This window comes from Rhinichthys klamathensis, unplaced genomic scaffold, assembly GCF_029890125.1.
Source record: "Rhinichthys klamathensis goyatoka isolate OS25496 unplaced genomic scaffold, OSU_Roscu_1.1 h1tg000139l_1, whole genome shotgun sequence".
Taxonomy (NCBI): Eukaryota; Metazoa; Chordata; class Actinopteri; order Cypriniformes; family Leuciscidae; genus Rhinichthys; species Rhinichthys klamathensis.
The window spans coordinates 1,209,990-1,349,588 of NW_026606674.1; the positions used below are offsets into that span (position 1 = coordinate 1,209,990).

The 139,599-nt window shown below is 38.1% G+C and overlaps 4 protein-coding genes and 2 long non-coding RNA genes across 8 annotated transcripts; 2 read left to right on the forward strand and 4 right to left on the reverse strand.

Annotated features, from left to right (window-relative positions):
• Positions 1-5,052: 5,052 nt before the first annotated feature.
• Positions 5,053-30,268, reverse strand: LOC130089920 (uncharacterized). The gene is made up of 2 exons (XR_008807610.1): positions 29,820-30,268; positions 5,053-5,224 (listed from the first exon to the last, which is right to left on the reverse strand). It is a non-coding gene; the product is annotated as an uncharacterized LOC130089920 (long non-coding RNA).
• A 604-nt stretch (positions 30,269-30,872) lies between these two features.
• On the forward strand, positions 30,873-35,184 carry LOC130089927 (uncharacterized). Its single transcript, XR_008807611.1, has 3 exons — positions 30,873-31,190; positions 31,261-31,337; positions 35,124-35,184. It is a non-coding gene; the product is annotated as an uncharacterized LOC130089927 (long non-coding RNA).
• A 9,761-nt stretch (positions 35,185-44,945) lies between these two features.
• Positions 44,946-78,710, forward strand: net1 (neuroepithelial cell transforming 1). 2 transcript variants are annotated; one of them, XM_056257532.1, is made up of 12 exons: positions 44,946-44,992; positions 50,550-50,699; positions 58,582-58,648; positions 65,183-65,245; positions 75,130-75,405; positions 75,898-75,960; positions 76,149-76,245; positions 76,325-76,401; positions 76,499-76,756; positions 76,849-77,019; positions 77,324-77,510; positions 77,606-78,710. In XM_056257532.1, the coding sequence occupies exons 1-12, from the start codon at positions 44,961-44,963 to the stop codon at positions 78,043-78,045; spliced, it is 1,881 nt and encodes a 626-aa protein (XP_056113507.1). In that variant the 5' UTR covers positions 44,946-44,960; the 3' UTR covers positions 78,046-78,710. The 2 variants fall into 2 exon arrangements, with proteins under 2 accessions (XP_056113507.1, XP_056113508.1); XM_056257533.1 differs by lacking the exons at positions 44,946-44,992; positions 50,550-50,699; positions 58,582-58,648; positions 65,183-65,245 and adding an exon at positions 72,066-72,364.
• Positions 78,711-119,110: 40,400 nt separating this feature from the next.
• Positions 119,111-124,142, reverse strand: asb13a.2 (ankyrin repeat and SOCS box containing 13a, tandem duplicate 2). 2 transcript variants are annotated; one of them, XM_056257538.1, is made up of 7 exons: positions 124,000-124,142; positions 123,857-123,914; positions 123,272-123,459; positions 123,004-123,160; positions 122,076-122,210; positions 121,698-121,889; positions 119,111-119,913 (listed from the first exon to the last, which is right to left on the reverse strand). In XM_056257538.1, exons 2-7 carry the CDS (start codon positions 123,897-123,899, stop codon positions 119,786-119,788), a joined length of 843 nt encoding a protein of 280 aa, XP_056113513.1. In that variant the 5' UTR covers positions 123,900-123,914; positions 124,000-124,142; the 3' UTR covers positions 119,111-119,785. The 2 variants fall into 2 exon arrangements, with proteins under 2 accessions (XP_056113513.1, XP_056113512.1); XM_056257537.1 differs by having other exon boundaries at positions 123,857-124,142.
• A 329-nt stretch (positions 124,143-124,471) lies between these two features.
• On the reverse strand, positions 124,472-125,970 carry asb13a.1 (ankyrin repeat and SOCS box containing 13a, tandem duplicate 1; the record flags this gene model as incomplete). The annotated part of the gene is made up of 5 exons (XM_056257439.1): positions 124,472-124,626; positions 124,704-124,895; positions 124,977-125,111; positions 125,196-125,352; positions 125,767-125,970. Coding segments are annotated over 5 exons (819 nt in total), but the record flags the coding sequence as incomplete, so codon positions are not given.
• Positions 125,971-126,731: 761 nt separating this feature from the next.
• gdi2 (GDP dissociation inhibitor 2) lies at positions 126,732-137,848 on the reverse strand. The gene is made up of 11 exons (XM_056257535.1): positions 137,691-137,848; positions 131,209-131,316; positions 131,030-131,129; positions 130,633-130,767; positions 129,857-130,055; positions 129,605-129,736; positions 129,358-129,457; positions 129,104-129,275; positions 128,217-128,361; positions 128,056-128,110; positions 126,732-127,972 (listed from the first exon to the last, which is right to left on the reverse strand). Exons 1-11 carry the CDS (start codon positions 137,733-137,735, stop codon positions 127,817-127,819), a joined length of 1,347 nt encoding a protein of 448 aa, XP_056113510.1. The 5' UTR covers positions 137,736-137,848; the 3' UTR covers positions 126,732-127,816.
• Positions 137,849-139,599: the final 1,751 nt, after the last annotated feature.

Sequence of the window (139,599 nt, forward strand, 5' to 3'; positions counted from 1 at the left end):
AAAATAAAATAACTTGTTGATGAAGGCACAGAAATGTATATTGTTAGCCTAATTCATATATTAATACAATTTCTTACAGAAAATGTATAGCCTACAATAAATATTATATAGAGATACATTTCCTTTATGATTTTATTAAATTAATCATTATTGCAAATAATAATGTATTTTTGTATTATTTAATTGAATATTTAATAAATAAATAAAGATTGTTAGTATAATTAACATACAATTATGACTTCTTGGTGGAAGCTGTTATATGGCCTACTTGATCAATGTTAAAATACTTGTCACCCAGTCAACAAACATATACAAACAGCTTGCCCCAAACAAACTGAGTTAAATTACCAAGAGAGAGTGTCTCAGTCGGGACGGGCTGCTGCGAATACGACTCAGCATCAGTTCGGTAGGAGGTCCCTTTAAGTTTCCATTGAGGGAGGCAGCACTATGTCACATGATGGACATGATAATGAAACGGCGAACAGAAAAGGCAAGTGTGTGTGTGTGTGTGTGTGTGTGTCCATGGCTACAAAATACGAATGTAAAGAAACGCAGACGTCCAGTAAACGCCCCGTTTCCAGAGTTGGAGCTCCTGGAGCTGCAGTATTTCAAACATCACCCAGTGATGGTTGCGTAGTGCGGACCGGACTGCACCTGCTGCCACGCATATTAATACGCACTTTTATAGAGATGCAAGAAGACGCACGAGAGATTTTGCGTTCACGTGAACTTATTTGCGGCTTCTTCATATGATGCATGCCACGTTTGCCGCAAACTCCTGGCTGCTGAAATGTGTGGATTGTTATGAGGAACAGCTCATAAAGTAAGTGTGTAGCTACATTAATTCCTTAGGCTAATGGAAACGGGGAAAAGGCATGCTCAGGAAAAAGCAACGGGTCTCGTTGCTAAGATGAGGTATTCTGTTGATGTGCCACATTTAATGCTCTTAAACTCTACCATCCCTTGCCAACGTCCGCATTCCGGTCTCTGTTGCGCAGATTGAAATCCAAAGTTGTGGGCGAACTATTATTATTTTTTTATCCGATATTTAATGCTGTATAGGGATGGTGTCTTGTTTAAAACCTCTAGCCTGAGCACTTTCTGTTAAAGAACAACATTGCGCCCCCTGTAAGTGCGCAGTTATGTCAGCAACCGAATATATGCGTACATACAGCCGACTTATGCCTTTAATTTGGACAATTATCTGAATATATTGAGGTGTATACCTTCCAGAAACGCGAGAGGGATCATTAGAGATCTATAGCAGTAAAGCCTCGTGCACTTCCAGAAGTTGCGCTGTTATTTCAGGACCATCGTCATCATCATCATCATTACACAAGATAAAGCGGAACAGGCGCTTCGGCGATATGAAGTAAAACTTCGCAGAAAAAGGGAGCCGGCTCGAAGCCTCTCATGAACACGTAAGACTTTTGGGATTTTTAATTAATTTGAATGTTATTTAATATGTTTACGTATGTATTTACGCCTATAGGAATTTACAGGTAATAGCCTATTGTTTTGGCAATAACATGGGTTTGCTGCGTCACTAGGAATAAATACACATTACGTTGTGTTGCGCTTCTGACATATAGCGTTAAAATAAGTATACAACTAATTTATTTGATGTTTAAAAACTATAAGTGAGACTGTGAGCGAGGTGATGAACATATTTCAGAGTGTTCGGTCAGCGCGCAGGTCCAAAAGCTCGCGCTTATTTTCTAGAATAGATCATTCTAACCGAATATAGCCTACTCTATAAACAGACGACAGCTGTGTGGATCAATATTTGAAACAATTAGACCTCAGATATCCGACGGAGTATGTTAATATGGCGTTATTATCCTGTCCAATGTCGAGAGCGCATTATTGTAGCGCGAAAGTATGTTAAGCTATTCATCCGCGATAACGTGCGACGCCACTACCTTGTCGTATTGGAAGGAAAACAACCCGAGCACTTGACAACAATCTGAGCGTGCGCGCTCACTGCCAAGTCGAGAACGCGCAACATGTAGGTTGAGCCAGCCCGTGGGGTGCGTCGAACAGAGTTGCGCTGCAAACGTGCGTGAAATATGTGCTGAATTCGGAATCGCATACTAGAATAGCCTAACTGTGAATACTCGTACTACCTTAGTATGCTGGTATGTGGTTCCGATGTTCCGAACGCAGCAATGGTTTTGATTTATTGATAGTGACGTAAACGGTTTGCCACAAAGTAGCAGGTCGCTAAGCAACCACGCAGGTAAAGGGCGAGGGGGATTAACGTCGTTGACAAGTGACGGTTTCGCAAATTTTGATCACTCATCTCAAATTCGGTGATGTATTATAAATAATGGTCCATTAAAAAAAAAATCATATTTTTGGGTATAGCTTGCCTGTATTATGTAGCCTAAGGTTTATTACTTAATTAACTTTGGCGAATTATTATGAAGGATTAACGTTAGGCCTACTACACTGTAAAAATATTTTGCTGCTAAGTCTACAGTCAAATTGGATGTTTAAGTAATTTCAACTTAAATTACATTAATGTGACTTATAGGCCTACCTCTAGAATGGTTTATCTTAATGTCACATAATCAGTTGGCACAGGATACATTTTGAAATCTACCATCTTTGCTTATGGACACTCCTTCTGCTGCCAATCACCTGAGCTGAAAAAGCCATGTGACTAATGACCATCCAAAGGGACCCCCAAAGAAGGAATCGGTCACAGTTAAACATCTACTGTACTTAAATAAAATATTTGCTATTTAAATATGCAAAAGCTCCCCCCACCCCCCAGAATACACATATTTTTGAATTGCTGTCAGTGGACTTTTCTCCTATTTTTTTTATTTTCCCCAAACTTTGGCACATAATCAATTGCTAATAATAATATTATAAAAATATTTTTTTATTCTTTTTTTTTTTGACATTTATTTGTGAATTTAATATTTTAAAATAAGGTTAAAATAATTTGAAACAAAATAACCACAAAATTATCAAATGTGATTCCATATAACAAGTGCTGGAACCATCATCTGACATGTTTACCTCTGCCAGAATTGACCTCTGTGGGTAGCATACAATGAACATATACATTGATGGCAAAACTCCTTAGTTGCATTACCTGTTGTGTGAACTACTGTACAGGCTTCTTTCAGCTTGTTGTTGAAAATGCATATTTGTTTGGGCATTTTCTAACTTGAGAAGGTACTTGTACAGACAGGATGGTGATCAGTAGCAGGTGTGAGGAGATATTGTTATGGCAACCATGCATTTCAAACTGATTCGCTGAAAGCATGTATGAAAGCATTGGCATATCATCTTGCATTGGCAATGAAACAGCTTTTCTTTTCTGTAGTGTCATCCAATTGGGGATACTTAAAGGGTTAGTTCACCCAAAAATTAAAATTACATCATTATTTACTCACCCCCATGTAGTTCCAAACCCTTAAGACTTTCGTCTTTTGGAACACAAATGAAGATATTTTTAATGAAATCAGAGAGATTTCTGTCCCTCCATTGGCAGCTATGCAACTACCAAATTTGACGCTTCAAAAAGTTCATAAAGAGATTGTAAAACAAATCCATATGAATCGGGTAGTTCAGTTAAAATTTTCTGAAGAGACTCGATCACTTTATATGATGAACAGATTTGTAGGCTTTTATTCACATAAACATTCATCAGCGACCATAAACAAAAGCTCAACCGTACTTGCTTTGAAGCACGAGAACAAACCTCATTGGTTCGTGCTGCGCAACACGAGAACGTACCTTATAAAGTGATGAAAACATAGTGACTTTCATTCCGAAGATTAACGAAAGTTTGAGGGTGAGTAATTAATGTCAAAATTAGCATTTTTGGGTGAACTTACCCTTCAAGTCAATGAGGGTTACAGCTGAAACGAGAACATATTTACTTCTCTTTTTTTTTTACCAGGTCATAGCCTGGTCACCCTAGATTTAAGTGATCTCAAACAACAAATGTTTGTTAATGTTGTAAAGATGAGGGGACAAGTTCACAATGTACTTTTAAAAAAGATCACAACTATAGTTACCACTGAAACTCCATCTGTGCCTTGCATGTCTCTTAAATAGCAGAGTAAGCCAAACGGCTGGCTCCGTTCCAACTTAGGTTGGCTTGGAAACTTGTTGGCTGTGTGTCAAGTCACTTGACTTGACGTCCCTTGAATTACAAGTCACTTGAGTGATAAGTGACAGAATTTTTAGGGCTTTCCTGATTGTTTTGTACTTTGTAAACATTCCCCGAAAAGGATGGTATTTATGAGACTGGCTTGTCTTTGTGAATGGGAAAAACCGACTTGAGGTCATGTTGTTCTGGGGAGAGTTAAGTGGATCAGTGTGCTGTAAGGAGTTATTTCCACTCTGGGGTGAATTAACAAGGCGCATTTACTCACCATTGCATGGAGGAAAACAATAAGATTAACATTGCAGTGAAATTGAACCAGGAGCTGCTGACGCATGGGTGAGGTTTGGTGTGGATGTTTGTGTATGCACATTAATGCGTGTTCCCGCTCTGCGAAAACAAACAGACATCATGAAGTGCGTCATCAGCTATGATGTACCAGGCTTATTGATAGAAATGCAAATCACAAGAGCTCCAGAACCTTCTCTAGAAGTTAAATTTGGTCTATTTTTTTCTATTAACTTACATACCTCATCCAAACGTGTTGGCGAAACTTCCAAGCAAAATCCTCATGCAGTTTCAGCTCAGATAAAATCATTTTTAAGCCCAGACAGCCTGACGTGAGGAGAGCTTCCTCTTTTGATGAGTCAACTATGGCACACCAGCTAATGCAAAAATTTTACTGGAAACCCAATATTAAATGTACGCTTCTAGAGAACAGCTCAGAAACAACAGCATGTGTGTTTCATTTCCTGATGAAAATGGCACTATTTAAATGCGCGCTCGCGGTGTGTTTGTCCAAGTGTTAATGTTTGTTTTATTTGAGGCATCTGCTTATCAGGTTGTTACAGTTTAAATTAGCATGTGATGATGTTAAAAGGTGTTTGAGACGAGTGCATGATTAGGGGTTTGCTTTAGTTCATATGAGTGTGTGTGATTCATGCTCAGCTGTGAAACCTGCGATTCCGCTGTGGGGTGTGTGTGGTCATGATGTACTGCTCCCATGTGACTGCGTGTGTTTACATCCGACGGTGGACGGGAGGGGAAGTGAGCGATGACGCAGGAGCAGCAGTACAGAAGCAGCTCGCCGCCATTACCCTGAGCAAAAAAAAAGGGACAGAATGAGTGAAGAAAAGGAGACTAACAAGACTTCAGAGAGGATATATGGTAGTAGAGTTGAAGAGGAAGCAAGAGAAGTGAAAAATATGGGACAATAGAGAACCTTAGCTGCATTCTGATTGAGAGTCCCTACACAGTGTTCACTGCTCCCTATTCCCTGAGCACGGGATATCTGTTGAAGTGCACTTCACTTGACAAAATGCGTTCATTCAGAACACACTGTAATGTCATCGTTCCAAACCCGTAAGACTTTCTTTCATCTTCGAAACACAAATGAAGATATTTTAATGAAATCTGAGAGATTTCTGTCCCATACTGCTTTGTCGCTTCAAAAAGTTCATAAAGAGATTGTAAAAAAATTCTGAAGTGACACCATCACTTTATATGATGAACAGATTTAATTTAGGCTTTTATTCACATAACATTCATCAACGCACATGATATACGTAAACTCAAGCATGTTTGACATGCGTGAACTAATGAGGTTCATTCTCTTGTGTTACGCAGACATTTGAGCTTCAGCAAGAATCAATGAGGTTTGGTGCTTGACGCGTAAAGTGGTAGTTGTGTGGACTGTAAATAGAGGGTGTTACGAGCCTGGCTCAAAGCAAGCAACAGAGTATAGGGAAAGGCCACACACGGAATAGGAATATACTAGATTTATTAAATTAATAGAATTTTAACAGAATAAACTTTGTACAGCCAGTAATGAAGTTGGCTTTGACAAAAATAAACATGTAAGCAATCAGTGCAGTGTAATGAAATGAATAAGCAAAACAAAAATCCTAAACGGTGCGGGAGAGATGCAAACGGAGGCTGGTTCTGCTCCCGGTCTCATATGAAGCGTCTTTAAAGGCCCAGACCAGGAACTAATTAGCACAACTCCAAACACCTGCGCCCAGCTCACCTGTAGGAGACAGACACAGCACACAGCCAGGAGGAGGAGCCAGGCAAGGCCGTGACAAGGGTCAGAAATCTGATCATTCCCTTCAGATTGGAATCTTACTTAAGATGGCAGAGTACCCTATCCAGTCTACTTGGCAGGGCACTTTTGGTCAAATGGAAAGCACCTCTTTATTAGCTGGGTCAGATATTTTCAATTAGAATTGGAGTCGAATAGTGGCCCTCAAAAAGTAGGATTGTACACCCCCGACATTAGGATACACTGAGAATTTGATCTTCAGCCTCTTTGAAAGTGGGTGCTGGAGGTGCGTCAGGAGAAGGGTAGTCTTTCAGAATCCACTTTTCACGATCAAATAATTTCCAATGAATAAAAAAAAAAAAAAAAAAAAAAAAAACTGTTTTACTTGGAAAATACATTACACAGTGAAAATAAAACGTGTTTTGAAGGCCAATTCATTTTGACTTTGAAGTTCATTTCTAGCTTGTAGCTCTCAAACTTGATCACCCAGTAGCCAACAAATCATTCTCTTTCATCATTCCTTGCTGGTTTCAAGCATGCTAAGCCGTTCTTGTAACCCACAGCCATTTATGAAATTCAAAGCACTAAATACCCCTTTGTGTTCAAGAAAAACTCTGGGACTTATGGTTTAAAAGCCTTTATTCAAACCTTGGCTTTGTGAGAGATCCTTCCTCTCTTCCCAGGGCTTCTCAGGTTGGCAGGGAGAGTGCGGCGATGGCCGATATTTGTGTCCCGAGTTCCCGGTTCCCAAAGTGTTGAATGGGAGAGGAATGCGCCCAGGCAAGGAAAGCTGGCACGACCCCTGCCCGAGCCCTCCGCTGCCTAATGTGAACTCATATCTCACTCGGGATGCCATTGACAAAGAGCAACTCTCTACGGGCACTGTGTTCCACCCTACTCTAAACCTCATCTATCAAGAGTGAGGTCTGAGTGTGTTTGTGTGTGAGAGAGTTGCAGAGTTACTGTGGCTTGGCTTTCAAAGTGACCAGCATAAAGAGGATACATTTTCACAGAGTAATGACACAAGCTCGACTTGGCAGCGGTCGGCAAAAACGCTTTGATTCCACCGCACCGGAGAGCACAACGCGTTCCTTATGCAGATCCCTTAGCAGAGGAAGCGGTTCGGTCAACGTAACGCAGTAAACTTTCACAGGAAATGTAAAACGCTACAGGCAAGAAGGCCAAACTAGCATATTTGCATCACAGTCCTCCAAGGACAGCTTCTTTTCTTAATTTAGCCATTTCGTCAATGAAAGAAACAATGTGAGCAAGTGATTCCAAGTCAAATGACTTCCTTTAACCATTTAGCCAACATTTTTATTGAGAATTGTAATGCATAATAATGAGTAATTTTCGCTGGACTGTTTCTTTTGGACAGAACCGAAATGATTCCGGTAAATTCTGAAAATAATTGTTCAGTTACAGACAGTCCCTTTATAGACTTTCCTTTTTTTCTGGTGGTGAGTGGAGATTATTGTTGTAGAAACTTCCTTGGCGGTACAGTATCGACTTGTTTTCCAACTAATAAAAGGACTCAGGCAGGGTGTTTGTCTAGTTGGAACCAAGGCCTTTTGGGGCCTTTAGTGAAAATCAGGTCAATTCCACTGGGTCATTCCAGCCAGAGGAAAACTACCCTCATTCCATATTTAAAAACCATCCCTTCTCTTTTTGTCATCTGCATGCCCCGATGCAAAGTAAACAAGCCAAAGGACTAAAACCATACAAACAATTCCAATAAAGTCTATTGTACATAGCTAGTATTTTTTCCCCTCGAAGAGCCAAGCTAGAGTGTTTCCTTCTCATTGCCTTTAGCACTTGCATTTCTAACAAATCATCGGGACTTCTTTCCATAGCCAGTGAAAATGCTTTCAGTCAGGATAAATAGCATAAACTGCTGACTCATGCCATAAGCTAACAACAGAAGATGTAGATAGTTGCATTTCTGAGCAGGTTTGCTGAACTCTGCTTGACCCTGTTGGGAAAGGAAATGTACAAATGAGCAGCTCAGCTAGTTTTTTATTTATTTATTTTTATCACTCAATTTATTTTGTGGTTGTGAGAGTTTATTTTAAGATATAGCAAATGTGATTGGATAGATTCATTTTTGTAGGAAAACAATAGGCCTGTATATTCAGTCTAATTTCTGGACATGGTTTTTCATTTATAGGGCTAATTGTTTGATACATCGATTAAATTAAATGTATATACAATATCACATTATGTTGTTTGCATAGATTATGTGTATTTGATTCCAAATCTGGATAAAACAAATTAAAACAACTCCACTTTGTCTGTACATCTGTTGGCGAATGCTTATGCAACATTTGGTAAAGTGTGATTTTTTTATATTGTGTTAGGCTAAGTGCTTGCATAATTAAATATTACACATGAGGATGATGGAAGTATTACCCTAAAGGCAGTTCTGTTGAGGGCTTGTTTTTAAAAGGAGTGGTTGAAAGGAAGTGCTAAAAGTTGTATGTGTGAATGTTTCAGGTCACATTTCACCCCAAAATCAATGGAAAAAGTATATAAAGTTATAAAAGTTAAATTATATTTTGCATAATGAATATTTTTGTCTTTGGTGACATGCTCATGATAATTAAGCTCATTTTGCTCCCATATTCCTTTGTACTACTTTTGCATTTGTTTATTATTTCTCAATGGAGATTCCTATTATTGTAAAAATGATTTATAAAGACTGTACAATATAACTTCTTAACGTTTCATGAGATTCACCTTTATGCACAATCATCCAATCCATCTAAATGCTGACATCTGGGTCCTTGTTTTCAATTCTATTCCTCTATCTTTCTTCTCTTGTGCACTTGAATGGCATATAAAATGGGATATAAAATTATGTGATAAAAATTGACTTAGCATGGCTGCCAGATTACTGATTTTCCCTTATGAATTGCTGAAGAAAAACAGAAAGAAGAACTGAGGTCAGCCAAATGCAGCTCCTTTTCTAATAGCCAGAAGCATGTATTGATAGCCTGAGCTAATCTTACAGGAAAATGACAGATTGTAATCTTGGGAGGTCAAAAAGTATAGCACACAATAAACAGTTACTCTGCTCTCAAAGAGATATCTCAATATACATTTATTTCTCTTTTTCTATTAGCATTGCTTTGGCTTGCTTTTGTCAAACAAACCTAATGCTGCATCTCTGATTGTTATCTGCTGTACAAGGTTTTGAATTCTGTTTTTTTTTTTTACCATGTCAGCCTGAAATTGTAACCACAGTCCAGATCGTCTAGTATCCACCATATGGTGGTGAAAAATCAGTAAAAAGAAATCTCAGGGCACCATCGGCCAAAGGGTAGTTCATCATGACCAAGCAGTATCAGAACAGATTCTATTACTCCATTACAGCTGCCTCCACCTAGTGGCTACTTTTCCATGCATTCTAAAACACATAATTGTGACCACTGACCCTAGATCAGACTTTACATGCTCAGATAAGGATAAGCAGAAATAATTCTGGTCAGGGATCAGTTCTCACCAGCATAAAGGAAGTTGAATCAGGGCCAACAAAGAGGCCGTAGTCTCTCGTCAAGCTGCTAGGCTTCCAGATCTTTCTTTAGCGTGGGTAGAAGGCCTTTGACACCTCACCAGACATGTAGGCAGATACTTGGCACACATGCCAGGAAGTGCTCACAATGCCAGTGCCACGTCACTGTACATACACACACATGCTTATGCATATATGCAAATACATACATGCACAGTGTGTCAAACATACTCCCACGCTAACACATAACAAATGCAAACATTTCTCTCCACAAACAGTGAGAGCGTACACACAAGCACCCACATGCCAACCAAGCAAAAGAGGACAGACGCCCACATGCAGACGCTCACAAATATGGCTACACAGAGAAGCCACTATAATGTGGTCTAACTTTTCCTGATAACGGTATCTATTTCTCTTTTGCATCTTTTTTCTATTTAATTATTAGCAGTGCTTGGCAAACATCACTATTACTATTGCTTACATATATTACTATATAGTATAACTGTAATATTAAGTAATATTAATTCTGATTGGCTGACAATGTTTTTATTATTCATCAGCTGGAAAAAGAAAACTATCTGAAAGTGATTCCAATGATATTGTCCCTCTGTTTCGTCATTGTTATAGCTGTGTTGTGGACTTCCCTATTCTCATTGAATTATTGTTATAGTGTGCTACAATTTTTGTGAAATAATTTGACTAATTGTGTGTAGTGGATGATAAAATAGGTGAAAACAAGTTGCACCAGAGCAATATCTACGGTCCAACAGAAATATCATAGAGCTCTTTTGACTTGAACCAATAAGCAACACCATAGCAACCACCCATAACACCCTAGCAATGACATAGCAACTTGCTAACAACCAATCAGGGGTGTTTTTCCAAAAAGCATGGTAAACCATAGAAACCATTGGCACCAATTGTCATTATGATCTACTAAATATGCTTTTGGGAAGCTCAGTCCATTAACATAGATGCCTCATTAGCAGCTGTTACTATGGGCCGCTTTACAGAACAATTCTATACCAACCATCCATAACACCTTGGCAATGGCATCGCAATTTGCAAACAATCAATCCGAACGCATTAGCAACACTATAGCAACCCCCCACAACACCTTAGCAATAACATAAATGGCAAACAACCAATCAGGACTGTTTCTGAAAAGGCACAAATGGTCTTTACAATCTATAGGCCAACTATGCTTTTGGGAATTGCAGCCCAGAACATATTAGCAACACCTTAGCAACAACATAACATTTGATCAAACAGTCAGAATATATTAGCAACACAATGGTAACCGCCCCCAACAACACCATAGCACCGACATAACTTGCTAAGAAGATAAGAACATGTTAGCAACTCCTTGTTGCAATGTGTTTCTGTTATTCTGCTCTTCTCATCTATTACAGTTAATACCTCATGTTGTGGTTTATGTGCATGTGTTCACTGTTTAAATGCAGGAAGTTATTTTTAAGTGTGTTCTGGTGTTGACACGGTCCGGTGGCTCTTTCGCTCTCTTTGCAGCTGCTGCCTCAGGCAAACACACCAAGGAAGTGATGGATAAAGAAACAGTTGAACTGGGATAGCTTGGTTTTGATAACATGTACTGATTGGTTAGTAGAGAGATCATGTGACAGTTTCCAGCTGATGAGCAAACGTCTCAGCCTATAGGCTTTTCTGTCTCTGTTCTGCTGGACATGCGGGTGTATATGTACGTTATGTAACCATCTGTCTCATAGCTTTAGCATCACCCACTATGGAGGTTGTTTTTCTGAAGGCAGTGCAGTTCAAAAACTCCAATCACTCCAGTTAAAGCAGTTAAAGTGAGTAAAAATGTAAATCAGATCATGCTGGAATGCTCCTGAAATGTGTGCGTAATATCACCTCAACATACTATGTAGTGTTCTTTGCTTCCACTAGAGGGTCGCAGTGCACTGATGGATGATAATAGCAATGGCTGTTAAAGGGGAGGTGTGTGTGTCACTATCTATGGAGAATGTGTAGAATGTTGTTTATCTCTGTCAGCTGTTTATTGGCTGCTGGGATTGTGGTCTGACCATGTGACCTCACATTGTTATATCATTTACTAAAATTAGCTCTTGACAAACACACACTTTTAAATCCATATGTACTCACAAACGAACACAAACAAGCCTTGTTCAAGATACAATCATTTTTTTGAGATGCGCTTGAGCCAAACCCACAGCCTTCTTCATTATGCTTTTATTGGTGTATTCATAGATTTATGCAAATGAATACACACATGCACATTGCCGTCGCGTGAATTTCATGCACACCAACACAACACTCACTATAAACACTCACAATCACTCATTTGCTGAAAAGATGACAATTTGTGCAGACGCTGTAATATACAAGGCAGTCACGCTCGCAAGTACACGGACACCTTGGCACACAGCACACAAATCTGACACATGGCATAAAGCACAACACATGAATTTGTGCCCTGTTTCTCAGGCCCACGCCCCCTCCCCGCTCCAATGGCCATTGGCAACCTCACACTGAATGGCCTATTAGTCATTTTCATTGCATGTAGTCCCACACTACACACACTCCCACATGTGTGGAGGACCGTATATGCTCTCATCGATCAAGTGTAAGTGTGTGCACATGTACTCAGTCAATGTCTCCAACAGTTTGGGGTCTTTTAGAAAGTACATGTCTTGTTCCCAACTGCACTGTACACACAAATATACGTGAATATATATATATATATATATATATATATACATACATACATATATGTATGTGTCTGTGTGTGTGTGTGTGTGTGTGTATACATATATATATATAATATATATATATACTGTATATACACTCACCTAAAGGATTATTAGGACCATACTAATACTGTGTTTGACCCCCTTTCGCCTTCAGAACTGCCTTAATTCTACGTGGCATTGATTCAGCAAGGTGCTGAAACCATTCTTTAGAAATGTTGGCCCATATTGATAGGATAGCATCTGGCAGTTGATGGAGATTTGTGGGATGCACATCCAGGGCACGAAGCTCCCGTTCCACCACATCCCAAAGATGCTCTATTGGGTTGAGATCTGGTGACAGTGGGGGCCATTTTAGTACAGTGAACTCATTGTCATGTTCAAGAAACCAATTTGAAATGATTCAAGCTTTGTGACATGGTGCATTATCCTGCTGGAAGTAGCCATCAGAGGATGGGTACATGGTGACCATAAAGGGATGGACATGGTCAGAAACAATGCTCAGGTAGGCCGTGGCATTTAAACGATGCCCAATTGGCACTAAGGGGCCTAAAGTGTGCCAAGAAAACATCCCCCACACCATTACACCACCACCACCAGCCTGCACAGTGGTAACAAGGCATGATGGATCCATGTTCTCATTCTGTTTACGCCAAATTCTGACTCTACCATCTGAATGGCTCAACAGAAATCGAGACTCATCAGACCAGGCAACATTTTTCCAGTCTTCAACTGTCCAATTTTGGTGAGCTCTTGCAAATTGGAGCCTCTTTTTCCTATTTGTAGTGGAGATGAGTGGTACCCGGTGGGGTCTTCTGCTGTTGTAGCCCATCCGCCTCAAGGTTGTGCGTGTTGTGGCTTCACAAATGCTTTGCTGCATACCTCGGTTGTAACGAGTGGTTATTTCAGTCAAAGTTGCTCTTCTATCAGCTTGAATTAGTCGGCCCATTCCTCTCTGACCTCTAGCATCAACAAGGCATTTTCGCCCACAGGACTGCCGCATACTGGATGTTTTTGCCTTTTCACACCATTCTTTGTAAACCCTAAAAATGATTGTGCGTGAAGATCCCAGTAACTGAGCAGATTGTGAAATACCCAGACCGGCCCATCTGGCACCAACAACCATGCCACGCTCAAAATTGCTTAAATCACCTTTCTTTCCCATTCTGACATTCAGTTTGGAGTTCAGGAGATTGTCTTGACCAGGACCACACCCCTAAATGCATTGAAGCAACTGCCATGTGATTGGTTGATTAGATAATTGCATTAATGAGAAATTGAACAGGTGTTCCTAATAATCCTTTAGGTGAGTGTATATATATATACACACACACACACACACACACACACATATATAAACACAAACTTTTATGTTAGATGTGATTAATCGTGATTAATCAATTTGACAGCATTAATTATGATAATTGCAATGTGCAATTATTTCGATTAATATATATATAAATCAAATTAATTTCAATATATATGTGTGCACGCAATATATTTGATTATTAAATTATGTATATTTTTTAATGTGTGGCATTATATTAGTGCTCTGTCTAAAGTAATACATTTTTTTATAACTATATAAACTTATAATTAGTTTTATTAATCATTTATTTTAAATTAATTAAATTACTTAAATGTATTCTTTTTTTTTAAATTTTAGAACAGTTGATGATTGGAGAAGTCAGATTTAAACTTGTCACCCACTTAAGTGCCATGGCTCAACATGTCAGAACATGTACACTGCACTGCATAAGCACCACTAGCTATATTTCCAACCATCTATTTTTATGCACATTTTCGGATATCGAATAAAAAAACGCTGGACGGAAACGCCAAAATGTGCATACATTTAAAAAATGCTCACAAAAAACGAATGCGCTCAACTGAGAACTGAGTAAAAAAATGTATCCCGTAAGAAAACATGCGCATAAATTACGATGGAAACACATTTACTGAATAGATTCCACGATGTGCATCAAAAAAGACATGTGACTTTGTGATTGGACGGGACGGCATAACTGGACCAACCAACGAGCGGACCAATCTCATAGCACAGCACCTGAAATGCCTGAGCATTTTAAGTCTGTCGTCAAAGTGGTTTGCTATAATTGCCTCCCAGAACTGTCTTATACGACTGTGTTCCCAAACAAGATAACATGACCGCGTTTATTGTGTTTCGTCTGCGCTCTGATGAGTAATATATTATACGATTACGAACATAGCTAGTGGCTTCTCCTACTGCAGAAACTACCATTTTTCTATCGGCAGTTTATCAGGAAGGATGAAAACGATGCCTTATTCGTAAATGTTTTATGCGATATTCCAATTTTGCGCAGAAGTTAAATTCGCAACTTTAGATGGAAACAGCTACTGACCCTGACTTAATTTATTTTGAACCAAATTTATGTACAATTATCCATTTATGAGTCAGTTTTACCCCAAAAGATTCAGAGAGCATTTAAGGTACAATATTTTATTAGTACGTATTTTTTTCTGCAAATTGAACTAATGACCTTGGCGTTGCTAGCACCGTGAGCACCAGCATCAGCTGATTGTATTATGAGCATACACCTGTTAGTCATCAGCATCATCCAGCATCAGTTTTCTCACATTTTATTGTTTTATTTATTTATCTGAACAATTTTCATTCAAGAAAGTGTATGTAATTGTGTTCATCATCAATAGACAACCACGTGGGTGTGTAGGGAACTAAATATTGTTTCATGTTGTTGCAATAATTCATTCCCAACCTCTGCCCTGGCACTGTTCTGGTTTATACAATTCTTTCCTTATCACAATGACTCGCTTGAATTCTTGAAATATACACGCTCTGATAATCATTCTGATACCATTGCTGTCAGATACACTCACACATTTCCTACTTCCTTGAAAACACTCGTCCATTCCTCTAGGTCACTTTGAACACAGAGGTTAATAAAAAGTCATTATGAAAGTCCTTAGTCATGGTGACTACAAGTTGCTCAGCCCTGTTCTATATTTCATCAGTCTGACAGTGTATCCTCAGGCAAGCTTCAAATCGAATTTGAATGCTGTTTTATGATTTGCCAAAATAATTGTATTTGTGTGGCTGCACTTTAATCAGTTGAGTCAGTGGATGTTTTCTTTGCCTCAAGAACTGGAGTTCTTTGTGATTGGCTGAAATTGAGTGATGTAGCAAGCAAGTCACCTCTGATTGGCTGATCAGGAGTGCTGGGGGTCATTTGAGTTAGTCTGAACGAGGCCATCTCCACAGTGTAGCATCTCCATAGCAACCCCATGGAGGTCAGTGTCTGGGAAGGCATGCATGAGTCATTTTTAATAAAACATCCTTTATTGTGTATTCTTGTAACCACTAAGCAATTGTAAATATGGTTAGTAATGGAAAGGGAGAAGTGGAAGAAAGCGGTGGACAAGGACTGATCTAAAAGTAAAAGATATAAAGTTGTACTGTGTTAGATAAGCTACTTTGAAACTTTTGGTGCATTATGTCATAATGTATTGTGTGTTAGGAACAAATTAATTTCGGAATCCAGGAACCTGACCAGCTTTGAGTCCTAAACTCAAAAAAAGGGTTCCGTCAGGTGCTTCATATAAACTTTTAGGGGTTCTATCATGGGATCATTTAATGAATTTAGTTTTAACTAATTTTGTTTTAATTCACTTTTAATTTTATTGAAAGGTTATGAATTGAGCAGCTTGTAAACATACTTTATCCCTAGAAAAAAGTTGAAATAAGCCATTAAACATGAAAGTATTATGGGTAACACTTTATTTTACGACCCGCAAACAACTGCGTAAGTAAACCGAAATTACGGTGTACGTTTCTGTAATTATAGTGTACTTCCGTGTAGGTATGAGGGAACAATATGTTAAGTTTTGGGTAATAAAGGGGTAACAAGCAGATATACAACCTGCAAATAACTTCGTAAGTAAACCGAAATTACTGTGTATGTTTCTGTAATTATAGTGTACTTCCGTGTAGGTATAAGGGGAAAATATGTTAAGTTTTGGGTAATAAAGGGGTAACAAGCAGATATACAAGCAAATTATTTATAATGTAATTATTTTAAAACTAACAGGCAAAAATTGTACGTCTGTTGTATATAAAAGTTATCATCACATTTATGGCAAAATATGTTCTTGTGCAATGTTACAGGGTAATTGTGACATCTGTGGGTTGAAAATTAAACATATATATATATATATATATATATATATATATATATACGTATATATATATATATGGCTGTAATGTATGTAAGCACAGTATGATAAAAATTGAATTTATTGGCTTTTCTTACTAGATTACTTAATGTTAAGTCAAAAAAATAGTTTCTGCTATGATTTTAATTTAGACCGTACCATGTAGTACTTAGTACTTACCTTATCACATTGTATTGCAATGACACTTAAATGTCAGGGCAAATATACTGTGTAATTAAAACGTTTTTTTTTTCTTATTTTTTTTTTTCTTAATAAGAGTAGGCCCTACCTTTCTCTGTAATTACTGTGCGAATAGTGTTGTTTCGTATTGTTACATAGTAAGTAGTGTTTGTTACCCGTTTCAACTATGTTTTTTACAGGGTAAGTCCTGCGGGCTGTAAATTAAAGTGGCGCTTGTTACCTCCTTGTTCTGTGTAGTTACAGGGTAAGTACAACATTAAACCAGTATGCTGAAACAGACAAACCTAGCTTCACCATTAGCATTATCAACAAATTTCTAAATTGTAAAAGTACAGTAGCACAATTAAACCAAAACCATTTATTAAAACAAGTTTAACAATAAACAATCACAATGTTGAAATTACATCAACACAAACTGTAAACAGAACAGAAATAATCTTGAAATCACACTGTACATATTTTGCCAGAAATGTGATGATAACTTTTATATACAACAGACGTACAATTTTTGCCTGGAATATATTAACAAAATAGGTACCTGTTAGTTTAAACATAATTACATTATAAATAATTTGCTTGTATATCTGCTTGTTACCCCTTTATTACCCAAAACTTAACATATTGTTCCCTTATACCTACACGGAAGTACACTATAATTACAGAAACGTACACCGTAATTTCGGTTTACTTACACAGTTGTTTGCGGGTCGTAAAATAAAGTGTTACCGTATTATGTGATGATTTAAGACATTTCTCCATTTGTAGAACTAAAATTGAGTCAAGAGCCCTTCTATATAGAACTCCATTGAACTTTTTTTTCCAAGAGTGTAAACTGTATGATTTCTTTGTGATAGACTAATCAATATATAAAGTAGTTAAACTACAGTGGAGCTAGTTAAAGGGATAGTTCACTTTGAAATTAATTTTTGATATGTTTTAGCAAGGGCATCCAAGATGTAGGTGTCTTTGTTTCCGCAGTAGTTTCAATTATGATATTTTTAGCACAAACCGCTCTTGTCTGTCTGTCATATAATGCAGGTCTATGGTCACCACCTCAAAGAGCATGCACAGAGAAGTCCAAATTAAACATGATTTAATGACTCGTAAATGTAAGTACACATTGATGGCCTAAGACACGAAACGAGCGGTTTGTGTGAGAAAACGAACAGTATTTATATCGTTTTTACCTCTTGTAACCACAGCAACGTCCAAGTGATCTGAGGGCGCGGGCGCTTCGGTCTGTGCGTTACAAGAGGTAAAAACGATATAAATACTGTCCGTTTTCTCACACAAACCGCTCGTTTCGTGTCTTAGGCCATCAATGTGTACTTACATTTACGAGTCATTAAATCATGTTTAATTTGGACTTCTCTGTGCATGCTCTTTGAGTTGGTGACCATAGACCTGCATTATATGACTAACAGACAAGAACGGTTTGACCTAAAAATATCAAAATTGAAACTACTGCAGAAACAAAGACACCTACATCTTGTATGCCCTTAAGGTAAGCTAAAACATATCAAAAATTCATTTCAAAGTGAACTATCCCTTTAAGTACAGTTCAAGTTACTAACAAAAAGTAGCTTACGACATTGAAACTACTTAAGGAGGCACTTTTTTGAGGATCTCAGTTAAATGACATATAAATAACAAAATTACTGAAAATAAAATAAAATTTGAAAATGAAAAAAAAAATGTTAAAATATTAATAAAAACATACAATTTGAAAATAAAAAAATGTTAAAATATTAATTAAAATATTAATTAAAAGTATGAATAAAAACTGTAATAGTATGTAAATAATTCTTAAATAACAGCACTAAATACAACTAATACCTTTATAAAAACCTTTATAAATCTAATCAAAATATTTATTTTGCTACGAAGGATTCGCAGGGGATTTTGTGAAAATTACTTGATTCATATGAATCAGCGAATCTACTTTTTGAAATATACTGTCAGAAGAAATTGATGTTCTAAAACAAACCTTCTAAACTAATCGAACCACCGAAATGACTTCTCAACACTTCTAGAGAGAGAGAGCCAGGAACATTTCAGAAGAGTGTTTGATCGCCTGCTCTGCTTGTGTGTACAATATGTATCTGGTTATAATGCGATCTGACTTTCCCACAGAGATCAAACGGGTCTCGTTTCACGTATAATACGCAAATATCACCATTGGCACGTCTGTTAGCTGGTTTCACAATGGATAACAATTTGCTCAGCTGTTTTTCATCACAATGGCCTCTGGCTTCTGAAGATGCAGCGATGCGTCTCTGTTTCTCCAGAATCCTCCATACGCTGCTGTACATTAGCTGCGTATGAAAATGAGTCGTGACAGCGGGAGGGAAGTGACCGTGTAATGTGACTCACAGCCGGTCAACACTCATTTTCCATATACAGTACAGTTATTATCTAACCTTCTGTTACTTTCTTTCATTCTCTCTTTATTATCTTTATGTTATTCTATTGAACTAAGAGTCACTGTCCTTCTTGGAATAAAAACGGCTTGATGGTTTAATTAACTGGCTGGGGGATTTCCTAAAGCTAGATTCGATTATAAATCATTAACTCAGCCTCTAAACACTGTACAGCAGAGCACATTAATTTTTTTGTCGTGGATGATAGCAGACACACTTCTGGACCGTGCTACAGTTTACAGTTTAGGGGCTGTTTCTATTTTAGAAGCCGTAACCGTTCTATTTTAGAAACCGTAACCGTTTCCGGAGTTTGATCTGTGCTTGCATGATCAAAATATTCACTGCTTTTTGTTCTTCCTCAATTTTTCTGTTTTTTTCTCTCCATAATATATCTCTGATAAACACTGAGGGAATGGGTCGTCATGGAGATGAAGTGAACAAGTAAAGATCCAATGATCAGCATTGGTGTGTATGTGTGTGTGTGTTGCCAAAGTCAGAAATAATGCACCATAAAAGGTAAAGTGCAGATGATTTTAGAGACAAACCCTGCTCTCATTTCAAGTTAGCTGACAAAATGCATTCTGCCGTTAACTGCACTTTGTGGAGAGACTCAATCAGAAACTGGTCCAGTCATCAGATTCAAACCAAGACATCAACTGTCGCATCAATGTGGCTTTATGTGACGTTTTTCTGGTTACATAAAAAAAACCCGTTTGTCCTTTACTTCGCGGTATGTGACTGCTGACCAGTTTTTGCCATTTGAAAGAGTTTAACAAGATGTATTAACGGTTACTAAGGTTCATATTTAAGGTTTACAATAAATCCTACAGTCATGAATGATACCTCAAATCATGTGGTTTGAGGAATGTTTGCGATTACATTTAAAAGCAATCAGATCTATGTTTATTTCCGAAATATAAATATAAAAACTGAAAAAATATGCGAAATATAAAAAATCCCATAGACTTACTTTGAAAGAGGGACACAAGTCATATCTTGAGACCACAATATCATATCTTGTGGGTGGGATTTTTTAGTTCAAGGACATACGCAACCACCCTAAAGAAACCACCTTGCTATGTCCTAGCAACCGCAAAGCAATGCCACAAAAACACATTAGCAATACCATATAGCAACACCCTAGAAACCACCCACAGCACACTAACCCTAGGTAGGGTGGTTTATAGGCTCACATATTTTTCATAGACGTTAGGAAGACCGAATAAGTTGACACACACATAGACAAAAACAGATCTTGATTAACCTAACAGATTATGACTGTGAATATAAATGTCCCCCTTATTCATATAGAACCCAGAGCTTATTTATGGTTAATTAATGTGTGTGAAGTTTGTAGTGTGGGCTGTGAGAGTTGAGTGTTCAGGGTTTTTACAAAGCCAGTCATATCTCAAATGTACTGTAATGTGAGAAGTGGTCTCTCATGTTTAGAAGTGTGTTGCTGATAAAGTTGTGGGTGTAGTTTTCGTACATGGTGTGTTTACTTATGCCCAGTGGGATGTACAAAATCTGTGTTTATTTGAACAGAGTAGTGTTGCAAAGAGATAAAGAAAGTGGGAGAGAGATATGAAGAGATAAAGATGAGAAAAAGTAAAATGAATAACATCATATATTTATCTTATTATAATATATATACTGTATGGCAAGATTCTTTTTAGAAAGAAATTAGTATCCGTTAAATAGATCAAAAGTGGTAAATGATGGCAAATATACAAATATGAAAGATATCAAATAAATTGTTCTTTTGAATTTTCGGTGTGATGCTGTCAATAGAGCTTAACATATTAAACCCGGTTTATTCCTTTAACACTTTGGAGAAAAGTAAATTGTTATTCCAACCGGAAACAGTTGTGTTGTCAAGATATAAATAAATAATGCTGAATCTGGGCATCAAAACTTCCTAAAACCTTTCAGAGCACAATTCAGTGTCCTAACCTTCTCAAAACTTGTTTTCTCTCTGCGGTTGTGGTTGTTGTTGTTGTTGTGTTTAAACATGACATTGAATTGCATCAGCTCAACTCAAATTGGCCAATATGAATGAGAATCAAATTACTCCCTAAAAACTTTCATGCATCACATCCGATTCTCTCACGGGCACGCACACATACAGACTAGACCAAGTCGATTGCTCCCGCTGTAAGTTCGGCAGGTAAACTTCAGCCTGAGTTGTTTACTACCCGCTCCATCTCTACTTTTCTCTGTGTGGGAGTCACTATCAGGCTCACCGTTGTTTGTGTATGTGTGTATATATCCAGATGTGTACTGCTGTGCGCTTTGCCTGGTTGTGCAACCAGCATGAATCATTGGGCAACATGGTCATAAAAATAGTTATTCAAAGGAGCACTACACAGACAAGACACTGAACTTTGGAGACCACACGAGAGGTTGCAGCTGTACCTGTGACAATGTGTGTGTGTGTGTGTGTCAGTTTCATTATTGGGAGGAATAGATGCAGTGCAACTGAAACAGAGAATGAAAAGACGAGAGAGAGAGAGAGTGATGAGAGAGCTCATTTGAAGAAGGGAAATGGCAGTGAACACTTGTCTGTTCTGTTTTTTTCTCTCTCTCTTTCTAGCACCTGATCGTCAACGTGGCTGGATGGATAGAGGGAGAAAGAAAGAGACAGGCAGACAGAGAGGAGAGAGAGAGCCGGAGGTGAGTACACATCGTCCTCACACATTGTTTTGGTCTGTTTCCCCTCACTATTGGCTTGCACTGGTGTGTTTATATTTCTGGAACATTCGCACTCGCATGGGCTGACACTTCTTTTAGGGAATTTATCCTTTGACATACCTGAATTGTTGTACTTAAAATAGAATTGATTCTAGTGATTTTGGTACAAAATAAAAATAAAAAGAGGCTTGTGACAGTTTTGCTAATATTTTCGTATTATGTAAAATTGGCTTTAACTGTACTCTCACAAACTCAGAAGTCAAGGGACATTTTGTCAAAGACAACATGGCCTTTGTATTCCTAGTTATGTCATATGTCAAAGTTGTCATGTTCACCTTTTTCTACAAAATGACAACTACAACAGCTTGGATGTAATATTTCATATTTATGAGAGCTCTTTAATATCTCAGTAGTTTCTCCTGCAATCTTAAAAATAAAGGTTTTAAAAGGGGGTTTTCACAGCAGTGTCATAGAAGAACCATTTTGGTTTCCCTAAAGAACTTTCAGTGAACATTTCTTAAAATATTTTTTTTTTCTTAGTGTGAAGAACATTTTATAAACCATAAAGAACCTTTTGTAGCATGATTGAATAGTCTCTCAAACTATGAAAGTTTGTAGTGGAGTAAATAAGTTCACCACAACGTGTGTGTGTGTGTGTGGTTAGGATAACACGCAGTCAGAGCGGCAGAGGAAGGGCTGTGACAACACTACTGAAATGAATCTGTCACAGTATGTCGGCTAGTATGACTGAGCGACGTGATTGGCTGAATGACGTGTCCATCAAACATATTTTGTGTGTTGGTTGGATGGTGCGTCCCTGGCCGAATGCCAGACCTCCTGCGGGGATTTTGCCGCTTTCTTAGGAAAGCAATGTGCTGTCTGGGGTTTCCGGGGGACCGAGGCCTCACAGTTGTGTGAAAGAAACTCTTTTGAATCTCTACTCATGACATCTGAAAGTGTCCCGTGCACAAAGCCAGATCAAAGTTTGTGACACATATAGGCAGAGAGTGATGTTTTTAACACTCGAATGAAGGTTTTGAATTGAGTTTTGAAAGTTAAATGAACACTCCTGCAAAGCATTTGCAAAGAGGAGGTGCACAGAAATGGTTCAGAAATATGTCTGCAAACAAGGTGAAGACAAACTTAAGTGGAGAGTGAATATGGCTTGTGAATATGGATATAAAGATAGCGCACATAAGTTGTGTTAAAGGCATGAGTGATACCACAAGTCAAACATCAGACAGTATGCAGAGTTTGTTATGTGCAGTTACTTTTCAAAGTATCACAACAATATATGTCTATGTATATAGAAAGGGAACTAAAACATAGAGGGGGTGGCCTTTTGCCTAGGCAGTTGCCCTAACAACCACTCATAACACCTTAGCAACACTTCAGAAATCACCTAGAACAACTTTACACAAAGTTTTTGAAAAACTACAACACTTTTCTTAAAGGGACAGTTCACCCAAAAAATGTAAATTCTGTCATCATTTATGACATGACTTTACTTCATGTCATTTTAAACCTCTGAATTTTCAACGTTTTGGGGGAACTGTCCCTGCAAGAACATGTAAAAAGCTAGTTTTGATGTTGATGTGTTTATAAGGGAAAGAAGCAGAAAATAATAGAAATAGGGAAAGCCACAAGGATAATAGACAAGAAAGTGAGGAGCAGCAGAGAAACCTGAAGTCCTATTGAGCCAGGGGCGAAGGTGACGCCAAAAAAGAACATTCTTTGGCCGGCTGATGGTTGTTGTAAAAAGACACTCAAGAACACAATGTTCAGCTCTCTGTTTGCCAAGAGGCACCGCAATGATAAACAAGAATCACGTGTGTCCAGAAAATGTCACAGTGATCCCCTGAAAAAAGTGGACAAAACTATTTCTCTGTTTAAACAAAAGCTGAATCAATTTCCTGTTTCACCCTTATTATTTTGTGACTGATCCATTCTGTTTTTGCTTTATGACAGCCATTACCAGGCCGTGGACTGTAATGCATTTTAAGCCTGTACCGTTTCCTAGGCTGACCGGCACAATTTTTCCTTAATCTACAGTGTCAATCATCATAGTCAGTTAAACCTAGTATTGTCCCAGTCCCAGACTAAAAGCTGTCGTAACTGAAAGCAACTTGCACTGATATATCTTTAAATATGTCAGTGCCATTGTTTTGTCTCAAGGTACACATCAGTAATGTTTTTTTTCTAAGGCACGTTTATAAAAGCTAATTAAATGTCCTAATTTAACTTAGGCCTGATCCAGGCTTAATCTAAGCACCGTCTGTGAAACCAAGCCCAAATTTTGTATCTGTCAGGCAGTTTTTTTACTGACCACAAGATGGTAGTGTCAACACTCAGTCAACCTCGTTTCCTAAAAAGAGTCACTTAACCCTGTGCAGTTATGAGTTACTATCATTGATTCAGGACCCACGGGCCGCTCTAAACCCGACATCTTAATCCTGTTAGCGTTTGCAATGTCCAGAACTGAAAGTTCAGACACTTTCTGAGCTTAAAAGGCAATGAGAATGAGAACGCACTCTATTATGATGAAAGCATGAAGGTGTGCATCATGTGTGAGATCCACTGCCGCAGTGTCATTAGCCAGAGCTGAGGGACCGCTCAGCAGTGACAGGCCTTTTAATGAGCCTATTAAGAGAACAGCAAAGACCAGGCAAAGACCAGGCGTCATTAGTGGCACAGCGGACACAGCACACCCTGGGGAGAGGCTACTTTTGGCAGACACACTAGGCTGGTGAGAATAGGTTGGTTTGGTGCTAACTGGCATCTTGTCAGCATACGTGCTCACACACAGAAACAGGATGGGCGTTTTCCCGTGGCTGGTGTGGTAATTGCTCGGTACGCCAAAAATTTTGTTTTGCGATCATTGGGCCCAGGCTGGACCGTTCAGTTAACTGCTCTTGGGCTGTCCATCATCAAAATCAAAGTGCATGTCTTTATTCGCTTAATGTGGTTTGGCCTTGCTGGCTTTTATTGGCTTATCAGGAATATAAGCTCTTCAGAATTCATGTTGCATGGTACTTCTCTTGAATTCCTCTGAGCTTTCAGAGCTTCCACAGTCCAAGAGAATGTTCTGTGTTCAGCTCACTGAATAGGTTTGAACAGTATCACACTTTTCAAGAAACCAATCATACCGTGAAAGTCATCTACCGCCTACAGTGGCATGTAGGAACATATATGGCTTCAGCTGTATTAACAGCTTTCAAACTAGTGCTATTTTATATAAAGTGTTTGAGGTAAACTTTTACAATAAGGTTTGGTTTGTTAACCTGAGTATGAACAATGAACAATTGTTCTCCCACATTTATGTCTTAGTTAATCATTTATTAGTTTTAGTTTCATCAATAATACATTTATTCATACAATAATAAAACGAATGTTAATTAATGGACTGTGAACTAACATAAACAATGAACAATTGCATCTTTATTAACAAACATACAGAAAGATTTTTACATTTTGAAAAAAAAAAAATTCTCGCTGTTAGTTCATGTTAGTTAATACTTTAATGTTAACTAATAGACCTGTTTTATGGTGCATATTTAAACACCTTTACCTTAGTTTTTATTATTTTCAGGTTAGGTAAGTAAGTCGAATCTGATCTAAATTATAAGCACTTTAAAATACTTACAATAGAAGACTTCTCCGCAGTCTGTTCTGGCTCAACGACTTAAAGTCAATTTATTACAATTAGTATCTCTAGCAGTACAAGTTTTCTACAAATACTCTACACAAGTATTAAGTAAAGTTCAAATATCGAAAAGTTTCTCAATCAAGGCAATATCAGCGATAGTTCTGGTGCCGGAGAAGCTCTTCGGGTGGTCACGAAGCAGCATCTGATGTCACTGTCTCGTCACAGGTATTTAAAGGCACACTATGCAAGAATTTTACCTTAATATAACAGCTTCAAAGTCATTTCGGTGGTAAACAAACTCATATTAGGGCGAATCATCCTGGTAGTAAAGCCTGGGGGGGACGCCGCTGGAAAAACCAGCAATGCAAGTTTGAGAGGAGCGCCCCCGACAAATCTCGCGAGAATCACGAAATGCTTTACGGCAACGACGTCACACACATCAACAACAACATGAAGCACGAAGACACTTGCGCGCATTTCAGATGTGATACTCGAGTCGAAGATGGAAAAAGTAAAGAAAACGCGGTCGGAAGAGACTAGGAAAAGGAAAAGAGAATCTGACCGCGTGAGGAACCGGACAAGAGTCCCACTCGGTCGGGCATTTTAGTCGTTGGCGCGAGCTAAAAAGCAGCACTGGATGCAACAGCATCTTGTTGATGGACTAGTAAGTAAATATCTTATTTGTAACCTTGTTTGCGTTCTATATTTTATGTTGTTGCGCTTGCTCGTAGTATGTCATTGTTTACGATGCTGTTCATTCATCCATTGTTGATTATCATGAGAACAGTTGTCAATATCTCACATAATTATCAGGACACAAATAAGCCTAGAGGTTGTAAATAGTGTAAACGAGCACAATTTGCAAACTATTATGATAAATTGCAATAATCATGTCTAATGACATCATAACGGCGAATGTTATGAAATAATGCGACGTACATTTAACTTTATTGATGTCAGCTGGCATTTTGTAATGTTTACATTACAATCAAAAAACACAAATGAAATTATACAGTAGTCCTAGACTATAGGCTATTTGCTTGTGATTTAGCAGAAATCATGTAAAAACGTTATAAGCCATCAAACGCAGGTAGACTACTTTATTATTATAAAGTAGTCTAACACTTGACATATAGTTATTATTATCATTTTACCATCATCAGTAGTTCAGTAGACTATGCAGTATGCAGTAGCCTAATATTTGTATGAAATCGTGAAACATTACCTGGTCAATATCTTCGGAGTCTATCTGTGCCTGTTGCATGCCCGACGCTTCTATGCTACTGAACAGGTACCAGTGTGGGGGGTATTTACGACAGTGCAAGTATTCCACAGCGACTCTAGGGGTTGATTCCTGCATAGTGTGCCTTTAAAGATAAATTAGTGACCTCCCCAAATGAGGTCATCCAGACTGGGAAAGCCCCCTTTAAAAAGGCCTGTTTTATTTGTTCTCCTTCTCATTCGGCGATCTCCTCTCCTCTTGTCGGCATCACTTTTCATCCACAGCAACATGCTTCCTGCATACTACTTATAAAGGTGCTCTAATACATGTTTTCTTCTTTACTTTGAGCATAAATAAGTCGTCTGTAGTGTGATATGTAGAGCGGTCTCATCCTTAACTCTTTGACCTTGAATTAGCCGTTTCTGCACTTTCACACACGTATAACTCTGCATCGCTCTCCAGCCTAACACTCACAGTACTACTGGGTGAATACTAAGACATCAAATGAATGTTATATTAATTGTATTAGAATTATAAATACAATACCCATGTAACAGTTACATAATTGCCCATTTAAGGCTTTTATGAAATAAACTAAATAAGGCATTAGACATAATATATTAGCTAAATACATCAAACAATGAGGCAGGGTAATTGTATTCTTATGGATGTTACACAACAGATCTTATTGTAAAGTGTTACCATGTTAGAAAATGGATCGATCCGGTCTTGAGAGCTGATCGGTCAAATCTCATAAATTTCACCTAATGCATTTAACTCAATATTGTGCTGTTATTATGAGTCTCTTGGAGTCTCACATTTACACAGACGAATACTGTTCACTTCAGTCGATCCATATTTAGTTATATCCTCTAGTCTAGTACGAGCGTCATCACAAAGCAATGTCTTGACTGAGCGGCCCAGTGGTGACTTTGAGCAAGCAATACTGAAAGGTGATGATGTGGAGGGAGAGCTGTCCGCTGTGGGATGGCCATTATGTCAACGCTTTTAAATGGTGACAGATCACCGTGGTGATGGGAGACTGACTCATCACTTTTATGGGGCTCGTTATAGAAAGACTTGATCTCATAGGAGGACAGCACTTCAGATTATGTCAAGTGCACAAATATGTCTGTTTTTCATTTCACTTGTATTGATGCTAGAGGAACTGTAAGGTGTTCTGTTTGTAATGAAAGTATGACTGACATTTTAATATCCTCTCTGATTATACAGCATGGACGCTTATAAACATCAGTGGAGGGTTAAAATTACACACCTTAGACAGCGACGGCTTTCTTGTAACCCTGAAATAGGGGGTTACATTTATGTTTGTATGTTGTTTCACAAAACGTAATTGCAGTGGTGCTTGCTAAGACAAGCATAGCTATTGCTATTTTTCTCACTTAGGCTTAAAGGTTTGAAAACCCCAAGTATTAATCTGTGTGTGCTACAGATGTGAACAGTAACTAACAATTTCAGCATAACACAATTAAAACAAGCGAAAAAAATCCCATAGATTTATCTTTAAGGATGGACCAGAATATTATTGGACACTTTAGACTTGGGCAAGTAATCAATCTCCTATCAACCACTCAGAACACCCTAGCAACCACCTTCAACAAGTTTTCCATGAGGACATAGGCTACTATTTAAAAATGCGAATATCTGAAAGGACAGGTGTTTGACTGCTCCATTGTTGCCTAAATATTAGGAATTGTGAATCAGAAATGTATCTCATACTTGTGTCATCTTAAATTATGTATAACTGAATGTCTTTATCTCTATGGTTACAGATGATTAAACATCTCGGGGCCTCAATTATTCAACAAATGAAGAGCTAGAAGGTCTGTTATCTGATAAAGTTACATAATGTGCTAGATAATAGATGTTCTTGATCTTTCACACAGGAAAATATATAATTATTGACTTTCAAATGAGAGAGTTCTTTCACTGTGAAGAAGGATTTTTTTTGGAGATTCATGTGTTTGTATCAAAATTGTATATGTCTGGTCAAGGTTAGTTAGATAAGGAAAGCATGTTTGGCCAGTTTCAAGGACACTGCACTGTAGTGATACTAGTCTTAGTAAACTTGAGCGATGTGTCATGGGTAATTAGGGGTCACTAATGTAGTTTGCCTGCATGGGTGATCCGAACAGTTCCTCTGCCAACAGGGATGATAAATGCCACCTATTACATGTGTGTGTGTGTGTAATGGCTCCTTTGTATACCTGGCCTGGGGAACGTCAGGAATGTGTGTGTTTGTGGATGTGTAGGCGAGTGTGTGCGTGATGGTACACGTTGTGAACATGGTCATAATGGCATTCTGGCCCTATCCCATACCACACCTTTACTTTTGATTAGCAGCATTGATAGCTGAAGTGTGTAAAAAGGAGAGCTGCACTGTTCTCAAAACTTCTTGTGTGCTTGTGGTTGCTGATGCCAAGATAAGTATTCAAACTATAACACATTACCCTCTCCACCAATCACAATTGATTTCAGGGGAACGGAACTCTGATGAGGCGTTCACACCGATAGCCATCTGTCACGACAAAGACACCCGAAATAATTGGATTCCAATGAGATTTGGTGAAATTTTGGCAATGCAATTTAAATACAAACACTTTCCCTTGCATTACATTGCTTTGTAGCAGCAACTGATTCCTTCTCGAAATAAAATGACATTTTTTAAATGCAAAATAACCTTATTTGTAATCCTATTTTCAAGAGCTATTTTCAGTGTAAACAGGGCATATGGAGGAAATGTCCTTTTATGTCCAGATAGGATTGATAATGACAGACTGATGGTGTATTCCTGTGGGAGGTCTTGTTGTGATGTTGGAGGGTCTGGGATAACAGAGTGTCAAAGGATGAGGGTTTGCTAAGCAGCAGGAGGACAAGGTGGAAGTGGACAATTTTAGCAGATTCCTACAGAGAGAGTTGCTAGAGGGTTGTGGGTAGAGATTGACAAATTAGGGTGAGTGAAAGTGAAGGATCAAGTGACTCACTCATTTGTGAAGGAGGATAGGATGCTGGACTGGGTGAAGGGTCAGCGAAGAAAGAGTAGAGGAGTGGACATCACTCGCATTCCTGTGAGTTGAGGGAAATGACCGTAGCATGAGTCGAGCGACCAAGCCTGTGATCTCGTCGCAGTGTGGCGCCACTGTTGACTCCGTCTGCTCTTGTGTGAGGTCTGCCACCGGATTCCTATGCCCCGAGTGGAAGAGGCACCTGCAACAGTGACCGCTCTCCTGTTACTGGATCCGTTCTGTGGTGGCGATGAGCAAGTGCACTTGTGGAATTCCCCCCGAATAACAAAAGAGTCAGAGAGAAAGAGAGCAGGATTGACTGCCTGCCCTACAGTTATTAAACTTTCATTTTCACTCTCAGGGGACATTTGTGTTTGATCATCTTCCTTTCATTTTTAGTTTACTAATTAAGAATATTTTAAGTTGCGTTTTTGCAGTTCCTCTGCATTCTTGTGGTCTGACTAAATGTTACACTAACTCTAAACGAGTTACCAACAAAACTGGCTGCTAATGCAAGAAGCAACAAGCAACAGGATGTTTGGGGTTCTAATTATGAAGCCCCACCCACTGTAAAATGCCATTGGTCCAAAATTTGTCAAACAATGTTTTGATCGGCTGTGATCATGCAGTGTCATGTGATTTTCACTTTCAGTGTGGACAAATAATCTAGGTTAGGTTGCGTGGTCGTGCTTCAATTGTAAGTGAATTGTGAAGTACGCAATTGATAACTATTTGTGTGGTACAGTCTGAACTCCAGCTCATTAGTTTTTACTGAAGCAGTGGTGTTTATTCTACAACTAGTTTGGGCAAAATATTCCCTCAAGATTTCCAGATGACTACAAGCTGCAAACGTTGTGAAAGGGATACATTTTTCTTCAAAACATCTGTTGCGGTGACAAGTTGTTTTTGATTGAGCTCACCCATTTCCATCAGCCCTCCTTTTTCTCTCTGCAACCTCAAATTGACGTGTCCTCAACCTCAAAACAACGTTCCACCTCAGTGGCCAGAGTAGTATTGCAGCTACGAATGATTTAGTGCCTGATAGATGACACATGAAGCATTTACTGAAAGAGAGGCTGAGAGAGAAAAGGGGAGGGAGGAGGGGAGAGAGAAAGTGAGATTGGCTTGCCTGCGGACTCTCTTGGCAGCAATCGCTTGACTGGATGTGTTGTAAATGACTGTGCAAAACACGCACACACACAGACGCAGTGAGTGAAAGTAACAGGAGAGGCTGCTTGAGATCACTCTGTTGTGGAAAGTAGAGCAGCAAGGTTCCTTCACAGGAACTTATTGGATTCTCTCTCAGGAGTTGTGGGATGGCGAACGCAGTCAGGAGATGCCTGCGTGACAGTGAGTGTTACTTTCAAAATCTGTAAATCATTAATCTGTGATGTTAAAGCTTTTACTGAGATATGTTTAGTGTGCTTGTGTCTCCCTGGCTGGTGTCAGCGCAGTGTATTTCTTGGTCCAGAAGGCTACAGGTGTACTGGCATTCGAGTAAGTAAGTAGCTTGCTGGCGTTTAACTACTAGGTAAATAGAACATTTTTTAACCAGTTTCATTTTGGCAGATGCTTAGTGACTCACGGTGGTTTATGTTTATCAGTATGAGAATTCCCAGTGGATCATGGTTTTAGCATTGCTTTCATCAGTCGCACTACAGGAACAGAAACTGAAACACAAGAACGTACAGATTCATCTTCAGAATGTGAACTTACTAAACATTTTCATTTTTAATGTTACTTTATTCTGTGGGGAATTCAGCTAATTTTGAACCTCAAACAGAGTCTATTTTAAGAAATGTGACTGTACATCCTCATAGTACAGTTTCAAACAATGTACGGTATTTAAATACAATTTCCTGCTTGAAATGATTTCACTAAGACTTCTGAATCACTATCAGGTTTTTGTCGAATTAATGGACATAAATGCCTTGTATTCATTGTATCGGTTCATCTTGTGGCATCTGTCCACGCTTCGGCTGGTGGAATGGCTGTTAGTGAATGCAGCTGTAGGTGTGGCCAGGACGCACCTTGACCTATTACGTCCACCTGCTCACCTGAAAATCTTTATCAGCTTTATTACCATCTTTATCACCACCCACGTAGACACTACCAGTCAATAGTTTGAACACACCTGCTCATTCTTTCGTGGTACTATTTTTTACGTCCTCATAACTAAAGTGGAATTATGTAGTGACCAAAAATGCTAGCCAAATCAAAACCATCTTATATTCAACTACTTTAAACTTCCAGGACACCGGGGTTACACCCTGACTCTTTAAGAGATGGGATTTTTAATGAGACCACAGAGAATCAAGACCTCAACGTCTCATCCGTAGGACGGTGGTTGTTACAATATAGTGTCCCCATCACTATACTGGGGCTTTAGGACCCACACAGACCACAGGGTGAGCGCCCCCTGCTGGCCTCACTAGCACCTCTTCCAGCAGCAACCTAGTTTTACCAGTCTCCCATCCAGGTACTGACCAGGCTCAATCCTGCTTGGCTTCAGTGGGCAACCAGTCTTGGGCTACAGGGTGATAGCTGGCGTTTTAAAGTGATAATTCTCCCAAAAAATTGAATCGTGTCATTATTTACTCAACCTCATGTCGTTCTAAACGTGCATGACTTTTTCTTCTGTGGAACACAAAAGAAGATATTTTGAAGAATGTCCATGCAGTGGAAGTCTATAGTGTCCAAATACTTTTTTCAGAATATTTTCTTTTGTGTTCCACATTAGAAAAGAAAAAGTCCTACAGTGTTCTACTAGCCTGGATGCCAGCCCGAACCCCGCCCACAACATTTTTTGGTCGGGAAGTTCGGTCTGGACTCGATCCATTGAGGAGTAATTATGATCGGTTCAGAATTAGTCGGGCCAATCAAATTGCCAGGGCGGGCTTTATACGATGATGGACAGATGATCTGCAGTTACGTAATCATCACGTTATCAAAGAGCGCTTGGGTTGAACTGGTTTCCCTCAAAGATGACTGCAGCTGGAGAATTGAGATGTATAGATTCCGCTATTGCGTCTGTTGTAAAAGAAATCGCCAGCGCATCCATTTTAAAAGACGAACAGAGAACTGCATTCAAGGCATTTGTCGATCAGAAAGATGTGTTTGCCGTCCTTCCTATGGGATTCGGCAAAAGTTTATTTTATCAGCTGGCTCCTCCGATGGTCGCTAAGAAGATGGGACGCAATGAAAACCCTGTGGTCGTTGTGGTTTCTCCTTTGGTCGCATTCATGGAGAACCAAGTAAAAGAAGCAACACTCATTATTTTACTACTTCTTCCAGCGTGCGTGCAGTTGAGTTCTGTTGACAATTTGCGTAGCTCATAAAAAAACATGCGTTGCTCTGATTGGTTGTAGGTCTATCCAATTGAGTGCAGAGTTTTTTTTTCCTGGTTCGGTTAAGACACGCCTCATAATCAAACCCCTATGGAGCAGTATCAGACTCACATTCTGACTAGAATATGGAGTATGACGAAGTCAGGCTAGTGTTCTACAGTAAATGACAGAACTTTCATTTTTGGGTGAACTGTCCCTTTAAGATTATGAGAAGATGGTGTTCAAACTTTTGACTGGTAGGGTTTTTTATGTCCGTGTACAGACTAGGTTGCTCCACAACTAAACATAAGTCACAGTACAATGCTGTTCATTTGCAGTGTATATTGAGTGTTTGCATATTTTCCTACAGAAGCTTTGTCTGCGTTTGCATTCTTTAAGGCCTTATTCTGTCCGCTGTGCTGATTCATGATAGGAGTATTTGAAAAGTTCACACTAATTAGTGCCATGTTAACTCATATTTCAGCGCTACTAGGCGCCTTAATCACAGCAGGCTCTAATGAGACTTGTGCTGACGCAGACAGGTGATGTCACAGCCCCTGAAATATTCTAGGTCAGGCCCGAGTTTAATCAATGATAGTTTTAATGTTGCAAGATCAGGACGAAAAAACGTTGCGGGTCAGTGGTTTTTCCATTTTACGAAATGTATGAGTTAGAAATGAGTTAGAAATGGACGGATGTGTTTTGTGCGCAGTTGAAACAAAAAGGTTTGCAAAGGATTCAGAAGTGAAGCAGACCTCTCCTCCCCAGTCTCCACGGTAACAGGCTTGGGTGCCACTATTACAGTTACTCAGTGTTTGAGTGTCGGTGGAGTGTGTGACCGGGTCGACATTTAAACTCTGCCATGTTTCTTAGAATTCAAAGCTGAATGAGAATGAGTAAAGGGGCGGATGAGAAATATTTGTGAATGCTTGTTTATATGTGTGTGTGTGTGTGTTAGATGAATCCAGTGAACAATTTTATTGTTCAGAGATTGCTCTTTTATAGCTCAGGAGACTTAAGTTTGTTTTGTTTAAAGTTGTTTTACTCCTTAAATTACTTAGAGAGATACAAAAAATAGATGCAAATGAACAAATTGTTGCCACACACTACAATTATAATGCTATAAAATGAATGTGGATAGAATAGCTCAGATAATTTAGACTTTAGAAAAATCTGATTTAAAGGGATAGTTGATCCAAAAATAAGATGATAAATGTCACTAAAATGTCGCTAATTTGCACTGCTCTTGGTAGATTGCGTTGGTCATTATGGAACTGATCCGGCTGCGTCTGTGTTCTTTTATTTGCGCGTCGTCAGTAGATCACATGCAGCACTTTACAGTCCCATCACCGCTTTTTTAGAATTGCGCTTACGCTAATTTGCCCTGTTTAGTAAATCTGGCCCTAAGTCTCCATTTAATTCATGTCCCATTTTTGGTTCGTTAACTTGTCTTTGGTCTTGGTTGCGTTTATATTTCATTCTAACTGCACCAGAGTTTGTTTGGAAGTGGACCAAGACCCATCTTTTCAGCGGTCTTGGTTCACTTGTTTGGTGCGCACCAGGGTTCGGAAGCCAGTGTTCACACTTATTCAAATGAACAGAGCAATCGCACCAGGGTTCATTTTAATCGAACCAAACATGCCAAGTGTGAACACACCCTTAGCTGCATGTCTCATAGTAATGTTGACATTGTGAACTCTTGGATTTTCCATGGGGGTTTCTGTTCTGAAGAAACTACCACCAGTGCCAGCAAGAGGACGAGAGCTAGAGTTTCTCTACCTTTATAGGCTTTAGGTTTCAGATTTTCTTTCTCAAGGGTGTGTGCTTCCTTTTTCATTTGTGTTTGTGTGTGTGTGTGTGTGTGTGTGCATCTGTGTTTGATTGGGTGGGCTTACAGGGACACACCCTCTGTTTTAGAGGCTGATCTTCATGTGATTTCTCTTTCCCTCTTGAACAGTGCAACTGTATTGGTGGTCCCGGGACAGGTGCCTTATGGATCAAGGGGCGGTCAGAGCTTTGAAAGTATCCCTATATGTCGTTAAATGCAGAAAGACCAGTGAAAGAGGCCACCGGCGTGAATGAGGACATATCATCCAAGTTAAGGTAAGATGTAATCCTAAAATGACAGGTACAGTATCGCTGTTAGAAATTATGACGTGTATTTGTGGATGTAGCAACATGGTGTTTGTGTGAGTGTGGGAGAAATGTCAAGAGCCCTATCCCAAAACATTGCGAGCTACTTACGCAGACGAACATCCTAATTTAATAAAAACCTTATGGCTTATTTGAAATGATGTACATGGGCATCAACTCAATTTGCTACCCAAAAATAGCACACGAAAGGTGCACTTCCAATAGAGTTTGAACTTAACATGTTGCTAAGCTAACGACATAAAAAACCCCCCAGTTTTCCTGTATTTTTGTAAGTTAGGTTGAACTGTTTTGATATTGAATTAAGCCTATTTTACTTATCCCACCATCTTGGATTTTTTTGGGATGGAATGCAGAATTGCATTCTGGGATTGCCTTATTCTCAAAGGATACTTGTGACGCTGCCCGCCCTAAAAATCTGTTTTACTAGGCAGCTCAGTAGGTTCTGCAACTATTGTGTGTTGGACATAAGAAACACAAAATGTGTGTATGCATGTGAGAGAGAAACACACGGACAGAAACTGAGAGCTGAAAGTACGTCAAAAGGAAGGTAACTCAATCTGGGCAGCTGTGAACCATTCCGCTGCAGTGCCACGTCTTCAGTGGATTGACGTAGAGAGAATACCTGCTCTGGCTGTACGCTATTGTGTGTGTGACAGCAGAAACAGTGGAAGTTTAACAGCAAGCCAGACCTAACATGAAGGTGAATAAAACTGAAAAATAGGGAGAAAAAAAAGTGTGTCAACGAAAAAGATGAAGCAGTATTTCTGACGTACGTGCCAGTGTGTCACGCCTTCTCTTCCATGTGCTCCTGGGCAGACAAATCATGCCCCCGCTGAAGATTTGAGAAAACATGTTTTGCGATGTGGAGTTGAGTAACTTTGAAGGAACTTAATTGGCCTCTCCTACTTGAGCTGTGAGAAAGTGACAAGACATGATTACATCACTGCTTTAGTGGCCAATGGCGGGGCTGAGCTGAGCAAACACATGAGAGTGTGCGTGTGGTTTTATGAAGCGTTTCTGGTATGGTATGCCTCAAGGCTTTGGCTTTGTATGCCAGGTAATCCTCCTGAAATTGTATGAGAGAATGTCTTGGTGGAACTGATTTTACACATGATCTAATTTAATAAATATCTTACATATTACCGGTATATTCATTTTTATTTATTGTTATTTATTTATTTTCCACACCTGAAGTGAAAATACTGTCCAATGCAAAACGTTCACAGCCAATGTTAAATTTGATGTTTAATACATAGTTGTGTGGAGAAATATTTTGGACCAATGAGATTTTGAATGATTTCAAATTTTGAATGATTTCAAAATGGGTGGGGCTACTGAGTGCAATGCCACAAAACTAATCATTTTGGTTTTGACCACTTGTTTGGGTTGTTGTGCCTGGTTACAGCACACGTCTAGTGTGGTGTTTATTGTGGAGGTCAAACTGTTTTGTTAATGGCCATATCAAACCATAATATCATCTTAGACTCTTTCTAGAGCTAGGAATAGAATCACTACTGATCCTTGGAGACAGCAAAGGATCAGTCTGTAAATAATACCAAATTTTGCCGGTGTTTGTTGTGGTTTTACTCATATTTCATGTCTCATTAGATAAGGTCCACAATGAAGGACTTTGGCCTCTCATAACATAACATTAAGGCAACGTTGATTTAGCATGCGTATTACATGCCAGTGTACAATGAATTATACTGCAGTCTGGCTGGCGTGATGCCCGGACTTTCTTATGAAAGCTAGATTAATGTTTCCTCCTTGATATACAGATATGTACTCTCCCACTTTTTCTACCCTCAGACTGTCAGGATTGTGTTGAATGAATGAAATGTTTTTTTCATTGTATAACTAGAGCACAGCCAATCAGTACCCTGTATTCAGACACATACTGTTCACAATCATTAAACAACCACTTATTATTCATTAATCACTGGGAGAGATTGAAAAACTGACTGTTTTGTGCTGTTATTAATGGATTGATTGATGTCAGATCTGTGAAGTCATTGAAGCAAGACGTCATTGTGGGACTTGGAACTGAAAGATATCACTTAGACTGGAGAACGAAGGGGAGGACTATTTGAAAACCCAGAGGAGTCATCAGTCTAATCGTTAAAAGACAGGTTACAATTATCCAGAGGGATATAACAGTGTAGGCGGTCGTTCTGATTTATATTGCATGTCTCTGATAGAGAGTATCCTTGGCTGATTTAGTTTCATCCTTGCATGGGATGTTATCATGTGGTTGTAATGTAACAAGAGGTAGGTGGTAACCTAATTGACAAAAATACCCAGCAGCATAATAACGTCAGAGCCGTTTTAGGGTTTCAAGCACTCAGCAATGAGAGTTTAAAACTGAAAATGTGTATTATGGGGATTCAATTCTCAGTATTAATTGGCCACACCTCATAGGAATTTGATTTGAAACTTGAATTTACTAAATTGCAATTTAAATAAATTTAACAGGAAATGTATTCTGGCAAAGGACATGTCCTTCTTCCCTGGTTCACAAAAGTTAATTTCTTACGAATGTAGAAATATATATAATTTAATACAAGTTTCTATGAGTGGGATTTTAAACATAGATTGTCTTTCTGTCTATCTATCTAGTATCCATTTATCCACCCATCTGTCTGTTCATCTGTCTGTCTGTCTGTCTATCCATCTGTCTGTCCATCTATGTACAGTTTCCATTCATTATCCATCCATCTAGATTCTACAGTATCCATTTATCTATCCATCTGTCTCTTTGTCTACATTCATCTATCTGTCCATCTCTCAGTTTATCTATCAAGAGTATCCATTTATCTATCCATCTGCCCATTTATCTATGTCTGTCCACAGTGTCCATTTATCTATCTGTCTAACAATCTATCTGTTTATCCATAGTATCCATTTATCTATCCATCTGTCTGTCTATGCGTCTGTCCGTCCATCCATCCATCCATCCATCCATCCATCCATCATAAGGCCTTTTACATTTTTTCCAAATCTTTCAAACAAGGCTTTCTCAAGCCACCATTATATGTTTGTCTGGACAAACTTTACTTTTCAAGTTAAAAATAAGTTGTATAAAAGAAGTCGGTTCTCCTGTTTGTTACTATAATTGAAATTCAGGAATAATAAAATGGACCAAATGGGACCTGACCCCAAGGCCAGTGTGAATGCAAAGATAAATGGATTCTTCACTCGATTCACTTTTGGTCCACAGATTCTTTCGAGGTTTTTTTGTTCCTTTTAAAGGGGGATTCAGGTGTGAAAACTTGAATTATTAGCCATTAAATACAAAAGCAGACACTGATGTGTTTGGGTACTTACACAATAATTAGCTTGACTGAGTTTATCACATTTCACACAATGCTATTCCCAGTGGACCGTTTCTTTTGTGTGCACTGGACTGTAACGTCACACAGGCCCCACACTAGGTTTCTGGGAACAAGAGTCACGTTTACTGTAAAGTGTTTTTTTTTTCCTGAAGCACATCAGTTTTGGGAAGCAGCCTTGGCCTCGGGCCCTCTGTTAAGAGATCTCTGCTTTATGACTCGCTCCTGTGGTTTGCTGGAAGGCTGACCCCGTGCCGCTGACAAGTCATCAAAGCAAAGACTGTGTGAATAACATGCAGGCAACTGCGGTGGAGTTATTTTTTTCCCTTGCTGTTAATCGGCGCTGAGATGGACCCTCTGACAGATGATCTGATTTAAGGCCTGTTTGCAGCGTGAGTCAGAGGAAGTGCGCTTAAGCGCAAGTGCAGTGAAATGAAGAACAAATGTGCACTATACACCGAGGGAGAGGGGGGGGAGGGTAAGAAATCCCTAAGGATTGCTGGGGGAGTAGTGAGATACGCGAGCCGTAGCCGACGGCTAGACGTGAGTCAGTTAAGACTCATGATATTTATTCAATTATGCATACAGTACAGTTATATTAGGGCCTATGAGACTTCCAAGAAGCTATCTCCTCACAGACAGGAATGTGTCATTTCTCAGAAATCAGTTTTAGTTTAAATATAAACGTGATGATCATTAAACTGTGTAAATTGTTGTGAAAGTTATGCTAGCAAAGGCAAAAGCACTGACAATTTTTCCTTAGAAAATTTGAATTTGCTTGTAAAAGTTTTGCCAGCGAAGTTGTGTGGGGGACAAAACTTTTGCGAGAGAATGCAAAAGGATTGGAATAAAGTTTATAAGTCTTATTCTTTTCCATCATTATGTCCCTTTAGGGGCTCTGTATACCATGAAAATCTTCCCCCTGCCGTAGCTCTCAAGACTCATTAGCATTTACCACTATATTCCAACTTAGCATGATGCATTCACTTGTGAAGCCACCAATGCAGCATTGATTTTAAACATCAGATTTACTAGCCAAATTTATTTGGTTAATGTAAACTGTTTAACGTGATGCATTTACAATTAATACAGCACACTTTTTCACTTAAAGAGGCTATATGCTAGTGTTTTCCCCCCATTTTTTGTGAGTTGGGTTCTATTCTCGCACTGATTACGTTCAGGGAAAGTGTTAATTCATATGATTGCAAGATACAAGATCATAATTCATCACACCTAACATGATTAATTGGGATCCAACACCAAAAACTTTGCGATTATGTGTGGGTTTTTTTTTTCAGATTCACATCTCTAAAATATATGCAAATACAAATATCCCTACTCGTTTCCTCAGTATGGAAGTAGTGTGAAAGAGCAGTGCTAACATTGTTCTTAAGATCTCCTTTTGTGTTGAAGAAAGACAGTCCATACAGGTTTGAGACAACATGGGGTTTAGTAAATAACAAATTTCAGTTTTGTGTCAGCTAGTCCTTTAATCCCAGGTTTATTCACAGAGAAATCGCTTTGGATAAAAGTGTCTGGTAAACGACTGCTGACTTGCTAGTCAAGCTCTGCATCAGTGTCTGTGTGCTGTATGCGACTGCAGGTAATGGCGGTTTAGAGGTTATCAGAAAGCAGACATGCGTAATAAGCTGCACACTGCGGTGAGGAAATGTGAAATTACTGATTTGCGCAGTGGTGTTTCTGTTGGCAAGGCTATTCCAGATGAGCGCAGGCCGGGTTTCCCAGGAGCTCATTTAGTTCAAGACATTCTGGGAATTTGTAGTTGCGGGTCACTGTAATTTTCTTCCTCCTTTGTCAAAAGCCACTTGGGAAAATCACTTATTTGTCAGGTGTTATTATACATAGGCTCAAATGAAGTTGTATACCAAAATAAACTAGCAAAGTATTGCGAGCCATAAGAAAAAGGCTTCTTGTGTTTAGCATGACTCAGGTTAGCATCACTTCCTCTCACGTCATTCTTCACACATCGCAAGCATTTAGATCCAGTCTACATGTGAGTGCAGTGCCAAAAAGGAACATAGACGGTATGAGCGGATAGTCCTCCTTGTCCTTTCAAGTATGGTTTCTTTCTAAAAACTCTTGCTTATCCTCATTTTTCTATCTTTCCACTCTGTTTTCGCTGTGTATTTACTCAGGCTCTAAATTTGGCCCACTCTTCTGATAGGGTTAAGGTTGTTTATCTGTTTTTGCCCAGAAAGGAACATTCTCCTGTGGCTATGTCACACTGCGCGTGTACAAGTGGGCCAAAGTTCAGTCTCTTCCTGTAAATAGATCAAAAGGAACAGCCAGATGTCTGAAATTCCCCACGAAATGTCCAAGAAATCCAGAGAACTCGCGCACCAAGAGCATGCTTTGGGACGATGCACTGCCAAAATGTCTGTGGATAATGCCAGGAGATGAAGAGGGGAAAATATGTTTTGGTTATTATGAAAGGAATATGTGTCGTGTTGTGTATAGCTGTGTGTGGGCGCCTGTTTGCTTGTGTATTTATGTACAAATACTGCATCTATAAAAATATATACAGGAGGGATCCAAAAGTCTGAGAGCACATTGAAAATATGCGATTAAAAAAATAATTTAATATAGAAATAAATCAAGTTTTAGGATTTAGAAAATTTGTAATAAATAAATAAACACAAATTTAATTCTGCACTAGCTCACTAAACAAAAAATAAGTAAATTTGTGATATTTCAATTAAAATTGTTCTTGCTTTCATTGAAGCACCAGATCTAACTAATCTAAGAGTTTATTAGACTTTTTATATACCCAACTTTTTGTGTGCTGCAGCGGTTGCTGCATTGTGTGGATTTAATAAAACTCACACAGAAGCACCATTTTCAGCCTTGATTTATAAATAGGTGACAGTCTCCTTCAGAGTACCTTCTAATTAAAGAAAGGAAGAAAGAGAGAATGAGTGTGCGACCTGCTGCCATTATAGCCATCACTCTCCATGCCCTATGCATGAACTCAAGAGAGCATGCTAAGCCATATTAACACCATGCTGAACTCTATTGACTGATCTGCATTAACTTTGGGGTCTTTCTCGCTCTTAGACTCACAGCAGTGTTAAAACCATCTACTGTATCCTCACAGCACTGTCTCATGTCGTTCTTTTCATCTCAGAGTCTTTAATCCTGCTGCACTCATGTGTGTCTCTCTGCAGGGCTTCAGACGGTCAACTGCGCTATGCAGTCAGGCCACACAGTGTTTAAAGTGCCCCTGTTATGCCATTTTAAACATTCCTAATTTTGTTTTTGGAGGTCTCCTACAATAAGTTTACAGACACCTCTTTTCTCAGTGTCTGAAACGGCTCAATAAAGGATTCACTCATTTTAAATTCTTTCTGAGAGCCAACTCTACTCTGATTTGTTAGATGGCCCATTCTGTTGTGATTTCGGAAACAAAACAGCTATTACCAAATCCGAAGGCTCCCTCAACACTTACATTGTGTATACACAGTGAGTCGTCATCCTTTTGAAGTGCATGTAAAGTGGATTCTCGGTGCTGAAAACGGCATCTTCTCTGTCAACAACACAAATCTAACTCTTCCAGGCCTCATCTACAACTACAGTGTTTGAGGGTGGGTCAAAGTACTAAGTAGATGTTTGTGGGCAGCCAATGAAGACCATAGGCTGGAATTATGCAAATTAGTTAACCTATGTAGATATGTTATGGAAGTGAGACTGGAATTGTTGATGACTAGTTTCGTCTTTGCAGACCTTTTACATTTAATTGAAGAATCAAAAATACAAAAAAAATGTGTGCACATCCCACGTAATTGGGCTCAGGTGCAACAAAAATAACAATAATGTAAAAAAAAAGAAGAAGTGTGAACTCACAGCTCCAAACAACTTTATTGAGAGTGCTACATTTCAACAGTCAGGTCTTCATAAGGCACATTTTTCCCCATAGGCATTGTGCCTGATGAAGACCTGACCGTCCAAACGTTGCGCTTTCAATAAAGTTGTTTGGAGCTATGAATTAAGTGTGCAGACATCACACTTCGGTTCAATTATTGACCCTTGAGGAACCATTTACTGGAATTTGTTACTGCTCTGGGATCAGTTAAGGGTTTATGCACTTTTGGGAATGTGAGTCATAGCTGTGCTTGCATACGTGTCATAGTTTGCCACTGACAGGATTAAAATAAAACACACTTGCCTCCTATGATTCACATCTGACTCATCGGGCAAAACATCCGTACATCCCTGCATCTCACTCATAAGCCTACATCAGGACCAGCACAGATTCTTTTTGAATGGGGAAAACTGCTTGTCCCATGAATGAACGGACTGGGAAATAGAGTTTGTGGAAATGGGGAAGGACGAGTATCGACTGGTGTCGCAGCAGAAGTGTTTGCTGAAGCACTTGTTTATGCTGGGGGAAAGTATGGGGGGACTAATCGAGATGATGAACGAGTTTCTATGAGCTGTAAAAGTCACTATCCCGTAGGGCAGCGTACACTGTTGGGTTTTTAAACGTTTGATGGAGAAATAACTACACTGCTGTATGCGTGCGCATATTCTGTATATGTTTAGTAATGAAAAATGGGTCATGTACAGTGGTGGGCAGATGCTTGTGATGCTCTACAACCTGCTTTGACGCACATGAAGTGCTTGCTTTTTCTGACCCCATCCGCCTTTAGTTCTCACACCACAGACTCTTTAATGTATACACTGTTAAAAATGTCAGATCAAGATCAACTGGTTTTATCCAAGTCATTATGTAATAGTTTGGAGCAACAATAGTAATTTCAACTACCCACTGTCTGATGTATTTGTCTGATGTCAGTGAAATGGGATGTACAACAAGAAAAAACAAATGAGGGCGGGACTAGTTTTTATGCATCAGGAATGTTAGTGTGTTAGAGATTCAAGGATAGAGGTGGTTGAAAATTAAGAGGGATTGGTGACAGGTGCTGAAAGTTTTAAAGGAGGACCTATTGTGCCCTTTTTCTTGATTTTGTGACGTATTTGATTCATGAATTTCTAAGCCCTCAACATGATAAAAACTTGAAAAGCCTGTTGCACACAAGCAAATGCATGCCTTGCAAGTAAAAGGCCTTTTAGTATAATTGTGAAAAAGTCAACCTTCAGGTTGTGATACATGTGTTCATTGCAGTGAAACCTTTAATAATTTAAATGTAAACTTAATTTAGTTTGTTAGAAATATCTCTAGATGAACATTTACTGGTCTGAAGCAACTTCGGTTTAAAAAAAATGATGAATGAATATCATGTTGGAATGTATCAAATATGATTCATCAGGCTTTTGAGGAATGTTTATTTGTATCTCTCAATCATCATTGAATTGCATTGCATTTGCCTCTGCACAATTAAAAATACAGAGCTTTGATCATAAAAATAATTGATCTAAAATTGATTGGTCTTTTTTGGTCTGTTTTTTTCCTTGAGCATGAGCTCCATATTTGTATTATATCTTACTATATGGGCAATAAAAGCCTGATGTAATATGATAAGCATACACCTACTTTTGTTTTGTATTATTTTATATTATTTTGAAGCAGTTCCATTTAAAAAAAAATTAAATGTCAGGCTTTAAGGGTCAGATCAGATCAAAAGTGGTTTGAGCACCACTCCGCCTCTCTAACAGATCCAGCAGTGAGAAACTCACGTGGCTGGACAGACTAATCACTTCTGGGCCACGTCATACAGACTCAGAGCTCACTCGAGCCAAGCCACCAAAGAGGAGAGGTTTTTCTGTTCAGTGTTCACCCATATGTATTCACAGAGACAAAAACATTTAGCTGTCCTTTTTGGCGGCAAGGCTCGGTCAGTACAAAATAAATTGATAACAGAGAGAGACATGTTAAGCGAACAATCGAGACTGAAAGAGTGCTCAAAGTAGGTTGTTACATAAAATAGGAGATCTTGTCATTCTCTTTTAAAAAAATTAGGCCAAGGAGGCAACGGGTGGGAGGGGGTGATGTCATCACTGGTAGCAACGGGCAATCATGCAGTCCATTCATTTCTGTTAGTTTGTGTGTATATGTGTGTGCGCACATGAGTGAGTTTCTGTCTTCTGCGTGTCACTTCCTGGGATTGAATAGAGCAGGAAGTGGAGTGACAGGGCGCAAAGAACAACACCTCCATGGTGGGCTTTTCACACACACACCAGAGAGCAGGACTCACATGTGTGTTTGTGTATTCACTGAATTGGCAGGAGTCCCTTCAGCTCTGCTGCCCTGCTTTTGCTGGTTATTTGTGTCTTAAATGAGATGTACTGAAACACTGCCCTCTTCTGTTTGCTTTCAGAACTGCAGAAAGAAAATGTTGAACACGTGCTGTTCTAAATGGATCCGGTAAGTTGCACTATCAATATTACAATCAACATTACTAATAGGACAAGTGTTTTAGGGATGGGTTTATGACCAGGCTTACATGAAATCTCTGCACACAGAACTTGATTTCCATAGAATTGGGAGGTCTTTTATAGACCAGAAATATTTAAACATTATGACCCCCAAATATGATGACCAAACCCCCCCCCCCCCCCCCCCCCCCCCCCCTCCTCCTCCTCCCCTCCCTTTCAATATCAATATCAAAGCAGCATGCTAAACCTAACTTTACCTTAACCCTTTTTAAAAATCTCTTTCATTTTATCAAATTTTTCACAGACCCCCATTTTCTACATATGCCCTCTCCCTAGTGTGTTTATATTTTGGCTAATTTGAAAATGACTTATTGGTTGAGTCTACCACATTTTACCATGTACCAAATCCATTCCCTAGAATTCTACCGTTTTCCCTCAAAATCAGCACAGAAAATGTGGAAAGTCAAATGATTTCATCTGGGCTTACATATGACTAATAACTTTTGTTCAGAAAAATATCTTTAAAAGCTGTGTAAGCATTTTCTGCACTTCACTAGCCACTAGCACTACATGGAATTGCAGAGATAATCATTATTTTCAAACAAGCTTCCGAAATGTAGTCCTGTTTCAAACTCATGCCACTAGTTGTGGTTTACAGAGAGCCATCTCAGTGGACCACAGTCACATTGTTATTTGCCATTTACAGAGCTTAGTGCTGCTATAGAGATGGGTGTGTTTTCTTAGGAGAGCCATTTCAGGAATATATAGCTGTAAAAAAAAGAAAAGAATTCAGAATAGCTAAGAGGACTTTTTAATAAGCTTCTCAGGCTGCTAGTGTTGTGCTATTTTGAATAGTGTATGTTATACAAGATGATATTTTCTGTCCAATTAAACTGACAAAACTGAACACCAAAGCTAGCGCCGGTTAACAGAAGACAGTTAACTGTCACTTCTTGTGAAAATCAGGGCTGCATTTCTCTCCTCTTAAACAAGAGCCAGTGCCGGGTGACTTAGGCTATTAAATCAGGCACCTCCTGTGGGTTCCAGTGTGCGAGAAACAGATAATAAGGTGTGTAATAATACACGGTAGGCCGAATCTGTGTGGGCAAGGAGAAGGAAAGTATGAATGACAGTAGTGTATAGCTTATTGCTGCAGGCCATATGTAGCAATTATTCTTGGTGAGAATGTGTTTTCTGTGTTTGATCAGGGTTGGAGCTGAACTTCGCAGGAAGGTAGATCTCTAGGAACCGGATGGAAATTAGAAAATTAAGTAAAGAGAGTAACTGAAGTAACAGAAATAAAGTTGAAATATAAAGTTACTAAAACTGAAATAAAAATAAAAAACCCTAAAATCGACAAAAGCACAAACAAATAAAAATGGATCCTGAAAATATAAAAATGTTAAAAGTTCATTAAAAATATTCATATAGGATATAAATAACATTTCCTCGTAGAGACAAGACAATGATGAAAAATGACTATGGCAGAATGACTAGCAATGACATCACCATGATCAGTCATAGGCTGATGTAAAAAATGAGGAGGAGCCATGGAGAGGTGTGTTGCATTCAACACGTTTCAAAGCAATTAAGACGACATGCCACGTCTAAACGCGCTTATTTGCGAGTGGGCCTGAGACTACGTCAGTGTTGCGTTGGTGGTAGGTATACGCAATTTAACTTCAAGGACCTTCAGTGGCCCGGCCGCAGGTGAGCGACCAATCCTGTTCGTCTTTGACGTCTACTTTGAATGATGACATTGTTTAGAGATCTTTCAGTGACTCATATTTTCCATCTCCCACAGTTCTCCTTTGAAAAAGGGCTGACGTCATCCTCCCACGGACAAAACCTATGCGCAGGGATTCTTCCTGGGCAATCAAGGGTCTATTTATACACAAACACTCCATACATACATCAAAGCACATTGTGTGTTATGTAGATGCTGTCACTTTCCCAACTTTACCCAGGTTCACAAAGTCTGGTATCAATGGAGGAAATCGGACATCACTATTCAAAACCGCAACGCCATGGTGACCATGACCGTGACATTTGTTTTGACAGAGTCACTTCCTGTTAAAGCATGCCCACTGCTGTTTCAACCTTTTGCCTTTCCTGTTATGTTAATCATCAGCTCAGCCAATGACACAAGGATTTCTGATGGGATCATTTGCACTCCTGGACGCTTCCTCCGGATGCTGGTTTCACATGGTGGTTTAGATGTGTTCTACCAGTGTCTAGCACCATTTGAAATCAGTGTTCTTGGGGAGGGAATTGCCGCTGGATCACATTTCGCAGTGATGGACAAGAGAAGTCAAAGAATATCAAAAAAAGGACAAGGAAACTTTAGTGGGTGGAGTGGCTTTTCGAGAGAAGCGAGGGAAGTGCATCTATTGAATCACAGGAGAACTAGATAGCGCTCATGACTTGCCCCAAGCGCTTGATGAACTCACTCATATACTGGAAGTCAAATGAATGTGGTGTGAACAAGCCAGCCCAGTCCCACAAGGGAAATACTACTGTAAAAATAAATCTATCATCACATCAGGTTTTTCCATTACTTTAAGCAATTTCAACTTTTTTATACGAGATTCAACTCTATTTAAATCAGCTTAATATAACTGAAAATAAAAATGAGTTGAAATGACTTGTTCAGGCAATTTGATTATAAATAAGGCAGCAACTGAACTTTTTTAAGTTGAAGTAGGTGGAATTTTATTTACATTTTTAATCAACTATACCATTTTTGAACCTTGTTTTGGAGGTTTCTGCAAGGCGCTGTTTTGCATGATGCTATGTCTGTGACTGGTGCAGAATACTGAACAAAAAAAGGCTATGAATATTTTGCATTAAAACAGTGTATGAATTACATAAATGTGTGATACAGCATGATACAGTGTTATTTTAGCATTATTTATGTACTTTTATAGTAAGAATATCTTGAGTTGCATTTTATTTTTATATTTTCAGGTTTAAGTTTTAGTAATTAAATTGAGTAAAAGCACTTTTTTTTGTCTCAACTGAACGTTGATATTTATATAGCACTTTTAAAAAAACAATTTTTCTACAGCTAAATATGTCTATTTAGCTTTCATTTATTTAAGTAATTTTAGTAATTAATGATAACTTATTTTATTTCAGTTAGTTGCCAAGTTAACATTTCTAATCTTCTCTTTTAAGTTTCATTTATTAATACTTGTTATTAAAATATATAAATATTAAAAATTAATATTTCATATTTCAATTAATCTAAGGTTTTTTTTAAACATGGCATGATGAAATGTCACAGGACTTCATTTAATTTGAGTTTCTCAATAAAAATACAATCAAATCACTTGATTAAAGTAACCAAATTCTTCAAATCGAGGTTCAAGGATAACCAGGGCTTTTATGGCGCTTGGATAAATGTCAATAGAGTAACGTTTTATTGTGTTACTTCACTTGTGTTACTGTGAGCAGCCTTAATCGATCACAGACTGTATTTACTGTATGAATACATCACGAAAGTTTGTGTGGTTGAGTCTTCTCGTCTATCTTACTTTCTTTATAGGAGTTTTTGAGTGTATTTGTTTTTCCTACCCTCATTTGAACTGTTAACATTGTCTGAGAGTGCCAGTAAAGAGAGACTGTTATCTAAAGCTCTTTCTCCCTCTCTGGGTGTCCCTGCCCCCATCTCTCCCCACCAAAGGATGACTGATTTCCTCTGGTGCTGAGAGTCCCTTCTATCATCTAGCACCATTTGAAATCGGTTATAATGACTGGGGATCAATTCTTCGGCTTCCCATTGCGCTCAGTGCCCTTTTCCTACTGCATCTGTGCTCAAGCCTTTGAAGAGGTTATTGGAAATAAAATAGGAATGAAATAAATGTTTTCATTTCAGCTGAAAATGAGTGGAATTTCAATGAGCTTGGTTGTTATTTTGAGGCACATTATGTATTTATCAGCAAATAAATCAACACTCCAAGGCAATACCTGCTCCAAAACTGACTTAATCTGCAGTTAAATTCTGCCCTCTGTTGGTTTGAAGGCACTAAGCTAAAGTTTCAGACTGTAGGTGTTATATGTGCTCATTTAGGTAATAGTTGGAAGTCAAATCAAGTCAAGTCAATTGTATTTGTATAACACTTCACAATAAAAAGCAACTTTACAGAAAACCATATTTTAATCTTCAGATTAAAGCTGGATAATATAGTTCACATGGTTAAAAGATCAAAGCAAATACGTAATTTAATCTACAAGCTATTTTGCCTCTATTTATATTTTCCTATATTGACTGATGTTGATGTTAACTTTGGAAACATCAATTTAAAAAAACACACAAAAAAAAAACACTTGCATTTTAATAGTTTATACTTGGGGAAAATTTAATTCTGAATGAAATAAAAGACTGCAAACCTTTGCCTAATAACCTGTAACCATAAGCTAATGTGACTGCAACATGAATCCCTGCATAATAAAAATGTTTACACTTAGGGAATTATAAACGACTGTTTCGTTATCAAAAGTGCATGTGTTTTAATCATGAAGTATCCTTCCTGATATTTTGTGCATATATGCAGGTCCTGGTAGTTGGTTCAGTTAATTTTGCTTTACCAACATAGAACATGTGGGAATTGAAATACTAATAAAATTATTAAACAGTTATACTAATAATAAATGTGTAACTACATCAACCTACAACGTGTTTATTGTGCAGGCATTATAAAAAAACGGGTTTACTGACTCATAGTTACAAAAAGTTTATTCATTAGGAACTGTCAAGCTTTTCTTTGTGCATCTACAATGCTTGAACTGTTTTTGTTTTTTAATTACCCACACACAATAGGCATCATTAGTTTGAAATAAACAAGCTTAACGTTTTCAGCTAATGAGGTCTGGACATTGTGAGGGGTAAAACTGCCTAAAGACTGGCCCTCACAACACTTAAGAAACACTTTAGAACTTTCAAACTGACGTCCTACCTGTTCGGTCTCCAAACTCAGGACAGCTCATGTTGTCGTTTTTATTCAGATTTCTTGAAATATTCTAAAAGGGCCCTGAGGTTTGATAACGGCTTTAGTGCATGAACATCAGTGTTCCCTGTTTCTGTTACAATATTGTACGTTTATCTTTACTTGAACTATTGAATAGACACGATTACAATAATATAAAATCATCCAATAACAAAAAATCGCCAAAGGGGCGATTTTACACCGTTTTGCTTTCATATGCAAATATCGTTTTTCGGTACTGATTAGTTTCATTAAAATGCAAGAAATTGTGGATTGTTGTTGGTAAATATAGATGGAAATTAAGAAATAGTATAATAAAAATTTATAAACAAACTAATAAAAATAAGAACACGAGACAGCAGGCGCGCAAATATGTCGTCACTAGTCGCCTTAAATCCCTCCCCTATGCTCACTTGTGATTGGCCGCGATTTCAGATTTCCGCCATATTCAAAATCCGTCCCATCCGTTGAATATCATATCACTACCTTCCCCCTTTCTATTCACCCCTCGAATGAACTCATTTTGATTGTATTACGTTTTGTATATACAATTTACAGTAGCGTATTCCAAGTCCACTTGTTTCAAATGGAGGAAACCGACGGATCTCCAGTGGCGAGGACAGAGCCGGTGAACGAAAGACCGAAGAGGAACAAGAGAAAGTCGTCGATGGTGGATATGGACGCGTCCCCAGAGCGCAATTCCAAACGGTCAGGAATATCATATTAGATACTGTGTTGGTCTTGTTATTCATTATTACTTTATAGTTCGCACTATTGTGTTCTGCGTATTCCTTTGAAAATTATCCCACTGTGCAATTGTGCGAACTGTAACGTTAATGGATGTGGTTATAGAGAACTGTAACTTAGCTGATTGTAATGCATTTAAACTGTTTTATCAATGCATTATAAACAATATCTAAGGAGTTATCCTTTAATATACGACTGAACGGGTGAATATAGATCAAGGAGTTAGTTGTGTTTTCAAAGTGAGACCTTCCGCAATATGTCGACACACAAAAACAAAGCATGACAGCAGGAGAGCTATATTACTGCAATGTTTTATCCCAACACACGGTGGCGCTCATGTCGCACAAAAAAGAGCGGAAATACAGTTCAACCCTCCTAATAGTTTTTTTTTTAAAGCGCACTATATTGTAAGATTACTAGATAAAGAAAGCGGCAGTATTTTCAGTCCTCCACACGGGCGCTGTCAATTGACATCACTTGATCAGCTGTGTAATACAATTGACTAATTTAGCCTAACTACAATTTTACTTTGTTTACAATGTTTACAAAGCATATACAACTAGATCCAAGCAAACCCACCGATAAAATAATTTGATAACACAATATAAAGTACACATAAAAAATACTCTGTACAACTTTAATAGTATCCAAAGACATTTTTTTTCCCCAAAAGCTGGCCTATATTTGATTAAAAGGTTCAAATGAATGAATGACTGTCAAATCCTGGTGCATGGCAATTTTACCGACATTATATTGAGGACAACTGATAATGTGTCCAATGTTCCCTGTATAAATAGATCGTGCCAAATATATACAAGATATTTCACATAAAACCTGAGAAAGCAGACAGGGGGATGGACAGCATCAAAATGTGCTTTTATCATAGACTAAAATAACAAGAGTTTATTTTGGCAAAAGGTCCAATTTCTTTCTCTCATGCCCTCTGACTGATTGGACCCAAATTGCCTCCTAAAATACAAAATGGCATGGAAATTCTATTTTTAATTTTTTTGGAAAATGTGAGTAGTACTACTTGCCACGATGATGCAATGGCATTAGTATTTGGAGGATATGATGTTCTAAATGGTTTTTAGAATATTGCTATGTAGTTGCCAGGGTGGTTATGAAAACATGATAATCAAGATAAAATTATTATTGTCGCATTATCAATCCAGCAGCACACCCCTTTCGTTTTTGGCGGTGCACTTTTACTTCTCCCTAAATGTTTAATAGTTTCAGTAGGCTGTGGGAGTGCACTATAACAGTTGATATTTATCTTGATCTAATTTCATCTTTTTATATTTAAAAGGCTTTATGTAGAAATCTAGAAACCCTAGCAACACCGGTTGCTAAGTGATTTGCAGCCAGCCATTAAGTGAATTGCAGCCAGCAACTTATTGCTTGTTTTCACCCTTGTGCACGCATAACGCACAAGAGAACGTGAACAAAAACTTTGCGATTGTGTTGTGTTTTTTTTTTTTTTTTTAAGATTCACATCTATAAAATATACGCAAATACAAATATCCCCACTCGTTTCCGCAGTAGGGATGGAGTGTGAAAGAGCAGTGCACTGCAAACAAGCATTGTTAACATGCAGGCAGGGAGCCTATAACTATAAATCATTAGAAAGGTTCTATTATAAAGTATTATAATAATAAAAATGTGTGACAGTAATTTCTTAATTTTTGTCAGTACTCAGGAGATATGCAAAATGTCTTTAATATAAAATATGAGCCTCTTGTGAAGTATTATTTTTCGTATTTTTAGCCAAAATAAGGTGGTGTGAAAGTCATGCAGAAAGTCCAAATATGCCTTAAGGCCTGTTCACACCAGGACGAATTTCACGCGCGTTATTCGCCGACGTTTAACGCCTCGTGACTAAACAAAGGGCGCCTATGTGAGTGTGCACACCGACGCGAAAAACGCCACGCGTAAAAGCGTCATTTTTTAAAAACCGTCTCGGGTTCGTTTTTTTGGTTTGACGCGCCGCGTCAAAAACTATCCGACCAATGAGATTGGCGCTTTTGCTCACGTGTCTGGAGCTTCTGAAGTTATAGTAAAACACAACTTGGGGGCGCTCAAACACAAAACGGTCTTGCCGAGCACACATACGTAACGGCGAAGAAGATGCGCCAAGTAGCGTCTACACAACATAGATATCCATAATAAAGGCTAGATGTCTCGTCCGCGCTGCTGGCCAATGGCCTTTATTATGGATATCTATGGTCTACACTGCCAGGAAGAAATAAGACGAGGAAGATGCAAGGCAAGATGAATGTAGAGCTGCTGGTCTCGTTGGTGTCGGAACATAAAGAACTATATGACAAACGCGACAGCGACTACAAAATAGGACTATTTCTGTTTTACATTAAGCGCCATCTAATGTCAGGGAATGAATTTGCATTGTTACTCGGCTCAACGTCAGCGGAAATCGCTTGGGTGTGAACACAAAAAACGCTGACGAATAATGCGCGCCGATATTCGTCCCGGTGTGTACGGGGCTTTACAGATGTAATAGTTTGAATATAAAGAATGCTTGAGATTATATATAAATCTGGCTATGTGAGACTAGAGTTTGAATGAATCTCTTTTCTTTGCATGACACATTGACATTAACTCTTCCAGCATTATCCTAAATAGCTCTTTCGGCATTATTCTGAACATTGTATTTAGCATTAATTTCATGTGTTCTAGAACGGAAGAGAGGCTCTCGGGAACGCGTGTTGTGTACATCACATCCTTTGGATTTTCCTGGTGAAACCGGCCCGAGTCCTTAAAAATCTGTCTACTGACTTTCATAGACATAGGCAACCTAGGAAGTCAGGGAAGGTCTCGTTTGTTTAAGCTGGTTACACATTGGCATTACAAAAAGCGGTTAATGCACGACAATTCTTACATTACAGTGAAACATTGATACAGTGAAAATAATTCTATGATGCAAACAGTTCATTTTGGCTGTACTGCAGCTCTAAAAGAAAGTATTGTCATTGTTCAGCTGTCAGTTCAGTCAGTTCAGTGTTGATTCAGTTCCGTTGTAAAGATCATTATAAATGAGTACATTTAATCTATAAAGCAGTTCTGTAGAAAACAGTGATGCCACTGTCCAGCTCAGTGCAGTTCTCATTCAAAAGTGTCAGTGCAATCAATTAAACAATATTGTTGAAATAAGTTTTGCACTGTTAAAAGTTGTGATCAAAATTATCATCAAAATAACTGATTATGATTTTTTATTTAATTATAATTTAGTTAAGTAATAATTACTTGCCTTATATGAATTATGAGAAGGAAACAAAAAGAAAAGCTCATAACCTGAAAAGCCCATCATAGGTTTTGATGTGGTGTTATGTCACAGAAAAGTGGAACAGACCTTTATTAACTGTCTTGTTTTGGGCCTTGTTTTCTCTCTCTCCCAGTAATCCCCAAGGAATTAGTCAACAATATCTTGCTTCATTTCATACGCACTGAAAAAAACGATATAGCTGAGATAAGAGCACGACGTCACTGTTTCACACATAGTGGGATGTCGTAGGTGTTTAAGGCAACCGTTATCCAATTTCAGATTATCTTTTCTCTGAGCCGTTTTGACACTCAAGCCCTTTGCGTGGCCTTTTACAGGTTTGTTATATATGATGTCTCATATTTGACACTTAAAACCACAACAAAGAGAGCTTTTGAAGCCGTATTAGAATGATCTCGATGAGTAATTGACATCATTCCTCCAAGGCCTCTCCTTTGTTTGCTACGTAAAGCATGGTGAAACCAAACCTACTTATCTTAACCGGAGTCCTTTCAAGTGTTTTCCCACCTTAACGTCCGTGGGATTTCTTTCTCACTGACAGAAGGAAAAAACACCTGAAACCAATGGTGGTCATTCCCTTAAAACTATTGGTTTGTATAGTACACTGTGACTACTTAGGACAGCCAAAATTCTGAATAAAAGCATGCAGGAAGTGTAGTTATGTTTATACATTCTTACATCAAATAATCAAAATTGCCAGCGTATCAATGACGTCACCTTGTTAATAGACCAAGTTACGTCTTACATGTTCCCACACTCGTGTCGGATCAGCTGACAATCGAAAGCGGTAATAGTAATGTAATGTTCTTTCGAAGTTCTTAAAACAGGGCAAGCCTCATTTTTGGTCTATTTGTGATTCTGTTACATTGCCTGTGAGTGTTAGAGTGGTGTGTGTGTTGATTGTAACCATCATGGCCGGGGTGTGTGCACTATTTGTTCCGTGTTTGTCATGCCAATGTCCAGCGTTTCACACAACACCTCGGCATTCCAGACATGCTTTAGAAGCAATGCACACTCATAGGATCCCTACTCAGTTCCTGAAGCTCCCAAACAGCACAGATTTTTGGATGTCTCCCTTATCAGAGACACCTGTTTCAGGCCATGAAGTCTCTGCTATTGAGCTGAAGAGTTGAATAGAATAAGGTATTTGATTATGGAGAGTGTGTTGAGGGCTTCCAGGAACAGGCTTGGGAACTACTGCCTTAGGCATTTTACACTATATAGCTTCAGGTCATGGGTGTGTTTTGTTCTGCCTTACAGTCATTACCACAACTATTCAGATCACATTTTTTCTTTAAAAAAATACCATTTGAGGAATTCAGTCTTCTCAACATTTGTATGTAAACCAAAAAATACTGTGATCAATCAATATTTAGGACAATAATTTATAAGCACTGCCCGATGGCCCAGGCCAGCGTAAGCAGCGCTCAGGACAGTTGACTGAACGGGCCCGATTGCCCGATCAGGCTAGTGCTGCATCGTCACAAAAGTTTATCATTTGCATGTTTTTAAGCCTTGCCAATTTAAATATTCAAGTGCAAGGCGGCGCAAAAGAAAACTCAATTCGCTACTCTCTGTGCGCAACACACATCCAGAAAGCCGCCTCTCAGAGCGTGCACATGCTGAATTGAGTTCTCTTTCACGTCTTCTTGCACTTGAACGGACAGTCGCATAATTGTCAAAATATCCATTTTGGCAAGTATCCTCATAATCAGTCTTAAGTGAAGTCTTAAGTGAATTATGTCTTAAGTGAAGGTAAACAGTTGAGAAATAAAACACGTCGAACAGTAAATATGGAATCCGTTGAAGTCTTAAAGTGATAGCAGCCTAATAAACCTGCTGCTGTCAGTGTTTTTAATGTTATTCAAACAACAAACACTGCTCTTGACTGAATAACTTTTGTAACTAATAAGGATTAATCTGTATTTAAATTTTACAATGAAGACTATGCAGTGTTATTTTTCATTTGATTATTCAATTTCTGTACCTGAAAATCTGAAAAGTACTGTTTATCTACTGACCAGTTCTTAGCATTGAGCCCTGTAATAATATTTTTTAAATATATGGATCTGGAAATTGTGAATTGTGGTATAGATTTCATGACTTCACAGCATGTCCCAATATTGGCTTGTTACTTTACTGCACACCCAAGTATGTACTTTTCTACAAGTACATAGTGTTTTTTTGTATCAGTTTAAATTAAAATATGCCGTCTCTACTCGCTATGGTCTATTCCTCACCAAGTCTGCGTGGAGTGGAGGACACTCCATCATGGGATTGGCAGCGTCATTTGACCTACACATTTAGGCTCCTGTTGTTTTTAGCAGCCAAGACCACCCACAGTAGAGTCTTTTTCTAGTGGACACTGATATAGATTCTGTACTCTGTTAAACATGCACTCTGACTGGTCAGATAATATCTCACCCAGAATCGCCCAGCTTAATATTCTCACTGCTTTACTTACATTGCACTGTTGTTTTGAAACATCCTCCTGCACAATACACCATCACACAATATTCAATTAAGTTAAATGAGTCACATTTAATAATAATAATAATGTATATAGCGACTTTCCAACACCCAAGGTCACTTTACAAAGATAGGTTTAAGGAACAGAAGCAAAACTATTTGAATGAGTATTTCCGTGAGAACCAGCTTCTTTAACTTCACAATTACATTCTTTAGATTTATTTTACTCTAATTACCTATGCTCTCATATGCCACCTGCACTCATTCCCAAGTGACTGAAATAATAGACTACTGATGTAGAGATAGAAAGATGGGGGGGATGCCTGAAGAAACCACATCAGACCGAATAAGAGGAATTTGCTGAAACGCATACCTACACCTCTGCCAGGACCACAACCAGAGAACAATTGTCTTCATATCACAATGAATCATCACTAAAAATAGTGGGGAACAAAATGAAGTTTGCCCACACTTAATAAACATTTTAATATACACCCCCATATCTGTTATCTAAAAATTCATGCATGAGGATGAGTTAAGGTCTGTCAGCCTCCAAGGCAACTTCACTGCACATTAACTTAAATATTAAATTAATTAAAAAAAATATATATTATTATTAAATCTTTGATCAAAACAAAATGTATTCAGTTCAATACAATTCTGATTGGTCAATTGCAATGCTCTGATGACAGTTAAAGTGCATAATTGACAGTTGTCCTAGAGAACCAATTTCCTTTGTGCTTGTTTTGTATCTTGTATCACTCTGGTCTAGCTCTTCTTACATATTTGAGATGAAAATTTCAATATTCCAATGTATTTACTTGCACTACTGTACCGTTCAAAAGGTCAGAATTTTTTTATATAATTTTACTCAAGGATACATTAAATTGATCAAAAGTGAGAGTAAATATGTAATATATCAGTTTTCACAACATCAACAAGGAGCAGTACAGCTGTTTTCAATATTGGTAATATAAAATATTGGTTTCTTGAGCACCAAATCTGCATATTAGAATGATTTCTGAATGATCGTGACACTGAAGTCTGGAGTAATGATTAATTGTAATGATTCTATTATTTTAAATTGAAATAATATTACTGTTTTACTGTATTTTTGATCAAATAAATGAAACCTTGGTGAGCATAAGAAAATGTTCAAAAACATTTAAAAAAAAAAAAAAATTCTTGCCATCCCCTAAAATGTTGAATAGTAGTGCATTTATTTGGCAAGTAGCCATTTGAGAGACACAGGAAGTTACTACATTTTGAATCATTGGATTATGAAAGATCTTTTCTTTAGAATAACATACTGGCACATGATTCAGGATAATTCTTCAGTCTGTTTCAACATTGCTAAAATTAACAACCCAATGTTAAAACCACATTTGCCTTCATTTCTGAGGGCCTAAATTGATTTAATCAATCCTGTAGATTAGCTGATAATAAATGTGAAAATTTATCACAGGCTTTTTAGAAAAGATTAGACGGGGCTGTCCCATTATCATAGCTAAGCAGCGGCTCTTCTGAAAAAGGAACCCTGGGTATCTTTGCAAACATGACCTCGCTGAGACAGTTGTTACCAATCCCCAAATAAGGGCCCAGTTAACAATGAGGGGCAGTGCATTTGTGAGTAAAAGAGGACATGAAGGAGAGGGCACATGGGTGAAAGACAACAGAAACTGAGTGTTTTAGTGTGAGTTAGAGAGATCGGGGCTTAGTGACGCTCTCTCTATATCAGTTCTGCAGACGATGATGCAGTGTCACGGGAGACAGAGCTACACCAGGCTTGGTGTGTGGTACGTACAGGATGTGTCTTTACATTTATGGGCTTTTCTTATGAGCACACTGACATTGTTGGGTTACAAGCATACTAATAGATCTACAAGGTTTGGCTGCACGTTCTATGTCATTACTGCACAACCAGAGGTCTGGGTCTGGGTCTGGTTGGATGCTTTGTATTTGTCTGTTTTTCTCTATGAAGACTAAAGAGGGGATTCATTTTTTATTTCAAATGGCTTTTGAAGTGTAGCCTAATTTTTTTGAGAATCTTATTTTTCTTTGTTTTTCTTGCTGTAGGCCATCTTTGAGACGAGGAAGTTCTTTCACCTTCCTGACTCCTGGACCCCAGTGGGACTTCACGCTGGTGAGTAGTTTAAATTATGACATTCATATTTGTGAATTTAACTGAATGAGTGATTTAAAACTGCCTCTCCCACGAACCACAAGACAGACTTGACTCTTAGTTGATTCCAATAAAGTTTTACATTAGCATGTTAAATGTTATAACACAAGGATAACACTAATTCTTATACAATATTAGGCAGGATTTAATGATTAAAAAAATAGTGAAAAAATCAGCTTTTATCTGGTATTTCTAATATTTGCATTGTTTTTAATGATAATTGCTGATGGCAAGTTGACAACCATGATTAATGTAAAAAAAAAAAAACATTTATATCCAACATATTGTTTTAACACAATTTTTGTTAAAACAAATTTACAGACATGTTCAGATGTGAAGATATAAACTAAAAACATCTCAAATATATAATTCATTTAATTTTTATTTAAAATTAATTGAATTATAAGGATAATTTGTAAAAAATAAATATAGAAAGACTGAAAACAAGCGTGTGAACATAGAGCCGCAGTAGATCGCGTTTGAAAAACAATTAAAACTTAATAGTAGACAAATGCTATATAAAGAGAGCGGAGTGAAGGTACGCAGCAAGCTAACAGGCTTGATTAAAAAGACAGGAAAAATGATGCATTAGTGCACAAACATTCGCTGAAAACCACTGAGTACAGTGACTAAAAAACAATAATTTACTGCTGCTGTTATTAACTGCCTTTATATTTAGTGCTTCGCTTTGTAAAGACCGTTTTAATTTAATATTTCTGCGGTAGCACTATTTTAATCCATCACTTATGTTGCGAGCGAACTGATTGCGCAACCTGATGCTCGAGACGCAAAATACAGACATCCCAAGTCTCCCGGAAGTTCTGGAAGTCACCCGCATATTGATAGCGGCTCGCAAATTAGTTCAAACTCCCGGGATTTGAGCACGCAAGCAAGAGCGCGCATGCGAGACAGAAGAGACTGTGCTCCAAACCGTGTAGCGCGAGCGCGCGGCAGAGCAACGGAGGGAGAGAGACCTTGCGTGTGTGCCTCATGAAGCGTGTGTAAGACAGAGAGCATCCTGATTGGCCTGTTTCAACCAATCACCAGTAAACGCTCCCCGTGACGTAATCAGACCAACTAATCGATAATGACATTCGTTGACAACGATTTTCATAATCGATTATTATCGATTTTATCGATTAGTTGTTGCAGCCCTAGAATATACACAACAGATGACTTTTGTATTTTAAGTGACGTGAATGCTATAGCCCCATTAATAGTGCTTTACTACGGTTCATCCGTTTTCATGCCTCAAAAACTCTTGTAATACTGCACCCAAAAGGTCATTTTTGTTCAACTTTCCATCCTTTTCTTTTGCGCAAGTGTACTTTCCCCTTGCCCTTTATGAACATTTTGGCAGATATTGTTTTCCACTCAACCATCACGTTGTCACCAACTGATGACATCTTAATCCTCACATGACATCACGTGCCTCTGGTTCAGCGGATGCACAAATTGCCACTGATAAATTTCCATCAAACTGAACTGAACCCAACATAGCCCTCATTCCCACTGAATCAGTTAAGCAGTAAATGCAAATTAGTTTGTTATTGAACACCGAGTAGAGCATTCCAAAGTTTATGAAGGCCAAGCGAAATGCAATCCATCTCTCGTCTCATCTGTAGCGGGAAAGACGACGGACTGCTTTATCACATGCCAAAACGTTCCTTTGATATGTATTTTTTTATGAATACACACACATTAGCTCATCTAGGGGGCACATGGGCCTCATTAGGCTTCCAGCTCAAGCACCATTATCTCACCTTCAAAACCCTGCAGAGGTAAGAGTATTCCTCCCTCTTATTCCTGCTCAAACTCCTGGAACATGAAAGCAGAGAGTCTTTGTCATTAATGTGGAAATAGTTCTTCTAGTTAAGGCCGTCTACATGGCCACAGGGTGTCCGTGGTGGTGCAACAACAGATGGATTATGCAAGAAGCGGCCTGCAGAGCTGTGATACTGCCGGATTTCATTTTGACAGCACGTTGTGCCAACATGTGCTGATGACTTAAAGGAATCCGTCTCAGACATTGTCATTTTTTTTGTCTATTGTCATTAAGTTATTCCAATATTAAGTATTAAGACATATCGTATTGTTTACTCACAAGGAATGCAAGGCTGTTCCTTTGAAAATTGTTTATTGGTTTGGTGTTTTTCTTATGTAGTGTCTGGATTCGCGTTACAATGTGAGTCATACACTGATTATAAAAGATAAAGGAAGCAGATTGAGAGAGCTGGACTACATTCGTATTATAGAAAAAGAAAGTAGTTAGTTTGATCTTTTATTCTTTCTGAAGGTGACATGCTTAATGGGGAACAGGGTTTGCTCAATTGATTGCGTGAGTTTATTACAAGAATTCCTTGACTGCAGTCAGCATTTGTGCGCGAAATTACCTCCAGAAACTGATTTCGGACAGACTTCTGAGGCAGCATGAAGGATTAATGATCTACAACAAAATAGAAAGAGCTTTGGTGATAACTTAGCGGATAATTAATTACTACAATACTAATTTCTCGCTAAAAATGACATAAAAAGTGGAAAACGTTGGTCAAAAATGTACATTTACACACAAACTGACCACCAACCGCAACTTTCAGATGCCATCTTTATTTTTTAGCTTAACTGTCACAGACTGAATGCACAGAATTGTGGGATATCAAAGCCAGCAAAAGGATACGTCTATGCTGCCTTTAAAGATCTATCAGATGACGGTATCTCAGGAGACAGGAAGTGAAGCTAACTAGTGCTGCCACTAACGACTAATTTTCGAACGACTAATCTTTCGACTAATTTTTCGATTAGTCGACTAATCTAAACGACTAATTTAAAAAAAATCAAGTGTTTATTTCGTTGTGTCCATTTTATTTTGAACTCAACTGAAGGGCCAAAACATAAAATGTCACCTGTTCAAAAACATTATGTATTAACAATCTAAGCATTAAGTATCTGCATTTCCATTAGGCTATACCATATTAGTCAGAGTCCTAATCTAATCCTCTAATAACAAACATGTATGTATTACTTAAGTTAAATTAGCTCTTTGTTCTGCCCTAAAAAAATGTACAGTAAGCTAATAATGATTAGTTTATGTACATTTCTGAAAAGCATACTCTGAATAGTAAAGTAGATGCAATGCATTTTCTGTGAAAAGCGCTATACACTATGAGTCGCGCTGAAAGCAGGCAGGCACGCAGTTATGTAGCTCGCGTTTACACTTGCGTGCATGGCTGGCCCGTGCCGCGGTTCGCGTGAATGTGAAAGCAACACGGACTCGGGAGCGCTTGTTCAGGAAGTTAAGTAACCTGCCCATGCGTTTTAGCTGATTATGATGCATTCAGTTAAATAAAACACATGTAAGGGATGATAGTGTTGATGATTTACCTCGGATACGCGAGAGTTGAGTCTGCAATCAGGGCAACACATTTGGAAATCCACTGTCTCCTCAAAAGAGTCCGTTTGAAAAACACAATATATTGACCCGCGTTCTGTTTTCTATCATGTGCCGTGCACGTTTGCGATGGCATAAGATGCACGCAAACTCAACAGGGTTCGATAGAATTGAGTGTGAAACCAGACCAACGCTGCGGGGGGCGCCGGGAACAATCGCGCTCGCGCTCGGACTGCAGCAAACGAGCCCACTGTGAAAGCTCCGTCACCTGCCTCCGCAATTTTTCATATCAAAGCAGTGAAGGCGGGCGGGAACGTGAAGGAAAATGATAGCAGATAAACCAGCAGGGCGCGCACGGCGCTCAGACTGGTGTGTGGAGGTGAATTACAGTGAGCCGTTTGTGACGGGAGACCAAAAATAAATAGCGGTCAATAGTAAAACGACACGTCGACTAAAAAAATTGCCGTCGACTAATTTGCATGGTCGATTACGTCGACTAAGTCGACTAATCGCGGCAGCACTAAAGCTAACATGAGATTTCGGATGCGCCTTAACGCCTTCCGACTGTGGAATGCATCCTCCAAAGGCATCATTTTTAGCTTTCAGACGCAGCGGCATTTTCACCAAGCCATCTTATTTTTAAACTCCTTTCGACCAACAAGTCCACTGTTCACATCCAGTCAGCCGCATTACCATCTTACTTTTTTCCCCCTAATTGAATATCTAGTTTTACTTAGAAAATATCACATTACAGAAGTTAAATGGTATGTGAATACAGTTTCATGTTGACTATTTCATTCTTTGATTAAGACTTTTTCCCACTGATTAGTAATGTGTTCTTATTCTAACAGATGGGCTTCATGCGAATTGGTTTTGTCCAAATCTGTCAAATCACAATTAGCAATCACATATTATCCTGACCCATCATCTGCAAAACCTCTTCATCCCAGATCTTACTGACCCCTACAATATGCAGCGTCCCTGAAACGTGACTTTGATTGAGCTTGTTTGTAATAATCTAATTTTTTTCTGTGCCAGCAGCTGTTTGCTCTCATAAATTCTTTGCTGTAATATCCATTTATGGTTTGTCCACCAAGAACAGGCAGTTTGGAGCCAAAACATACACAGCCTGTCTATCACGTTGAACTTTTCTTCTTGTTCCTCTCAAGTTTTATTTCTTCTTGTAAAGCTTTAGTTTTATTCTTTTGAGTAATTTTGACGTTCCAGTGTTGACCAAATTATTTAATTTTACATGCATTTTTATCTGAAAGCACTAGCATTATCGGTGCAACTTCCCCTAGGTGTGTGTGATATAGATGTCTACGATAATATCATAATTGTTGTTTTAACTGCGACCTGACAGAAAACAAATAAAAACATACCTAGAGAGTGAGTCCATGCATGCACTGCGCCATGATGTAGCCTTTTAGGTTTAGGTTAGATTACTGCATGTGCACATTTAGAGTGCACGCTTTCACTGTGTGTTTTACTTGATCAAAACGCAGTAAAAATGCCACTGTATGAATACTATCGCTATTACGCAACTTCTGAAAGAGTACGGAATCTCCTGATTAAAACAGACGACAAAGCAGGAAAAAAAAAACATATGTAAAATAACTATTATTAATATTAAACAGCATATAAATAAAAAATGCCTAATGTTACAGAATGAAATGTTGACCAAGGACGAGGTATCAATGTTTTGATCATCGTTCTGAATCTGATCCAGCTGTAGTCTTTGACAAAAACGAAATTTTTGCTCAAAATAACACAAAAGTAGTCGCTTATCTGTGTTATCCATTAAAACGTTCAAAACCAAACACCTGTGATTCACTCAGAAGCTCAGCATCTGATTGGCCAGCAATCATTACTGACAACTAAAACCCTCCAATCAGGGTCTTGATTAATTATCCCCTATCGTCTATGAATGGGGATTTGCTAAATGATAGCTTGTCATTTATTGTTTTAGTGTTTGCTAACTTGTTTGCTGTGAATGGGTCTGATGTTAAATCAGCCTAATCTACTCATTGCTTCAATGAAACTCGAGGTGAGCTGGCTGCAGTGTTTGGTTTTGATCACGCGAATTTAAATATGCTTTCACACTATAAGAAAACAATAGGCTCATCAAGACTTCTGTTAGTGGCAGCAACATCAAGAATAGTGGCTTTTCAATTGATACTGGTCTCAAACAAAACCCTAATTGACTTACAAACTGGCCCTGTTTGTGAAATGTTGCTTATAAATGGTATAAAGCAGATTATGGGCACATTTGAGTTAAAACTACCACCTGTTTTTAAATGCGTAGCATACTTGTGATGGATTCAGAACTCACTCTCAATGGGTTTATCAGTCAAGATTTACATGCATTCAATTTCCCGCCCTCAACTTGTGACATTAATAATGATATTTTGCCTATTACATAAATAATGATGATAAAGTATTATGATAAAAAATAAAATTGTTTTATCAAATAATAATAATTCAATTTATAATAATAATAATAATAATAATAAAACCATGTGTCGTTATGACAGAAAATACAATTTTCCATATTCCATGTGGGCCTAGTTAAATGGAAGGACTGATGTCTTCTTGGGAGGTTCATTATGCTATAATTCAGCCACTTAAACGACCTGCCTTGAACAGTTTCGTGAAGTGGTTTCTTTTGGGAAAAGTCCAGTAAAGAGAACACAGGCCAATAACAGAGACCCTGAGGGCTCTCGGTGGCCATTGTAGTGCTGCAGAAATGTTTACAACCCCTTCACACCCTGCACACACTCTCCACAGGTAGAATGTTCACTAGACAGATGCCCCACCAGCCCCCGACTCCCACACACAGGTGCTAAAAGGCCTTAGGGATAATGATGTCCTTCCTGAATCTGACTGGACCTCCTTAGGAGCCATTGTAACCCATAATAAAACCAACTTTTCAGGACAGCACTTTGCATACTCTCAAGGAAACCAAAAGAAAAGTTTGGAAAAGTTGACAAAAGAATGTTTCCTTGGTTCCCCTCTCAAAGCCAGAACGTTTACATTTTTGTAAGTGTCCCTTTTAGTTTAGATGTGTATTGTGCTACAGATTCTTATAGACTGTTTTCTTTTTGCAGAAACGCAAGCGCAGAGAGAAGGACGATGCCGACGCAGTCAGTCTCTGCAGCTTTGACTTCAAGGTAAGAAAACCAGCTAAATAAAATAGGTTTCACAAGGCCAGATATGGCACATTTATCAAAATACACAAATCAAGAGGTCTTGCTTTTTAAACCATTTCCTGAAGTCAGTCTGCGTGGCTCAAAACAACATTAAAGTCTCATAACATCAAGAAAGACCAAAATAAAAAATTGCCCCCCTCTGTTGTATTTGTCAGCAAAATCAAAGCCATTTTACACAAGAATCCTAGATTAAATCATTTGTTGTGGCAGTATTCAAAGCCTTTTAACCTTAAACTTGTGGAATTTAATCTTTGAAAATCTTTCCTCTGATAAATCAAAAGGTCATTCCTCCATGATTACTGTCAGTAATTATCCTCATTTCAGCAAGGGCTTAATTGAGACGTGCTGCTGTGTAAACAGATTTTTTTTTGTTGCAATTTGACTCCCTGCTGATCTTGACTCCTCTCTGGTTTATTTTCATATTTTTTTCCATCTGAAATGGAACAGTTGACTTAATATGCATCCATAGCAACCGAAAATGTTTTTTTTGTGTGTTTTTTTTTACAGTTTAGTAAGAGGTCGTACTGAGCACACCCAAATCTTCTGTTTTTGACAGACAGGCAAACAATATAACTGAAATGACTTACATCAGTCTTGCGCCTACAAGATAAGAGAGCTCTGATTCACCAAGAGCCTTTATGCCTTGAGCAATGGAAAAAACTAGGCAAGGTTATTACACAAAAACAAAATATATCGTAACAAATCAATTTTTTTGTATCGTTTTGAATAGATTTCAAATAATGGATATATATAGACAAAGGAACACAAGACAACATTGATGAAATTTATCAGTACATGTATTGGTATACAATAGCATTATTTTGGACTTTGTAACTTTCATTGTATGGACAAAAACAGTTCATTAAAATATCTTCTTAGGTGTTTCACTGACGAAAACGTGGTAACATTAGTTTAGGGTCCAATTCTCACTATTAACTAGTTGCTTATTACCATGCATATTACTAGGATATTGGCTGTTTATTAGTATAAGGCCAATATTAATGCCTTAACTCTGCATGACCTTATTCTACATCCCTTAATCCTACCAATGCCTAAACTATACCTTTCTAACTATTAATAAGCAGTAATTAGGCAAAATCAGTTAATAGTTTGTTAATAGTGAGAATTGGACCCTAAAGTGTGACCGAAAACATTACAAACTTTTTAAAACATTGTGGAATTAAGCCTCAATTTCTTCAGTTCACATTTTTTAAATGTTTCTGTCACTTGTCCATTCTGCCCCAGACTATTGAGTGAAACTTGTTTCGCTAGACAGTGCAGTAAACAAAAGTTCCCAACTCCCTTCCCCACAGCACATCTTTGAGAATGCATATTGGGGAGGGGTGTGCTTTGTATAAATCACCTGTCCTGATGATGGTACCCTTTTTATTGCCCCATGCTTTCCCTTTAGGGCCTTGTTCTGATGAAATTACATTGTCATCCTGAGACTGTCAAAATGAGATTTGCCTTACTTTTCATATTCTGCATAACGTAACTGCAGAATTTGCACAATCAAGCCGAGAAGTGTCATAATGTTGCCTTTACGTAGTAGTCGAAGTTCTTTCCTGTATGGAGTGACTAATTTAGCTACAAGACTGACCAAACACTTTAGACCAGATTGCGATATATTGTTCAAGTCTGTGAGAAAGAGAAAGAAAGAGTCTGTACGTGTGTGTGGTATGCGTCCTGACTGTGTTGTGTGTCTGGTCAGAGGGGTGTGTTATTAGTTACCTGCTCTGTTTGGTGGCAACCATCTTTGTTGAGGGTGCATTGACTCAATCAGAGTTAAATATATTTGAGAAACATCTGGATGTTTGTGCTTTTTATCTGCAGATGGAGTTTTGGTGGCACGCCAAAGAAACCAAAAAAAAAAAAAAAAAAAGTAGTTGAAAGCAAATTATGGTTCCACACATTTAGTGAAACCACTATAGTGGTCAAAATGTTGACATTGGTTATTGTGCAAAATATTACGGTTTTTCTGCAAGTCACATTATAACTTAACACAAGTTTAGATATTATCTGTCTGTTGGTCTTCTAATTTTTCCTTTCAGTTTCTTCATTAATAAGAGGATGTTGCCAACTGACTGTTCTCTGGAACCGAGAAGCATTGTTAGGGATAGGGGATAGTTTTTCACCTTAAAACGAAACACTATGCTGTGATGTATATCATTATGGTGAAATAAAATTACTCCTATAGCCTAGTGTTTCGTTTTAAGGTGAACTACCCCCTATCCCTAACAATTCCTTTCAGTTTCTTCATTAATAAGAGGATGTTGCCAACTGACTGTTCTCTGGAACCGAGAAGCATTGTTAGGGATAGGGGATAGTTTTTCACCTTAAAACGAAACACTATGCTGTGATGTATATCATTATGGTGAAATAAAATTACTCCTATAGCCTAGTGTTTCGTTTTAAGGTGAACTACCCCCTATCCCTAACAATTCCTTTCAGTTTCTTCATTAATAAGAGGATGTTGCCAGCTGACTGTTTTCTGGAACTGAGAAGAATTGTTAGGGATAGGGGGTAGTTCACCTTAAAACGAAACACTAGGCTATAGGAGTAACTTTATTTCACCATAATGATATACATCACAGCATAGTTATTTTTGCTTAAATAAAGTTATGATGATATCATACTGAAGACAAGTATAGTCAGTAATAAAAAATAAATAAATAAACTAAGTACAAGTAATAGGACAAAACTAAAATGGAACAAAAGACACACATGAAATGGACCTGCTTGAAAAATTCAAGCACTAAAAAAATACTAGGCTACATAAATAAATTGTATAAAGTAATTAAATGTATAAACAAACACTGCATAGTCTTCACTGTGTAAATTATAAATGTATTCTTATTAAAGTTACAAAAGTGATTCAGTCAGGAGCAGTTTCTCTTTATCTTTTGATGTTTGATTATTTGCTGTTACTGCTTTTACTCTAAGAACGTATGCACTGATCTAATATACTGATACACATTCCGCTTTTTCTCAACCGTTTACGTTCACTAAAGACTGTTTACGAGGATACTCGCTAAGACGAGCATTAAGACACTTTTGACCGTTCAAGATCAATTAGGTGGCAAAAAGAACTCGGTCAGAAAAGACAGCGCTCAGAAATAATCTCAGACATTGCGCGCATATACAGAAATTAGCTCTTTTGCTGCTAATGCTAATGCGGCTAATTGCGCTTCAATGGTTTTTTTTATTTTTTAAATGGATACTGAATAAAAACAAACACATAAAATAGTGCTGAGCTTTATTACAAAATTTTTAAAACCGTACTGAACCATGAAAATGTACTGTACATTTTAAATATAAAAAATAATTATACCTTGATCACTCATGTTAGTGAATGTGTATTAGCTAATGTTAAGTGAAACAACTTTAAAATGCAAAAATGTATTAGTAAATGTTGAAATTAACAAATTAAACAATACTTTTATTAACCTAAGTTAATGTTAGAAATGGACTCCTATTGTACAGTGTTACCATTTCATATAAATCCAAACAGTCATATGCTTAAAGATGGCCATCTTTAAATATCTACATAAACGCCAAAGCAATTTAACACATGTATATTGTGTGTGTGTGTGTGTGTGTGTATGTATATATATATATATATATATATACACACACACACACATACATACACACACTTAATTTGCTTCTATTTTAGAACACTTTATTATCTAATCAAAACAACAAAATATGTATTGCAGTGACGATGAAAATAAAAACGGAAATCGGATGTATTTCTGATTTGTTTACGTTTCTGTCGGCTGCATGACAATATAGTTTGCTTTCTCGCGTCACTAGCTTTATATATGCAACTTCACTGCATAACAAATGCATAAGTGACCAGTTGGATATAAAGTAATGAAAATAGATGGTAATCGTGACATTAAACATTTGGTTCTGGTTTGTGTGTATTTTTGTCACATTGTTTTAACCGCTTGAGGTACTAATGATAAAATCCTCTCAGCCTCGACGGCAAACACACTGCTGTTCTCCACTAATGCAACAGTCAACAAAAGTATTACTTTATAATAATATGAAAACACTACTGTAGCGAACTGTATAACATACCGTTTTATTATCTGTTTTAAATCTGGATCTAAAATGTCACACTGTGCAGTCCTCAGCCTCGCGTGTCAAAACAAACTCCACGAGGTGTCAGTGATAGTTTTTATTTCGCCTCTAGAGGTCGCTCTCATACTGGGCAATGACAGCGGACCCTTCTCCAGCTCCAGCAATGGACGCAACCCGGAAAAACTATCGGTATGGATTTGTGCCGGTAAAAGATTGTTCCAGCAATCGGTTATCGGTGCCGATCAATCGGTAAACCTCTATTTAACATGTATTTGGGAACACAATGTGCTCCAGTTATGCATTATCACATTCGCATAATCCGACATTTTGTGGACAGATGATTTGAGCACTTCATTGAGACGTGTTTGACTGTTTGTAAACCTGTTTCGCAGAAACTGCCGCTTTTCTCCAAAGTAAAAGCTCAAGGGTTTATCGCTTTCAATTGAAGAAATTAGGACAAAAGTATCGCAATTTCCCTACTGTAAAGTGAAATAACATGCCTGTCATTTTATTCCATTTCCATGCATTTGTTTTAAATAAAATAATACTTCATTTTTAGTATTATTATTATAATAAGAACACAAACAGGATGAATGAAGAATGGGGCATGAAGTGATGGCAGCAAATGATAGTGATTCCAGCGTAAAACAGTTGGGGTTTCCTGTGTTGATATACACCAACACACTCAGACGTCACCGGCATCTACAGTCTATACCCAGTACAGGCTTGTCTTGTAACCACACCTTTGTTATAGTGGATGAATACTGGTACCTTTACGGATACAATTTCCTCCTCCACTGATGAGAAATTAGAAGCTTTCAAAGAACTTGGACGAAAGAGGTTAGGTGGCTTTATTGTTCCCAGTTGCAAGCTGTGTTTTTTACACTGCTAATCAAAGTCTGTACAAGTACAGATGATGCATCCTGGAACAGTAATACAATTTTAAATGCCGTTTCAGTCACCTAGGCTGCAGTGCCATTGAATTATCCACCAGGGGGCAGCACTATGATCCACTACACATCGTTCCGCTTGCTGCCTATTCAACTGAGGTTTATCAGATCAGAGCGTAGCAAGTTAGCTCACATTTTTCCCGTCAGGCAAGCTCACACACGGCCCACATAAAGTGAGTCACTCTTGTGTGATGGTGTTTAGCACTAAAGTAGGAGTGCTGTGTTTGTGCTTCACACCCAGATGTCCAGCTGTCATGTGTGTCGAGGTGTTAGCCCGCAGGGGGTGCAGGCTGAGCCGCACTCTCATGCAATATGGCTGCCACACCTCTCATCAAAACACACCGAGAACAGTATGAAAGTGTCTCCCCATGGGATGAGTAATGAAGGAACCCTGTTATTGACTTCACTCATACTGATATTCAACTTTCAACCATACATATGTTCATTTTTTGTGCACAACTGTTATGGTGCAGTACTGCTTAGTCATAATTAAACAATTTATTTAATTCATTTATTAAATATTAAATTGTTAAAATCATCTATCTTTGTTTAATCTCCTCACTTTTTGGAGATACACACAGATTTGTTATGAACACAGGTATTGAGTAATGTTTTGAATAATAGAATAAAGTGTAAACTGAATGCAGTTTACATTAGCAAATAACTGCTTCCGTTTGACTCGTCCACTGAGTGGAAAGTGTCCTGATCCGAACACACTAATGCATGTCCTGTTTCACACTCTTGTATTGACACAGGAGGGTAAGCTTAGAGTCTGCACATCGTTCATCTCCATTTGCTTAACGCACCCCAATGCTTTCACACATTTTAACACAAATCTCTATTAAAACCCACTGACACATCATGCTAGTCCATTTGCGTAGCTAAAGTTATTACCACTGCTGACCGTGTGGGAAGGTAGCAGTAAAAGTTTTGGGTCTGTAGTGAACCTTATTCCTTGGTCACACAAATGTGGAGATCAACAGGTGTGCGGCTTTGAAAAATAGACTGAGAAAAGCAGCTTTTGTTAAGCAGGATGTGTTTACTGCGTGGTCTGGGTCAGTTTCTGGTTCGGATCGCTGAAACTTTTTGAGACTCATCAGACCTTCCCACACACCTCCAATACACAGACAGCCACCAGTGCTCTGTGTGCATGTGACCCCCTCAGCCCTGATTGATATTGTAATTGATCATCCCCCTCCCCTGCTGATGAGTGGGTGATAACGACCCAGGTCTTCATTAGGCAGATCTCAAAGCAAATATGCTTGTCACTTTACACCCTTCATGCAACTCAGACATACATAAACAATCCACTTTGCATAGTGAAAGCAAGTCTGTTTCTAATAGCAAAAAAACTTATTTCCATTTCATCTTGAAACATGTACTGCAAACTGGGGAATTTGTGAGGTTTTAGTTGGTTTATTTGTTTGTTTTGAGGTCCAAAATTACTTTGACAGTTTAAGTCATAATATTTTAAAGGCAGATTTATTTATTTTTTGCTACAAAAGGTTTTGTAAGCTTTCCTGCTTTATGGATGGTAACATTTTGACACTACTGAAACGTAGAAATATAGTATCTAGAAGGCAAATGTTAGCTTTGTTGATGTGAGGTAGCAGAGAGTCAGGTTTCTCAGACTTTGTCTGTTCAGAGTCATTTACATATCCCCAACTCCTTCCTCTTGCCATTGGTGAGTTTACAGTGACTCCACCCTTTTAAAACTCTGTATATAAGCACTCCCTACCTCTCACATCACTAGAACAAAGTTAGAGCACACACACCAAGAGTGTGTTTAGAAGTTAGAAAGCTCCGCTTAGGCGGACAATCACGAGTTGGGGGGGACGTTGAGGTTTTTAGACCTCTTATGTTACATCACGTTTTTATTTAAGAATCACTTGTGGATTATTGCCCACCCTTGGAAATAACAGAAACCAACCAGTGGATTTTATTGAAAGAAATGGTGGCTTACGATGAACCTTGTGTGGTACCTATCAAACGGACTTTACAGAAGATAGACTATCAGAACCAGATTTACAAAGAACTAGAGGTGAGACCCAAAGACGATTAATCACAAATGCTGTCCTGTTGTTTCTTTTTGCTCTTTGTTTTGCTTGATAAAAGCATGTTTGAGTTTCTACACTTTCTTTATCAGCCTAGTCAGAACCTTGCCCTGTTGTTATCTTGTATGCACACTGGCCTTTAAAGGAGTAAAAATCACAGGTGTGTTTCTCAAGAGTGTGTGTTTGGTGGGGCAGGAGCTGAGTGTGTGAGTGCTCTGCAAATCAACGAGGCTAAAGGTCAACTTAAGTAGTCATTGAATTACTGGATTACGTTGGAACAGTTATAAACATTTTTAGAAATTGTCTTGCCCATTATGGTGGCTAAATATGCATATACAGAATGTTTAAAGCCTGTGTGTTTGGTTGTACACCTAAGCAGAAGTTTCACATATTTACTAATGGTTTGAAGGGACCCTTCAGGGCTTTTTCAGCATGCAAAGATTTAAGAGCTTTCTAGATGTCTGAAAGCAGTCACATCCTGTAGCCCAGGTATGCTTGAGCCCTGCTCTGAGCATTTGGAAATGTATTCAAGACCCAGAAAGAGGCTTTAATCTTACTTCTCTTCAGCAGGCTGCTATTCCTATTTGTGGTTTCAACTCTGATTCGGAAGTGGCCACAGAAAGGGTTTAGTTGTCGGGAAGGCTAGCAGAAGTAGCAAATTATGAATGAATCAGGAGATTTTTAGGAAGTTGTGGCTCAAAGCTGAGGGACTTTGCTTTAGTCACAACAATAGTTTATTTAGTTCCCTCCATTGATTTTATAAATCACATGCATTACCTATTCCAGGTAATCGAACAATAAGTTTTATTTGTATGGCTTGCCAGTAAGATTTAGATAGATTTAGATTTAAATAATCTAATCCGTCCATCAGAGGGATTTTGAAGAACAGAAACAATACCATAGACTTCCATTGTTTTTATGTACAGCTAATTATAATGATAACTCATAAAAAGGAATCCTTTAATTTAAAATTTTTTTTTACTTAATTTTGTTTTACCTTTGAGATTTTATCACATTTAGCATCATTTAGTGACAATTATGTCTCCAAAGTTTACCTAAGCAAACAAAATGTTACATAGCAGTGGTCTAAACTTTAGTTCCTGTGGGGGAGGCTTCCCCCTGCTATGTTCTCCCATTCCAACTCTCCAGGGGGGGTCCCTAAAAAGTCAACACAACCAGAAATATCTACACTATCTGTCTGTCTACATTTTGCTCTTTCCACACGATGATCTATAATTTCAAGAAAAGAGAGAACAAAAGTGTTTGTTATTGCAGGGATTCCCTAAACAGCAGGAAGAGCACAATGGGCAGCAGGAATGCTCTGATTATTCGCGTTGAGCCACTAATCGCTCACACAGGTACTGCTGTGGTCTTTTGAATTTAGTGTTTAGTCAGACTGCTTCCTCCGCATTCTGTCTCCCCAACGTCTTGTGTTTTTGCCCACCGTTGGAGAAGGTTCAGATGTGGTCTTCATGTTTACTTGCATGATATGTTACAGCGGAGGAAGGACAGGCGGGCAGAACTGGGCGGCCAAGTTCAGTTGGGCTTGGGCCACAGTTGCAGTTCCCACTAAAGTGAAGTTGTAGATCTGCTTGGCAGCTGTCTCCGCCGGTCAGTGGAATTGTGTGGTTTCACTTTGCCAAGATGAGAACACCACATCCCTTTTTATATATTTTCAGCAGCTGGAAAACCATCCAGCACTGGAAAATCTATTGAAATGTGCATTTTAAAAAGTGCCAAGCACATAGTGCTTTTTGTCCCCGCCGCTTGAAAGACACAAACACTTTTTGACGACAAAGCTCACATTGTTCCAGGAACGGTAGAAGTTTTTTTCAGTCAGATCTCTCGAGTGAGTGTAGGATCAACGTCTCAGATCTGTTTTGCTTTGATCCCCCTCCCCTCTCCTCTCAGGTCTGTTGAGGTTGGCTGGAGGCCCAGCCATTATGGATGTAGGGTTTGAGAGTGCTCACCTCCTCCTCTTCCAGGGGGTTCAGGTGCGCCTGTATCTCTCACGCGAGGGCTACAGGGCCTGCCTCAACACGAAACCATAAACAGCTCTTAATGGAAGAAAGGAAAGAGAAGAGGGGGGTAGAGTGCTGCCTGTTTACAAGGCCTGGGTCAAATCTGTAACTTACCATGGTGGTCCCTCTGACCCAAATGAATACACACAACCAATGTTGTCAAACTCCCCCTTGAAAGAGCAAATGTATCTATTAAGTGATCTGATTTGGAGACCTGTTTGCTATAGTTAGGCCATGATGTCGAATGTGTGTGTGGGTCATCAGCGTGGGACAGCTGACTGGAGTACCCTACATTCCAGTCATGCCTCTTGAACCCTGGGTGTCCAGGGCTGCAGTCAGAGAGGGTTTTGTTCGTGTTTGTATGCGTGTATGTGTGTATATATTGAGAGAGAGAGAGAGAGAGAGAGAGAATTTTTTTTGCTGAGAGGGTCAATCACACTTGATGGGCATAACAGCTGCTAACTCAAGAGGTTGGAGCTTCTGCCTAGCTGTCTGTCGCCCAGGAAACACCAATCAACCTGACCTGCAGATGACCCCTTCATAACCGCACCAGTGAGGAGTTTATCCTGTGAATTAAACTATGGCCTCTGTTTAAGTGAGGTGGCAACTTGTGGTCTCAACTTTAGCCTTCTTGTATTGGCAGTTGTGCATTTAATGAAGCACTAAGGAATCTGTTGTGGTCCGTAGAGGGTGATTAAGTTTTAACGTTTATTTTCATCCATGTCTCATAGGAACCCTGTACCAAGCGTGTGAGGCCTCTTGGCCGAGTGACCTCGCTGGCGAACCTCATCTCTCCCGCGAAGAATGGGGCCGTCCGACGCTTCGGCCAGACCCTCCAGGCCTCGTTCCGAGGTGATGGGCGGTCTCCGGGCGTGCCCCAGCAGAAGCCCTGCAGCAAAGCCGCAGCTCCCACACCACCCAAACGCCGCAACAGCACGCTCTGGTCCGAGACTCTGGACGTCCACCAGAAAGGAACCTTTTCCACCAAAGAGATTAAGAGACAAGAGGTGAGTACAGATGGAACTACGGAATCCAGACAGCACTGTAAAACCTAGACTATTAAATCCACTCTTAGTCTCCCTGCCAGACGCTACTGAATCAGGCCTGTGAGACTTATGAAACCCAAAGGGCCTGGGGCTTGGAAAGTGCCCTGTTCTTTTTCTCCCTCTGTTTTTATTCTCCATCGCTCTACCGCTCTCATTCTGGCTGTGTTTTTTTGGCGTGTGTTCTTAACACGCAATGGAATGGAGCGGAGAGAGTCTGGCTGTATTCTGCCGTCTCAGAGTCAGACGTACAGTGCTAACATAGACTGGCTGGTCTGACGCACAAAACCTCCACCTCTCATTCACAACTAGACTTAGTAATCAGACATTACAGCAAACTGTGAGCCCCTCAAATATTTCCCACCAAAGAGAGAATCTGATTGATATGTAGGGGCTTGACTAAAAATACTTGAACTATCTTCTTAGTTTTGAATGTGTTGTTTACCGTCTCTCCAGGCAATTTTTGAGCTGTCTCGGGGAGAACAGGACCTGATTGAAGACCTGAAGTTAGCCCGAAAGGTTTGTACATTTCAATTTTTAGTTGGAACATTTAAAGCAAATAGACCAAATAAGTTCTTGGCTGTGCTTTCAGAGTTAGACATATTGGCTGGCTTCCTTCCTCCATTTATAGACAAAAATGTCTCTCTCTTTAAAATTAGAGGCTGTAGCTATTATTTACTCATTATTTTTTCATTTTGTGTGTCCAGGCGTACCATGATCCCATGCTGAAACTTTCTATCATGTCTGAGGAGGAGCTGACAGCCATCTTTGGAGACTTGGATGCATATATTCCTCTTCACGAAGGTAGAGATCTTACCCGGACATCTTATTTTAGCATAAATAATTGTGACAAGTAGTGCTAACTTATTCTTTACCCAATCAGATCTTCTCGCTCAGTTGGCGAAGGCTACAGGCCGAAATGGTACAGTGGGACAGATCGGCAAGATTGTTGTGAACTGGGTAAGTATCTTTTTACTGTCTTTATATTATTATGAAATGCACATGAATTGTTGAACATTGTAAGAGTCTTAAGACTAACTCTCGCTTTCCTCCACAGCTGCCCGGGTTAAATGCGTATAGGGCATATTGCAGTAACCAGTTAGCCGCAAAAGCCTTGCTTGACCAGAAGAAACAAGACCCAAGAGTTCAGGACTTCTTACAGCGCTGCCTTGAGTCACCTTTCAGCAGGAAACTAGACTTGTGGAGCTTCTTGGACATCCCTCGTTCACGATTGGTCAAATACCCCCTTCTTCTGAAAGAGATTTTAAGACACACACCACCAGAACATCCAGACACAGCAAGCCTTGAGCAGGCGGTAAGTACAAACACACATCTTGCAACTGTAGGCTTTCAAATTGAGTTTAAGTGACATTTGGTGTTAATGCTGCCTTTGTTTCTCTTTTCCAGATAAGCATTATTCAGGCTGTGTTGGCTGACATCAACATGAAGAAAGGAGAGTCAGAATGTCAATACTATATCGACAAGCTGGAATATTTGGATGATAGACAGAAAGACCCACACATAGAGCAGTGCAAAAGCCTGCTTTGCCATGGTGAACTTCGCAACAAAAGTGGCACGGTGAGTTTGTCTTCCACACAAACACACCCATAACAGTCTGAACCACTGGGGGCAAATCATTTCTGACTTTCATTTTCTGGAAATATAAACACTAAAGCCACCATATTCCAAATAAGGCCATCAGAGGGAAGGAATTGGCTCCCTTTACCTCTCAAAGACATGACACAATGACAGGGGAATCTTTGAGAGTGCCAGGGGAGAAAACTGTTAAAACTTGCAAATCAGTCCAATGTTCAAACAACATGTCAATAACCAGACCTCTCTTTTTCCTTTGCCTTCTTTTTTCCTCCATTTTTCTCCTTAGAAGTTGCACGTTTTTCTGTTCACGGAGGTTCTGGTCTTGACCCGGCCTGTGACACGGAATGACCGGCATTGTTTCCAAGTGTACCGCCAGCCAATCCCGGTGCAGGACCTCGTATTGGAAGACCTGCAGGACGGAGACGTTCGCATGGGCGGCTCATTCCGAGGGGCCTTTAGTAATGCAGATAAAGGTAAGGTTAATGCCTCTCAGTGTCAGGCTGATCACACCATTTCCTTTATAATTCCATTACTTTTGCTCATTTGAGTCTTTTTTCCTCCCCTGTAGCCAAGAACATCTTCCGGGTGCGCTTCCAGGACTCATCTCAGGGTCAGTCCCACACACTGCAGGTCAATGACATCTTCCACAAGCAACAGTGGCTCAACTGCCTCCGCAGCGCCATGTCAACCCAGAAAGATTCACCGCTCCCTGAGAATGAATCCATGTCCACCCCAGCCAGTACCGACATTTGTGCCAAACGGCGCTCGTCTACAGTCTCCGCCATCATCCATATGGAAGAGATGGATGAGAACTGTCCGCGGGCCGCAGTCTCCGCCCCTTCCTCCCCCAGCTCCGAGGAGCCCCCCAGCCCCACTCCTTCTGCAACCTCCACCCTCTCCTCGTCCTCTTCATCATCTTCGATTTCCGGCCCCTTCCTGCCTCGCAAATCAAAAAAGGACAAGCGTTCACTCTGCTCGCTGGGAAAGAGGAAGGAGACCATGGTGTAAAGACTTAGATGGAGTGGCACCATGCGGAGGACTTGTATTTATGTGTGTGTAAAGACTGTTTCTACAGCAGTGTTTTTGTGTTACTGTCCACAATGGCAGCTATTATTACCAAATCCCTCCCCCAAAAACCCTCATAGGTCCACGTGGGCCACACCAGTACCAGAAAGACAGTATTTGTGAGGCGACTGTGTGAATCTCAAGGGATTGAAGATTGAAGACATCCCGCACACTTTAAACAACCATGTTGATTTGTGTGAAAGCACAAGATCACGCATCTAGTCTTGTTTACTGTTAGTGTGGTCATTTTTTGTTGTTTATTTTATTGATATTGATTTTTTTTTTGTAATTAAAGTTATACTTTTTTAAACTTCTCAATAAGATATTTACTGTAGCTCTTTTTTGTTTTTATTAAAAGCACTGTGTTTAGCTTTTAGAAGGGAAGAATACCCACTGAGAAAAGAGATTAAAGTAATGAATACTTTGTAAAAGTCTGATTCATAGCTCTACTGGAAGGCAAGTCTTACAAGTACATTCCCATTAAACGGATATTTTATCAGCTCAATTTTATATTTAAATCAGATGGTATAAATTTATCAAGAAAAAAATGCTATGTTCGCTAGTAATATGATTTTAGTTTCCAATTGGAAAATTTGACATTTATCAAACCTGAGCCATATTTTTTTCCACCCCCCAAAATGATGGATGAATATTACAATGTAGCATCTTGCATGGAGCTTTACTTGTTGAGTCCTACCTGTATTATCATGAGGGCCCAGTGCATGTACATGCTTGTCGAAGCAGAAAGTTGACGTAGAACTGACAGTCGCGTAGAAGAGAACTTGAATGTTGAATGAGGGCTTGAGAAATGTTGATGTGATTTTTAGAAGGAAACTATGGAATAGAGTTGGATACGACTAGATGGACTTGATGATTGGCGCTACTCGATATTAGCAACCATCCATGGACTTTGGTTTGCTGTTATTTTTATTTTGTAGTGTCTTCATGAAGCAGATGGTTTGATACACTGGTAAAAAGCCAAGATGTTGTTTTGAGAAGGAAAGATGAAAAGTATGTTTAAGAGAATGGAACTGTTAAAGAAGGTTAAAGAATGTTATGACCATTTGAAAACGTAAATGTCTGTAAAAGTTTGTAACCGAGAAGAATGGATGTACAGTATTGAGAGGGACTGTGGTGGCCTGTATGTACAGTATGTGGTGTAAAAATCAACTATTAAGAACAATAAAGGTCTGTGTAAGATTTGCAACTGACAAGAGTTTCTTCTCTTTCTTCTGATGCGAACTGTTGTTCTACACTACAAAGCATAAATCCAAAAAGTTTTCCAAAGGCATTTCGGCAACACACGCCGATGTGATGAGAAGATAGATATCATGACATTTTTTCGTTAAATTCCAGGTAGACAGGCACTCAATAAGCATACAGACATGAATTCACCCACACGCAGGTTAATTAGTTAAACTACTTATGTGTTTTTCTCCGTTGACAATGAATCACTCAAAAGGATTTTAAACAAATCCCCCAATGTGGGCGACATGCCTAAATCATCTTCCATTTTTAGCATTTGGATGATTTTCATACACTGAATCTGTCTCTTATCCAGCTCCACTGCTCTAAACCCCCTCTCCATTTCATTTAGAACTTGGCAGCTGCATAAAGTAAGTCTGTATTAAACAAATACCTTCATTTATCTCCGCAAACCCCCTTCACTGATGGTATTTGCCTCTGATAATCTCTTTAGTGGGAGGCCCAAAACAAATGGGCTGTCAGGAGTCACTTAGCACGTCCGCTTTGGAGTCTGGATTCGAAATAACACACGATCGCTTTGTTTGTCTGACGGTCAATCAGAGAGCTTGTGTGTGAACACTGACGATGGGTCCCAAGAATGCGATCGGTTCTTGTTTAAAGCTAATCTCAGCCAATGAGTTCACAGCATGGATTGATTTTACGTGCATTAAGTCATTTGGCTCTTAGATACTCAAAATGGCCTTGTGCTTGGCAAGGCCACTTTTAAGAGGTTCAGGTTTTATGGAGAAATTGCCTCATGTCTGCCTTTTAGGGAGAACGGAATTCTCTTGAATGTTCAGTTGTTTTGCCCGGGGAGGCTGCCTGCTGTTGCGAATTTACTTTAATAAACGCTAATAATGTAGACACACAACATTTCCGGGGTCAGCGAATGGTCGCACGCATTTACGAGCAGTTTGGGTTATCATAAAGTGGGTTTCTATTGTGAAGCAACACTCCCGTACATTGTTCCTCACTGTACGAGAGGAAACACAGCATTTATTGAGTCTACTGGGAGGAACAAACAAACCGATGATGATGGTTAGTTTACAACTGCGAACAGATGCATTCACAGGGGGTTTGGGAGACCTTTGGGAATGACCTTTTCATAAAACCATCCCCAATTTAACAACATTTCGATCTAATTTTGTGAAAACATCCCAACATTATGGAAACGAAGGTCTTGAAACACACTGTCAAAACAACAGTTGCTGAATTAGCACCTACCCGCTTAAGTGTCTAAACAAGTATAAGGAGACTCTTGGCTCCAGAGTAAATCATAATGGTTACATAAGCGAATGTGTCTTCTCTGTGTCTCAGATGATTGGGGTTATGTAACGTTTGACAAAGACTAATGGAGACCAAATCTTGCAATAAGAAGCTAATAGGTCAACGTCCTCATGTTGTTATATGGTGATGGAGCGACACGCAAGTTTGGATTACGTCTTCATGCATTCAAGAAATCAGATCTTGGTTGTGATTTCATGGAGGCGACTGATATTTGATCATGAGTTAGTATATACAGAGTATCACTTATGTCTCGCTATTTTTAACCTAAAGGCACAGCAGAACAGAAAAGGCTGATGAATCCATTAAAGCTCAGATGTGGTATTGTCTTCCATACATAGTTTGTGTCTGAAAAAGGCATCAAGGCATCCAAATTCAATGTTTGCATCATATTGTGCCACATCAGATGCCTCCTAGTCAGTTGCTAAACAACCACCAACTTATGCACAGGATTGTTGGATTCAAACGGAATAAAATGGTGTATGATCGAGCGAATACAGGAATTCATTTATTTTTAAACTCCAAAGTATTATTCAATTTCTATCAAAAATAAGCTGTGTAGATATTAAATATTTGCTTTGTTGCATCTAAAGCTCACCTGAAATTGTTCTAGATCAGTAGCTACAATGTTATGGTGATTTGGAAGCCTGTCTAAACCAGTTTCTTCCGGCAGTACGGTCATACACAAACACTGAATATTAGGTCATTGACTGACTAGCCAGCTGCCTTCAGTTTCAGACACAAGCATAAACAAAAAGGTCCCAATATGTAGGACAAGCAGCACAATAGTCTTTTAAAAAAAAAACTGAATTGCTGATAAGACAAGAGTCAAAGACTGACTGACATAAGCTAGCATGCACTTACTTAGCACTCAGATACCCTGGGACACTTTATTAAACAGAACATGAGTTCATTCACCCAGAGGTACTTCATAAAAGAATATGATATGCAAAACCGTAACTTCCGAGCTAAAGGGGAACTGGTGTCAAATTCATATTAATGCTATGAATCACTCAGTACTAGTCAAAGATTGACATCCTATTATCCCCTCTTATTTCTTTTACATTATATTGTTCACATGCTAGCTCACATTTGGGGACAAAACCCTAAACACAACCAACAAAACATTGAGCAATGGCCCAATGTTAATAGCGCACAGGCTTTCTACACATGTTGGAGCTGTAGTGTTCATGGAGGTGACTCAAGTCATTTAATTTCACTATGGTATCAATCAAAAAATGTTACAAATTGTTGTTCTGTCATGACAACTCTGAGTGTTTGGCATGGTAATGGATATGGCAATGTGGATATATTTGGTCTTGGCGGGATAGATCTGCTACGCTGCTGCTGCTGCAGAGCAAGTACAGGACTTGCTGATGCCAACACAACACACTGCTGTAAGCAAGTAAGACATGCTGCTGCTGTACATTAGCATACATGAATTACCCGTAGCAGATCTATACAGGTGGAGCTGGGGAAGGTGGAGGGTTTCTAAAAGTGGGCTGCACTGCTAAGGCAAATGCTACCAAGTATTTGAAGGTTGAGCAGCGAGCTCATTGGCTACTGCTACAGCAGCAACCAATCAGCTGTGCCCTATAGAGAATGATGTCATTGCAAGCATGTTGAGTTATAGACCTATTAGCCTGCACCAGAGTTTCATGACAGAAGTTTGTATTTTGTATGTGGAGCCTTCAAATAATGTCCCTTTAAGGCAAGTCTCTTGTCGGCCATCTTGGCAAAACCTCTGTGTACAAGTATACAAGCACAACCAACTGGAACGAGGAAAAACCAAAAATAGATTTAAATAAAATGATTACATATAAATATATACAATGAAATTATACAATTTAACAATTTATGATTTATATACAAGTTAATGTTAAATGAATGTTATGTTAAATATATAAATATATATAATAATGTTGTAGATAAATAAATGTTGGTTGTACGATTGACAATCATACAACCAACATTATTCAAGACTGAGAGATGGGTCAAAGAGGGTCAACAGGTTTGATCGCTGGAACAGAACAAGATTTCTACCATTTGAATGATGTTCCCCAATTTCACTTATTGCATAAATTGTGATTTGTTTACAGGCCATGGTGCCACAAAAAGTTATACAGTTTGTGAAATTTTCAGCTTATGCAAGAGGATCTATTCCTGACAGGAGTTACAGCCAACTAGGAGTCAGTTCTGGCAGTGAGGTGGACACCGTTCCAGGGAATCTCCCATTTTTCTCTCTTCACAGAGAAATGAGCGATTGCAACATGCTATCAATGCTATCCGGATATAATGGTTTTCTTGTATAAAATTACATTTAGCAGACAGTTTATACAGTTTTATACTTTTATATACACACACAAGATATATTTGTTATATTTATCTTTAACTTCGCTTCCCAAATTTCCTCGTTTAACTCTTAGCCTTCCTCTATTTTGCTCTTGTGTTGTAGAAACTACATTTCAATAGCTGCAATTACAGCTGCTTACTGTTTTGTTGTAAGTTGTCATCAAATCTCAGGACCACACCTACTCTCAACTTGAGATAATTACATAACAATGAACAGCATAGCTCAGAGTTACAGTAAATGTGCGCATATTTTGCCAATACACCAACTTAGACAGCATAATGACTGAAGCAGTCAAAGAAAAATGTAAAAATGTATGAAACCGTGCAGTACTTCTTTTTTTAGTGATATTTTTAAAACATTGTTAAATTTAAAAACATAATATTTGCCATTTAAAGTTTAATTGACAGTGATAGCATCATCATAATATTAGCATATTCTGTCATTTTCCTCATTTGCTTTACATACTGAATGATGAGTATATTCTTTCTGGAAGAATTAAACTGGAAAGATGACAATGGCAAAGTTTAGGCAAAGCTTAAAAAACCCTCTGCTGCTTTGCAAGTATCTACATTTCCTTGTGGAAACGCAATCTAGTTTCATTAGAGGACTGCTTGCCCAGTTGAAGCCCACTGACAGATATGGAAACAAGAATTTTAAAATGGAAAGGTTAATATTATTATAATGATTGGCTTTCTAGAGAGGTTTCATAGAGATTATATGCTTCCTCCCTACTTTTCTTAACCACTCTTTCAGGATCATTGACACTCACACAACATAAGACTCAATGGCTATTAGAGGATCACAAAAAGCCAGTATTACCTATTATTCTCTCTACTCAAATACATGCTGTGTTAGATAACACTAATTAAAACATGTAACAATTTTAGCCTTTTGTTTTCCTAGGTAAAATCAGCTCAAATTGCTGTGTGTAGGTTTAGTAGCATGACATCATGTGGTGGTATACAATATGAGGAAGGATTTTGATTTTGTAATAGATCTTTCCTCACACCATTTTGCACAAAACACAATGTTCTGTGGCTTCAGTCAAGTTGAATTATGTTTTTATTACAAAAAGCAACCAGAGTCTGCTGTACTTTAATTTCCTCCCTGAATACCTGATGGCTTAGAGAAATTTAAAGATGCAGCTTTAGTTTTGGGCTATAAACCTTTGGTCCACCATCAGTTATATACAGTCACGAGAATAAGTCCTTCTATGTCCGTACACAAACATTCAGCGTTCCATCTGGAATAACAAAATGTGCACGTAGCCCACGTCTTACACACCATCTCCCCCTGAATGTTACCTTTGCCTTATGAAACATACTGCATGGATTTTGACTGCATCTTCAAGCGAATCCTTGAGTCTTATTGGACTTATTGGACCGATTGGTCTTCACTACCTGTTCCCCAGAAACTTGTGGGTAGGTTAACATTAAGTTTTGCAATTCTCCACAACTTTAAATTCAATGGACCTCAAAGGAAATCTTGATTCTACTAGAGAGAACAATGCTTTAAGCTTCTTGTCATCGGTTTGAATCATGATTCACTCAATCAATGAATTGGTCTGTGATCTGAACTGCAAGTCATTACTTTCAATCATGTTCAAGTCAAAATGAACCAAGATCTTTGTATTACATGTACTTGAGGTCGGTGAGACTAAAATAGTTCTCATTCATGTGACGACAACCTTCAGAAAATCTTGTCTATCAAATATCGTTACATGTATATATCTCAAATAATACAAATATTAAAATATATCACAAAATATACAAATATATCACATTTAATGCATATAATTTTGAATATTTAAAAAAAATTGTATGCATGCGTCTATGTATTTATAATTCAAAACATGAAATGCTGTAATTAATAAAAGTGCACTGAAATGTGCAAAAGCAAATATGGCACAAAACGCTTTTATATAAGCTAAACAAAATATGTTTTGAACCGTTTCAAAATATTTCAGATATATTTTCGCTCAAATATGTCCATTTTAATCACAAGATTTCATGATGCATTAATTTCATCGTATGATGAAATATGTCTTGGAGTGTATAAAAATCCATGCATTTTCCCTTTCATATTTCAGTTAATTTTATATAAATAGATTTTGTCTTATTTAAGCTTCAATTACTGTAATTCTATTCATAGATTACACAGATCATGAAATATTACATTTGATCATCTCCGTTATATTCCCAGATACACAAAAAAGGGGGGGGGGGTTGGACAACAGAAAAGCTTCTCACGTGAATATTTTTGATCTTGTGTAGAAAGAGTTTGATGTGAATAGTTTGTGTCAGTTTCACGATTGTGTAAGTGCACAGGCAGGGCTGACAGCATCACCTCATAAACAGACAATCTGCTCCTCTTAAATGCTCTTCTGGCACACAACATCCACCACAAAACAGACCAAAGCTTTTAGGCAGACCAAAAAAATTCTACTGAAACTATGATCATTGCCAGACCACCCATTCTACTACCATAGTATTCCTCAACCACTATAATCTAAAAATACAATCATTAATGAAGCAATTTCTTGAGAAGACAGAAAATAAGAGCTCAATTTAGAGCAGAGATGTTGCGATTGAGGTTGTAATTGTGTGTGGAGAGGAGGGGTGGAGTCGGACAGTGAGATGTCTGTTGACTGAACCAGGTCCAAATCAAACACAGCACTGGGGGGTCTGTTTTCCCTGTAAGAGAAGCATTCCCTCTTCCTGTTGAAACAGATTTAGAGCTTTAGACAGGAGAACAATAGTGCAAGTTCTTCATCACTGTGACCTCAGCATCCATGACTCCAATCTGTCTGTTCTGAGGGCCCCGAGGGCCCCTTCAAAATACAGGAAAATCAAGAGAATCCAACGTAGACCGACAGCAACCTCAAAAGGAATATCTCTCTCTCTCTCTCTCCCTCTCATGGTTCTCAAGGATCTGAAGGTGTGTTACACAAGTGGTCCTAAGCTTCTTCCAGGCCAACACACTCAATCTCTCTAATGGAAAACATCAAAGGAGGAAGAAGCAGTCCAGAAGCTCAAATTATGTGTTCCTGACTGTAATACAAACACAGACAAGACAGAACAGATCTCAGCCGTCAGCAAGTGCTCATCTCTCTCTGAATAGGTTTGGCTTTAGTGGCTGTATATTAGCATCTATACAGCATCTTCCCATTCCAAAACAATCTCTATAGACTTTCACCTGATATAAACATATATATTTTTATTTAAATCCTAAACCAAACTCCCAACCAACTCGACAGAGCAGCTCTGGATCAACCAATAGCACGAGTTTAGGTTTGGACCATCTGTTGGTCTCACCAATGGGAGTGAAATCAGTTTCTTTTATTATACTTTTATGTTCACTTTAAGTGAAAATCTAAGAGAAAAATCTCTTCTTGGAAAAATACCGGAAACATAAATCATATATATATACACACATAAACACACACATATACATATATATATATATATATATATATGCAACAGCAGACCTAAAGCGAAGCACATTCTCAAAATTTATCCAGGATGGTAATCTTGCACCCTGTACCGACATTTTGAATTTCTTCATCGAATTTCTCATATCATGACTTGTCCTTGTCAGAATCCTTCATGTAAACCCAGTGACCAAAACAGTCTGAAAGCTTTTTGGCCATTTGAACAGCAAATGTAACTTTTTTTTTTATGAAAGTGGGGCCGTAAAGCAGGGATCATAAACTCCTGGAGGCCACTAGCCAAGTGGTGTCTTCATCAGGGGTCAGTTGACCAGTCACAACAACCACAATGCATGTTTAACAGAGATTCGCTCAAGTTATATTTATTCATACATGATCGCACCTTTTCCCAATTTTAAGACTCGTCTTTTCATTCCTCATTCCTTGCAAACTGCTCTGCATTAAGATAATTAATGACACCTGAGATTGTGTTCCTTGAGAACGCTAATTTACTCCTTGTGGAACAATAAACACAAGCTGTTTCCAAAACCGGTCCTTGTTCCCTATATAATTCACTATGTGGAATAGATGACCATTCGTTCATCTCATTTGCCTGCAGTTTTAGTAATATTATTTCCAAGAATTAAAGGTCTGAATGTGTGATAATGCCAACAGAATTGTTATCAGGGATTGTCCAGAGTATTGTGAATCCAGCATACTCCCTTTGAGAGCAAGAGGTTACGCTGACCTGTCATTGTGGTGTGGACTCATTCTCTGGTCGATGCTTGTGTTTGTGTGAAAGTGAGTGTTGTCTCTGTGAGGCTGCGGTTAGCAGTCAGTGAGCTGAACTGCAGTCATCTGCTATGCTCTGAAATGATGTTTCGGCCTACAGCAGTGATTCCCAGAAAACCTCCCATCATGCATTGCTGGGAAGGCAGATAAGACTCATAATTCTCCTGTCCATGAATTAGTGACATCAGCAGAACTGCAAGACCGATCAAAGAACAAAAGGCGCTCAAAGCAAACCAAAAGAGACTAAACAAGAGTTATCATGCAGGACAGACACTGGAGGTCTGAGAGAGGCAAAAAGAGGACAAATCATTGAATTAAACAGTCGATAAAAATAAATATATTGTTGAAGAAAGAGGTTAGCTCAAAAAACCCGTCAAGAACAAGCCCGGGTCATAATTCACAACAAATTAAATTGTGTTCATTTAAGTACTTACACATCACGGTAGTATTTACTGTACTGCATTTAATTTATTATTACATAATATATTAAAAACATAAAAAAAAATAGCATTACAAATTTTAGTTATATTTTAAATACCGTTGGCAATAGAAAATGACAAAATGCAAAAATGGTTGTAAGAATGACTTTGACAATATGCCTATAATATTGAGTGAAATTTGAGTGGTCAAATATAATTAAGTGTCATCAAAAAAATCATAATGTTTTAGAATGTATTCATTTATTACCAACCAACCACACTGTCTGTCTGTCTAAATCTTTTTATTTTGGGATATAATTGACTTCCCATAACTGGTCTAAAATAAGCAGTATGAGGCGTACGATCAGTGAGTGTGGCGTGTATGACACCGTTTTGCACACTAGTGCTGAAATGCAGGGTTTGCGTGCGAAAGGTTCCCCTCACTGGAGCACAGCCATGGCTCGGAGCACAATTCAGCCTTACTCACCTGTTGAGTCAGCCAGTCACACACAATCTCCGATTTCACCTCACACAGACACCAGACAAAAAGACAAACAAAGACAAAGAGAGAGTGTGCGAATGACAGCTGAGAGCTCAGAGAAAGGGTGACAAGACCGAGAGGACCAAAATATGGATATAGTTAGCGGATTAAAATCACAGCAGAACTCCTCAACATGGTTGTGTAACACCTTCAGCGGTTCTCCTGCCCGTACATGTGCCCGGACGCACAAACAGTTCGCCTAAACACTTCAGCATCTGTCCGCACAGTAGCACATTGCAAAGCGTAAACTACAACTGTTATCTAACTGCTCCTCAGAGCTCCTACAAAAACAATGTCCTTCCAGTTCTCCAGCTTTACAATAACACGACAGAGACCTTCTCAACAGCTTTTAGATGTAAAAGCAGCAGCCAAAACAGTCTGCAAGGCCACCATGTTCCAACTGTACCGTTCTGGAGGAAAAACATGTTTGTGAAGACATTTACCATGTCAATGAGTTTCAGGCTTTTAAAATGTCACCTGAAGATAATTTTATGTTCATTTTAAGCCATATTCTTAAGGGACAGTTCACCACAGAATGACACCCTCACTAATTTAAGGTTAACTGTCTCTTTAACTAAAAATGAAGTGCAAGTCTGTATATAACAATGACTTAAGAGGAATTTCTGTTTCTATTTTGGGCTAAGCAATAAAATCAAAGATTTTTTTTAGTTACACTGAAATATAGCCATTACGTTTGATTACAGTATAATATTATAACAGTCACATATTTACTCCTGGTTTTCCTCCAACAGGGTAAACACACTCAGCTTTGACAACTTATGTAAGTTATAAACAGCTACTGCCTGTTAACTGCTATTCTGTATCTAGTGTATAATTATCTAGAACACTGTAAAATGTGATCAGTTTACTTAACTTAAAAAAAAAACGTGAGGAAACCTGCTGCAACTTCACTGCGTAATTGAAGAAGAAGAAGAAAAAAAAGGTTATGTGAACTTGACAATTCCACAACTTCTTTTCAATTAAGCATCAAGTTTATTTACTTTATAAAAAGTGATCAGTTTACTTAAAAAAAAGTTTGGGAAACCCGTTGCTTTAAAATTATAGTGTATATAACCGAGGTGCATGGTCTCCATCCATTTTATGACCAATAACCACATCCACATGCAAGACACAAACGGTTATCGTTACATTTGCAAAATATCCAGATATGCAGCAGACGGTGAAGCGGTTCTGTCACGAACTTAATTTGCATTGGAAGGCTTATTCGCCAAATATTCCCTTTTGGAAGGTTTCACATTATGAGTTGAAAAGGATGTTGGGTTAACATTACTTGAGTCTGTTAAAAGGCTGTGATTTTGAAAAACATTTTTTTTTAAAGTTAAGATGCTATGTTAGGGCTACAATGGTTGGGCTACGACTGATTCGTCAAGCCCAAACTCAAGATTTTCTCTTTTATAAGCATGCAATGATTTCATAATTCATGTTTGAGATATTCATGTTGTGATAAATATAAATAAAACTGAAGATTCTTTGTTTTACCCAAATTAAATAATTGAATCAATTTGAATATTCCATCATAAGACTCCTCCGGGACAAGACATGCAGTCAAACTCTCAATATAACAGCGTCCTAAGAGAAATATTCCCACCTGTAAGGTTAGCCAGGTGTAATTTCATCCGAAGGGACTTTTGGCCTGCGTGCAAAGAGGGCTTTTCTCCCCAATGCAGAGAATAGACCTGGGATGCTCTGACCTGATTTCTTTGCTCTCAATTTCAAGTGTGATTGCTCAACTTCTGGTCTGTTTGTACGTCGAAGTGACCTCGGTGTCTTCACAATGTGCAAGATCTCACAAATACCTCGTAAACAACCTTATTCCGTCAACAAGCCTCCGTGGGGATCTGATAATTTCATTCAGATGAAAGAATCCCGCATCTGAAGTCAAAAGACGTTTTCTGAGAAATATACCATGAGACCATGAAGTCAAAATACATAGTAAAGCGTGAGCTACAAAGTCGTCGTTTAAAAAAAAGATTATCTCCTCTTGTCGAAGCGAATGAAAACAAATATACATAATAGACCCAACGAAGTTCCAACGAAATTAAACATTCCACTTATAGTGCAAAACAAATCCAAAATAGAATTGTTGCCTTTACTGTACTGATTACATCTGAACAGATTTACTCTTTTCCTGCGTGTCCAAATCAATGTTTAGAATACAGCAAAATGAGCTTCTGTACTTTACTCTCCTAAAATTAGACGAAAACAGAAAAACGGCTGGAGGCAGGGGAGACAATTTAGTCTATGAAAACAAATTAGTTTATTAAAAGAAGTTAAGCGCAGTAAAGGTGGGCAATGACCCAACATGGGACTCTATGGTATGAAAGGTTGGAGGTTCAATCCTTATCCTTGATTTCTGTGGCTGAATGTGTCGTGTATGGCGCTAGCAATACAAAAGTCATGGGTTTGATTCCTAGGGATCACATGCACACTGATAAAATGTATGAATGCATACATGTCTGCTAAAAGCTAAATGTAGGTGATCCGAAAACTGTAGAGTCGAACTGGAACCTTGCGCAAGGCTCTTAACCCCATTTTGACTTGGAGAACTAGCTGTAAACAATATATGGAAGATCATTTTTTGATGAAAAGCGTCTGTTAAAATTGCAAATAACTTAAGATAAACCAACATGGTCCACTTCAGATAACACACTCTTTCGTTCTCTTGCAGTTGCTTTTCCTCTCACACATAAGTAAACACAGAACAATGCATTAGTCTTTGTGCATTCTGACTTATCAGAGTTTCAGTATCTCAAGCTTAGACACATACAATGAGCCTCCCACTATCATTGATGGGTGCAACACTTTGCCCTGCACTGGTAAAACAATAACAGTGTTGCCTTGGACACCAAACCAACAATACTGTCTTTCATGACTCATTCGAATTTTTGAAATGTCCCTACAATACCAATACATAACAAGACATCACTGCAGGTACTGATAAGATGACTCATCCCTATATAACATAATTATGTTTTCTATTTCAATATATTAAGTTGAGGCCTGTAAAACAAAGATTTTAAATCATGCCAATGATCCTCATATGCTCTGTGGTACAATGTCTATTAGAGTCCTCTATCATTGGCCTTAATTTGATTCTAGTCTATGTTAGGTTACACTATTTTAAGGAATCTGTTTTACAGTGTAATTATACATTTCAGTATACCAAGTAATATTAACTAACTACATGTACTTATTATAGGGTTATGATATTTAGTTTTTAGTTATCCATCATTTATATTTTTACTACAGTAACATGTAACAAGGACACTGTAAAATAAAGTGTTGCTCTATATTGTCATTTGAACATTGTAATATTAATTCACCTTATTCATTATATTAAATATTGGTATCAGTGTTATTGTTAACTAAAACAAACTATTAAAATACTTTATATTAATTGAAAAAGCTGAAAGAAATATGTAAATTACATGAAAAAACGATTTCATAGCATTCTAATTTTTTTAAGGTGATGTTCTAAAATTACTAAAATTGAAATAAAAAATAAAAGCTAAAAAGAAGGATACAAGTAAACTATATAGTAACACTTTACAATAAGGTTTCATTTGTTAACATTAATGTATTAACTAACATTAAACAACCATGAGCAATACATTTGTTACAGTATTTATTCATCTTTGTTAATGTTTATTAATAAAAATACAGCTGTTCATTGTTTGTTCACAGTGCATTGTTTACAAATACATTTGATTTGAATAATGTTAGTAAATGCTGAAATTAACATTAACAAAGATTAATGCTTGTAGAAGTGCAGTTAATAATGTTTCATTAGTTAACATGCAACTAATAATTGTAAAGTGTTAACCAAACTATACGACAAACTAGTAAAAATGACTAAAACTTCAATTAAAATGGTAACTGAAAATATAATAAAAGCCAATTCAAAATATTTATAAATACTAAAATAGTACAAGTATACTGAGAGTATATAACTATACAAATAATCATGAAATAACCCTGACTGGTATATTATTATACAAAAGTATATTTCTGTCAAAATTTCAGCACTTTAACATGTATTGCAATGCAATCGTCATTTTGTCAGTCAGCAACACATTTAACCAGATTGTTCCCTGTAAGAAGTGCACTGGAGGTTTTTGTAAGTAGTCATTTAATAGGCACTTAACTTACTCCTGTGAAATTGATTTTAAAACTGTCCCATTCATTAGCATTGAAGTCAAAGAATATGTATAAGGAAACCTTGCCACTTTCTGTTTAACTTCCTAAAAACTGGTTCAGCAAGATAACAGTTTCTCTGCAAGCATCCTGGGTGTGTAAGAACACAAAACAAACCATTTTTCATCTTTTATCTTACAAGCATACAATCTATATCTTTAACTAAAAACAACAAGACCGCAAGGCTTAACACAAACAATCAGGCAGTCAGCTACAGATAATTATCATTATTACTACAGCAGAAGGCGGAATAAATGTAGTTTTAAAGATCAGTCTCAACAATCAGACAGTCAGGTGCAGATCCCTATCATCACAATTACAATGGAATGATGAGTAATCTAGTTTTTAAGACCGAGGTGATAGAGAGCACTGTATGCCCCCTCTAGCAGTGGAGTTTTAACAGCTCAAGTCATTCACACACACTCACTCACGTCTGGATCCAGCTGTTACAGTAACAGCTGGCGAGTGCATTACTGCCATCACAGACACAACAAGATCGAAGAGCAGCACAGGAAGCCCTCGATTAAAGCACTTCCTGTCTCGCTGCCCGGAGCATTGTGGCATTCGCGGTGTCGTTTTTCTTCAAGTGTGGGAGCATATCGCCAGATTAACTTCCTGATGTAGTTTATTAGAGTAATATGAAACCAATCCTCCATAGACCACATAGAAGCAATGATGTAGAAACACTGCAAAACTGAGAGGAAAACTATTGTTTAAAAGCGAGACGCTAGTAAGGTTAATCATACTGATAACAGATGGAGATAAATATAGGAAAAGTCAGTGGGCATCACATATGAGTAGGCATAACTACACTTCTACAAGCAGAAGATAAATCGACTTGCGTTGTTTTCTGTGTATTTATCAAAATCAGTCATGGCTTCTAATTTTGGATTTAAACTCTGGCTCTTGGTTCCTCAAATTATATTATGAATTACTTAAACTAAAAACTGAATTTGTTTATGCGTTTTGGTCGTTCATGTACACGACAACGGCCTTTTGGTAGCATGAAAAGGCACATTTTAAAAACGGGCTGCAATGTGCACGTTTTTGAAAACAATTTGTGAAAGCTAAAACGCGAATTTGTGAAAACGGTAACGTCATGCGCATGCAGATTACATGTACAGTCTACAGGCTTGTAGCCTAGTGTTTATTTACAAAGTAACATCGCCAACTACTGGCCATGAATAATAGCGCGTTTTTATTCGTTTTCACAGATCCGTGTAAACAGGGGACTGTTTTCCGTTTTTAGTACATCATTGTCCTGTAAACACCCTAAAACTAAAATGATAATAAAAAAGGAAAAAAAAAATAAAGTCAATCATTCAATAAACCAATGCATCACACAACCTACTGAACTAAAACATTTAAACAGTATTAAAATAAAAGCAAATTAAAAAATGCTAACCTTACTGCAAACTGGAAGTGTTTTACATTATAAAGGATTCAATTTAAATTTCTGTGGAAAGAGCTGTGTCAGAAAGGGGGAAACAGTAAATTGGATTCAATTGCAACCTAAAAGGCGCCTGAAACCATGTGGTGTTCTAGGTGTTGAACTGCAGCCAACATCGTCTTTGTCTTGACTGTACGAGGAGCAGAACGTCTGGGGAGTCTCGGTCTACTTTATAGTGGTGTCTGTTTTACATTTTGAGTCATTGTCAGATCGGCAACAGATGTTATCGCAGGAGTGACTAAAAATCTATATCATAATGTCTGCCAGGCAGGAAACCTCTGTCTCTGTTTTTACACTGAGGAATCGCTGGTGTGATCAGCTATGACTCTTCCCTGTCACTTTCTCGTTTCCTTTAACAGCCTCACAACATTAACTTACTCAATCCCATTCTATAGATAACTTCATAATTAGTCCAGCTTCTTGCAGTAAGATAAACAATATTAACATATATGGGCTTTTCACACTTAAGATGAACAATCCTGAGTTATCTTGTCAGTGTTTTATATACTTCAGCCCAAATTTGCAGTCTGACATCTTTGATCCCGACTACCTAAGGTAATTTAAAAAAGAAAAATATAGGTAACTTTATTTTGATAGTCCACTTTAGACATTCTACTAAATATAAGTAACTTTGCAAGTACATGTCATCTACCAGCCATTAGAGTATTAGTAGTAGGCTATATTATAACATTTGATTTTGATGCTCCCCAACAGACATTCTACTAAGTAGGTTTGCAAGTAGGCCTACATGTCAGCTTATTCTACTAACCCAAACAGTCTATTGATACTCTAATGAGAGTTAGTCGACATGTAGTTACAAAGTTACTTATAGTTACTTAGTAAAATGTAAAAACAACTGCTTGTTCATGTGAAAATGTCTCCACAATAAGTTTACTCTGGTTGTATTAAGTCTACTGAAATGCGCAAAAACAAAATAAGTCTGCCTTACTGAAATCAAGTTGCATGTAGAAGTTTCTGTGGCTGCACACATCTCATGAATATTTGATAAGCTAAATGCTGATGCAGTTTCTGATTGGTTGTCTATCCTCCTTTCAAAGTCTGCAGTTTTAAAAGACCCAAGGTTGAACGTAGTGTGAAAGACCTTGTAGGGACAAAGCCTGTTGATTCACTGCAAGGTCCAGTATTGACAATACTGGGTCATGTTTTTTTTATTTGAGGGAAAGCTGAAGCCTTGCATTTTGTAACCAGACTGCTCTGTTGTCGCATGTCATGACTTACCAGAGCTTTCTACGACTCAAACACTGTTAAATAACAGGTCTAACCCTGCCGGGGGAAAACACGGCGTACTATACCCGCTGTCGATACATCACAGCGACAGAGAACGAGAAAAATATATTGATGTATAGAATGGCCTCATTTTGGATATGGGGTCACATTGGTACATTTATACACGCATTACATGATCATGTCTGGGTCTGTGCTAGATTGCAGCACCATAGGCCTAATTCTAGCCACTACAGCTGTTCCAGTAAAGTCATCTTAGGTGAATCAGAAACATACTAATCCATAACCAATTCCAGCTCCCCATGAACCACCTTTGGCACATAACAGAAAGTCTACTAGAACCTCCCCCCCAGATTAATTACAGATTAATTCTCTCTGTAACAAGCAGGCGACAGAGATGTGCGCTTTATCTGTTTTGACAGTTTCACCGTCATGACATCATACTTTGTTCTCGGCCGGTTTGGTCACCCGACAAGGATGCGCCAATGGGTTTTCCTACCAACTTTGTACGCCTTTCTGTCTGTTTACTATCACTTAATCTTTCTGCTGTCTGGCAAACAACAATGAGCAGTTTTTTGTCTGTATTTTAGCACATGCCACTGGGGCCGGTGGACCTGTGGACCGCTTTGTTCCAGGTTTAGCCCTCATCACTGAAAGTTCAAAAAGATACAGCAAACAATAGGGCTAGTGAGAAAGAGTTTAAGTTGTGTCAGTTCTGATCTAACAGACAAAACGCTTGTTAGCCAATTTGTTATTTGAACATGATGGTTAGATACAACACTTGTATATACAAAAGTTTACTGTTTGCTAACCTGCTTCTCCTGTTTGGAGTACAAACAAGATTTACAAGACTGAAGCAGCTAGCCTTAAAAACCATCAAAACACAAAGTTTGTGGTTTGTATTTGCCTTTTCTTTTGTTTCATTTACCTAGCAGGAACATATAGGCTCATTGGAAAAACATGCCTCTACCTATATTTACCTATAACTCCAAAAACACACCTAGAAACAATTCACTGCAGATTCCAGCTGAAGTGAGAAAGCTCACCAATGTCCATAAACTCCGAAAACCAACTGTATAGAGCGGAGCATTTTGATAAATATATGAACTATATTATATTTGTACTTGACCAGTTCTTCAATATTTCATGTATATTTGAATAAATGCATACGAGTCATCTTAGTCTCATCTCTACCTGTCAGAAACCTTCATTTAAACTAATGCGGCAAGATCCAACAACTTCATTGAACTTCTTTCTGCCTCTACCTGCATGTGACATCCAGTCTGCATGAAGCAAATGTAAACATTATGTAAGAACAAACAAAAACACAAAGCGAAATTGAATCTCAACTTCATGTGTTTTTGTCTGAATTTGTTTTCATACAATACAGTACAGCATGCAACTGTAAAAAAAGAAGAAAAAAATAAAAAGGAAAAAAAGGTCTAGACCAATAAGAGATTCAGCCTTGTTTACACAGCATCTGACAGACATGACCATGACAATGTAAAACAATTTAATTGCTGTGTGTTGTTAGGTGACATGAAGTGGACAAATACAATGACAAAAAGCAAAGCAGATGGTCCTATCTTCTTCCACATTTCATGTTGAACTTCATGATTATGGAGTGGTGATAAAGAACATGAAGGAAAGGGACAGTTGTCCAACAGTTTGTTACACCCTGTTCATCGCCACATGACAGATGCGATAAGATCAGTGCTGGGAAGTAAACAACTAGAATTACTGAAGATACAAACTACATTTTCAATATTTGCCAGTATCTGAACGGTTCTTAAAATAGCTTTTTCGGGTAATAAACATGGTCTCCTTAAGCATTTGGAGAACATTTAAAAAAAAAACTTTAGTGAATCAGATTGTCCAGACAGTCTAAAAAGAAATGATTTTTGCCAAAATATGTTGACGACTTTAAGTCGTTTTTGTTTTGATGAATTTAAGGAATTTTATTATCTTTGGAAATCTAATGATGATATTGGAATCATAAATGTATAAATGTACTTCTACTTTAAAATGATATAATTTAACAGTTTTAAAAATATATTGCTTTAAATCATTTCAAAGTAGTTAGCTACACTGTATTAGTAAGAGCTGAAAGTAGCTCGGCAAACTGAAGTAACTCCCCCCGCTGAACTGTGGTTTACAGTAAATACAGACTTCATGCACATTTGTCTACTTTTTTGTGCACGCACACGCACACACACACACACACACACTCTCCACTGGCAGATAATCACACTAAAACCCCTCGAGTTCTAGGCAAGGTCTTGGGAAACAAATGCACGCACACACACAAAAGCAGTAATTTACATTTATCGAAATCTCCCATGCAAACTGATGGTATTTGTGGTTGGACAGGACTTCCCTAACAGTGCTCATATCACACGTGTCTTTCTGTCACACGTGTCCCGCTCAGACACACTACAGTTACATGGATCAAGGCTTATGTTTGGCCCGGTCACCACTGTCATCAGTAACCCAACACTGCTGCTGGTCTGCAAATGGAAAACACACATGCCAGTCTTCTGAATGTTTGCCTTTCATCTTTTGTGTGTGTGTTTGACGGCATGTTGTTCGATCTGTTTTTGTTTCATATTTAACTTATAGTTTGAAAGAAGGGTATGCTTTCAATATCATGAATTTTGTGTGTGTGTGTGTGTGTGTTTAGAGTCTCATGTCAACTTCACAATGTATTGAAAGTCCTACTTGAGCATTATTTGTGAAAATGAATCCGCAAAATCTGGTGAAAGTGTATTATCACAGAAGAAAAACTAATACTAATACCATTGAGGTACGGCTTCATTGGGTCACATTAATGCACTCATACCAAAAGATTTATTCCCGATTCGCTGCAGTCACACTCACAAGAGTGATGTCATTCACGTGTGGTGTGTGTGTTTGCTTGAACAAAGACGCTTTTGTGCTGCTGCGTGCCAAAACACAGCTCACGTGCCAAAAGGTCTGAATAAAGACATTTTCAAATCAGAATTGGATTTATGATTGTATAATGAGCTACTTTTATTTAGCTAAAAAGCTAAATGTGTGTGTGTGTGTATGTTTTTTTATATGAATTGAACAAATCCCTATAGTATCTTTTAAGTTATTATGATTTCCTCCAAAGCCTTTTCATGACTGGATCCGATACCTTTTCTGTTATGCTACAATATGGCTTACATTAAGCCAATTAAAAAGATATAATAAAAACAAATAATATTTACTATTATTAACATGCTAATCATAAGTTTTAATTAAAAAAAAATATAGTAATAATATATATACACACACACAGAGGTGAAACTCTCAAAATCTCAGAAAATTAGAATATTACATGAAATCAAAAAAAAAAAAAAAGGATTTTAAATACAGAAATGTCAGCCCTCTGAAAAGTATAATCATGCATATGTATATATACACTAAATATATTAGTTTCACCTTTTAATTTGAATTACTGAAATACATGAACTGTTGCATGATATTATAATTTTTCGAGTTTCACCTGTATATATATTTCCTTGTTAGCTGCTGTCCTGAAAACTCACGTTCTCAAGTGAGACCTTTGACCCAGTTACTCAGCCAATGTGATATGGTTTAGTGTTATCACCATATCACGGCGTAACACTTGATTATTATGGTGTACTCAGTGTTACGTGCCATCGAGCACAGACAAAAACTCGATGTGCCCTTGTATTTATGTTAACATTGATGCATTACGCGTTGTGTTTGGTTCTGCAAGTCACTTCAGATAAGTGCAGACAGAACATTGCGGAGCAGCCAGTCAATGCACATCCATCAAGACCCTGTACACAAAGACCCACCAGACGCCTGCGAGTGACTCTTGATGATTACTAGGCTGATTCAATAATGATCGAAGACTCGTGAGTAAAGAAACTTAATTTAAAAGTATTTCACGCTTCAGTAAACAGATGAGGGCATGATGTTCGACTCCAAGAGATATTCTGCATTACCTTGTTAGGCCCATGCAAGGAATAAGTCAGAGTTGTTGTGGCTTCGGCAGGCCAAGACAGAGGTGGCGTCACTGTATGAGAATGTCTGTATGTGTGTGTGTATGCGTGTCAAAGTGTGCAAATGAAGAAGAGATTATACAGGCTCCATTACATGCTCATTTAACTTAACCTGCAGCTCAGGAGATGGACGTATGAAACCGAGAGAAAGCAGTCTGGGTGTCAATAGAGTTTGGCAGATGCCCAATAAAACAAATAAAGATGTTTTACATTACAGCTCTTTTTACTGTCCTGGCGATCATTTGCCAAAAGTGTTCAAAATGATAAATGATGCATTAAATTAATGCAAATGTATAGTTATTCAGTTGAGTCTCAAAAATAAAAACCATTAATTTCATGGTCAGAGGATGATTCCTGTGATTACATACCTGTTGTTTAGTTCATAGTTTAAAACAAGTGCGATTGACACCTTATTTGAGAGATTGCTTGCTTGTTGGTGACTGAATTGGCTTTATGCCACAGCTTCACTAAGGGCTGGCTGAAGTTCAGGAAGTAATGAAGCTGTGCATAAAGCCTATTAGTCAACCTGAGTTTCTCTTCAAACAATGTTTCAATACTTTTTGTAGTTATATCATTCAATATGGTGAAGGCGAAATAAAATGTGCAGGATTTTTGGGTCACAATATAAGATTAAAAAAGGGCAAGTTTAAACAGCATCATCTAGAAAGAAAAAGAACAACTGACATCACTTGTCCTCAAGGGCGTAGATTTGGTTTGAACATTGGGGGGGTTGAAGTTTGGGTATGCCTCCTGATATTGCGATCATGGTATAAATAATGAGGGGGTTGTAATGCATAGATTTAAATATTGGGGGGGTTATATCCCCCCCATCCCCCCCACAAATTACGCCCCTGCTTGTCCTCATTGGGCCAAAGTACAGAAAAATATCCATTATCTCTTTCCTTACAGGATGTCATCATTGCAGTTCCCAAACAATCTCAAGCATTTTGCACGGAGATCATATTGTTTATTGACTGATTGTTCATTAACTCAAGAAGCTCAAAGCATTCACACATTCATACCCACAGCCACAAGACTTCTACTGATCCTTAACCACACAGATCGAGGAACCCAAATCCATAAATGTCATGTACACTCATATTATGACCGGTGTGTCAATAACCCTTTTCACGAGTGTGTCAGTGTTTGCAAATAAAAGATTTGTATATGCATGTTTGCTTAAAAAGCTTAAGTATTTTATAGCTTTGGGTTGAGCACCTCTGAGGCTCAGAAAGTTCACTTCATGCCTGTACCTGCGCCTGTGACAGGGTTGAAGGTGAGTTGTTCTGAAAGTGGAGGATGAGAGAGAAATGCTTCATTTCATAAATCATGGCTAATATGCGGCCAAATCATTTAATAAACATGGTATATATTTTTACATAAATAACATAATATAACAAATAAAAACTTAAAAGCATTAAAAAACAAAGCATAAAAAAATAAATACAAGCATTAAAAAGCATAAATAAAGGAGTAAATAAATAAGTGCATAAATAAAAGCATAAATTATAAATAAACAAATAAATAGTGCATAAATAATGTATAAATAAATAAGTGCATAAATAAGCATACATAATGAAAGCAGGAATAAAAGCATAAATAAAAAGCATAAATAAAAGCATAAAAAACATGAAAAAAGCATAAATAAATAAATAATTGGACTGAGTTTAATGTGGCCGGCACAGGTTACCCACAGAGCTCAAACCAACACTTCAGAATGGCGCTTTCTGTATTTTCAGCATGAGCCTTTGTCATGTGATTGGAAAAGATAGATAGAGTGATCTGGCGTTTTTGTTATGTGTGATAGCAATAGCTCTGTACAGCCAACTGTCTGAGTCTAAATGCAGTAGTCGCAGTGCTAATGCCACATGACGGCGGGCTGTTTGTTTCTGGCCTAATAGAGCTGCACTGTTAGCTAAACATGGACACGTCCTGCGGCAGCTCAGAGGACAGTGGTTTGGCTTGAGGGTGAGAACAGTTACTTAATACCACACTAATCTAGAACTCACTACACCAAACACAGGATGACAAGAACAAACGGGTGACTGAACAAATGTATCGCCACAAGCAGCAGGGAATTATGGGAGATGCTAAATACATGATCTGTGCATGTGATAGACTTTGCATGCTTGTTTAAGTGTGGTATCGTGTTGCTGTCACTTGCCCTTTTAGGGTCCCCTTCTGCTCTCCATAAGCCCTCTCATTGTTATGTCCGGTCATGTCAACCCAAAACGAACACCTCCTTCCCTCCTACAAGTGTCTAGAGTTTAAACAGGGATGATAAAAGTAGGAGAGAGAGAGAGAAAGGTAGAAAGAGGTAGAGAACGGTGGAGAGAGGAGATGATTTTTGATGTTGAACTCATGAAATCCAAGCTCCCCTGAGCACCAAACTCATGAGCCGCTGGCCTGAACTTAACCGGTTGCTCCGACTGACTTTAAACACAGCCAGAGTGGTTTTGCAGCCCTCATCAAGAACAAAGCCACCCATGAAGGATGGTTTGTTTTCATGGTGCTTTTAAACATGGCCAATAGAAGTTTTTTTTTTTTACCCTCTCCTGGTCACGAAACAGACCAGACACTGTCATGACAAGGGTTTCACTCTTAATCCAACTCTGTCTCAAAAGCACCAGACAATTCACCACCCAAAATTTGTTTTACAGCAGATATGGGCAGATTAGCATTTGCATAAATTTAATAAAATAAAATACAAATTAAAAACAAAAACAAATAATACAACATATATAATAACATTTAATTTGTATTGATAAATAACATTTGTATTATGAAATTATAAAATTAATAAACGTGTACTTACAAAATAATAAATAATAAAATGTACTAATTAAATTGTATAATAGGTGAATTTGTATTATAAATAAAAAAATATAATAAATGTTATACTCTTAAATTATGATAAAATCATAAAAAGTGGCAAAGAAATAAAATGTACATTTTCCAATCAAATGGTATAAGTGAATTTGTATTTATAAATAAAATTGGTATAGTAAAGCTATACAATAAAATCATGAAAATAGCCAAGAAATAAAATTTACATCTACAAATTAAATTGTATAATAAGTGACTTTGTATTTATAAATAATATTTGTATTTATAAATAATATTTATATAATGGTACTCAATAAAAGTATAAATTAATAAAACCATAAAAAGTGGCAACAAAATAAAATGTGTTAAATTGTATAAGTGAATTTTTATTTAAAAAATACAATTTGTATAACAATGTTATACAATAAAATGCAATACATTTGTCAATTTTCAATTTTTTTAAATAAATGTATAGATACAATTGTAAATTATAATAAAATCATGAAAAAAAATTAGATAGTAAGCCACCTGCAAAGGGTCAGATGTCCCGAGTCCAGTGGTACCAAAGATGCAAATTCTCATTTTCTATTTCTGTAAAAAACTGATCAAAAATCCTGCTACACATAAACATATATCAGATATGTTGTGATTGGCTTTGATGCGTCACATTGCTGTAAATGTCACGCATTGCATCTGGTTAGGACACGGTTTATGTTGTTTTCTAATTACTGAAGCGCACAACACCATATTTATTAACTGATCTGGGTCAGGTAAAAAAAAAAGAAAATATTCTGTACAGATGAAAATATAAACTTGCTGAATCCAAATGAGGGGAAAACTCAACCTCAGCACTCTTTCTCCTGTTCTTACACTCGTCTGTAACAGGGAGTCACCTCATACTCATAGGTTTGTAGAAAAGGTTCGCTGGAGTAACCTGTGGCTGTGATCGCTCACCACAAGGTTCATTTGTGCTCGAGGCTGAAAGTGTGAGCTGACGAAGTCTTTGATGGGCGTTCATGAGGAAAGGCTGGTCCCTCTGCAACCCATCTGTCATGGCCACTATTAACACTTCATCTCTGTCCATTGCCCTCATTTTTTCACTCCCTCATTCGATCTTTTCCCTCAACTGAGCCGTTTCCTCAGGAAAGGAGGGGTGAGGAGGGTTTCCCCCCCCTGTTTTTTTTTCCTGGCACGTTAATGAGGCTATATGAGGCCCAGGACTGTTCTTAGATTACACCGTTCCAGACAGAACCAATACTGGCTAGACCAGTCTCTTTTAAAACGCTATAGAGAAACACTTCTAAAAGACTAATATCCCTTTCTCACTCATTCTTCCACATTTAAACAACAACGACGACATTAAAATTATACTGTACACCATCACTCAAAAGTATGGAATCAATTAATAAAAAAAAAACTGTTACTTTAATTCAGTAAGGATGCATACATTTGATCAAAAATGACAGTAAAGGCATGTTACATGTTATGTTCATATTACCAAAGGTTTCGATTCATCAAAGATTTCTGGAAAAAAACAGCGTATCACTGTTTCCACAAAAATATGAAGCTGCACAACCGTTTACAATACTGATACTAATAAGAAATGTTTCTTGAGCAGCAAAATTAAGCTTTGACCTCACAGGAATAAATTACATTTTAAAATGTATTAAAATAGAAAACAGCCATTTTAAAATGAAATGATATTATTACATATTACTTGATGTTATATTTAAATAAATGTAGCATTGGTGAACATGAGAAACTCCTTCCAAAAACATGAACTTTTTAAAAAACTTTTGAATGGAAGTGTATATCAAAAACATTAAATACATCTTTTTGAAAACTTTTGAATGGCAGTGTATCTAAAACAATATGTATAAAAGTTATTTAGTTAAGGTCTAACATTTTGCACTTAACATTACACGCACACACATTTAAACCGATTGCCATATATCAATCCTGTCTGCAATTGGCTGAACAAACATAGTCCCCACCCCAAAAATCACACCATTGGTTGACCCAGTGTTGCAAATGTTGCTCCTTTGACAGACTAAAACAATTTGATGTGCTCTTCTCAAGGTTGCAACCAACCTTCCACGTGATACTTCATTTGAGGAGTCAAGGTTGTGAACTTTTGTGTAGAGTTTTTTTCTGATTTATCCCCTTTTAACGCTCATATTACTTTGAATGGGGTCAATTACAAAATAGAAGAACCAGGTTCCTCGGGCATAACAGGGCCTAGCGGACCTGTAAAACGGGAACAGCGACTGATCATAACGTCATCCTCTGCTCTGCTAGGCTTAAGTGTAATTACCTGTCATCAAACGCCAAGCTCAGCTCAGTCTCACTTAATCTCCCTCTAATACCCATAAACGCTGCTCTAGTTTTTTGATGGAAAGGCTGAAATTATGCGAAATTATGCAATTTCGGAAAGGAAACAGTTTGTGGCTTAAAAAGTTTGTGTGTGCCAATGCAGTACTTGCAATATTGAGTTACAACATGAGGCATCAAGTGTCTGTATCAGTCCACTTTTCTTATCAGATCAATATGTGCTACATTACACCAGGGTCTTGCATCATAACTACCAGCTTATCTCTTGCTTATTATGAGTCTATCTTAGCATTTAGCTGTCAAACTTGGCTGAGTTTCATTTGACTTATAGGCTAGCTCTGTGCAAGTACAAATCATGCGTCAATCCCACTAATGAGAAAGACTTTGTGCCTAGGGACAAAAAGTGTCATCGTAAGGTCACCGTTGGACAGATAGCAAAGCTATTAGCGAAGCTATTTACTACATTTCTAAGTAGAAAAGTGGTAACATATAGACACAGTTTTTAAATCAAGCTTTTCAGTAGTGAAGCTATTTTATAAAGATAGTGTTGACTGTTACACTGTCCCTGAGAAAATTTCAGAAATTAAAGTTATGCATTCTGTATTTTCAGAACCATCATGCCTGATTCACAAATTAATCACTGAGCAAAAACAATGGATCACTATTCAGAATGATTCAGACAACTCACTTATACACTGAATCGTTTGGATTTCTCACCCAGTAAAATATGAATTTTAATGTGATATGCAAGGAATACATAGCAGCTAAAATTGTCATAGGCCTATAGCAAGCATTGCAACTATTGTAAATTAAAATAATTTTATAAAGGGTCAGATGACAAAAATGTTTTTTGTCCAAACCCTATCCCTAAACATAACCCATATCCATAACTTATCCCTAAAATCAGAGAGATGACAGATAAACAATACTCTAGCAGCGCGTTACCCTAGTTGGAAGCCAAAACTTGACAATGTAAACTTGTCCCTCAAATCTGATTGGTTGATTGGAATGTTGTTCCATGATCAACAAAGATGTTGATCCAGAAACACGTTGCACTTGGTTAAAGCACATTCATCGCTTTGCAAGCAGTCTGCTTCATCAGGATATACTAAACCTGTCCACGTTTTCCCTTTTGCAACTCAAATCAATTTTGCTTGAACATTTCTTCATTCTGTGTATTCACACACCAGTAAAAAAAGAAAAAGAAAAAAAGTATGTTTAACCACCGTTGGCCTGATTCCTGCCCCCCTGCAGAACAGCTCATGGAAGAAACAACAATATCTGGCGCCCATCAATCCCGCTCTAGTTTGCTGGACGTGATGCTAACAGTAGGTGAGATGTGTCTAAGCGCTCCCAGCTGACTACTGTTTACTAGGCAGGAAATGGGAGATATGGGGTGAAAAGAATGGAAAAATGGTCCAGCGGCCTCCTGCTGACATGGCCAATGCTAATGGACATTATGATCACGCCGGCGTGGAATTCACACTCTGGGCTTTATTGCGCTTGGACTTAGACAACAACAGTTTAACACCTCGACAGAAAGTAAAAGAAAGAGCCGATCAACTCATTTTTACGTACAAACTCAACATAAATTCACACGTGCACACTATAGTTCATGCACACCGTTAAGGTCAGGTCTGTGGGTACGGGCCGCTTTGGTTGGATTGGCGGTTTGCCTGAGCGCTGGTCCCTGTTTGCTGCTGATGGCTGCAGTTTTCCCTGCACTCTTTGTTTTCTTTAGCACCGTGTCACTCGCTGTACAAACAACACTAAAACGGCACACTTTAATTACTCTTCATTTCCTCTGCTGCACCCGCAAAACAGATGATTATCCCAATTTATGAGCACTCACACTGAAACTTGTACACGTGTGGTCCTGCAATAGACTTTCCATATGAAAGAAAAATCACAAAGAAGATTCGAAATGGTTTCTCCTGGACTGCAATGTGACTAAATAAAGATCAAATTGAGACTTTTGCACCTCGGTTTTTTTTTCCTTCTGAAAACCCGTCAAATGTTAGCTCTTCTCATCAAATAGTTCCAAAACCAAATGACTTGGACCATCTACTTTTATCACGAGTCTTTTATTTCTCCTGAGGAATTTTAGGAGAACCATCTGAGACAAAGATGATCTTTGGCTCCTGAGCTATAAAAGAGCAACTTTTGAGCAACAAAATGCTCCTTTCGGTTTGGTTATATCTTAAATTAGGCAAGTTATAACAACACCAGCACCACCCAAACAATAAATCAGAGGTAATTAACAAACCGAGGTCTAGATCTAGACCCAAGATCGGTTTCACCGGGACCACAAATCATTCCTCGCAAATTAATGTAATTATACATAATATTTTTCTCCACACAGACATTCACCTGCAAAGACGACACAAAAGCTGAATCTGAAGCAATATATAAAGATGCAATTACACTTTTTTTTTTGTAAAGTGAGTTATGCACGAATCACACCTTATCTTTCATATTACATATTCATATTCATATTATGTTGAAAATAACTTTTAAAAGTAATAATAAAGATTATTGTAATAATTTCAATTAATTTTAATGTATAATGTCAATTATTGTTATCATTCAATTAACCTTAACATTAGTTGTGGTTTTATAATTGTATTCATTTTGATAATCATTTTAATAATAATAATAATAATAATACTGATTATTGTAATCATTTTAATTGATTTTAAATAATAAAATGATTGTAATTAATCTAACATTATGTATAATAATAATAATAATAGTAGTAATCATTTAACATTAAAATTTACACCTAATATTAAACACTAAGTTAATAATTATAATTAAATTTCTGAACCAACTAAATTCACAGATGTAGATTTAACGCACGTGTATATCTGGCCACTGAACGAGATGGTGGCAGCACTGGGTGAATCTGGCTAAAATGCTTCTAACAGATGTTTTTAAATTGTCAGCGATGCCAGCCGCAGATGGTTTGGGCTTACGGGCAGACATTAAAAAGAGCAATTTTTTTCCTAGGGAATGCTCGGTTTTCCGTCTGTTGGCTCGCTGCTTCGGTACAGGCACAGACGTGTAATGGGTCTCTGTGCGCTGGCACATCAAGCATGCTGACCGGCTCACTCCTATAACAGTGGCCCTCACGCTCTCTTGGCATCAGCTTTTTCCGAGAAGCGGTTAACCCCAATCACTTGGCCCTGAAGTCTCTCTTCCTTGGAGCAGATTGGATGTAGACCCTCGAGGCCTCATGTGCACTTTTCTGTGCTCGGCTAGTTAACAAAAGTGCTTTATTGCTCTAACATGTCTAAAACCTCCATGTTATTTCGCTAATGCAAATGCTCCGCTCTCCATGTTCTAAAGAGCAGCATGTATTTTGTCACAATCAAGGTTGTTTTATAGAGAAGTAAAAATACACTGCAACAAATTAGATTGTAAAATGGATTGTAGGCCAGCGATAGGTTAATATTCAATGATATGAAAATCAAACAATTTTGCACTTTAAAAGTACATTTTGTCCTTCTGTACTAGTATTCAACCACTGGATTTATTTGCATTAACCAGTTTGTTTTCTAAAGTTTTCCTCACAATCAAAACTTTTCCCATTTACACAGAATAGCTGAAGAACAAAGTCAAACTTTATGGTAGGCTGTAGTCTATGCTGATTTTTGTTATGGGACCAAAGACCGTCTGGCAGTCAGAATTGAAAACTGATGTCACAGTGAAAGGCTTCTTTGTCTGAAAGTTGCCGACGTAGGAGCCCGGACACGGAGTTTGGTCTGAGAGCATGCGTGTGTGAAGCAACAGCTGAAATTGAATGTCTAGCCACAGCAGATGTCAGGAGTAAAACGAAGGCAGACCAGCCATAAATCCAACAAATTACAGTCTACTATAGTATATTACAGCAATTCAGCGGTACTGCCTCAGCCTCCACACCAGCAGCAATGCAGATTTAAAAAAAAAGATTTTTTTAAGTGGTCTCATAACCCATTTTGATACATGGACAAAAAGTAAAACTATACATGTTATAATGCCAACCTTGTGTACACATAATTATTGTTTCTGTGCTAGAAATTTCATGTAATACAATTGAATATAAACATCCAGAGAAATCTGAACACATACTAGAATAATCAAGCTCAGTATGATCCTGTCTAGATTTGGTTGGAGTAACAGGCTGTGACTTATTGCTGCATTTTCAAGTGAAAATCTTATTAGCAACTGAATGCGTTTCATTCGTCATATGATTAGGTCCCTCCCTCATCATGTGTCTTTTAAAAGACATGAAAATATCAATATCCAGATCTTCTGGTATTGCAAAAAAATCATTAAGTGCAGGCCAATGCATGCTGGTAACAGACAACTGCAAATGAATCAAAAGGCACTGATGGGAGAGAGAAGATGGTTAAGGGTTCTTGGAGTACCCTCAAAAATATCTAAATGCTTAGCCTTAATGAGAAGAACATGATGTGCGAAGAACATGGTGGCTTACTGAAATTAACCAATTATAAATTACTAAACAACACTAGTTAACTCCATCAGACAGCTCTAAGAACATTTTTCAGTTTCATCATCACTCTAAATGCTCTTGCAAAACACTTAATTTATCTATCTTCAGGACGTCTTTGGGCCAATTTACAATTTTCACACAGCAGTTTTTTCTGTAAAATGTCTTATAATAGAAGCATAATGCTGAAATTTTAGAGACAGTGCTGGGGAAAATGTATAGATACTGTGTATATATAGGCTATAAACACACACACACACACACACACTACATGAAAGCTGCATGTTCAACTATATTTATCTGGACAACATGCACAAAACAAAAAAGAAAGAGGTAAATGGAAGGAGCTGGTGACATTAGTAGTAGTTACACATGTAGTTGAAAATATTTAGCCAGTTTGAATTTAATCATTGACTATTCAGAAGTCTGGATGACAGGTACCAATCTAATTACTCACTATGAATTGAATTATTTCAACCAAAACAACATCTGCTCAGTTCATATAAAGTATCAGGTGAAACATCCACCCAACTGTAGACGACTACAGCTGCGACGGACTGACACCTAGTATGTTAATCAGCCTGGATACACTTAGACATGTTTGATTAAGAGTCCATTATCAGAGTCTGACCTGAAATTTAGATGGTGGGTTTGAAGGAGTGGAAACAGGAGGTTACATAAGAAGACGACCAAAAGAGATGAAGTCAAGGGGAAAACAACATGGCATTCTCATCAGCTGTGAAATCTGAGATCAGAGCATCATTACCTTAAAGAACGGTGATGAATGGGGAGCGAGATTCATTGGCTTCGCTTATACAGCCTTACATACAAAACGCAGTGCTTCACTGATGGTAACAGACTGTAAAGGCATTAAGGTTATGTTAAAATATTGTTTCCTGGAGATTAGACCTAGTCTAGACTGGCGCTGTTTTTTTTTTTTAGTGTACCAGCATGAGCGATGTATTTTTAAGAACGTTTAATTGTCAAAAGCACAGAGACCCCTGCGTTCGGTGTCATACAATGGAAAAGTGTTGTTGGAAAGTACAACTCATTCATTCAGATGGTTCATGATGCACATGAACTGATTCAAAAATGTTAGTGACAGTAAAAATTGAGTGCCATTTTGGTTTTAAGTTTATATTTCTTTTAGCTAGTTAATGTTATCACCCTATTTAAAATTTATTCAGATAGCTATACATTAACGCATTTATCTATTTTTAGCTGGTAGCTTATAGTGTAGCTAACTAGTTTCAAAGTGAAGCTTGACTATAGTTTAACTGATTTAAATGAAAAGTTAGTTATAGCTTACAAAGCTACACTTCCAAACAGTGATCTGATCAAAGATGAACTAGTTAAGATGAAAGAACTTAAATTTTGGGCCTGCAGGTTAACCCATCATCTGGTCATAATGGTCAGAGGTCATTGCAGAAAGTGCCATGTTTGCACCTTTAAACCTGCTGCTGAAATGGCCACACACCTGACCGCTTCATTCACAGCTCAGCCTCTGACCTCTGGTTACCGTTTCTGAAAACGTAAAAGAGTCACACCTGCCCCAGTTTCAAGGCCAACCGCCCACCCGTATGAGCTCACACACACACACACACACACACACACACACACACACACACACACACACACACACACACACACACACACAATCTCTGTCATCAGTATCACTGTTATTGTGTGACTAAGCGTGTAAAACATTAAGGTGAAACCAGAAAAATCTCTGACTGCCCATTTGGACAAACACATTTAGTAATCTGTCAGGAATATTTTAACAGTCTATTAAATATTTACTTGAAACTCCACACCTAAAAACTAAGATTTAGCCGGGAGCCCTTAGGCTAAGACAGCAAGCTTGCCCATGCTAACATGGCAGAGGTCTTAAAATGGCATATTTAAGTCCACACACACACGGATATCTACTTACAGTTGTCTGGTTTGCTGACATGCTCAGTTGATGCAGGCAGAGTGCCTGCTATGGAAAAAGGAGAATCCTTTTTTATATTTTCACACTTTGGATACAGAGAATATGATTCCTCTCACTAATATGACATTTATTTTCACGGAGGCAGCATTAGTACATTTTCGCCCCAACCACAACGCATGCGGCCCAGACATTACGCAAGTGTGTGCCTTGAAACCAAAAGAAGCCATGTTGCAAATCAGCCAAGATGTCAGTCAGACATTTGGAAAAGTTTACAAAATGTGAGGGAACGTTCCGATAGTATTCATAGTATAAGAGGTTTACATTTGCTAATAACTTATATTTACAGATAAGTAAGGGTCTGGCTAATCAGCTAACTAGCATAGCCATGCAATTCACCAACAAAAGATAGTGAAGCTCGACAGCATGATCTTTCTGTAGATAACAGTTTACAGAAGTGATTTATCCCACGTGTTATGATGGTTAAGATGCCTGAAGAGAAAACCAGCACATTAACATCTCATGCTAAGCGCTAATGACCAGTATTATTGCATTAAGGTATTTACGACCAATTACAGGGGTCAAAGCTGTTTAAGTAAAGACGTATGCTTTTATTCTTGAACAATAATAAAAAACTGAGCTTAATCCTTAAAATTTGCTATCTCTATCATAAACGGCTTGATTTTATTAGGATCTTGTAAGGAGAGACAACAGTTTAACGTTAGCTCTTTGAAGATTATATTACAGAGGGGAATATGTTCAAAGCGAGAAGAAAAGCGACGGTTTGATCGTACCATATGTCTGCTTTTACGAGAAGGTTTTGAATTGATCTCAGGGTGCATGCATGCTAATGCTAAAAGGCTAACACATGGGGAAAGCAGGTTTACAAGGGTCATGTCCCCACGGTATGTTCTAGGTGACCTCTAGGCCATTGTGTGACTTCAGAAATTAAAAGAATGTGGGGTGGTGTCCTAAAGCGTGACGGGATGGTCAGCTGGGCAGATGGGCAGCTGTGTCAAGCAACCGTTCCTTCGTCAATGCATACCAATTCGCATACTTGTGCATGATTCTACGTAGCGAGTGTATTCACACGGAAAATTTCAAAAAGAAAGTGCACTTTAAATACCCAAATGATACCCTTAATTAAGAAAAAAATTAAGGAATTTTGGACAATTCATGCTCATGACAGTCATAGCTTAATTACAAGCCAAAGTCAAACAATAACACACAAACTTTCAGCAGTACAAAAGTCCAGACAGGAGTCCATGATTTCAGTTAAACTGATACAGGATTTGTGATATTGGTGAGGACAAATGAAGTATGGGAGGTGTAAGGTCCTCTCTGGGTCAGTTTTGAGACAGAACAGATCCACAAAGCCTTAAAAGAGCACTGAATATTGCACTAAAAGCCATTCCAAGACCCACGATGCAAACAAAAGTAGAGACAAATGACTTATGACTCCATTAATGTGAATGCAGCGTGCACTTAAATAAAGGGCATACGCTGCAAACACGTGCCTTCTGACTCTAACCAACCTGGACAGCACAGACATACACTCATAAAGCAGCCAAAGGGCACAAATGCTTTATTCACCCTATTGATTGTATGATTTAGCTGACTTAAACTGAGCCAGAGAAAGAAGGTGAGCTGTGAGGAGAAGAATGGATGCAATGAAATCTGGAATTACCATCTCTGAATACATCAAGTGCAGCATTGGCTTATGCACATAAACACTAAAATACATGCACATGTACACTATCATGCTGGCCTATTAGCTCATATAAAAAGCGTGCTGCGGTCCAGACTGAGAGAGCGGCATGGCCTTTCTCAGGTGGACTTATTTCTTGCCAGCTTGGCATCAAACAGCATTTTATAGAAATCTCTTATCTCAGTGCTAATCCAACCTTTAAACAACCCTGTGCCATGCACACAGCACGACATTGATTCATGCCGATTTGGTTTATGTTAAATCAACTTGTTGGTGTGCATGTTTTGGCAGGCATGCATGAAGTCCAGTATAATACAAACATTGAGAGATAGCTCTCTCTGTCCTTATCTCTGTCTGTATTTTTAAATCATAAACAGTTTCTTGTGAATGCCAAAGGGTCTATTTATTTTCTAATTATTTGTTTAAATCTCCACAACAACATAAAACTTTATAGGGGTGATGTCTGGGGGTCTGGTAATATTTACCTTGAGTTGAGTTGGTACCGTGTTCATGCCAAACTTCATCAGTACGCTGAAGCAGCAGCCAACATCTTTCAACAAGTCTACAAAGTGTCATTTCCACATCGACAGCACAACACCTGATTCAAATTAGCATGACTCTGCTAATCAGTAGACCAAATGATCATGAAAAAAAAAAAAAAAACATCTGAATGAAATGCTATCTTACAACTTACAGCCCATTAAAAATAGTATGTAAAACAGAAATTCGGAAAAACACATTATTGCTGTTGTTTTTACTTGTTTTGAATTATGTACTTTAAACATTTTTTTTTACAGCACTTTGGTCAGCATCAGCTGTTATATGTGCTTTAGAAATAAGTTTACAGCAGTACTGTATGTATTTAAAATAAAAATAAAGAATTGCTGCTATTTTGATCTCTTAAAATGGCTGCCTAATATCACCTCTCAGAGTTTAGAGGTAATTTATAACACATTAGTTTTTGATCACATGATACTAACTATCGGCAAATGTCAAACAAATAAAAAATAATTGTGTCATTTATTTTGTAACAGGTAGCAAAAACATTTTGTTTAACACTTTGTCTCACCTCCGCCTCATCTTATTGATAAAAAGGAACATGTGAACTTGAAAAGCCAGATCTGGAGGACATGACTTGGGGGAAGAATGCAATCTCAACCCTTAAAACTACTCAACCTGCTGACACACCTTGTCATTACTGCGGAGGCTAAACGACTAATAGTCGGTTTGGCGGAGTGAGAAGAAGCTACCTGGAGCACATAGTGTTCTTGTTTTGTCTTTCGGCATGTGATACACAATAAAAAAAAAGTCCACAGTGGAGCCTGTGGCAAACATGACCTCGAAACTGCTTATATAACCAAATAGCAGTACTCTGCATTGGCATCAGAGCACTAATATACTCCGCTATCATTCCTCAGCCATCATACAAACATTTGCCTTCAAGCATCCATACTTAAGCAGTTCAAATTACTGCATATGTTTTTAGAAAGCCTGAATCCTTGTTTACAATTTAATGTGTGCTAATTTACCTTGCGTGCATGGAGAACAAAATGTAAAACATGTAAGTGGTTAGGCATGCCTTTGTAGATGGTACTTGCGTTGCCTTTTCCTGCCTCAAGAAAAGAAATCCCCCAAAATATGCTGACTACAAAGCAAGCTTGTAATTGAGGGTTGATGCAAAAATTATAGACTGAGATTTAGGCCACAAAGTAAACAAGAACAGAGACAAAAGCCATCGAGTTATACACAGTGAAAAACAACTGGTGTACAACACACAAAGAATGATATTATAATGAAGTACATTTAATTTAGATCAAATAAGAATGTGCAGTCAGGTGATTGCTGCCCTCAAATTATTTTAACCAGTTTAATTCATTTTCAGTGAAAGATCAAAAGAGAAATCATGTGCATGTTTCTATGTGAGGCCTTTGTTCTCAGTATGACATGTGCTGTGACCCCTGAAGCCATGAGGAAACGCTAAATCAGATTTACGTTATGGAGTCACAGTATTTTTCTTCAAAAGGCACTGCACATCATAACCAATGTGTGTGATGTCAAATCACCATATCAGGAAAAAAAAGATTATGTATTATATAGAGCTATCAGTTGATTGAGGATATGAAAAATTAATTATTGGCTTTATAAGTCAATAGAGTATTCATTTTAAAATGTGAATCACTGGCACAGTGGCACACAATTAATAAAACCAGCCATTGAAACGTGAGGTAAAAAACAACAACATTAAAATAAAATAAAAGAATAAAATAAAAGAATTATACAAGTCAATATATTGTTAATTTTAAAATGTGAATCAGTGGTATACAATCTATAAAACCAGCCATTGAAATGAATGGTAAAATAAAGTCAAGAAAATAAATAAAATAAAATAAAATAATTATTGGCTTTAGAAATCAATATATTGTTAAAATCAGCCAAGCAACTGCCACTGAAATGAATGTGAATGCTAATGAATAAAATTACATATTTTAAAATATATATTTAAAAAACTAAAAATAACTTTTTGGAAAAATTGGAGTGCGTTTAAACAGCCAATATCATATAGTGACAGAGAGGAGCTAGTATGGAAAGTTGCTGAGGCCACTAGGTTGTGTGTTGCCTAAATATCCAATAGAGGGAGTCCCTTTAAAAAAAAAGAAAAGAAAATCACATGCACAGATGGTATGATCATTTAGAGGGAGAAAGGGAAACAAAGACAGATGACGTGTATATGTGTAGTCTATCCTACGCTATCCTTCTACTCTCAGCTGGACAAAAACACATTTTTCTGACTAGACATATACAATGACTTTGAGTGAGTCTTGTCTACTGTCTCAAAAGTTCAGACAGTACATAAAAACAGACGAGTGGCCTAGTGGTTAAAGTTTGATTTTAGATAGGGGCAAGACAAACCCCAGGGTGAAGCACTTAACCCCGTGTTGCTCCAGGCGGGCAGTGTCTGCAATTGCTGACTTGTAAGTCACTTTATGCTACATGACAAGCAACCAAGATAAAAAAAAAAGATCCAGGCAACAACCTTTTCTGTCCTATGGCCTTTTGGCTTTCTACAAATGTGGCATGCAATTTACTCCAATATGAAGATTCAGAATAGTTTTCCATAATACAATAAAGTGATAGAATAGTAACAACACCAGGTCATGTAAATGTTTCATGGGCACAAAACGATGCAACACAACTATAACTTTGTCTTTAAGCAAGACTGCAGCGTGCAGTTTTCCAGCTGAGCTTGTCTTTCATGGCTGCGCTTCATACACACACATCTGTTTCTCATTAAGACGCAATTCCTGAGTGGATCTGAGGTGATTTGTGCCGGGGAGCCACTAAAGACAAGAAGCGGACCGTCTCAGAACCAGAATGTGCTTCCAACTTTGGGTCACAACCTTTTTCTTCAAGTACATTTGTTTTTACAACCTTCTGAAGCCAGTCTCTGGCAGAACAGCAGACCTTTGTTCCAGCACAAAAGCTGCTCACTTGTGTAACCAGGTGTGCTATTTTTCTTGAATGACAAGGTTCAGTGTCAACATGCAGTAGCACAACAGCAACCAGCAGAAGACAATAATAATGAGTCTGTTAAAGGAACAGTCTTACAGTTAAATTGAAGTCTCCTTTCAATTATGTGTGGGTCAGTAGTCAGTGAGACATTCACCAGAATGTGATCAGGTGCTTTTAATCAGAAAGAAGCCAACTTTCGGTCACAAAGAAGCAAGACTGTCTAGAAACAAAGAGAAAACAGACAAATGGCTCATATATAAAAGCTGCAGAGCCCCCTTGTGGCAACAACGAGAAATGCAACTGAGAATTAGGTGAAAACATGGTTAGATGTTCACAAGGGCCAAAATTACAGATATTAAAATAGGATTCAAACAATATCCTTGTCAGTTCTGTTGTTTTCTTAATGAGGAAGAATAATAATGGTTATTTTTAAAAAGAAATTCATAGAAAGTTGAATAGAAGGTTCAAAAGAACAGCATTTATTTGAAATAGAAATCTTTTGTAGCATTACAGATGTTTTTTACTGTCACTTTTGAACAATTGAATACATTATTGCTTAATTAAAAGTAGCAATTTCTTTCAAAAACAAAACATGATCCCCAAACCCAAACAGTATAGTGTACAAGCAGCAATTTATCTGTATGCAATTCATAAATAGGCCTGTGAAGTAATTATAGATATTCATGAGGGCCAAAAATCATAGGAAGAATTCAAATAGGACTACAACAGTATGCTTGTTTGTTGTTTTCTCAATGAGGAAGAATGATAATTATTGTATGGCTTATTACTGAATATCCTGATGGAAGACAACTGGAAAAAAAAAACTTCCTGTAAATATTTACTTCACAACTTAAATAATCATAATCAGCAAGAGTATTAAAACCTTGTAGCACCAAATATTTTAAGCTTGTGTATTCATGCCATGGAATAACCCATCAAAAAAAGCCAAAAATCCAAGCAACGTTGGGATATCCTAGGTTATCTAATACAGAACAGCCATGAATTCCACAATCTGCTTCAAACAATTAAGACTGGTGAAGATAAAACAACAATCCTTTAAAGGCTGTTTTAAGATGAGAGTCGGATAAGAAGAAAAAGAGCAGCATTCTTTTGATAGCAGCTGTCCTGTTTCTGTAAGCTTAATATCAGAAAAGGGTAAGCGCTCTAATAACAACATTCCTGCCATCCCTCCATCCCGCTCTGCTCCAGGACAGCTCGGGAAGAGGAACTCAGTGCTTGGACCTTGATCTATTTCTGGTCTGGCTGCTATTTATAGAACATTCTGTACTTTATAAGAGGCCGGAGGAGAAACGTGGGATGTGAACGGATCAGATGGATAAAGATAACTTGGGAGAACTGTGGGTCAAACTCACAAAACTAATCCTGACACCCTTTAAATGAATTAAGGGAAGGAGCAGCTGAGCGAGAAATAAATGGAACAAATCACCGAATTACTTTGGCTGAAATTAAAACCGTTTGTTAATGACAAATTAAATTCTCTCATAGTGACACCATGAAATCAGACTTACTTTCGTGTATACAGTATATATGCACTACTGTTCAAACGTTTGGGTCAGTAAGATTTGTATTGAATGTTTTTGAAAGAAGTCTCTTATGCTCACCAAGGATGCATTTATTTGATCAAAAATACAGTAAAACAGTAACATTGTGAAATACTATTACAATTGTATATTAATATATTTTAAAATGTTGGCAAAGCTGAATTTTCAGCATCATTGTTCCAGTCTTCAGTGTCACATGATCCTTCAGAAATCATTCTAATAAGCTGATTTGCTGCTCAAGAAACATTTCTGATTATTATCAATGTTCAAAAACAGTTGTGCTGCCTAATATTTTTGTATTCAGGATTCTCAAATGAATAGAAAGTTCAAAAGAACAGGATTTATTTGAAAAATAAATGGTTTGTAACATTATGTCTTTACTGTCACTTTTGATCAATTTGAATGCATCCTTGCTGAATTTAAGTATTAATTACTGTAATTTATGTAACTTCTTTCAAAAGCAAAACATTACAGACCCCAAACTTTTAAACGATAGTGTACATGCAGCAATCTATCTGCATATGCAATTCATAAGTGCATGTGAAGTAAATGCAAGATTGTCGTCATAACCTTCCATGAATATATTACTTTGTTTACCTCTGAAATATACTTAATTTCTTTGTGATGTATCCAAATTCAGGAAATATACTATTAATAACAAAAAACGTTACATTTCATGATCCATTCAAATCCTGATGGATCATATCAAGTCCCACCTACTGCATTTTCCTGCATATTCTGATTAACTCAAAAATATGTTACATTATGGCACTTCAATAAAAGTTGTTTCATGTTTAATATCTTTTCCTCACTTCAGACAAAATCTGACCTGTAAGAACAGCAATTAAGAATAAGAAACATATACAGATAATAGCAAATCCTTTAGAGGAATTCTGAAATATTACGACCGGTGTACCAATACAACGGTACTAAAATCCAACACGCCTTAAACTGGTTTCTGTCAGTGTCACCGTGGCGTCACTATAGCGGAACACAGACAACGAATGTGGCAGAGCGGTGGTATTAATCAAGCTGCTCATGTCATAATATGAGTGCCCATGCTTCCCTCAGGCCTGTGCAATAACACTTTGTTCAAGCCGTTGTGTTCCCCTATAATGAATCTCTAATAAGAGCATGAGGATAGTCACACGCTACTATCCAGCAATCCAGCAAAGCATAGTGACTAATGTGCTGCTGTTTCCCTGGACTTCATTTAGTGGTCAGAGGAGTTCCTGAATGTAGACAGCTGCCAGATTAAGTGTTTCCTCTTTTTCTGTCTTTGTCTCCTGCTCTTTCTCTCTGGCAATATCTTGCATGCATTTAATGGTTTACATCAGTCCTAAATTGACCTCACACACAATAAGACAACATATTTTACAGCCAAAGCCAGAGTGCTGTGATGAGAAGTGCTATAATGAAGTGCTCCCTATTTACTGTAATCCGCTGTGCTTCTGTTAATTCAAAAGGACAGTCCACCCAAAAATGAAAATTCTGTCATCATTTACTCCCTAAGAAGATATTGTTTAAAATTTCTTGTTTTCATCTCTCCGTATAATGAAAGTCAATGGGGACCAAAGGTTATTTTGTACCCCACTGACTCTCATTGTATGGACAAAAAAGTTAAGAAAAAAAGTAAAAGAGAAACATGAAGAAATAAAGTCATACCGTTTTGGAACGACATGAAAGTAAGTTAATAATGACAGAATTTTTATTTTTGAGTGAACTATTCTTTTAAAGGTGAAGTGTGTAATTTCTGTACCAATAGTTGCACTGTACAAAATTGTAAGAATAATGATTAGGACACATTTTTAAAGACTGCATGAAAGTTGCGATAGTCTTTTCTTCCCTATTGTGACGTGAAATGGCTTCACGAACAAGAAAAAATGTAGAGCAGGACTTGAATTTGTCCATCGCAAATTGATTGGATCGTTGAATGGTTGTGGTTTGCTATTGGTCGATCTCATGTGAGTGACAGGTTGCCCCGCCTTCGCGCTGAAAAAAATGTCATCAGAGAAGAGACGTCGCTTTCAGAGGGAGAGGAAGTTATTTTGATTAAAGATTATGAGGGCACGTGAATTCTAAACAAATGTTGTGCACGGATAAATCCTTTATAATAAATATTGCTAAAACATGAATTGTTACTTTTGATTTCGTGGTGTCTTTAACATTGAAAAAAGTTACACACTTCACCTTTAATGCTCGACAGTACTGATATAACTCATATTTGTTGTTGGAGAGATCTCAATGTTTCAAGTTTTTGTACATTTGAGGTAAAAAGTCCATATTTCCACTGCATCTGTGGACCTCTACGGAAGGAGTTCATTGGTATAAGAGATAACGGATAATACGGTTGGGAATATCCAGTTTGGTCACCACGTCCACAGCTTTAGTGCCCAGGACGGTCCTCAGGGTGATACGGCTCAGCTGCTGCAGAGAAAGAGGGTTACCTGCAAAAACACACAATGCAATGCAACATTAAACACTTAAATCAATAACATTTCAATGCAATACCATTCATTGACACATGAAGAAGGTTTTGAACATCATTAGTGTGAGTAAATAATGATAGACCCTTTTTGGGTGAATATAATTTTGGGTGGCCACCCTTCCACTTCCACATAACATCCCCTGTATGTTGACATTGCCTTCCATAGAAACCAAACAAAAAGGGACAGATAAATAAAAGCATTCCAGAAGATAAAACCTTGCTTGATAACATTTAAAATATGAGCATTCAAGTTTAGGACCTCCTGTCATATAATTTCTGAATGTTTGCATACTCAATTTTTTTTTTTTCAGTCTCTAAGTGGCCAGGAAAATATTTATATGCTCCTAGGCCACGGATTCTCATTAATGTGGTTTACATTCTGAAGCGGGGCACTGGCATGTTGTGTATGGATGGGGTTGCGAATGAACCTTGCGGATGAGACCAATGATGGATTCCAGGCCAACACCAGAATCCAACTTTTAATCTCATCATCATAAACTTCATGTATTTGTTTACATCACACACCAAAAACATCCTGAGCAGCACCAAGGCAGCAGACCTGGCAGTGAATCACTGCTGTATGCACTGTAAAATACAACCAGCACCAGCATATCACTGTATCCACAACACTTAACATTAACATTAACATAACATTTTATTTTTAGGAACATTTTAAAGATCAGTGAAAGCATAGAGAACATACCAAACTAATAAACTTTGATTTGATTTCTCATGCAACACAAAGGCAGTTTTTGCTTTTATATTAAGCCATGAGCACCATCTGCTGGTCACTTTCACTACTGGTTTTATTTTGCCTTTGAAAAAAATCCCATTAAAAAATCCCATATATTATGTAGTGACCAGAATAGAGCAGAATATTACATTTTATGTCAAAACTTTTTAATTTTTTTTTTATAAATGTATACATTTTATTTCCATATTTATTCTTTTTTTTTTCCAATCCTGCATATTCAGTCAGCCTATCTTATAAAGGAATGAATGTAAACCATATAACATATCCTACGACGAATGTTATCCATTTCAAAATGCAATTTGATGTGCCCCTATTATGCTTTTTCAGATATTTCCTTTCATGTAGTGTGTAATATAGCTGTTTGTGAAAGTAAAAGGTCTGCAGAAGTTTCAAATGGAGACAATTTAAATGGTAAATGGAGTTATTGTCTCTCAAAAGAAAGAACCTATTCTGAACTGCCTGAAACGAGTTAACAGTAATTCCAGTCTTATTTACTGCTTGAACCCAAGTATGTTTGCAACATATTTGCATAATGCCCGGGTATGGTCTTTATTGGATGAACAAGGATGCCATTGTTACTGTTTGTATCACAGCTTCAGGAGCTGAAAATCAGATATGGTAATGGGCGTTTCGTTTCCGACACATGCTGTAGGTGGTCAACCAATCACAACAGACCTGAAGCTTCAAAATGTGTGTCATGTTTTTGTCTGATGTTTGTGTGATTGTTGGTTTGCTTTTGCTGTGTTTCGATTGTACATTTGAACTTAATAGTATTTCTTACTAAATGTATTGTCATGTTTATATTGTTATGTAAATATGTAATTTTACTCTCTTTTAGGGTGACTTTTACCATCTGTCTAGGGACTGCAGATGAAAAATAGCCTTCTGGCTAACTATGGCATATAGACACAAATGTTTATTAATATGCACTGCCCCTGTAATAAATAAATAAAATAGCCTTAAAAATAGCTGTTTTGATTTGAACTCACTCTCATAAAGCTGAAGGCAGTGCGCTGAGGGCGTATCTGGGGTTGTGTAGTCGACTGGCTTCCTATCATATTTGTCTCTGGCATAAATGTTGGCTCCGAACTCCACCAGCAGCTCAATCATGTCCACATTGTTGGACTTGGCGGCGTGATGCAGAGGCGTCTTGTGTAGCCGAGCGGCGTTCACTCGCACACCTGCACACAGACATACCACACAGGACTGCTCTTCTGACTTTTTCATAAAGATTTCAACACTGTTCATGAAAAGCTTCACTTTGGTGATTTCAGATTTAAACTACCTTCTATAGTAGCACATTCTTCAATGTTTGCACACATGACAGAGCACTTCACGGTCTCACAGCTCGTGGGATCTGGTTTTACCTGCATTCAGTAGCACCTTGACACACTCCAGGTGTTTTTTGGCACACGCCACATGTAGAGGAGTACCATAGTACAGGTCATACGCCTCCAGACTGGCTCCTTTAGCAATCACTAACCTCACACAATCAGCATTACCTGCAAAGAACAGAATACTCTTACATTATATGATGGATAGACAATTATTTCACTCAGAAAGTTTAGTTTATCAAAACAATTCTTACTCTGTGAATTTATAAAGGTATCTTAATGATTCTTTGAAACTACATAAATAGCAAAAGGTCAATATATTATTTAAAATGATATATAATCATTATATTATATATATGTTATCAAAATAATGCTTACTCTATGAATTTACACTAAGTTTGGAATAATAATTAATGTTTTAAAGTCTCTTATGCTCACCAAGGCTGTATTTATTTGATCAAAAATATAGTAAAAACAGTAAGGTTGTGAAATATTGTTAGAATTTAAAACAACTGTTGTTTATATTTTAATATCTTTTTTAAATGTCCTTTATTTCTGTGATGGCAAAGCTATCCTTCAGAAATCATTCTAACATGAGACTTTCAAATACATTAAAAGTACAAATTATTCCAAACGTTTGACAGGTAGTGTTTAAAATGACTTTACACACATTCTGTAATACTACAGAGATTATATATAAGGTCAATAAAACACAATTTAAAATGTTTTTTTTTTGTGATAATTATATTTTTTTAAAATAAAAAATAAAAGAAATCGACAAAATAATTCTTACTCAATGACTTTGTAAAATTTCCTGACAGATTCTGCAGTAATACTACAGAAAAAAAAAGTCAAAATCTAATACAAAAAATGTTTTTGATAGTCAGAACTGTACACTTTAAAATAAAATATAAATAAAATAAACTTGAAATACACTACAATTCAAACCAAACCACCACACCTCCTATGCAGGCCTCATGTAGAGGGGAGGTGGTACGTGAGGTAAGGGTGGGGTTGATTTTTGCGCCATACTCCAAAAGAAGCCTCACACACTCGAAGTTCCCGATAGAGCAAGCCTCACATAGAGGAGTGCTCCCGTCCACATTCCTTGCATCAACCTGCAACACAACCCCAGACAGAGGGAACCTTTCAGATGGCAGTACTTACAATACATTCGTTGTTTGTCTCCCAGGCTTCTTTAAGAACTGTATGTGCCTGGTGGTGCCAACCTGAGCCCCTGCGTCCAGCAGCAATCTCACACACTGTGTCTGTCCGCGTGCAGCTGCCTCGTGGAGGGGAGTGATGGAGTCCACAGCCACAATATTCACTGAAGCTCCACTCTGAATCAAACTCTGCAGCACTGACACCTGACCTTGATACGCAGCCTTATGAACCTCTGTCCTCTCTGCCCAGAAACCTAGAGATCCACACACATGCATCAACTAAAACTGTAACCACAAGAGTCACAAGTCACTCAACAGATTACTTCAACTCTCATTTTCTATTGATGGATGATATATTGTTATGGTACTGATTTTAGTTTATGTGCTAAAACTTAAATATTAAGCATTGGTCATATATGGAGAAAACACCTTCATGTAAAAAAAATCATGACAGGCAAAGTGATGTGACATGGCTCAATAATCAAGATATTAATTCCTTAATTTCTTACTGTATATACATTATATATATATATAAATAAAAAAAAGTTGCCGACATTAATAACAACAACACGGTGTAAAATAAATATGATAACTGTCAACAGTACGGCACGCAGTATGGTTGCGGCATACACGCTTTCCTCGTGGACTTACCGATGTCACCGAAAAAATAAGGTCGTGCTGTTTCCACTTCCATCTCTGCTTTAGTACACTGGTAGACAGTAAAATTTAAACTTAACAGTTCGCTAGCCAACAAATTAAAGCAAGAATATGCTGTTAAGAAATGCGGCACACACATCACGTGGTCTGTTCTGTTTTGGCACTTGCTGTGACGTTTTACTGTGAATGCTGGGAGTTGTAGTTCATTGTAAATGTAGAGAGGCCCACAAAAGTATTTGGACACAAATGTATCATGTCAGTTCATCAGAACATTGAGTTTTTAACCTTTACAGACCAAGGGGCATGGCATACCAGATAACACTTTACAATAAGAACATTAACAATGCTTAATAGACAGACATTTTTTTTTTAGAAATTAATAGCTAAAAGTTTTCATGGGATCCACTTTCAAGGGGCCTGGTTGATAGCCAAAGGCAATATGACTATATTAATAGTACATTTACATTGCAAAATATTTCAAGGCAATGTAGCACATTCATCATTATTAACACAATTACACACACACACAAAGTTAAATGCGTCACTCAGCTCACGAACTTAAGACTTTACAAACAACAGTCCATTATAGGCTTTAAAAAAAGAAAGACAAAAAGGGTCTTCTGGGGAACATATTTATGATTTATAAGTGAGGTAATCAATGATGCGCTGTGAAATGTCCAGTTTGGTGATCAGCTCTAGAGCTCTGGTGCCCAACACAGTCCTCAAGACGATACGGCACAGCTGCTGCAGAGACAGAGGGTTACCTGCGGAAACACAGAGAACAGCAGATTAACAATACGATATAAACAATCATATAGCGCATATGCAGATTTTAACATACTCTCATAGTGCAGCAGACAGAGATTAGCAGGAGATTCGTGTTTTGTGTAGTCTCTAGGTATGTGACCCATATTATCGCTTATGTTGACATCTCCACCGAACTCCACCAGCAGCTCCACCAGGTCCTCTCTCTCGGCTCTCGCCGCATGATGCAGTGCCGTCTCATGGAACTTGGTGGCATTCACTTTTGCACCTTTAAGAGTTTGAAAAAATAACCATGCAGAATGATCTAAAATAGTGCAAAATAAAATAAAACAACAAAAATGTGCCTAACCTGCATTGAGCAGCAGTAGGGCACAGTCAAAGTGAGCTTTAGCACAGGCAGCATGTAATGGCGTCCCAAAATAAATGTCAAAGGCCTCCAGCAGCGCTCCCTTAGCTATCATAAGCTTCACACAGTCTGGGTTACCTGCACAGAGATACATTCTCCATAACCATCATGACAAAACACACAAGTCTAAACACAAAGCAATCCTCATCCTGGCTGTCTCACCTCGAATACAGGCCTCATGGAGGGGGGAAGCCGTGAGGGCAGTCAGGGAAGGGTTGACCGACGCTCCGTGATCTACCAGTAGCTTGACACTTTCTATGCTGCCAGCAGCGCAGGCGTGACAGAGAGGAGTACTTCCATGGATGGTGCGCACATCCACCTACACACACATGCTTTTTATGAGGCTAAATGCTAGACTTTTTTGTTATTATTATTATAAAAAAAAAAAAAAAAAAAATTCCTATAAATGTAACCTTATCACTAAAAGAAAACCTTTAGCATTTTTAGAATTCAAATAAATAAATGAATAAATAAATAAAAGGAAGCTTTTTAAATTGTTTAATCGTTTTTCCAAATAAGGGCATGGCAAGATATATGCGTTAATTAAAATACACCTGGTTTATCTATAAAAAGTTAGTGAATATAAATAAATTTGAGTGATATTAGGTGTTTTCTAACATGACTATTTGTTAAATTTTTTTTTTTTTAATTTAATCATTAAATACGATTTAAACAAACAAACAGCTGTATTGATTTATCTTTTACGTTTTCAGGAAATTGGAGCTCAACCCACCTGAGCTCCTGCCTCCAGCAGAATTTGAACACAGTTTGGATGGGCTTGGATGCAGGCATCGTGCAAAGGTGTGAAGTTATCCACAGTTACGATATTAACTGATGCTCCTGCTTCTATCAGCTGCTTTAACTGCAGAACTCGACCCAGAGACGCAGCCTCGTGTACCGGCGTACGGTCAGCCCAGTGACCTAGAAATGCACTTCGTTTTCATTTATTTCCCTTTTAGGCGTGTCAATAGATCTTATAGTAAATATAACTTCCCACACTCTATTACACAAAAATGTTAAGCAAGGATAGGGAGTCTGTTATGTGTCAAATGCAATATTATAATGACAAAATACTCGCCAATGTCACCATAAAACGTTGATCTGGCAGCGGTAATTTCCATAATTGGATAATCTTACCTGAAATTCAACAAATATTATTTATAAAGCACGCGAACAACATGCTGACAAGGTAAAACTGGTTCTATATTTAGAGAAGCCGCCTCTGTGGTTTGTTATGATTTGCGACACTACGGATCGAATACGGCAAATAGGCAAAGAATGCTGGGAGATGAAGTTCAGCCACGGGTTCCCCTTACTCGTATACAATAGCATAAACTCGCCATTAATACTTTTTGACTATCAAAAAAAGAACTTTTATATGAAAGCACTAGCACACATATTTAATACATTTCCAATAAAAGATAAACCTGCTGCAATGTCTTTAATGTTAATACAAGAAAAAAGGCTCATAAAAACCCTTACATTTCATATTATTCTTTTGCTTTTGAAATATGGTCTACCATTAATCTTTAACATTTTTATAAAAATAAAACTATGAATGAATATAATGGATTTAGTGATATTATGTATTTTGTTTCATTATGTATTTGGTAACAAAATAAAAACACAGTCAGTTTTCCACAAGTTAACATTTTTACTTCGCAGTACAGAAATCATTTGAGCCCCATCAGTTGAGCATTTGTTTTTTGTTTTTAAAACATTGGTGACATTTTGCACAGGGCCCCGGTCATGTCAATACTGCCATAGACATTTTGGTCCTTGCTAACATGTCAGAGCCGTTGAGAAGAACTCAGCCGACACTGGCACTGCTCCTCTCTCTGCTCTGAAGTGAGGGAGAAGGAGAGCCCCCTAACACACACTAGACAAGCAGATTCCAGACTTACAGTTAAGCAGCTTTTCCTGCTGATGTGTGATAACCTCCGTGTAGTGGCCTTAGAATCACGGATAACCCATCAGAAAAGAGATGAAAGGCAAAGCTGAAAGAAAACCCGGGCCTTCCAACAAGTAGCACAATTTACAGCTAATAGGGGGGTCAGTTATGTCAAATCACATGAGCATATTGCAAAATGAATACTGTGTGGTTGGGCACGGATTACATAAAAGATTATCTAAACTTTGTGTGCTTGATACTTCCCTTCGATCTGTAAACAGGAAATTGGAGAAATATAACCAACTCAGGATACTAGTATAAGCACCAGTTGTAATTTGTAGGAAAATAGAATGATGAATAATCCCTGGAAGTTGTCTCAGAAGTAAATAGATTCTTTTAAAAATAAAAACGTGCTGTTAAACCGGACCAAACTCGAAACAGATCAATTCGCAATTTTGCAAACCCGATCCCCCTCTGCTTTAAGGTTATCTTCTTTACAGCCAACACCAATACATTTTAAAAATATGCATTTCTTCATCACTTGAATACATCTGATAATTTGGCATCTTTGGACTTTTCATATCCCATGTCGAAGCAGGTTGAGATAAAGATCACATGATGGAATCTAAATACAGGGCATTGATAAACAATCAGTGCAAAATGGATCTTGTTTCCTGATTATAAAAAGCAGACTGGCAGAACCTTCTCCCCCTCTCCCCCCGAAAATGCTAAATTTGTATAACGGTTTACATGAAATTCCATTATGGGCAAAACATACACTTGTATAGCCAGCTCGCCCAATTTGGTTGCCATTTTTTTCTTTTCTTTTTTTTTTTAACATTAAGATTATGATAATCTGAATATCTGATATTCAAGAGCAGCTGGAGCTAGTTTACTGGTCAGCAGCGTCACCAAAGATGTCATTCTTCTTGCGCTCCATTTCAGCAAAGTCAAACTCTGTGCCCGTCATTCGCTTGTAGATGTCTTTGATATCGTCGCAGGTCGTCTCGAAGTGAGTCGTAGCATCGTAGGAGCGAGAGATGAAGACCTGGGTGCAGATAAACACAAATGTATCTTCAAAGTACTGTAATCACTATTCGTCTATCGAGTGAGCACAATGTAAACACTTACCTGGCTGTCAGATCCCAAGTCAGTTGGTGCATACTGATCACTAATGCTCACAAACCTGCAAAAAGATCACATACAGCAAAATTATTTTTTTGACCTGATTGCTTTTACATCAGAGTAAGCTTTAGATGTCAGTGAGCGCATGCAGACTCAAGCAAACGTACTTCTGCTCAACTGGTTCCAAAAGGTCCAGGGCTGGTTTGATCTCTTTCTCAGGGTCGTTGGTCTCCACAGTGGTGCTGACGATGGCTACGTATTTACCCTGGGCTGCCACGTTGTGTGCGTAAGAGATCATGCACACATAGATATCTAAAAGAAGAATTTATTGCACAATAATGTATTGTTGAATGTTTGACGTTAGTCATTTTTATTCTCACCAAGACGGCATTTGATCAAAAACAGTAAATTTGGGAAATATTATTACAATTTAAAATAACTTGTCAATTTCAAATACATGTTAAAATGTAATTGATTCATGTGCTGACAAAGCAGAATTTTCAGCATCATTACTCCTTCAGAGTAATGATCCTGCATAAATCATTCTAAAGTGCTGATTTGCTGCTTAAGAAACATTTCTTATAATAGAAAAATTATAGCATTTATTTGAAATGTCTTTACTATGTATTTTTATGCATTTGATACATTTATCAATTTATTTTCAATTAATTTATTTTAAGAAAAAGTGCATTAGTCCTTTTATAAATCCAGTTACTTCATTCTTTGTTTAAAAAAAAAAAAAAAAAAAAAATCATTTTTACTTAAGAAATTTTTGAACGCTACATGGCATAACTTTAAATTCAGTAATTTCTTAATAAATGTAACTTTTAAACTAAATGACTGTTCACAACAGCATATTTTTTATTGTGAAAATAGAATTGCTTTGAAAAATACAGAAAATTCAAAGAAATTTATTATTGCCTAGTGAAATTTTGGTTCCTTTCGACAAACTTTCTAACTCTAAACAACAAAATATAATATAATGTGATATTAAAATCTGTTTGTGAATAAGAGCCCACACAACTAGAGCACTGTGGCTTCCTGTCAGACTAACCGTGCTTCCTGTTGACCTGGTTCTGAGGGATGATGATCTGGCAGGAGTTGGCATCGCTGGTGTTCTTGATGGGGTGGCTCATGATGCAGATGACCCGCATCACCTGACCCACCTTGTTGACTCGGTCCATGACATAGCTGGGGTCGCAAATCAGCTGCTTGCAGCGAGCGATCTGACCGTGAGGAACAAACAACATTAAGTCAAAGCACATTTTAAAGTTAAATCAGATTTCACACAACTTGCAACAGACTCACCTCTCCCTCGGATTTGACGCCCACCACTTTGCCGTTCTCTACAACAATTTCCTCAATGGGTTTGTTCAGCATGTAGGTTCCTCCATAAATGGCACTTAATCTGTGAGTGACAAAAATAAACTACTAGTGCACTTACAGAGCACTGTAATCTAAGCACACTACACACAGACACATTTACAATGCTGTAAAACTATTAATGAAATGAGTGAAAATATCAGTGGCAGAATAAGTAGTTGTGGAAACTCACCTGGCGAAACCTTGGGGCAGCTCTCCCAGGCCATAGAGAGGGTACAGATATGGACTCTTTCCGTACCTCGCCAAAGACTCACTGTACAACTTAATCCTGTTTATCGTCTCCATGCAGGGCTGATCCAGGTATCTGGACAGATAGGAAGCACAAACACCACAGCTTTAACTTCAAGGGACAAACAAGCCTGCAAGGTTCTCTCAGTGTTGTAAGTGAACTTTCGGCAAAAAGTAAGATGAGTTTTCGACTCACTCGTCTGTGCGGTAGAGTGCGAGAGCGTGGCCAGTGAAGTCGACGACATCCTGTCCGAGGTCGAACTTTTTGTACACATCTCGCATGGTGGTCTTTTTAGGGTCAACTCCCTCCAAGGTCTTTGGGTCGTTTTCATCGAAGTTGGCAACGAACACGAGGAACTTCCTGAATCGTCTTTTCTCGAAAAGCCCCATGAGGCCTGAGAGAATTAATACGTGTTAAAATATTTTATTAAAAAATTCAAATTTTCTCCATCAGCTCCATGACAGCACACACTATGTTTGGGTGGATGAAAAACATGCTAGCATCTCTCACTTACTTTGCAAAATTTAAGAGGAACTACAGAATTGTTGTACATGCTACAATAGCATCATGGTATACAATTAATGAAAAGGGAAGTAGGGCGAGACACCCACAATAAGCACTTCACTGTAATTTCTCTTGCACTTATATTAACACCATGTCATCCAATCAGGCCATGGTGGTTTGGTTCAGATAATAAAACACTCCAGCCTAGTTGGCTATAGTCTCGGCCTCAGATGGCAGGACCATGGACCGTCACAGCCTGTTCACTGACCATCGGATGAACATTGAATACAAAAATGGCAAGAGCTGGCTTAAAATCACCGGTTTCAATGGGATCCTTTTGGCAGTCCAACAGAAAAAAAAAGAAGAAATCCCAGAAGAAAAATCTCTGCTGCATTTGCAAAGTATGGGGCCTTAAATCTTATTTGTTCTTAACTTTAGATCATCAGAACCGTACAAATGTCACTTACTCGATGCCAGAGCTTCCGTCTCAGTGGAGGGCACTTTGTAGATGCTGCCCTTTTTGTAGACAAAGCTGCCCTCGATCACTTTGAAGTCTAGGTAACGTGTCACCTGTGTGATCAGCAGCATACGCACCAGCTGACCTATGAATGCGAAAAAGACAAATGGCAAACAAACGGATCAAAACGGTAATGCTGACTTCTTTCTATTCATTGATGTTTTGTATTCTTGAGGCATTTCAAGAGTGATAGAAAACTGCTAGGCAACAGGATAAGTGTGGCCGAGGGATCCAGCAGCGCCTGGTGCAGAGTGATCCAGAACGTGCTGTGTATTTGGCCGAGATTACAGATTCCAAGAAGTGAAGACTGAAGCGTAAATGTTGAGTGGGATGTTGTTGCTTCTTACCGTTGGCCATTAGAAACTTGGGAATTAGGTCCACGTTCCAGTCGCGGCCCTTTCCCATGGACTCAGGGGGGCTGCCAGGAAGGCTGAAACGCTTGTACAACTGTAAGCAAACCAAGAGACAATGTTAGCATCTGCGGATAGAGAAGAGCTGTGGGGTCAGAGGTCAAACGGCCACTTACATCCTCCAGAGGGGTGATGGAGGCACTATCCCCTCCATAGTAGGAGTTCCTGTCCATGTGCAGCACCTTCTTCCCCTTCACGGACATGATCCCGGACAGGATGCATTCCTAGAGGAAACATGAATGCAGCTTCAGTACAACATATTTCAGACATGTGACCACGATGACCCCAGGCATTGTAGAAATGGTTTTCATAATATAATGAATAGCAGTATTCTAGTGGTTTTGAAGCAGGCTGTATCTCCATATTAAATAAAAATATAAATTACGATCTGTCTTACTTAGACAAAGCTTGCATTATTTGTTTTACAGAACCAATCCAAGCAGGTTAACCTGTTAACTGTCACACCCCTTTTTTTGAATAGACATGAAAATGCACATTTCGAACATAAATGGTTGTAATTCAAGAATGCTTTGGAATATAGACGTAAGATTGGTCTTGTTTTAAAGAAGACATTTGGCAGATTTATGTAGAAGTGAAATAAATTAAGAAAGTGAAACAGAAAAAAAGTTATAGAAGTTTGAGTTTATGGAAATGTACAATGTAAAAAAATTAATTATTAATATTTTATATAAAATATATATTTTCAAAACCTGGGCTTCTCTAAAACTGCAGAAAAATCAAAGCCAAAAATCTGAACAAGTTGTGTTTCAAATTTTAGGTTGATATCTCAAAAAATGAGCTTTCAGTAAGATTTTGTTTGGGCGCAGTACCAAACTTTTTCACTAGGTCACAACCAGACTCCATTACTGCCCATATAAGGGCGCCTCCATTTCCATATGTGTTTTGAGTGATAAGAACCATTATTTCCACAATTTTCATAAAATTTATGAAGTAGAGATCCTATTCAGTAGTAGTATGGGAAGTTTGGCAGATTTTGATATGAATTCAACCTCTAGTAAACACATACAAAGAACACGCATGTGCGTCATAGCTCGCTGCCACATCACAAATGGTGAATTTATTATTTTTTTCTTTATATTTAAAACATTTTCAGACCTTTTTTTCTAAAATAATTGAATGGATGCTATCTTTTGAACTCTTGGCATGAAAACCAACTAGGTTTCTACATTTTTTTTCATGATTTTTCATGTTCATTGCTATTTCAAAATAAAGGTCTGAACACGCCTTAGGAGTATGAACATATTCTTGTTGCAAATTGATAAATTACGGCTCCTCTGTAATTTATTTTGAAAATCAATCACCAAATATGGAAACTAGAGATTGTAAGCTTTCAAATGATATATAGTTTGTCAATATTACTTTTTTTTTTACTAAGATATTATTGTTTTTAAAATATAATGGCAAACGTCCCACCTGTGGGACGGTGACAGTTAAGGGGTTAACATCCAGTAGACATGACTTTAAAACAAGCCCAAGCACTTTTTTGACTTCTTTTCAGTGGCCGTGTGGAGTAGGTCAAAGGGACAACAGAGGAACGTCCTTTAAGCTTTACAAGAATTCCACGACTGGAAGAGATAGATTTACTAAACATAAACTGTATATCACGGTTGCAAAAACAACTTAACCTAGTAGTTACAGAAGTATAAATTACACAGAAGAGTAGAAATGAACTGAGCAGGTGATAAAAGTATGTTAAAACCTTTTCAAGCCAACTGTGAACACTTCCGACGAATAAGATTGAGATAAGATTGAATAAGATTTACAATAGGATAAACATCAAACCATTTAAGGGTTGTTATTTAGCATTATGTTTATATTACCGTATTTTCCGCACTATACGGCGCACCGGATTATAAGGCGCACCTTCAATAAATGACCTATTTTAGAACATTTTTCATATATAGGGCGCACCGGATTATAAGGCGCATAAGATACTGCAGTCAAACGTTTGACTGGGTTTGCGTTATGCATCCACTAGATGTCAACAAATGTCAACAAAACAGTCAGATAAAGTCAAACTTTATTAAGCTTTCTGACAACTCCGTTCACTCCCATGGTAACGTTGTTCAAACGTTAAAGGAAAACTCCGGTCAATTTTAACATTGAGCTCACTTTTTTGTAAATTTGGAGTGCTGTCAGTACAGATAACAACGACAAAAACCGGTGTTGCCTACACCGTGTTATCCTCTTTTTAAAATTTGCACCCTGTTGACTTAGACGGGACACGTTTTAAACCTGCTTTTAGCCTCTTAACAACCTTAATGTGTCATTACAAGTGCACAGCCATGTGAGTGAACACGGTGAATCTGACTCCAGTAAATGTGAAAGATATGAATAAAAATGATGTTTATTCAGCCAGCTCACATACCCGTATTTTCTTCCTGTTTTCGGTCGAAGTCCACAGTAGGCGATTGTCGAGTGCGCGCGATCATTGGTAACTAAGCAACAGTGGAGACTCAGACTGTCAGCCGAGAGCCGATGACGCATGACGGTGCTGTGTGGTGTTGTGAGAATATCAGCTCAAATGGATAGTTCATCCGGATCAGATGTTGAACACACGGAGGAGGTTTGATCGCGCGCGCGCGAACTCGACAATCAACTACTGTGGACTTCGGCCGAAAACAGGAAGTAAATACGGGTGTGTGTGAGCTGGCTGAATAAAGAGATTATTCCTGCCTTCGTGAAAGCTCGGATCACAGTTGAGACTGCTATATCAGCCCAGGCATCCACGATCCATTGGTAGATAGTGGCGTAAGTCGCCCGGCGCTGTCTCTCCGTCTTGGTGAGCGTGTGTTCCCCATCCATATATAAGGCGCTCCGCATTATAAGGCGCACTGTCGTTTTTTGAGAAAATTAAAGGCTTTTAAGTGCGCCTTATAGTGCGGAAAATACGGTACAATATTTACAATTATCTTTTATTTTTCATTTCATTCGATTAATTTAGCTATTTTTATATTTCTATTTAGTTTAAATTTTTTCAGTTTTAGTTTAAGTAATTTAAGTACGTCAACTTAAATTATTTTAGTTAGTTGTCAAGACTACATTTTTTACTTTCATTTAGTACCTTCACCTAATATTATTTTTTATTTCAGCTTTGTCTCAAGTAACGTAAAAAGTTAACAATAACAACACTGTTCATAACATCTTAACAACGCAGATCACATTGAGCTTTGTTTAGAGAAATGCTATAGAAAGATGACAAATATGGATGTTTAAAGATATGCTGAAACATTTCTCTCTCAAAGGCCAGAAACATTTAGAAGCAGCGAACCAACAGATCATGTGATGGTATGGACTTTACACGCAACGCAGGCCATTGAATGACAATTCACAATGACATCTACTCAAAATGTTTAACAACAGTAACTCATTTTCTGGCAAGCAACAACCTTGTTTTCTTCATTACAAGCTACAAATAATTTGACTTCAAATGTTCTGATATTGCATGAGAGACCTATCCGAGCCAAGGTCTTAGCATTACAAATATGCAAGCAAATACCTAAACAAGACAGCGGCTGCTTTGCATCATGCTGCTAGACAGGTTAGGATGGGCTACACACACAATAAGACCTAGGTCTAAATTTCAGCTGATCAAGTAGTTGAATACATGATAACACTATACTACTACAAGCAGAAAACGTTTAATAATTTTTAATTCACAAACCCTTTGCTCTATGAAGGAAAATGCATGCCCGACACAAACCCTAACTATCAAAAATGTCTTCGAACATCACCCGGTCAGTGCACGCCAAGGTAGTTGTTAAAAAGGCTTGCTTTTCAGCTTTTTTTTTTTACTTGGAGCCTAACAAAAATGCTGTTTAACACAAAAGGCAGTTTCTCATGCCCACAAAATCAATGTCCATGACTCAACTCCTCTCAGCTCAAGGGATGAGTCACTTTAAAAGGAAAATCTTAAAACAAAATGACTTTTTTTTTAAGCAGCAGGGTTAAAAGGATAAATGTTAACATCCACTGTAAAGTGTACGGTACAGCCGCATGAGTGAACACCACCTGCTTCTCCTTACTAAAGAATCAGGCTGCAGTCACATGAAAGGACCTAAGAAACACTCATAACATTTTTATTGTATCCCTCTTTCATGGCGTTAAACACCTGCTTGGATCCAGCATTCTGGCCTTAGATAACTGTCAGCTTGTGATCATTTTAAAAATCATCACGCTCCAGTTAAACACTTCTCCCACTATTCCCGCAAAAGCAAACACAATCATCCAGTAATTGATGTCCCTTTTGTTTGTCGCCTTTGCCTGTAAATCCACTGTAGATGATTCATCACAATTGATTTTGGAGAGAAAGAGGCGTCTACACAATATGAGACAGTATAGCTGCCAATAACAAGAGAAGAAAACAGTGCAAAGACAGTGACAAAGTAACAAGTGTTTACCACAAATTTACTACTACAATAAGACGCCGCTATAAGAATTCCTATTATTGCATGTGATAAAATGGACAAAAACCTTGAGACATTTGTTCTATTAAAACTCGGAGCGGTTTAAGCATCAGCGCTCGTAACTTCCAGCCACTACACCGGCCTGCTCAGGCTAAATGGATTATGCAATAAGCCATGTAATACCAGAGCTGTACTGTGCTCAGAGGGACTGTGGCCACAGGAACTGTGAGAAATTCCTTATAAAACATCCGAGACGGGAGCATTGTTGCTTTTTTATCGCTCATATGCCACCCTCAGCTTACCATTCATGTCTGATTTGCAGAACTTAAAACATACGACGTCAGTCTCGGTTCCTCTACAAAGAAAACCAACGCCTGTCTGTTGCTCTACTGATAGCCTAAAGCACCTCTGCACAAAAACGTCCTCGGTTCACTTCCCATATTTCCTGTTTTAGGGGAACCACTTTAAACTCATTACACGAATCCAAACCAATAAAATGTGCAAATTCGATATCCACAATCAATAAATTGTTTTTTGTGCACACTTGAGTCTGGCAGGATTAGTATGGATCACAGTTCAAAATCAATACAACCTTAATAAGACTACAAATTAACTGAAGGCATGAAACAGAAGATGCCCCTTTTTTGCCCATTGTGACGTATATTAAAGTGAAACGGCTTATCGAACAAGAACAAATGTTGGGTGGGACTTGATTTTGTTTATAGGGAATTAATTGGATGGTTGTGGCTTGCTATTGCAGTGATCCCATGTAAGTGACAGGTTGTTGCACCAAAAACATCATTAGAAAAGAGATGTCACTGCGAGGGGGAGGGGGGGGGGGGGGGGGGGGGGGGGGGGGGGTTATAATTTAATCAAATTATTTTGATTAATGATTACAAGGGCACATGACTAAAAAAATTATGTGCACTGGATGGCTAAATCATTTAGAAATACATTAAAAAATTCAATTTTTATTTCATGGTGACTTTAAGAAGCGAAATAAACAAAACTGTTTACTTAATCTTGCTTAAACCAAAAGGAAGCAAAGTATTCAGGGACAGTCCCACCAAACAAATGACTGACCGAAAAGCACAGTACAGTAGCAGCCGGGAATCGTTTTCATCATGAGTTTTTCCCCTGATGCATAATATCTAACGTTAGGTAATTATTTACAACAACGAATAGTGTAATTTTGCAGCTAAGAGCCCAGCAGATCTGTTTTTATCATAAGCATGCAACAAGTCGTCTGTATTATAAGCATAAAATAACTTCCTGACTGAATAAACAGGCCTTTAAAGCATTGTAATAGAATATGCAATGAGGGTTTTCTGTTTGACTTGAGGGTGTGGTTGTTTACTGACCTATATTGACGCAATAACTAATCCCAAACTCGGTTCATTCTGTCATTTAATTTGAAAGGAAAATATGAAATAACCCGCTACCCTTAAAATAACTATGAAGTCCACCTCTTGTATAAAAAACAACACCTCAACATTGAGGAAGCCATTTGTCACATCATAAACTACGTTTTGAAAAGTAGAGGAAAATACTGCATGCAATCTATTTTCTATTAACTTAAAGAATAATAAAAACACTCTACATGAGTAATTAGTGATCATTTATTAGCTAGACAGCGCAAGCTGACTTGTTGGCACTGTCAAAACATGAAAGCCTCAATACAAGCGCGCTATCTGGTCTCAAATATCACACTATAATAACAAAACACAAGAAGAATCTTGGTGCGTTATTAGCATGATATTAAAAAACATGAAAAGCGATACAAAATACTCTTGTGTAGTCACAAGCCACCGTTAAATTTGTAACCGAGGCCTGTGAGATAGCATTAGCCGCAGCTCTGAGCGCCAATGGACAACTATAACTGATGCTAAAGTTAGCATAGAGGCAGATAAGCATATAACGCACAGTTCTAATGAATGTCTATTAGCTCGAGGCTAACATTAGCAGTGTAGCTAATTAGCATTTCCGATAGAACAAGACTGCCTGCAGATTAGCATGATGCTACTTTGAGCATGTTAGTAATTAGCCTCCTAAAGTGAGCGGTACATTCAGAGCAACGCCTAGCAAGATCGAAACAGCCTCTAATTGTGGCTTTTCTACATATTTTTACATCAAGTAACCGTGCGTATTTTGATTAGATGATATTCTGATACCGTTAGCCCGGTTCCCAACACGATAACGTCGTATTCTTCATTCATTTTTCCTCGTCTTTAATCCCCTTTTCCTATGCGTCGGCGCGAAGAAAATGGAGATCTTGCAAAGCTGGAAATGAAAGAAGTGCGCTGTCACGTCACTCACAGAGGGTGTGGCTGAAGTGGGCAGGGCGTGCGAGTTGACGCGTTCTGAGATGCGATTGGTGGACTGTGTTGTCAATCACCGAGAGTGAACGCGCGCCGCCTGATCGATTCATCTCTATGATTCATCCAGTGGCTCGAATCTTTTAAAAAGGTTCACAAAAATATAGCACTTACGTAAAGTAAAATATATTTCAACTGTGCCAAGTTGAAAGACTGTTTTCTATTGTCTTATGTTTCTTTATTTCTATAAAAAATAATAAAGCTAAGACAATAAATACACGATATTTTGTTGTTGTAAAATATGAGGCATATCTATTAGATTATGCGAATATGGATGTATATGTTTTGTGACTGATTTCCCTTGTTGGTTACTTGGAGTTTATGAGTGAGTCATGAAATCGTTCGTATGAAACAGAAGTTACCATAATGTGTACAACCAAATAGATGTAAAGCCAAGTTCATAGGTTTCATGTCATATGAAAAGGCACAAATAAATAATTTACCACATGACTTGATAGGTCAAATTTAACTGGGTTAATTTTAGGTTTATTAGAAATTCTTTATCAAATGAGGCTGCTAAGATATACAGGTCCTTCTAAAAAAATTAGCATATTGTGATAAAGTTCATTATTTTCCACAATGTAATGATACAAATTAAACTTTCATATATTTTAGATTCATTGCACACCAACTGAAATATTTCAGGTCTTTTATTGTTTTAATACTGATGATTTTGGCATACAGATCATGAAAACCTAAAAAAATTAGCATATCATGAAAAGGGTCTCTAAACGAGCTATTAACCTAATCATCTGAATCAACGAATTAACTCTAAACACCTGCAAAAGATTCCTGAGTCTTTTAAAAACTCCCAGCCTGTTTCATTACTCAAAACTGCAATCATGGGTAAGACTGCTGTCCAGAAGGCCATCATTGACACCCTCAAGCAAGAGGGTAAGACACAGAAAGAAATTTCTGAACAAATAGGCTGTTCCCAGAGTGCTGTATCAAGGCACCTCAGTGGGAAGTCTGTGGGAAGGAAAAAGTGTGGCAAAAAACGCTGCACAACGAGAAGAGGTGACCGGACCCTGAGGAAGATTGTGGAGAAGGACCGATTCCAGACCTTGGGGGACCTGCGGAAGCAGTGGACTGAGTCTGGAGTAGAAACATCCAGAGCCACCGTGCACAGGCGTGTGCAGGAAATTGGCTACAGGTGCCGCATTCCCCAGGTCAAGCCACTTTTGAACCAGAAACAGCGGCAGAAGCGCCTGACCTGGGCTACAGAGAAGCAGCACTGGACTGTTGCTCAGTTTTGCATGTCATTCGGAAATCAAGGTGCCAGAGTCTAGAGGAAGACTGGGGAGAAGGAAATGCCAAAATGCCTGAAGTCCAGTGTCAAGTACCCACAGTCAGTGATGGTCTGGGGTGCCATGTCAGTTGCTGGTGTTGGTGCACTGTGTTTTATCAAGGGCAGGGTCAATGCAGCTAGCTATCAGGAGATTTTGGAGCACTTCATGCTTCCATCTGCTGAAAAGCTTTATGGAGATGAAGATTTCATTTTTCAGCACGACCTGGCACCTGCTCACAGTGCCAAAACCACTGGTAAATGGTTTACTGACCATGGTATTACTGTGCTCAATTGGCCTGCCAACTCTCCTGACCTGAACCCCATAGAGAATCTGTGGGATATTGTGAAGAGAAAGTTGAGAGATGCAAGACCCAACACTCTGGATGAGCTTAAGGCCGCTATCGAAGCATCCTGGGC

Excerpts from the sequence above, each read along its gene's own strand:
- asb13a.2 (XM_056257537.1), bottom strand. The coding sequence starts at position 124,001 with ATGTGTGTGCCGCATTTCTTAACAGCATATTCTTGCTTTAATTTGTTG. Across the intron at positions 121,890-122,075 it reads CAAGGTGCTACTGAATGCAG|GTGTGCGAGTGAACGCCGCT; the intron begins GTAAAACCAGAT and ends GTCTGTGTGCAG. Across the intron at positions 119,914-121,697 it reads CTGCCTTCAGCTTTATGAGA|GTAACCCTCTTTCTCTGCAG; the intron begins GTGAGTTCAAAT and ends GTGTTTTTGCAG.
- gdi2 (XM_056257535.1), bottom strand. The coding sequence starts at position 137,735 with ATGAATGAAGAATACGACGTTATCGTGTTGGGAACCGGGCTAACG. Across the intron at positions 129,737-129,856 it reads GCACTCTACCGCACAGACGA|ATACCTGGATCAGCCCTGCA; the intron begins GTGAGTCGAAAA and ends CTATCTGTCCAG. Across the intron at positions 128,362-129,103 it reads CCAGGTCAACAGGAAGCACG|ATATCTATGTGTGCATGATC; the intron begins GTTAGTCTGACA and ends TTCTTCTTTTAG.
- net1 (XM_056257532.1), top strand. The coding sequence starts at position 44,961 with ATGTTGAACACGTGCTGTTCTAAATGGATCCG. Across the intron at positions 76,757-76,848 it reads CAGCAAGCCTTGAGCAGGCG|ATAAGCATTATTCAGGCTGT; the intron begins GTAAGTACAAAC and ends TCTCTTTTCCAG. Across the intron at positions 77,020-77,323 it reads TTCGCAACAAAAGTGGCACG|AAGTTGCACGTTTTTCTGTT; the intron begins GTGAGTTTGTCT and ends TTTTCTCCTTAG.